The following is a 144,179-nucleotide window of genomic DNA, read 5'->3' on the forward strand; positions in this document are numbered from 1 at the left end:
ATGCCCAACAGTCTGATCACCTATGTTTCTTCATTCTTTACTTCCTGTAGATCTGACAGTCATGAACATTATTAATGTATTGTCTTTTCTGTACAATAGCAAGCTGCTTCTCAACAGGAATGCAGCGCAAACATGGCCGACAAACAGTCCAGCGCGTAACATCTGTGAGTGAGCTGACATCAAAGCAACCCCCCGTCAGAATCAACCTGGTAAACTGAAGCCTCTCCTCGTCTGCTCTGACCCTCCATCCTCTTCCCCCTCTCTCCTCTGTCCAAGCTGTCCCCTTACACCCCTGTCTGCAATAACCATGGCTCTAAAGCAAACAGAGACAATAGACTGTGAATGAATAAGTACGCCTTGAATTTGACCACGCCTCGATAGCGGTAATTTCCCTCTCGATGGGTCACTCCATTACAATTACCTTGTTATATTTATCCAGATAAACAGAAGGCCTGATGCATGCAGGGGGGGCTGCAGGGATCGTATGGATACATTGATGGATGGATGGACGGAGGGCGAAAGGATGCTGCAGGTATAGAAGGATGGAAATTGGGGGATGGAGGGACAGAGGGGGGGAAATCACAGTGCAATAAGAGCCCTCTCATTAGGGCCTGTCCTTATCACTTTGCAGCTCCTGTGAGACGCGGCAGATGAGAGGAGGGAACAGAAGGCCAGGAGGAGAGCAGGGCTCAGATTAAGATCCTTATTGCTATGATAATCACTGTTTGTCATCCAATGCGCACGTTTCACACCTGTGCTAAATGCAGATGGGTTAGTTAGTTAGCGCCAGGGTCGTGTGTGTGTGCGTGCATTTGTGGGCAAAAGAAAAAAAAAAAACGCTCATATATGTGTGCATGTGAGAGCGAGAGAACGAAGGTGACAGGAACAGTGATAACAATGTGTGTGTGTGTGTGTGTGTGTGTGTGTATTTCTGGCGCATGGAGGGCGCGCACGTGAGCCCAAGTGCAGACGCATTTAGAATGAACAAATAGATAAAGATAGAATTAAATAAATAAGTAACAATCACATGCATTGCTCTTGGTGCCTGGCAACCGGATCCCTCCGTTGCCTCGGAAACAGTTGCTACAGAAAAGTGAGGTGATTGGCAACCGTGACAACGAGGAGAGAATAACATTTGACCCCGCTTGCTGACGAGGGGAGGCGAGTTGTGGGGGGGTTGTAGGGGGGGTAAAATAGAGATAGAGAGAATAGTAAGGAGAAGATGGTGTCAGATGGAGCGTGTTTAGAAATTCATCGTCTGAAGCCGCATCACTCTCGCTCCTTTCCTTAACACACACAACCTCTTCCCCCTGGCTCTCTCTCTCACACGCACACACACACGTACACTCATTCGCACTGATACAGTTACACCATGCATTCAGACACACATGCACGCACGCACGCGCTTTAAGCTTTGACGTAGCAGTACTCATGCCAGCCCAAACTCACACTCTGCCACCCACCACCATGGAACACACACACACACGTACAAACAGTAGTCCTACGAGCTCAACACATTAAATCTACGCTTCCTGCTATCAGACGTGGAATCGGCTCTGGAATGCAGGTGTGTCCGCATGCAGAGTCATTTAGTATCACAACACTGAAGTCTAACCGCACACACTCCACAGCGCAGCCACGCAGTAATCAACAGCCATTGTTTTGCTCCTAAAGCTTCACTATGAGAAACAGAAGGCAGTGTGAAATCATAGCCGGCTCCTGTGCCAAGAGGAGAACCTCTCTCTTCCCCCTGCATCTCCTCCTCCTCGTCCTCTGTTTCTATCTGATTGCATTTTGCGTCTTTCCGTCCCTCTCTTCACTCGTCCCCTCTCTCTGCCTGGCTAAACTAATAAGGGTGTGATTAATGGTCTGCTAATTGCTGTAATCTCAGTTAATTAGAGTGGAGATTCTTCAGTGGTGGAGTGCTTAGAGGGAGATGCATGTTGCACTGATCTGGCGGTACAGAACTGGCAACACTCCACGCCGACAGAAAAAGGAGACGCACTCGCTGGCACGCTGCTAGTGTAGTGCAGTAGTACAAACTCCCTTTTACACATGGAGGCACACACACACACACACACACACACACACACACACAAAGATGATGGCTGTTCAAACAGACAGGCAGAACAGAGATTTACAGAATGTAGATGACTGTTCTAAAAAAATACTTTATTTTGTTCTGCCATTTGTTTGGTCATTAAAGAAATACCAGTGAATTAGTTTCCCTCATGTTTTTGTTTGTGCTGCCTTTAACAACCATTTGATCCAAATAGTTCTTATTTTTTTTATTTTTTGCTTTATAAAATGTCGGTGGAAATGAGTTCAAAGTACAAACATGTTTAGTTTCCTTCTTACAGGAGGCTGATGGCAAATATTTGAGTTTGAGAAGCTTTTTGTGTTTGTTTTTTTTATAGAACTTGAATTATTCCCGTTTTTTTCTCAGTTTCTTTGTCTCAATTCTCAAATGGGATTGAAGTCGTCAAACTCTGTGTGAAATGCTTCACAGCATTACTTGAATTTCTCTTTCTTTGTTACCAAATGTTTGAGCATATTTGTGTACAATTAACTCAGCACAGATGTCAACAATTTGAACAGTGATTGGTTATACTGTATGTCTTTGTGCGAGATTGTTTCTTCTCGATTGAATGCTCTCCAAAATACGTTACAATTCTTGTCATTGTGTAAGCCATCACATGCAGAAAAGTCTAATTGTGAAAATCTGCCTTGAGGCATTCATTTGCATTGCTATGCTTCTGCTAAATGTCTGCTAAATTCATCAATTCATGTCAGATGTGGCCTTCAGACAGGAGCAACAGGATGTCCAGGATGACTACCAGCAGTGTAAATGCATTGTGTAACTGGGCAAACTGTGGCCTGTATGTTTTCATTCTAAAGGGTTTTTTTTGGTATTGAGAGGCGACAGGGTCTCTTATCATATTTATTTTATTTTCTGTTCTTTATTGTTCTGTGTTGTGTGAGCATTTCAGGAAAAATAATGCAAGTTCTCTTACTGTATATTTACATAAAAACAGTGCAGTCTACACCTGCTCTTCATGTAAAATGCCATGAAATTAGTTATGTTGTAATTTGGCACTATAGAAATAAAAATGGTCTCGACTCTTTTGCTTTACAAAGTGGGATGTGAAACCTTGGACTCTTAAAGAAAAGCCATCTGAAAAGAATTGACTTTGATACAGCAGGAGTTAGGCTTTAGTCTGCTTCAGTAATGAACAGTGTCAGAGAAAACATGCAGGAAAAGTCTGTTCAGAAATAATGAGATAATGATGGAGTCAACATTCTGACATCAACATTTTTGGCACCTTTGTTTTAATGTCATAGAGACAGGTCATTTTGTGGCAGTGACTATTTATTGACACAAAAACTTAATTGATACAGATGAATGAAAGGTTTGGGGTGATTTGTGAAATGTTTCAAGAAATGCTCAAATTCTTTATTTTTAGATGTACTTGTGAATAAGCACTTTTATACTTCCGATTTTGTGCTTTATCGTGTGTGACTCATGTTGTTTGTCTGTAACCGTTGTTGCTGCCTTTGAATAAGAAACTTTGCCATAATTGTACATTTAGGTTTGTATCATTAAATTATATATAAGGGGGGAAAAATGGGACTGAGGTGAGGGGCCAAACCTTATATTCCCCTGTCCTCCCCGCCATTATTTATGTTTTCTTTAAAACATTGCACCACTTCCCTCCCAAATATCACAAACGTATGCTAATTCGAGTTTTACACACAGTGATGTTAAACAAAGCCTTAAATGTCTTAGTCACAGTTTGGTGGACTAGACTTCTTTAGATATTTGGATAAACACCTTTGTCACTTGTCATACTACCCTCCCCTAGTTCATTTTTATACAGTCCCTTAATAAACTAAACACATATAACATCATATATTTTTACACATTTGGTGTTTTCTTTGTCTTGGACATGTTCCTTTCTCTAGGTCATACATAAAGGGCCATCAACTCATTTTAATTTTCCGGGAAACGTTCAAAGAAACTCAAATGACGCTCCTTTCTTTCATTCTTAACAAAAAATATTCAGTATTTTAAGATCCAGTTCAGATTCCAAGGTTAGATATAATTGCCTTGTGCGATAGAAACACAACTAAAATGAAGCACAAGACATCTTTTTTTTAATAAGTTACGGTGCAGCCATAAAACAGTGATGCCCTGGGTTTGAAACTTTAAATATTTCACTTAGAGGGGAATAAATCCAGTGGTGCACTGGAACAAGGAGATCCAGAATGTACTGTATCTATCTCACATAGTGCACTGGGGGGAGGAATGTAACCTTACATTTAATATTCAAGGGAAATATTGGAGCAATTTGGTTTTGGAGGGTTTAAATAGAACAGTCTTTCTAAGGTGATTGGAGGATATATATATATATATATGCGATCATGTGTTTAAAAATAAGGAATGAGAACATTTTTGGGCATCTTTCAAGTTTGAGTCCAAATCTTTTTTTTCTTGGACACATATTAGAAAGACAAGCTTCAAAATCTGTCTTCTGAATCAGAATCTCTGACCCATATACACAGGAATACGGTGTGTGACTTTCTGGGTGTGTTTTTAACTGAGAGGTGTGAAGACTGGAGCTTCAGCCCTGAGGATATACATGTACCCAGTGTCACATGCACACACAGATTCTCACTTGCACACATTTGCATGCACGCTCTGATAAGCATTCTAATCTCACACACACACACACACACACACACACAGGGCAGATCTGGCTGCGTGGATGCACATGTAGCAAGTCTCGCATCCAACAGTGAGGTGGGCTCCAGGTAACCCGGAGTGACAGCTAAGTGTCTGCAGGACGACGTCCAGACATGTGAGGAGCGGGACAGCTGGACTGCCTCCCAGATGTGGCAGACTTCGTCAAACACACACCCATAAACCCACGGACACACACTCACCAGATGTGGCAGCAGGAGTCATAACACAGGAGACCCCAGCTGTTCACATGTCAAGAAAAAGGAGAACCAGCTTTTCTCGACTGAAACTGCTCGTCAAACTTCCTAGAACGCAGGACAAGTGGGGTTAAATCATTCTGACAGTAGGTGCCAGGGTGTGTAAATAATGACAGGTGCATATAAATGTGTGTCTGTCTGAACGTGTTTCGTTTTCTTCCTGGATAGCTTCTCTTCTGCATTCTGTTGCTTGTTTCAGTAGTTAGTTTAGTTGTGTGTGGGTGTAGAATGGAATAGATTGCGCATGGCACCGCACAAACTTATGGCACCCCTCCTCCCTTTTTTGACGCCTCCACACACCCCCACACACACACTGGGACCTGGCATAGGCTGCTCTGCTCCCCGTTCGAGTCTAACAGCTTTACATTAGTACCACCAATATTATGTAATATGGCATGAAGATAAATGTTAAAATTTAGATTCATGTCCAGTGGGATTTGGTTTTAATAATATTTGCTCACTTGTTCCTCTCCACTTTCTAATGAATGCATGCCGTTGTGTTGTACACTGATGTAACAGGCACTGAATGAAAAGGAAGCATCTCTGGGCCCCCTAAGGTACCGTACTGGAAGACAGCATCAACCATCACGCCACCTTGTGTTCGTTATCAGAATAACCACAACTTAACATGAATTGATGATGGAAAACAGCAAATTCTCAAAAACAACACTTTGTTGTCAACATTTCTTCATGTGTGAGTGCTGCAAAGTCACTGCTGTTCTTAGGGACTGTAAGAAAATTACAAGGAGGAGCAGGAAGTCTATTATTTTTTCTTCGCTTCTTTTTGGGTGGTGAGCAGGATTGGGATATTTTTTCTTTCACCCACTTCATATTTTATGTGAGTGTGAGATTTATTATCTATAAAAAATGCTTATGCTTATTTACAGTGTACAACTGTACTACTCTTATGGTTCTATTAGGGGATTTCGAGTCCAGGGTTGTTTTGAATTCGCACATTATCATTCATTCACTAACATACAAGTAGAGTAGCAGTGACAATCTCTTTTTTTAGGCTTAGAGAGTGGCTGCTAATACTTGCTAAATTGCACTTCTAATGTGTGCATTTGTGCAGTTAAAATCGGAGTACAATTTTTTATGCTTCTTTCTTTTTCATTTGTTATTTAGGGTTTTAAAAGTTTTAAGAACTAAATACTTTTATATTGTTCTAACAAGTTGCAGTGAGTGTTTTGTTATTTTCTGAACTGAATTGAATTTTTGAAGGATGGTCTTGATTTTTTAAAAGATTGACACAAAGTAACTCTTTTCCCCCAGAATAATTTTCAGACTTATTCTGTAAGCCTTTTTCAGCCATGATACAGCCACATTGTTTTCCAGCTGTGTATTAAAATATATTCCCTGTAAGCTGTATTATATCTTTATTTTCTCATTTCTAATAATAGAAGTGATTACTGTTCCTTAATGTGAATACTGTACATATAAAAATAATTATAGCTGTCCCCTCTCATGTTCAACTGTGATATCAATAGCTCCATGATTTGGTCAGTAACAGAGCACTTTATATAACTCATGCATCACAGTGAGGCAGCACTTTTACTTTCAGGACTCCCTGAACCGAAAGGGACCTGTTCAGCAAAAATGATTTACAAATATACATTTTTCTTCTTCTATTCTATTAATTTATAGTTATGGACACATTATAGTTGACAGTATAATATTGAGCGGTTTAGTGCTTTTAAGTAACCCAAGGATGCATCAATAATGCCAAAACATTTAGCTGCTGGTGCCAACTTTCTCCACAAAATGCTCTTTCCAGTTCATAAAAGGCGCCTGACAATGACATATTACTGTTTATTCAGAATTTACTATGTTCAATTCATAATCATATACTGTGCATGGTACTGAAAAGCACAAACACTTTTGCTTCTATCCACACACAACAATTAGACTTAAGACACATTTAAATTGCCTGTTTATTTGTTTGAATAATGGCTGTTTTGAATTCACTACCTGCAATGAAGTACTTATTAGTCTCCTCCTGAGATAATGAAATATTTTGGGCCTTGGTAAGTTCAAACATTACTCACGGGGCCCGGGGGAGGTTAATAATTACTGTAATTGACTAAAGACGGCAGCATGATGATTTATTCTGCCAGGGGTTTTCTTGGGATTACAACTATTGTTTAATAAAAACGCACTGTTCCAAACTCTCCTTATGAAACGGAGAGCAGAGGAAGAACACAGCATTATTATATTAATACAGACATGAGTAATATTTGCAGTATAACCTCACACTGATAAAGGGGCATATGTATTAATGCACATATGTATACATCGTGCATGCGCTTACAGGAATATATATGTGTGTGTGCATGTAATTCACAGGTAGTCCCATAACCCTTACATACACGGTCACATATCCAGAAAGCAAGCACCTTAATATTCTTAATATACGTGTGTGTGTGTGTGTATATATATATACATATGTATATATGTAGCTGCCTAAACACATTCAGCATTACAGTATGAAGGTTTCTGCTGAGCATTTCCTATTTCATTCTGATCGTCCTCGAACAGATGGTTCAGCACTCTCTCATTTTTCAGTACATTCAACCATGTCAAACAGACTTCTCACTAAACCTACATCACTTCTCTTTTTTTTTTCGCCGGCAATTTTAAGCATGCTATCCTGATGATTTGATTATCCTTTGTAGCCTTCTCCCACTGCCTGATTGTGTTTTATAGGTTATCTGAGAAAAGATCCAATCAAGACTCCAACAGCTCCTGACCCCGGGGCAGAGCCGCTGACATTTCCTGTGCGTCTGGAGCTCCGTCTCATGACTGCGCCTTTCCTCAGTGAAAACAGACAGCAGCGGCCGCTCTGCTGTGGCTCATTTGTCCATTACTGCTCAGACATTCTGAAGCAAAGGCTTTGATTATTTAACCCTGTACATCAAAAGCAGAACCAAAATCATGTGAGTATTTCTACATGGGTTTTACAATGCTGAGTCATCAACAATACCTCAGGGCCACAGCTAGAACTTTACAGATGTCATAAGTTTAGTACCCTTAACACCAACTCCCATCCCCAGAGAATAGGTTAATAGGCTACATAAACAAGATATTATTTGAATTTTAACAATGTCACTATTTAACGTTTATCTTGTCTTTTCATTGTTCTGCACACTAGCCAACCTGTAAAGATATTTACAACTACACACCACCTTAACTGTGTATTTACTGTCCTAAACCAGTGAAATTAAAATGTATTATTTTTGTCTAGAAATACTATACCCAACCTATAAAATAACCAAAGATTTTAAGTGAAGAATTATACTCCCAGTGATCACTGTCAGCTAAAATGACAACTCTCTGTAGCACATTTAATAGCTCTAGCTAGCTCATTAAGCTAATGTTAGCTCAACATTTGCTGGTTCAAAACGCTGTCACCAGCTGACTTCTTGGATTTTTAAGCTGACAAGTTTTTAAGTCAAGACCCTGAAACTGGTTCTTACATATTGATATGGTTAATGACTGACGCTAAAGCTACATAAGCTAAAGAAGACAAGCAAAAAATCAGTAACCCTCATTAGACGGGACTCCCTAAAAACAGCTAGGGAATGTCTCCCAGGGACAGTGTCTTACATCCTGCGCCACACCGAGCATTGTGTGCCTGATGCGTTCTCATCGGCTCGAACTCAGGTCGTCTTGTCAGTTTTCGCTAGCAAAAGAGTAACCTAAAGCTAGCAAAACAGTAACCTAAAAAGTTGTTTACTTCCCTAATCTTTGCCTTAACTCCAAACCTACAGGAGACCTCACGCCTAACTGTAAATGGTAAAAGGACTGTACTTATATAGCGCTTTTCTAGTCTTTGCGACCACTCAAAGCTGCTTTTACACTACATGTCACATTCACCCATTCACACACACGTTCATACACTGATGGTAGAGGCTGCTACGTAAAGTGCCCAACTGTCAATCAGATATCACATTCATACCCGTTGGCTATGCCACCGGGAGCAATTTGGGGTTCAGTGTCTTGCCCAAGGATAATTCGACATGTAGCCTGAGGGAGCTGGGGATCGAACCTCAGACCTTCCAATTGAAAGACGACCGACTCTACCACTGAGCCACACCCGCCACAACTTCAAACTTCAAAGAGATTTTTTTTTTTTTTTTTTTTTTTGTGATCACTGATTTACGAAGGTACACTTAGATTGTAGCTCATTGTACTGCTGACATGGCCACAACCGTGACTGGACTTCCATGCAGATTTTCAAATGACTTCTTCCTGACTGTTGACAAATGCTCAAATTCACCATCATAACGTTATACTGGAAAATATGAACAACTAAATAATGCTAAAATATATTGACATTTAAACTAAATTATGTCCAACAACAAAAAAAAAACAGTAAGAATGATGATTTCATTCTTTATAGCCCCATAGGGCAAACGTTATAAGTGCTCCACACATGAGGATTGTTTCAAAGGAAACCTATTAATGTAAAGTTAGCTTGTGAACAGTTAGCGCTGTGACAGCTGACGGTCACGGAGCTCGCGGTCACTGTTACTTCCTGCAAAGCCACGCCCATCTGGGTGAAATACCGTGTTTTTAGGGAGCCCCCTTCAGACATGCTAAGCCACAGAATTGTCCTTGCATAGCACTGTGGACTTAGATAGTCCTGGTGTTTGCGGTATGATAACAAAAAGGTGAAATCAGACACTTATCATTTTATAATAATAGAATATAATTTATCAACTTAGGTTACATACTGAGACAAGCAAGATACTCGCTTCTGGAGCAGGAATTTCTCAAATCCAATAAAGCAGGACACTCTAAATCCACGACCAGTTTCAACGTAGGGGTTAGTTGTAAACCTGGCATGCTAACGTTTGCAGTTCACAGCAGACAAACACAGACAAACACGCCTTATCCACTGCTCAGGATTTCTCCATGTATTTTATGTGTAGAAGGAAACCATCACCATTTTTTATGTATAAGAGTTTAGCTTATACTAGACGGTTGCACACAAGTTTAAACTTGACTTGACTTGAGGCCGACTGTACAGGTGCAGTTACATAACTGCAAACTCCGACAAATGCTGTTCTAGGGGAGATCTTTATTGGATACATGAGTTGTCTAAGGGCCTGGTAAACTGTCTTTTACCTGAGATTCTGACCTGGATGACTTCCGTTTTAGAAAAACAACTTCAGTATACTTTACAGTTGTTTTCCAGACTTGTGGATACACCAGGCCCCTGCAGGGTGTTTGTTCACTTCACTGCATCTTCTCCTCCTGCTCAGTCGAGTGTTTTACCAGCTTACCTCACCAAAATCAAAGATCCAAACACTATATATATTTATATACTGTATATACTTCTCCACTCAGCATATGGACATAAACCGCAGGGCTACAGCAAACCAACTACCTCTTTGTCCTGGGCTACAAGCCAACCACTTTTCTCCTTCCAGCCAAAGCCCACAAGGTTGAAAAAAAAAAATCCACTTCACACAGACTTTATGCTTCATCTGAACAGAACCAACAGGGATGGCACTGACCCAAAGACTCAGTCAGCCTGCAGAACTTCACTCCTGCCCTTTCTGTGGCCGGCCCTTCCTCTTGTCTTGCACCTCAATGAGGAAGGCCCTTTGGCCTGTAGTGAGATTAAGTAGCCTGCTGTATTAAATTACTCTCCTAATATAATAAACAGTGTCGTTGTTGTTCTCATTATCACCATCATTACAGGTTCATTAGAGTAAGTCATCTGGGACATGAAAATTTCATGCCTCCAAATGTAAATTAAGGATTTGTTTATTGAGTCTGACCAAATTAATTAAATTATTCGGCTTTTGAGACTTTTGAGATTTTTAAGACTTCAATAGAAATACTTTTTGGTTTTGTTTTGTCATTTTGTACCATGATGCCAGTTTTCTAAAGTATTTTTATTCCAATCCTATTTTAAACCCAGCCATGTGCCACTTTTACCAACGTCCAAAATTGTGAATATTTGCCTCAGTTTAACAACCCCACCAGAGTGTAATGGACAAATTATTGTTATGTTATTATGTCACATTGATGCAATATGAGGAAATTAAAGGAAGGTTCGAAATTTTTTGTAAAGTAAGTAGATCGACACCACAATCCAGTCTGTTCCTAATCTCTATTTACAGATTCTACATAGAAATGTAGAATGTAGCACAAATGAGCATTTTAAAAGTTGTTTTCTTTTTCTGTAAACAATGCAGCACGTGGAAAAGGAAGTCTTGACTGGAAGTCGTTTATCGCTAACCGCTGGCTACACGCCTGGCATTTTCACCGTTGAGGCTATATCGTCGTCAGACTATAGCTGATGGGATCCGAGATTGGTCTGTTCCAAATATATGAAGCTCCTGCAAGCAACTTGTTAGCCCACACTTCTGATTGCTGATAGTACATTTGCAAACAATCAAATTTTCAGTGGCCCTACGGTACAAATAAGTCAAACCGAGTCTCATTGGAAAGACATTATTTTTATTGTTGTGCTGAAATTATACTGCCTGCCCTAAATCCCCTCCCCTTTTTGCAGCCGTGTCCACTTGCTAAGCTGGTTTGACTTTACCAGAAGAAGAAATCCACTCTCATTTCGAGATCCAGCCAATCACAACTGTTTGGGAAAAAATGACCCAAACTCCTCACATAGTGTTAACCCCCTTAGCCTAATGTTAACTATAGCCCCATTAAGGGACGAAAATTAGTAAGCTCTCAGAACGGATCAGAGATCCCTTCAGAATTGTAGTTCCCATCATGGCTTCTTGTGTTAAAATATATTTCCGCTGATTGCCCTTTCACCTTAGTCTAGGGAACTTCCAACATCTGGACAAGAAGTAGTCCTGAACATAACGCCCCATAAAAATAAATTATTTTTACACTTTGGTTTTTATACATTTAAAAAAACAAAGATAAACTATTTTGACATAGACAGGCTGGCTGTTTCCAATCTTTATGCTAAGCTAAGCTAACCGTATCTTCAAAACCGTATCAAAAAGGTTATTTTTACCTTTAACAACCTAACATACTGTATTCCAGTCACTTCAAAATCTAATGCAAGAGTCAAAACCAAGAAATAGCCATCTCTGCCTGCTTGCATGCTTGCTCCTGCTATATTATGTGGCATTATTTTCCCAAACACCTTTCCTTCTCTCTGTGCAGCGCCTATGATTGACATCTGAACTGCTCTAATTGGCAGCGGATGTTTAGTAAATCTGCGAGGCTCTTCATTGTTAGAGATGGGATTAGATTCATCCTGTCTCGACACGTTCTTTGAATCGACACAAATATCATTTAAGCATCTCTGTGTGCCTTTTCACACCCTCACTCGCTCAGTCACTCGTTCACAATGCTCTTTATTTCCTCTCTGCTAGACTGGAAAGGAAATATTAAACAAATTTGAATTTTCACATTAAGAGCTAAATCTCTTTAAATTAGTATAGGATTGCATCACAATCTAATTTTGACCGTGCTTCTGGCGGTAATAGAACCATAAAGCCCAGCATGTCTCCTACAGCACGTTCATCTATGGTTGTCCAATGAATGAGTATTGCTAGCTTTATGTGTCTGTCAATATGCACTCAGTTTTTCAAAATGTCTCTTCCATGCTTGTTTATAACTCTCTGAAATAGAACGAATGAATGCGGTTTAACTGTTTCTGTGTTAGGATTAACTCAAACAGTGATTTGTTTTCAATGCAATTCAATGAAACCATTACCTTTGTTACTTATTTAATATCGTCATCGTTGTGTTGATATTAACCTTGGACAGGAGGCCTGTTGAGGTCTTAATGTCTCACACAGGCATACCCACCACTCACATAATGTCAACAATAAAAATAGAGATTTATATCCTTGCTACTTTCAGAGTGAGAAAACTACTCCTCTGTGTGTGCGTGAATGTGTGTGCGGTGGAACCAGACAGACAACCTTGAATCAACATATCACTGTGCAAAGTGACTAAGAGAACAAAGAGGTCAGACATGACTAAGAAAAACCCACAGGAGAATAAAAAAAACGTATTAGCAGGTTGTAATGACCCCCACATCAACTTTCTCAGTATTATGACAAGTGCAGCATTCAAGGACCTGCCTTTGATTTGTCTGTTGTCACTGTGTGAAGGTTACTCATGAATTGAAGTGTAAGGCTCCAGGTGTGTCCATTTCCGACCATACTGCATTCCACAGTCTGTTGGCGACTTCATTGTTTCCCTTCCATCTGTTTCGTATGCAGTGAGTGCAGGGGAGATCCAATTATATCTAAATATAAGTTACAATCCAAGACAGAACTAATAACCTCCTTCTCATGCAAAAAAACGTATTTCTTTGTTCTTATCCTGGGAGCTGAAGAATAAGAGTGTTTCACAGTTATTTAAAGGACCATAAGAGCTTGTCTAAGTTTGTCAACCATCAATACAAAACCCCAGAAAACTAAAAATATCCCAATGATAAAAAAAAACAACCCAAACATAATTATGATAAAGTTTGAATACATTTCAGAAGTTTTGAGATTTCAAAAAATGTATCTCATAAATTCGACCATTGATCTTATTATTTCAACCTTTAATCTCGGAATTATGACTGATTAGCCGTAATTAGTGTTTTTTTTCTTACAATTTCAACATTCTATCTCATTATTCTGACAGTTTCTTTCTCATTTTGTCGACTTTTTTATAATCTTATAGTTATTTTTCTTATCATTTTTTTGGCTCTTTATCTCATAATTGTGACTTTTATTATATAACAGTCATAATAATAATAATTTTGACTTCTCATTTCATATTTTTGGCCTCTTGATCTCTTTTTTTTTTCCCTATTGCATAACTTTGACTTTTATCTCAAACTGAATTTTTTGTCATAATTTCGACTCCTTATCTCAAAATAATTACTTGCCATCTCATCATTTTGACTTGATATAGTATGTGAGTATGTTTTTATCTTGTAATCGTGACTTTCTTGTTTAAGTTTCAACTTTTTTTCTTGTTTTAGATTTCTTAACCTCATGATTATAATTTTTCCCACAACTAAACCCTTTTTTTCATCATTTTAACTATTTGTCTCATTACTATGACGTTTTATCTCATAATTATAACATAGGCTATCATCAGGGCTACGTTTTCTGATTTTTTTTTTCTTTTACTGGCGGAAATGGGCTTTCATATAATAATAACAATTTGACTTTGACAACATGCAACTCAAGCAAGCTTGGGGAGTCTCTCAATAGATTTTCATATAATTAAAAAAAATGGAAAGCATCAAACCTGGAGCAGTTACTAAACTACATTCAAATTTTCAAATGAATGGATAAATGGGCTACAACACTGAAAACTGTTGGTCCAATGACTGTTTTATACAATCTATGGTATGGTCATATAAGAGTCCATTATCGATCTTACTGCAAGTGTTATCATCAGTTATATCGCTATGGGCCTTTGTTCCTTGTGGGTGTAGCCTCTGCCAGGGGGTGGGGGGGCGTGTGCACAAGGGGGTGGGTACGTGTCGACGTCATCGGTTGGTCCTTGCTGTCAACGCCAAAATAAAACGAGTAAAAAACTTTTCTACTTGACTCATAAGTAGAAACACATGGCCGCGAGGAAATAAGGCTGTGCGGAAAGCCGTTTTTCTCCGGGCTGTAATGGTTGTTGCGGCACGGCGTTGTTTGCGTAGAAGAGGAGCCTATTTTTTCTCTCTTTCTTTCCTGGGGTCGCACACACAACCAGAGCAGCGGGCTGTTTCACTTTAGCCGACTTGCTAGCTAACGTCAAGTTGTAAGAAAGTGGAGAAGACGGCTGCTAAACGGGAGCTTATCCGCCTACACAGACCTATGCGACGGACAGCAGGTAAAATAGCTCTTTGTACAGCTCCCACCACATCGGATATAAGTCGAAACAATACATGCTGTGATTTGCTTACATATTTTTTTTGCATGTTTCTACCGAACAAATCTTGGGACTGCAACAGCCTCTGTTGCCTGGTCGGTGGCAGCAGCAACAACAGCATACGTAGCAGTCCTTACACTTTTAGCAAACAACTTTGCCCTTAAAATCCACCGCGCTCGACTGCCTGTTACAACTCGTTTAACCAGCTTTGTTTGTATTATAAAACAGATTTTCTTCCAGTGATAATGTAGTCGATATTTCCGCTCTCTGACACGGTGTTCGCCATTCCCCAAAACTGTCCGCAGTGCTTTACTATGCTCATGCACCTACTGCAAAGCATAATATCAATGGTTTTATCAAAGAGAGAAAGGGAATTCCTGACAACATAATACACCTTTTACTTTGAACTGCACACGCCAGTTGCTAATGTACGTTGTGCACAATACCCAAATGGGAGTGTTTAGTTATTGTTATTCTCTATATTCTAAATACAAACATCTCTTATCGGCTTAAAACGGCAATAAGGTCCAGTTGTTTATCAGTATTCATGTCATGACCCAACCTGCCTGCAGAGATGTGGCTGGCCAAGGTTTGTGCCTTACAGAGCGAGTCAAACCCATTGGTCTTGTGTAGCAATGCGGTAGACAGGAGCCGTTTTAGATTTCCAAAGGAACAGGGGGAAATTGAACCGCTATTATTTATGTTTGGTCGATATGTCACGGGGTCATGCTTTGCTGACAGTGGCAGGATACTCCAGCGGAACAAGGTCAAACGTGGACGGGAGAGCACCACTTCTGTCCCGGACGGCTTGTCTGTCTGTCAACCGCAGTGAGGAGGCTGTGTGAGCCGCTTCTTCCCATGGGGCAGTGTGAACCGGCCTGCCAGGTGAAGAATGCCAATGAATTATTCAGGCACATGCTGCATATGATCAACGTGGCCTGGGAATGTGCAGAGCTGCTTCTGGTGACAATAAGAGGCTCTCAGCGTGGTAAAGAATTGCTAGCCTCAGCTTTCCTGTTGAACATGCCATTTTTTACTGAATGGGGAAGCATTGGGAAGCACTTCTTAAAGCTTGCGTTAAAAATGTGGCTGAGAGTTGTAATCCTATGTATTTCTTAAAATCCATTTTGGAGTTTATTCTGCAGATCTTTCAGGGGAGGAGTTGTTCAAGAGATTGCCTCTGGGGGCTCAGAGTAAAGCTCTAATCTTCATGGCAGTATTTAAATTGATGGGGTTTGCTTGTGGCACTTTGTCTTGAGGTACTTTGTTCCTTTAAAAGCTTTTCTCGTGCTTTTGTTTCCTTATATTTTACGGAACAGGGTGCATGCATGACACTGGGCATTTTTAGAGTATAAATAGAACTTAATGTAGGCTACATGCCTGAAGTGTCATGTGCTTCCCATCGGCTAAATTACTTAGGTTTATTTGCAAAGAAAAAGCCTTCACTGTATATTTGGCTAGTATTACAATTGTGAAATCTGTACCGTGTACAATCCTAATCGTCAGCTCTACAGTAATAAGTGGTTTTAAATGGCTTGCATAAATTTGTTGGTTTAATCAGAATTCCAGTGCATTATCAGGCCAGAGTCCAGACCAGCGTGGACAGAGTATGTTGTAATAGCTGGTGTTACTAAAGAGAAAACAAGAGGTCATTATCAGGATGCACTTAAGTATTCCCTGTCAACCTTTTTTTGCTTCTGTTTTTATTCAAATAGCTGTTGCATCTTTATGGATGATTTTGCTTTAACTGTAGTCGGAAAGGTGGAAGCTGAAAAACAAGATTTCAGTTGAACATATGTGCAGCAAAATTAATCTAGAAATGAGGAATGCTCAGTGCAGAGCTGCAACAATTGATCAATTAGTTGTCGACTATGAAATTATTTGGCTGCTATTTCCACAGACAGCCTCTGTCTCCTGAAGCTCTTTTCTCACTCAGCTTTTGTTTTCTTTTCATGGATTTGTGGTGTGTCCTAAACACGTCACTGTAATCCCATTGCAAAATATGCATAATCAGGAGACCTTTAATTCCTAATCTACATGCTGTGCTACACACTGTATTCACAACACCCACCAACTTTTTTCTGTTTTTGCAACTCTGATTATTTACCTTAACTCTGGTGCCTCTCTTGTGCCTTTCTTGTGTGAAGTGCCCTGCTTGTCTATAGCCCTCATGTCACTTGCATTAGACAGCCCATGTCTTCACCTTCTATTTTTTTCCCTGTCTGTCTCCTTCCCTTTCTTCTTCTCTCTGTGGACTGGATGAACCACACAGGGCTCTGCTTCACCCTCTTATCCACCACCACCACCACCTCTGTTTCTCTACTGCCGCTGCTGAGAATGACTGACAGTCATTGATTGAACCTTTCCATGTGTATCACCCTGTCTTTATCCCCCCCTGCCCCTGCTGTCTCCCCCGACCCCCCCTGTTGTGTTTAGGTGAGTGATGGAGACGAGAGAGTTGACCGTGGTAGCTGGCAGCTTCGTGGGTTTCCAGGTTCTCTTCTCAGTGGCCAGCCCGCTGCTCTCCTCTGCCATCACGCCCGGCTATGGACGGCTGCCTCCCACCAAGCTCACCGAGTGGAACTCCAGGTGTGTAACAGGAACCCTGTTCTCTCCCCTGCTGCAACCTGTGCATGCTCTGGAAGATGCATCTTGAAACCTAATGGAAACAAAAGCTGTACTTTCCTTCTTTCTTTCTCTTTTTTTGTTAAGTAATGTTACAGTTTGCAGGTTCAGGGCATAAAAACAGTTCCACTTATCTTGTACTATAGCTCTTGACAAAAGGTTGTCATGTTTGTTTGTATGACTGGTTTTATATTACTAAAGGTAGGGACCCTCATTTTACCTCTTAGATTGAGCCCTTGATACATGGGTCATACATTAAAACAAACAAACAAATAAAGCTCCAGCTTGCCATCATCTACCCTCAGATAAGTTGATATTGATTCTGTGATGATTGAGAGGTTAGCTAGCACGAAGGCTGACCTAGATTAAGGAAAATGTTGTAGAAGAAACCTTATGGTGAAAAAAAAAACAACACTTCAGCTATTTGGACTTATTTTGTATTCAGTAGAGACGACAAGCACAGGTAAGGCATGTTACAAACCAAGCAGCAGAAAGACAAAATAACTGTTAAGGTGAAGTTAATATACACACTCAATATAAGCTTAGATATCCCACGTTGTATTATTATTGCAATATCGAACAATGTTATGACACATCACAGGTTTTCCTCATATGGAGTAGGCCTAATACATAGCATCACAAGTAACCATATCAAGCTTGTCTGAACATTGATATAGAGTGATGTAGTCACAAGGAAAGTAAACAAATATTTTCTTTCAAGCTGTTATTATCATTTCTATGTAGCCTACAGTGAATAAACATGACTGCACAGTGGTCATGAAAAAACATTTTACTTTTATTAAGTCAGTCTTGTATATTGAAGAGGTTATTGATTGTTAGTCATTTAAGAGACTAAACATATAGAGGGAACTAAAAATATATTACTTATTCAGTGTTGAAGGAACAATAACGAAAGTATAAGAAGCACTGATTAGTTTACTTCCTCTTTGGCAGAGATGTTTGACAACATAACATTGTCCAACTATCACATGGCAACAGTGGTCAAGTTCTGAGCTGGCTAGTTTGATAATCTGTAATATATTATGCCTCACAATAAGATGCCATTGTCATACATTGTCATAAATTGAAAAATGTGTAGGAGCCCTGAAATCCATCTAATCTGTTTCTTTGGAGAGTTAAACAAGAGGATCAGAGACCAATCCACCGACCAGCACCCCTAAAGCTCACTAATAATCACATTATATTTTGTTTGTGTAATTGGTAAAAAAATCAAGGTTTAAAAGAAAAAGTTAACATTTCACAGGCTTATGTGCTTAAAAAACAGTTGTCATTTTTACACTTACAGGCAGATTTTCTTTTCCTCATGAAAAGCCAAACTAGATGTTTCCCCGTGATTCCAGTCTTTGTGAGAGCGAAGTTGACTGGCTTTAATCTCCAGCTTCATATTCACTGTACAGGCGTGAGAGCAGAATCAATCATCTTATCTAATTAAGTATCATATCTCCCCATCTCCTGTTTCTTGTAATGCTTAAAAACAGCCATGTAATTCTATTCTACTGAAACATTTCCAAAATCACCATGGGTAAAAGCTGCCGCACATGTCACACAGTTACTGTTATGTGGGAACAGATGCGTTACAAATTACTGAATAGATTTATATCAGTCAAATACCACTTCCTTTCTCAGATATTTTCATATGTTTAGCAGCGGCTGTGAGCCATGCAGATCATGACACATAGCTTTAAATAACGTTTCAGTCCTACATCATTTCCGTGTGAAAGTATGTCTCTGCTTGTACTGTAACGTTAAGTATAAAGATCTCTGGCAGTCTGTTTGCTCTGGCTCTTTGAGATCCTGCTACTGAAGCTCCAGGGTAACAAAAGTGTCTGAAATTATAACATAGAAATTGATATTGAATGGGAAAGACATGAGTAGAAGTAGACCCACCTGCATGTTATCTTGCTGTTTCTTTAGCTTTAACACATTTAGTGAGATTTACCTCCATACATTAGGTTGTATAAGATTGCAGTCGTGACGTCCTGAAAAACTGACCTCCTGTTAGGTCAACAGCCTGTGTCTTGTAAATATGTTGAGGTTGGACCTTGATGCCCTAGGCCAACTCATCATCATTACCCATAGCTACAGCTCTGAGGTGAATGGCTGGAGCACAGAGCAGTTTTAAATTTCAAGCAGAAACCCCAGGGGTTAAGGCCACAGGGCAGTCATTTGTGGTTGCGTAACATCTTTTACTGACTCTTCAGCTGTCTTTGCTTTTTTATCTCTGTGTCTTTCTATTCACAGGTCATTCATACAACTAAAGTGTACATCAACTTTTTTTTGTCCACATTTGAAAGCAAGGAGTGCACTCACTGACCAAGGAGTAGTTCAAAACACCAAAGGCCATAGACTGATGGTTCACTTAAGAGTGGCCTACGGTTACATAACAGCCAGCTCTCAGAGTGTCAGTGTGTTGTTTATGTAACTTGCCTTAAGTGCAAGGAGAGGAGGGAGAATGCTTTTCCAAAGAAGGAGCAGGGTTACATTTCTAGTATTGAACACAGCCTGTTCTTAATATTGGCAAATTCTTTGTCTAGTCACAGTGCTTATTTTCTCTATTGTCTGTTTCCTGCTTTTGTATTGTGCATTCTCGTTTCTACTGAAATGAAAAGAAATTAATACAAAAACAGTAACCAGATAGTGGCTTTGGAATTCACAACACAGATTTTAAAACTCCCTTTTCTGTACTTCATTTAGCCAAGTTACTCAAAAAGCAGCTGGTCCATTTTGTGGACACTTGACTCTGATTCAGCAGGAATAATAGACTCATCTGCTCATACAGTAGTTGATTTTTAGAGCCAGTCTTGGCCAGACTCAGGTCAGCAGCTGCAGCCTGTGGACCGGGACTGCTGCACCCGAGAGGCTGTGCGGTGACAGTGGATGTACTGTGATTCTGATAGAGTAGAGATAAGGGCCACTAGACCTCTGGAGTATCTCTTCACTGGCCCAGATAGCCACTCTGGAGGTCAAGGGTTTGTTTTATCAAGCCTGATAAAAAAGGCAATGTTACACTCACATGGACACATGGGACGCCCTAGATGTAATTACATACTGTATGCAAGCTTGAGCAGACATTTCCTGATTGTAACCTTTTGTAAGTCTGTCATCATGTTTACTATTTTGAACTTGTGTGTCTGTGTGTGTCTCATTCATTGTCTAGGTTGGTGTCAACTGTGCACGCCTTGATTGTGGGGTTGTTCTGTCTGTACATCCTGCGGTATGATGATGCGGTCAACGCCAACCCTGTCTGGTAAGAGACACACAAAAAAACAAAAGTCATTAGTAAAACATCCAACAAAGGCCTGGCAATATGAAAAAAAGCAGTATTCTAAGTTTTTTTTAACTATAATTAAACCAATAAAACACAAACATAAGAGCTTAGCTTGTTTTTCGGTAAGAATTCCTTCAGTGTTCGTCTATCACATTGTTTTAACCGGTAGCCGAATTATCTGCAGAGTTCTTCTCTCCAACCTAAGTACCCTGTAATTTACACCAGTAAAAACACTTATAGGGCCAGTTCGCCAATTTTCAACCTTAGTCCTATCATGCGATTGTGGGGAGCTAATACCATTATGGTAGGAAAAAAAATGCAATTTGGCACTGTGCCTTTGGAGGACGCTATCCGCTTCTCCAATGGGCCCCGGAAAACCTGATGACATGTTTTACATAGTCTGGCTATAGTAGTCATAGTCTAGTCTACATAGTCTAGTCATTTGTCCCGTGAGGTGCCTTAAAACGCTGCCTGCTCTCCTTTTTTCCCTCCCAGACATTCCACATGTATAACTGATTCATTTCTCGTTCAAAATCGTCAGGTTTGAAATGTAGACTGAAGTCCTGAAGTTTTGTTAGACGGTCCACCGGTATACTCTCGTTGTATTTCCGATTCTGTACCGCTCTGAGCCATTGCCTGCAGCGAAAATGGTAGTGTATCACTCCAGTGTCTCTCCCTGGGCCGTTCCTTTCAGAGGGAGGGGCGCAATGCATGCTGGGTGTTGTAGGAATGTAGAATGGGTGAAAACCACAAGCAGTTTGTAGAACTTTCTCCACAGCTATGGTGCCAATTTCAAATATCATTGCTTCTATGGATTACAGAGAACACCAGCTTTGACTGACAGTAGCTTTTTCCAGGGGCGAAATACTCCTTTTAAGAAAGGACGGTCACATAACTCAATCCAATTGTCTTTGAGTGAGCTGCTAGAGCGACCGCATAACAATGACGTTATGGCACAATTGTTTTCCAACAATATCATATTTGTAAGGGGTTCGATTTCACCATCGCTTTCATGTCCCTCAGTTCCACCTATTTTAACAGAAGACATCCACTGTCGTTATCGGCAGCTCAAACAATGCTTTGCAGTGGGAAGTGGGCCTGTACTCCAGCGCATCCTACAATGCGAGCCAAAAAACTCCAGACTAACACGCTGTTGTTGTTGTTGTTGTTGCTGTTTCTCCTGTGTGATAGGCTATTTGATTTATCAATATGGAGTAAAGAAGTCTTTATCATCCATTCCTATATTCCACAACAATGTAATGTTACTAAATACAACAGGAGAATTTAGGACATCTAAATAAATACCTCCCTATAAACACAAAAGCAATGATGCTGTTTCAAAAAAGAAAAAATAGAGACACATTATGCCTCATCATTTTGGCAGGCATTAGTGTGAATGCTTTGGGCGCCTTTAGGAGAAACCTGTCTTGTCACATCTGCCTTTTCAGTTCAGCAGCCATGTCTAGCTCGCAAGGGGAAGAGAGGAAACAGATGAAGGGGTGAAGATTGGAGGTGGGTGGCAGTGAAGGATCGTCAGGGTTGGTAGTTAATACCTTTGGAAGGATGACTATTGCACTCCCTACATCAGAATGAAAGAGAGGAAGGGGAGACGATGGATCTAATGTGTCAGCCGGGTCTCTAGAGAGTTGTAGATTCAGTGGATTTTGCCTTTGATTATTGTCTTTACTGTCTTCTCTCTGTCTTAGCCTCTCTCGTTCTCTCTCTCTCTCTCTCTCTCTGCTACTGCTGACTGTGTTGTTTGCATCAATGAATCCCGTGGAAGAGAAATGGTAATTTCCTCCCCATTTCTCTTTCCTTTCCAACGTCTCAATCAGTCTTTTTAAAATATTTTTCTTCAGCTTCTCTGTCTCTCACTTCTCCATCATATTCTTACGACACTCTTTCCTTCCTCCTACTCTTTCTCTCCTTTCTCCTCTGTTTCGCTTCCTCTCTGGCGCTCTTGCAGACAGACAAGGATCCCACAAACAAGGCTCCTTTTCATAGCAGACAACAGCAGCCTAGTCCTCTACACTCCCCTCCCGCTCTTCTTTTACTCCCCCCCCACCACCACCACCAGCTCTCCATGAGCCTCCTCCTGCCTCTAGCTGTGTGTTGTACCCGACATCCCAGGCTGTCGAATCAATGCAGCACACCTCCCTCGCTCTTATTGTCTGTGTGGCGGCCCCAGCAAGCAGCGCTGAAGTAGCGAAAAAGGGGAGAAAAGAGAAAGTGGGGGAGGGTGGGGGGAGGTCAAGAGGGAGAACAGAGGGGGACAAAAGATGGGGTTCCCTCCCTCCTTTCCCTACCACCAGTGTTCAGGTGCATAATATCTTAGCAGTCCTCTCAGAGCCTCTTTGTTCTTAAATATTCTTCTGTGGTGTGTAGGCGTGTCACAATTCTCTCCATATTTGATTCTGCCTTTAACTGCTTTTGCAGTGAATACATGTAATTGCACACTATTTTTCACTATTATTTAGGATGTAACCATACTTCAAATGTGATACCAGTCTTTATTATTAATTTATGACACAGAGCATATTACATAAGTGTATATAATATGGCAAAATTAGCCAAAAGGGTACTGCATTTTTAAAATCAATAAACAAGTTTCAAACAGTATCATGATGTGAAGCATGCCACATACAGTCAGCAGAACATCGACTTGGGAAGCAATAAAGCATCCATTCATCCATTCATTATCTATACTGCTTATCCTGTTCAGGGTTGCGAGGGGGCTGGAGTCTATCTCAGCTGTAATTGGGCGAGAGGCGGGGTACACCCTGATTGCCAATCACAGGGCTGCGATAAAGCATGTAACAGCATATTCTGTTTGGATACCCTAAATGTAGCCTTATAAAACGGAGCATTTATACATCTTTAACCGATACTGTTTGGGTTTTCAGAGTATTCTTTGTACATGTACCGTTAAATCAGGAATATTGCTGTTTTTGGGGGTATCCCAGAGGGAAAAAGGATTTCTATAGCTATTAAATAACAATAAAAAAGTTATTTCAACACTATTTCCATTTTCAATTGAAACGCATTCAAAACTCAGACATGTTGAATTTTGCAATCCTGCTAGCTAGCAGTGCGGTAGTTGAGCAACAGTAACGTTGAAGTAAGGGTCGCGGCTGTACTGGCAATCCCATCGCCATCGTCAAAAAATACCGTAACAAAATAACATGGCTCTGTCTACATTTTATAATGGTATATTGGTCGCACCGGTATATAGGACGCAGCGCACATTTTAGATGAAAAAAAAAAGTTAAATTAAAAGTGCGTCTTATACACCGAATTTTACAGTATACAGCTAATCAGAATATACGTCTCAGTTGGGGTGTTGCACCACACAGCCTCTTGTCTTTTAACTCTCACCTCTAATCACCTCTGCTCTTGTGAACAAATCAACGAGCTAACAGGTTGCAGGTTGCTGGGGTCATTTTTTAATCTATAATCAAAATTGTAACACGACTAGTTAGAAATCTTGAGGCTTAAAGCACACTAATGTTACCCTATGTCATTTTAAATTCCTCACCCTCTTCTCTTGTTTAATTTCTCATCTTATCCCCCTCACCCACCAGCAGCTAGCCAATCCGCAGCAGTTTCCTAATGCCTTCAAGCCCATCTGGTTGCACCGGACTGGTGCAAGCATAAATTCTCCAGTCAATCTGATTGTATTACAGTATGATTAAGACCTGTCACACAGCAGCATTGTTCCCTCTGCTGCTCTCAATACAGTGCTTGAGTGGCCTGTTAGAAGCCAGCATTGTTTTCAGCTGCTGCTTGGGCTCTTTCAGCCTTTCACTCTGGCTGGCAGCGGGGCCCAGGCTGTTATCATAATCCATTCAGTTAACAAGCACCGTGACCGACCGCCCCGCCTCTGCTGCTGCATTTCTTGATTGGCTTATCTGGACTTGAACTTAACATGTTGGGGGCCATCCAAGGACAGAGAGGGGCCAAATTTCAGGGTCCTGTTGATTTGTAACAACCTGGTTTAGATAAGATAGATAGATAGATAGATAGATAGATAGATAGATAGATAGATAGATAGATAGATAGATAGATATTCCCTTCTAAATCAAATCCTTGACATAAGGCCTCATTCAAAACCATATTATATTCTTAACGTAAGCCTCCTCCTTTCTGTAAAGCTTTTCTGTAAGAGCATTCCAAGCAGGATTTACCAAGCTCTCTTAGTGTAAATAATGAATGTACATTTGTCAATGATCCAAAGCACATGAGGCGTTTACAAATTGATATGTTCTGCTCAATTTCTACACGATGTTACCCAAGTGCCTGAACAATTTCACACCACCCAGCTTTAAGTTCTCCTGTCAGAAATCCGCATTGACGGATTATGCAATGTCAGGCGTCATATGAAAAAACTAGAAAAACATGGAAATATTACTACAGCTGTCAACAACATTTCATCATAGAGCAGAAATGAAGACAAAATGCTTTGACATGAAGTTTTTAAAAGGCGTCTTGTGACTGTACAACAACAATTACGTAAGATTACTTGCAGCACACTTCACACTGACCAAAAATAATGTTGTTCCAAATCTGTGTTGATATCACTGACAAGGCATGTCTGATTGCGTGATTAATGGCTGCTGAATTGTAGCAGGAAAGAGCAGAGGCACATCTTCACAGTACGTGCTAAATTGTGTTTTTTAAAAAAGCTTCTTTCGTATATTCTGCGTTATTTCATGACATACTCTGATAGTTTTGTACACCTGGGTTGTAGCAGCAGACAACTCAGGTTCCCCCCCCTATATTTATAAACTGTCAGAATACTGCTGCAGGCTTTTACTAGTCACCAACTCTCCAAATCAACTGTCAGTAGGTGTGCATCACATCAAAGTCCAATGATTAAAGGACATTTATTTCACTTTTCACAAAACTCACATCCTTATACAATCAAGCAGTGAAAATAAAGGACAAGCACATGTTGGATCACTGTCACATACTAAAACGTTACAATCTACTTATCTTTTGAAGTTTCCTTATTTGTGTTTTCTCTATTTAGTTTCTAATTGCATCAACCAATGACTGTATACATAAATGGGCGACGTGTCTCTGTCTACTCTCATTGTACATAATTCATGCCAACCGTGGCAGAAGCTGCCATCATGCGCTGGTGCCGTCATTTTGAGCCAGAATTGCACAGTAGAGATCGTTGGGTGGAGCTGCTGTAGCCACTTCGGCTAACCAAAACACACACTTAACTTACTGAAAAAAAACAGCAAAGATCCCACACGTCGACGTATTTAACAGCATAACAGTTTCTTGTGTTGGTCCGAAGCAGACGTTCACAGATATGGAAACTTCAGTGACTGTAGTGATTGTTTTAGCTACTTTTCACTACTCTGCTAATCCAGAACAGATCGGCTGCAGGAGCCATATTTGCCAACATAGCTGTCAATCATCCTTTTTGCAGCATCAAATAACTAATTAAAAATATTTTTTTCAGAAAAATGGACACTGGGAAATACTGTATATGCATTATAATAACTAACCATAATGACAGAAACCATGTTTGAGAAAAATGTATTTGGCGTGTATTTCTATTTTATAGTTTGACTCGTATCCTATCTGATAACATGGAGAAGGGGGGCTTTATGACCTATACTGCAGCCAGTCAGCAGGGAGCGCTCGAAATGTTTTGGCTTCTCTTTTAGAGAGCTGTCATGTTGTCCATCTTTTTATACAGTCTATGGTATCAACAGTTTAACACCATATCCTCCTTCCACATGTTTCAAAAGCCAAGACAGCAACAATTGTAAAATACAACAATGGAGAACAAAATTTGGACAATCAGCTTTCTCCAGCTCTGGATCTCTTTACCAGCTGAAATCAAGTTAATTCCAGGTGTAAAATCATTTACAACAAAGGGGAAGTGCTGGCTAAGAGCAAACCAAAGCTGTACTAATTTTATCTTAGTGAATTTTAAAAAATTAAGGTGTACTGGTGTGTGGAGTATGTGTGTAACGCTACAGTCTCTCCATATAGCACATCAGTTTCATACATTAGTCTATATAAAAACTTTATCTAAAACTAAATCTAATCGTTCCTTTTTAATCAATTAAATTCACTTTCTGTCCGGTTTGTGTCCAGCAGCCCAAACAATATTGAACGATACAAGACGAGATAAGACGGTATGATACAATTGTGTGGACACATCCGTCTTGGGCTGGAATGCTGTACACATTTAGCTTTGGCCACACTGGTAATAATAGAAAACAGTGTAGCATCTTCAGAAGTAGCACATTTAGTAAAGGAGGACTGAATACTAACTTGCATAAAGTGTATACTCTTCTTGTTGCAAACATATTTAAACTATTCGTAGAAGTTAAGGCATTTTTTCTTTTATAGGCTATTTGCTATTATAAATGTCCCCTTGCAGAGAAAAGCAGATTATCTGCATATGACTTGCTCGAGATCCCTCATCCACTCAATTTTTTTCCTACAAAAAGACAATTGTAAGTTTAAAAAGCTAGTGAATTCAACACATTCTCTTAAGTCACTGGAACGTTAACAAATCTTTCATTTAAGTGGTGAAGCCCATTGAGTCAGAGCCATTATAGCACTTACTGAGTAAAAAAGCTCCATATCTCTTTCTAGGCCAGTTGGTTAACCATACATTGAGTTATGAGCAGGGGTTCACTGTACGTTGATTAACTTGAAGCTGGATCACACTGATGTGATTATCAAGAAGCCTTTGGACTCTCTCTGACTGTCACACTATCAGTTAGGTTGGATGCCATCCAGGCTCATATTTGCTCTCTGCTTTTCTGTGTCTGTGTTTGAGTGCTCGCTTGTGATACCAACATTAGATTAGATATATTATAAGAGAGAAAGTACAAAGTTGCTTGTTAGATCCCCAAAGACATTAGTGATGTAAGAGAGGAGGCATTTATGTCACACATGCATACAAATACAGTTAGCTTTAGAGTTATACTGATTATCGTTTTTCTTTTCTGATATCTAGACTTGAGGATCTAGACCCATGATAACATTTGCTATTAACCCTGGTCTGGCTCCGTACACTGACGGAATCCTAACCTTAAAACAAGCTAAGAAACTAGACACTATGATGTCCTGATGTCCCATGTCCACTGAAGAGCATCGGAGAAACCCTGATTTTTAAAATGGAAGTAGTTGTTTTATTTCTTTTACCAGTTTTAATTATCTAACTTTGAATGAAAAAATACAGCTGTAAAATGTGTAAAGGAAAAAGAACTTAATGCTAATACTGGTGACATATTGCTAGCCTCTCCGCTAGCATTGCATTGTTTTGGTTTGCTATGGTCACAAGATAATTCACCTGAAATTAGTTCTTCTTTGTCGCTTTGAAATAGTGGTTGTGAGTAGCAGTCATAATGTATATTATTGCTGTTTAAGTTGTGTGGTCCCGTGGCAAGGGTCTTTTCATGGGTGCTGTTGAAGCATTGTAAAGAACACTGACCTCAGACCTGTTGCTTTCCTTTGATGCATTGCAGTTATGACCAACAGCCCCAACGTGCTGCCCAATGTTACTGTAGTTACTTTCCATATATTAAAAAAAAAAAATCTGTGATAGCCTGGTGGGGGGTAAATGTAGGCATGGGTAGTTGATAAATCATGATATCGGATCAGTGCAGTGATTGGTGAACATTCTAATACACATGATCACTTTATAGGTAGTATCGGAAGCATTTCCATTCTTAGAATCGATATCCAAACAACTGTAGTTTGCACATTTTCATCCAACCCATTCGTACTCAAACTGCTTGTAGCAAAGGTAGATGGAACAATTTGACAGTTGTTAGCCCAGGGTCATCTGGTTGGTAAGGTGAGCCGTCATACTGTCAATGTGTGTTTGTGTGTATGTATATAGTGTATAGTGTGTGTTGTGGGGTTCTGTTACACAAGCGGTCAGCCAGTCGTTGGCTATACGATACCAGTAATTGATACCAGGGCTGGATGTGTATTGAAGCAGAGACACCTTCAATGTCATTTTGAACAGATGTTATTTGCAAGGACTCCTAACGACTTCCTGAACACATCACAGGTCTACGAACTGAACAAATGATTACTGTTTATTAAGAAACAAAGAAGACCCTCATTCACAGAGATGCTATGATATGTTGCTCAAAGAGCTCTTAAAGTTTGGAACAACAAGCTCAAATTCTGATCAGACTGCTGCTTTACTAACCTTCTTATTTACATTATACAGTCAATCTTCAGTGACCTTTCAATAACTAGTTTGTGGTTAGTGGGAGAGTCTCGTTACAATAAATCATTTGCAAAATTGCCTAATTATCTCTTTACAAAAAATATACCAAGTTGCTTGTAGTGTTTTAGTTGTGTATATAAGTTACATTTAGTTACATTAGTTTACATGTTGTGTTCTTTGCTCTTCCACAGGGGTGACCCCAATCTCGTCAAACTAAATGTAGCCATAACCTGTGGTTACCTCCTTTATGGTGAGTTCTATATTTATCTTTGTCCTGTTGATCATTTCCTCTGGTACACTGTCCATGAGGGCCGTCAGTCAATGTAGACAGTGTAAACACGCAATAGCCTTTAATCTGAATCATAGTGAGAAACACCATTGCCAGGCTTTTCATTGGCAGCATGCTTAGCTGTCAAGGATATCCAGCAATCTGCTCTGTCACAAGTGAGTGACATTTAACAGATGTATTTTCTACTCTCTATACTTAACTCGGGCTCTTTAAGTAATTATAGGTTATGTCTACGATTTAATTTGTTACAATTTTCATTTTTAAATGTTTTCTACACTATCTTTCAAAAAGGTCTTGTAATTTTTTTTTTTTTACTTTTCCTGTTCTTGAAATCATTATTTGTGCAGCCACTGCTCTTTAAAGCAACTTAATTATTGTAATAAACACCAAGTAATGCTGGTGTTGTAAGAGTGTGAGCACTGTCATCAACAAGAGGTCTGACAGGCTGCACTTAGACATAAATAATTGTATTGTGCACGGATGCACCTGAACAGGGAACAGTTTGAGTCAGAACGTCTATTTTTGTTAATAGCCTGTCCTTGACCCAGACTGTTTTACAAATTGAAGGTTGAGACCACAGTTTAGTTTTCATATGACAAGTCAGCCTTTAAATGTCTCTCACATTGTCTTCTACAAATGTTTTCTATATTTTGTGTTTGGTTTTTTTTATTCACTCCTGGTGCATTTGCTGGTCTTTGCCTTCAAAAGCACTTGTGTGTATATAACCATCCACATCAAACAGACGTATCAGTTTGCCAGATCTCTGACCAACCTGTCGCCCTGTCCTTTAGACCTTGTGCTGCTTGCATGTAACTGGAGCACCATGGGGGACAGTTTTTTCGTCTGTCACCACTTGGCGGCGCTCTATGCATACGGATATGTGCTGGTGAGTCTACACTTTTTACACTTTATTAACTAATGGGCCAGGGACTACACATTTTTTTAACTGCTATTAGTTTTTATGAATATGCACTGACCCTTCTCTAATAATTAAACTTAAATCATAATTCATATTTCATACATCATGATGTATTTGAGTCAGTTTGGGATGTGCGATGTGTTTGGTCTTTGCAGACACGTGGCGTGCTTCCCTACTTCGCCAACTTTCGTCTCATTTCAGAATTGTCCACTCCATTTGTGAACCAAAGGTGAGTCATCCCTACTGACACTGCAAGTCAAAATCTCATTAAGGCAATACAAGTTTATGAGCAGGTGGCCAGATGTGACTGCAACACACTAATGTATTCCTATAGTTTTTCATATCCAGGGAACACACTATGAGTCATTTCAACTGTTGTACAATTCTGTTACATGACTTGTACAAACGTTTATTAAAGAATTGCATTGGTCTGATATTTTTATCTTTATTATTAAGCCAATCACATTCCTGCACAAGTACATTTAAGCACAATATGCATTCCTCTTCTTTGAAAATTAATCCTTATTTAATATGATGGTAATAGCATTGAATGTTATTTTTTTGGCACTGGTTTTAAGATGTCAGTGGGTTCTTTGGGACTAGATATTTTTACTAGTTTAAAAAATCAGTGAAATTTTCCTGTTCTGTTGGTGGATAAAATTGCTTATGTTGAGAAATATTTCCTCAGTTCTTTTCTCCCTCTGTTTTTCTTCTGTCTGAGAGTTGACTTCTTGCACGGTGCCCCCCCCCCCCTTTTGTTTTAATGCTGGCATATCTTCCCCAATTACATATCTCCCTCTCTTTCCAGGTGGTTCTTTGAGGCATTAAAGTACCCCCGCTCACATCGCCCGGTGGTGTTAAACGGCGTTCTCATGGCGGTAGTGTTCTTCCTGGTTCGCATTGCCGTCATGCCGTCTTACTGGGTCAGTGTATTCGCCACCTTTGGCACGTCAGACTTTGAGCGGTTGGGCTTGGGGGCCCAGGTGGCCTGGATCACCTCCTGCATCGCCCTGGATATCTTGAACACTGTCTGGATGTATAAGATCACCCGCGGGTGCTACAAGGTCCTGACTGGGAGAGGAGGAAAAAAGAGCAAAGAAGGAGCAGAGACGTCATCTGTCTCGGACAAAAAGCACGTCAACAACCACACAGACTAAAGAGGTGCAGAGCGAAGGACATGAGACACAGATGTAAACAAGGAGGGAGGCTGGACATCCAGGAACCACACAGCCCTCTTTCTATTGCTGCCTCAGCGTCCCCCCCACCTCCACCCTCAAATCCCAAATCGAATCCCACTTGATCTCTGTGTTGACCAGTGGACCGGGCTAAGAGTCCGACACAGGACAAGGACACTGCTCTTTGACTCACTTAAGCACCAGCCTTTGCCGCCACAGTGTCGTCACTGACAGATGAAGTATCCTGATGGGTGATAGCTTACGGTTTGCGGACGACAAGGTAGAGCTCACAAGCACACTTTCACCCTGTCTATCACCCGCCTCTCCTCCCTTCCACCATCCCTCTCTCATCCCCTCTCATGCTCAACTTCAGCCAAAGCCCAACCCTCTGAAGTGCCTGTGTAAGACAGGAGGCAATAATTGTGGAGGAACAGGATCACAAAGTCCAACTGAGCTCAGCCCCTTCAGAACACAACCATCTCCCGCTCGCTATAATCTTCGGAAAGACCCAAGGTTTCTTCTTCTCTTCTTAATTCTCCGTCCACACTTGAGGAGACGTGTACAGAGTGAAGAACTCTCACATCAGATCCAGATGGCGTTTGTGAATCTATAGGGCTCTTGTCTTAAACTCATCAGACCTCACAAAAAGAGACAGAAAAAAACACCTTAATGCCTCTTCTACAGTTTCACCTGCTGTGGCCTCCTTGTATCGAGTGGCGCCTGCCTAGATCACCAGCCATGCCCCTCCAACCTCCTTACAACCTGGACAATGTATTCAAATAACAAAGCGTATGCATGCAGGAGGAAGAGACACTGAAGCTTCTCACTAGACAATTTTGCCTTTTCAGTATTCATTGTGTTGGCATCACTGTGCTGTACTTTTCTCTCTTTTTGCTCTTATTTTACACAGCTTGAAGTTGTAAGGATCTATGAAAACATGTTTCTTACAGATTACATCCATTGCAACCACCTGCCTCGGGATAGGGCTCCACCATCCAGCCTGAACGTTTGGTTTTGTTCTACCTCTCCCCGTCTTATAAAGACTTCCTCACTCCATTCATCATGAGATAATCATCTTTCTCTTTCCTTTCTACTGTAAAGACTGATTTTAGCCTTCAAAATGTGTTGTAATATCACTGAATCAGAGGAACTTCTTCCCCGCTCTCCCTCGAACTGTCTTCAGAGCTTGTTCCAGCCATTGGAACAAGTGTCCAGTAACACCCCCGCAGGCTTTTACACTTCCCTTTAGCTCCTCTTTTCTCACTGAGAAACTAATTGAGGAGTGAGCAGGATAAAGTTCACACATTAACATCTGCATGAACGTTTTCTGCTCCCTTTCCTGAAGTTTCCACATGCAGAGCACAACGTGCAAACTATACACTGTATTTGGTGCCCTTCTAAAACACCCACATGGTGCTCTTCCTTTTGCAGAATGCCAGCAATAGGAGTGCTAGCAATATGGCATTTGAATCAGTAATGAATTGGGATATAACAATGTGTGGCATCAGTAGGTCACTGTCAAAAGCAATGTGGCAATGGGCATGTTTTAAGTTTTCTGTATGAACTATATTATCACCTAGAGCATGGTAAGATTGACATATTTCTGTGAATAATCAAGATAGATGAATAACATCTAAATATTTACTGCATTAATCCAATGCTTTTCTGGGGTTTGTCTTCCAAAGCGGTTAATGTTTTTCCTCTCAGAGCATACTGAGTGCATGTTCTTTTTTTCTTTCTGCTCTCCCTGCATGTCTGTACAGTATATACACATACAGTGGCTACACAGGTACCCTCTGCAGACTGTGTGGCTATCTCACTAATCATTACCACATTGTCTGTGTGCCAGACATGGTTTCACAAATTCATGAATTCTTCTTGTTGTTCAGTCTGCTGCTGTCAGCAGACACTAATGACTACATAGCTGATATCATGACAGACAGAGATACAAGAGGGTGTTTCAGATTTGGATTTTGTCAAACAACTAGGAAAGTACAAAGGACAAGCTTGCAGTTTTACGCCCGTTTCCTTTTTTGCTTCCATGAGAACTCCACCAATATAGCATTTTAACACCGTCAGATTCACAATTTAAAGGATTTAAATCAATGTAGCAGAACCAGAGATTTGTAGGCCAGGTTTCCACAACAGTTATACAAATATTTTGACATATAAAGCTAGAAGTACTAATTCTCTACTCTCTAGCTTTAGCTAATTTTCCACTTATAGCTGGGGTAGGCAACATAGAGTAAGCTAGTTTTGAAAGTGTTCGACTGGAAAAATGTAAAAAATGATTAAAAAAAAAACAATCCCAGGAGTGTTAGTGAGATCTACCTTCATCTGCAATTTGTGTGCAGCTAGCTCACTAGTTTTAGCTTTTATAGAAGAGTTAAATAATGAGTGATTGCGGCAGTGAAGTGCGCTCAGATAGATAGGTATGTAGACAAGAAGGCACCCGCCATCCAATCATCTTATTAGATGGGGTAGTCACAGGCCTTCAGCAGGTGCACAGATGCCTGATTACTTTCTTTATTTGTCAAAGCATTTCCTTTATGGATTTGTAAATGTGTTTTGATGACAACACACTTGTTTCCTTTTTTTGAATTCCATTTACACTTTTCTTTTCTTGTCAAAACCTGGTGCCTACATTACCCATAATGCAACCTGACCTCTGACAGTTCTGTTGAATTTGTGCTGTTACACTAGTAGCAGCTAATGTAGCCTTTCTAACTCTACACCCCCAAAGTCTTGCAATTCCACTGCAGTGTTGGACTCTATTCTAATCTTTTTACACATACAGTTAGCACTCAGCAAAGATGTTTAAATGGACATGTAAATATTGGTGGAGGTCTAATTTCAGTCTTTTGTATGTCTAGTTTGATAGCTGGTTATAATAGTCTGAGAATGTCTGGTGGAGTTTTCACTGTGGAACTCTAAAGCACACTCCCTGTGGAGCAATAACTCAGCGATCTCCTGTATTTCTGTCTGTCACCACAGAGGAGGGGCTACAGTATCTTGTGCCTTTACACAAATGGTGGATGTGATGCAGCCAGATTTTGGATTAGCATGATCTTTATAATGTAATATCCAGTGACTATTTCCTCTGTACTCTATATGTATACTCTCTGTATATATTTTTGTAATTTGCCTGCACAATGATTAATCCGGCCAAGTATTATAATCCAAAGCTGATCCCTCTCGGGGAGCCTGTTTTGTGTTGACTTCTGTGCTCTCCCTGAATGAATACAGGGGTCTGTCTATGAATGTTGTGGTGGGATATTTAGTGGCATTAGGATGAGTGTCGAAGGTGACGAGAATAGAAATCAAACTCTACCTTTTGACATAGGCTCAACAGGTAGTTGATGCTAGCATCTCATTTCTCCGCCCTCCCAAACGCAAAGCTGTGAATAGTTGTAGGAAAAACTCGTAGTCGTAGGGTTCAGTCACACCTCTATGATAATGATTAGACTGCACTGTGGGAGATTTCCTGAGACTGGCTGAGCGCTGATGCTGATGCACTTGTAGCAGTGTCCTGTGCTTTTGCTGGAGTTTAGACTGACACAACTCTCTGATGCCAGTCTCATGCACAAAGTATAAACTTATATAGTGACAGAATGTTGCCTGGTTGTTTATGGACTGGAAGGACTAAGAGATTTTGTATCTGTCAGGGTTTTCTACAAAATATATTGTGAGACCTGATGTTTGTGCAGTATCTCGCACACTGCGGCTGTATGAAAATTGACAGAATGAATTGATGATTGAGGAACTTGATAAGGCTGCTATTGTAAGGCCATGACCTGTGTTGTATCAGGTTTGATCAACCACATTGCCTTTGTCTTTGGGGAGGCCAATGTTCATTATAGAATATAATGAATATATTTTAATATATATATATCACAAAGGTATTTACAAATGTGTATATATCTGTAATCAAATATGGAAACCAGATGTGCACTGGACTAATTAACCCTTTGTTTGGTCATTTTTGATTTGGATTGCAGTATGTGTCTTCTTACTGAGGTACATTACAACACAGCTGCATCAGAATCTGGTACTCCAACCGTATATTCTGCCGGGCCTTTCAAGGTTACACGTGGTTCTTAGCCAACCATTATTTCAACCCCATTTTTGTTCTTCTGAAATACTTGATTTCAAGTTTAATCCTAGTTGTACAATGAAAAATGGATTGAACATTTGTTTAATGTTTAAGAATGACTGGAATAATTGCAGACAAACTGATAATCAAATAACTTGCCAGTTTTTTTTCTCTTTTCTTTGAATGACTTGCCAGTGTGGCTTATGTTCATCATTCTTTCGACTTTTATTTGTCTTTTAATGCAATGCAATTTCTTGTTCTGATCTGTCTTTGTTTCCTGGAGATTTTAATGTGAAACAGCTGACACTACACACAGGCTTTAGGGTCCGCGTCTGAGCATTACCTTGTGACTTGGATTGTTGTCGTCAACAATGACCACTACTAATGATCGTGTAACTGTAGTGCAGAAAGCTGAGAATTACTTGAAAGTGTTGCTCTTCAATAAAGTTGAAGATAAGATGAACTGATTGCTTGACTCTTTCATTTTCATTAAAGGGGTCATATCTTTTAAATGGATATTGTCATATTTTGCAAGAGTTTCACATTTTGGGGTGTTTATTGTTCACAGTAAAAAAGTGAAAACTGCATAATTCCATGTTTTTTCAGAATTACATTTCTAAAAAGGTCTCCTCTGAAATGGGCCGTTCAGAACAACATGACAGCTCCCTAAAAGTGAAGTCAAAGCATTTGGAGCGCCCCCTGCTGGCTGCAGTATAGGTCATAAAGCCCGCCTCCTCCATGTTAACAGATGTCAACATGACATGAGTCAAACTATACAATCAAAATACATGCCAAATACATTTTTCTCAAACATGGTTTCTGACATTATAGTTAGTTCTTATCAAGATAATTTTTGTCCATGTGTTAATTTTTCTGACAAGTTTAGTTTTACGGAGTTATTTGATGTTGTAAAAAGGATGATTGACAGCTCTGTTGACTAATACGGCTCCTGCAGCCGATCAGTTCCGGATATGCGATCAGCGAGACGAAACCTAAGTAAAACAATCACTACAGTCATTGAAGTTTCAATATCTGTGAACGTCTGCTTCAGACCAACACAAGAAGCTGTTCTGCTGTTAAATACACCGACGTGAGGGATCCTTGCTGTTTTTTCGGGAAGTTAAGTGTGTGTTTTGGTTAGCGGAAGTGGCTATGGCGGCTCCACCCCCGGATCTCTACTGCGCAGTCTCTTGCTCCAAATGACGTCACCATCGCAAGATGGCAGTGCCTATCACGCTGATATTTTGGCATTACTTTCGTACATTGAGAGCAGATGGAGACGCATCATCCATCTTTATATACAGTCTTTGGTTTCTATGTAGAACCTTGCTTTGGCTGAAATCAATTCATTCATGGGAATATCCTGCAGTATTATGTGTCAAACTTCTAAACATAAGCATACTGCACTGATCTGGTCATCCGTCAGCTGATAATTCTACCAAGGCCAGCCAAGACCAGCTACTGGCTGTTAACATTTTGAAGTTGTCTGTAAATTATGGAGATTTTGAGGAGGAATCGTTACTGACAGACCCAAGAAATGAGACGAAAAGGTTAAAACAGAATTTGTTGACTGAAATAGGCATGAAAGAGAGACACAAAGGACTGAAAGGGGGTTCTGAGCCACAGTAGGTCTGTCTGAAATCTCTGTGCGAGTGTGTGTTTGCACCAATCGGTCAAGGGGCTCGGTCAGAGACGGTGCCTGAAGAGCTTTACCAAACATGGTCACATAACAGAGACTCAATGAAGGTTTCCTCTTGCTACTGAAGCTCACATTCACAGTGTGGACTCGCTGCTCCAACTTCACTCAGGCACAGGAGGAAAATCATCACCTGCACGCCGTGCACACACACAGAAACACTGTCGTCACTTCATTCAACACAATCACTATCAGAGGACCAAGCAGGATACATGAGTCTTTCTGCTGTTTTCATTGTGTGGCTGATTCTGTAAGAGAGGCAGCCTCTCATGAATGTTTACCTTCTGTCAGCTGTGTTTGCCAGACATTTTAACCTAATGAATTCATGTCTGTAAATGTCAAGGCATTTTTTTTCATTTATTACAACTTCAAATATTTCTGTTGTGAGTTTATTCCTTGTAAGCACAAGCCTGTCACTTCACTGAGTTATAATTAAGTTAAAATAAGTACATCAGAGGGATAGGCATATTTCCCATCCTCGGGGAAACCAAAACACACAAAAAAATCATCATACCAGACTTTGAAGAGGCTATAAACGGAGCCAATTTTACAAGGTAGTCTACCAAAAACTGTGGTCAGAGTTAATAATTACTTTTAACCAACTTGTTTACAAGTGTCACCGAACTTCCAACACTTACCTCAGCCATAGATGTCACGATCCTGTCGCAGCCTGTGAGTCAGGGCCAAGATTGGCATGTGTGAAAGCAACCATAACCATAGACAGTTCTCATTCCATGCTGCATTTCCACTCCTCAGGTGGCAGGTTCCAGTTCGCTTTACTAAAAAAGGCGACATTTTTTGATTAAACTTTCTTGTGCTTGCTGCAGACGAAATAATTGAAACATTTGTAATCATTGAAATACTAAACAGTTGAAGTTTTAATGTTTTAATCTTGAAGATCTCAGTTTCGTTCTCTTTGGCGGCAGCTATGGCGATAAATGGTAATTGTGGGAGCACACTTCCCTGATATCCAGACAGTGTTGCATGTGTGACGTCCACGGTTGGCTCTGGTTGTAACTCTTGATTTTCCTCGCTGACGGTCGCTTTCCTTTTTAGACTGTTTGCCTTCATTTGAGCGTCAAATTTGCTTATTTTTCTTTGGATATTCGCTTGCTTTTCAAGGTTTATCTGTAGTCATCAATCTTTTCTTGCAGAGACCGGAATAGCAGCCACTTACCAACCAGACCAACCACTGCTGGAAAACGCATCACTAACACTAGCAAAGTCTTTCCTCAGTGGGCCATAGGCTCAATCACCATGTGTTACCTCATTTGGCGATAGATAGTGACTTAGCAGACATTTATTTACATGAAAATCTTCGAGATTATTACTTTAAGGTCAGTGGTTCAAACCCCAGCTCCTCTCTTTACATGCCAAAGTATCTTTGGGCAAGATTCTGAGCCCCACATTGCTCCTGGAGTAGGAATGTGTGTAAATTAATAGTTGTACAGTTGTCTTGTATGGCACAACTTAGTGTATGAAAGGGTGAATGTGACATGTAGTGTAAAGCGCCTTGACTGGTCAGAAGACTAGAATGGCACTATTTAAGTGCAGTCCATTTGCCATTTACTTTTAAGTGTAATCATAAGTGAATTTGAGGTATCAGTTAAAGTGAAAGTGCTGAAAAGGTAGCTTATAAATTGAGCTGCAAGTGTCCGCTGTGGAGGTCTTCAAAGAAAGCAGTGGCAGTAAAAATGTATGCTAAATAATGATGTCAGGAGAAGCAGTTGGAGAAAATGGAGATAGACCAGTTAAACAGATAATTGTGAAGTGGTAAAAGCATATTAAGAGTAAAAGATGAGTTGTCTCAACATGTCTTTTGCAGTTAGTATTATTTAAAGTGTAAGATTACGTCACACTAAAGTAGATAAAAGCAGCTGTAGTGTCAGTGAAAATGTACAGTATGCAATGAGACTTGAAATTTAATGCAAACTGTGTTGTGATGAAGTTTGAAGTTCTGACATCAAAGTAGAAAAATCAAGTAGTCAGAGGATAAAAGAAGTAATAATGAAAGTATGACAAAGAGAATATGAGCTTGTATTGCTGAAGACGAGCACACCATCTTTTGTTTGAACAGGTCTGACTTGAAGCTTGCGGTTAAGTTGACTTAATCCAGGTTTGTTTGAAGCTTCCTGTCCTACTGTAGCTACAGGTTGGAATTATGATGCCATGAACTCAGCCTTCAGAACTCCTCTCTGGGTTGCGTAGGATCTTGAGGACTTCTACCATAAATAGCCAGGCAGAGAGGAAAGAGGAGAGGGGAGAGGGGACGATGTGTTGAGGGAGAGACGGCTTAATGTTGAAATGGCCTTCTGAGTTTCTGAAACTTCACTAATCTCTCTCTCTCTCTCTCTCTCTCTGTCCTTCCTCCCTTTCTTTGCTCTCTCTGTTTTTTTGCTTCTTTCTTCTTTTACAGTTTTAGTCTTGAAACACTGCCTGCACATTGTCAAGTTTCATTACTCACGTCTTGTATTTAACCTTCCACCTCTGAAACACCACACATCCGTATTAAACCTGGAGCTCTCCTGCCGTCCAAGATTTCTGTCCTGCTGATATATTCTCTTCACTGTGAAACACATCCTTTGAATCATCAAACAGTTGAACTGCTTCTTTGTTTGGATTGCTGGATTTATAACAATCTTGCCATCTGAACCAAGCTCTTACTGAAATGTCTCATCAACAGCAAAAATACTTGGGGAAAAATGTATCAAATCCAAAGCTCATTCACACAGATTTTCTCCCTCAAGTATACACAACTGTGACACATTTACTGCTTTTTCCATAAAGCCCCTGGAAACCCAAATCCGGAATAGCTTTTTAACTGTAATGTAATTTGGGGTTTATGTAGATAATAGCAATGCCCGCAGGGTAACTCATGATACGATAAGCGATAGGATATACGATACGATTCACGATACGATACACGATACGATACACGATACGATACACGATACGATACTAGATTCGATACACGATACGATACGATACGATATGATATGCAATACAATATGAGATACGATTTGCGATACCATATGCGATACCATATGCCATACGATATGCCATACTATATGCCTGATATCTGATTATCTGAAGAATACAATAGGCCCCTAAACAGATAAAGTGCAGGATTAATGTATTTATTCACTGCAATTTCTTGTCTGTTTAACAGAATTTTACAAAAACTCAGATGCAACAATGTGTTTTCAGTCTGTAGATTAGATTTACAGAACTATAGAATAACTTTAAAAACTAATTAGGACTTTGAATTTAGATTTAAGTCATAGGCGCAATCTCGAGGAGTCATGAAGTAGTGAGGGTCAAAATGGGAGGGAAATCTGTTAAGAGCGCCTTATATTAAATTAAAATATCGATATTTGGCGCCAACATATCGCTATTTGTATTGTTCGAGTCAGGACAACAATATATTGTCGTATCGATGTTTTGTCCAACCCCTAATGGTGATCTTCTAAAAAGTATTAGAAATTAGTTTCAATCCAAATTCAAAATATTGTCATTTAAGTTTGTGTAAACCTTCCTGATAATTAGGTTGAATCTGAAGTGGTTACGGTTATTTTAAAATTTATGCAATTAATTCCACAAAGCAATCGCAGGAAACACAGGTCACACGGCAGCTATTCGACTCTTTATACCCAGGTTAGTATCCTCCTTTGGCCAAGTATTGACAGCCACGGCTGTTGGGTATCAAACGCTGTTTACTTTTTTTGACTGTTGTAGTTTAGTGCAGGCCTCTGATGATCTATTGAGAGGAAAGAGTTTAGCTCTGTAATAATATAGCAACACATTTTGTAATTCACTCTTAAAGACCAAATAACATGAATATTTTCTGCAGGCAGGGCTCCTGCTTGTTTCTCTGATTCTGACTCAGTTGACTCATGTTGTATCAGCTAGCATCCTAATGACACACAAGTAGCCTGTTAGTGTAAGTGTCAGATGAACTCAGAGCCAGTGTAAACAGTGCAGCCCACCGCACAGTAAATATCTGACTGTAGTCTGTTATTTTTAGAGTGAGGGATTCCTCTTTCACAAGACATTACATCTCTTTCCCTCTCCCGGTCACATTAGGCCCTTCCCTTCTCGCATCATGCCCAAATAAAGTGTCCAAATTCCATGTGTATGCTTCTTCTTCGCTTTGTGAAATGTTTATAGGACCCTGGCTTAGTGTGCGAGTGTGCGTGTGTAGTGTAGAGTAGTGAGTATATTGAGAATGTCTTTGTGCTTGTGCCAAGTTATGTTTGAAAAAAGAAATTGTACATTCTAAAGCTAAGCTGTTAATCTGCTGTCTTTTAATAATAGATTACAGTCTTGGATTATCTTGAAAACATTACATATGACAAAAATAAAACTTTTACTGCATTTTAATTGTTAATCAGGTAATGAGTTCTTTTATGAAATTTCTATATTATTTTTATTGTCTTAACTGTATAATTAGCTGGTTATTGGCCCACTGAGCTCATCAGGGCTACAGCCAGAAATAATAAGGTCATGAGTCTAAATTGCTCCCGTGCAACAGCATCCACGATGCCAGGATAAAATTCACGTGAAGAAATTAATAATGTATTTCTCTATATAAATCTCTTTATCTAATTTTATTAGACTATATTTTGTAATAATATTTTTAACTAAATGTCTATTCAAAATTATATTAAGTCCTATCCCACCATAGATTGTAAAAATGCTCTCTTTCACTTTTGTCAGTGCTTTAAACTGGAACTTAAACTGCTTGCAAAGCACACATTTCAACTATCTCTGGCTCCTTTGCTTCAAAGAAAATTCCTGTTGCTTCTATCTGGCTTTGCCAGAAAAGAAAACCTTCATTTACATTTTGTTTTTCATTTCTCATTGTTGTAGCAAAGTGTTTTAACATTCTCTGACTGTATACCAAATTATTATTATTAGTAGTATTTTGTCAACCTAAATGTGAGTCGTATCCTGCGTCTATGGCACATTTCCAGTCTTACTGGTGGCTAGTTATGAGTCTCACTGGCTTGAGTAATCATGGATATCAAATCAATAAAAGGAAAAGTCTCATATGAAAACTGAGATTTTAAATTGGCAAACAACTACATTTTATTTATATATCTTTTGCACGAAAGAGAACCCAAAGTAAGCCTGCAGCTCTTCATTGCGACTCTATCTAAAGTAGGCATTCCAGTGGACTTTTTCCCCCACTAGTTTTCAGTTTTGTGTTCTGCTGATAATAGTATTCCCCGATAAAAATAACAAATATATAAACAGTTTCCTTTATTGTAGTTCCAATTGCATAAATGCAACAAAATATGGTATTTTTGTAATGGAAATCTCAGGTTAAAGTAACAATCATAAAATCGCTCGCTGGAGAGTTGTCATGTGCACAGTGGTAAAACATACCAATGGATGCTCATTGAGATCTGTTAGATCTGTTAGACTAACAATGTAATGTTAACAAGACTTAATGGGTTAAGTTACCTTTATTGTAAAATTCAAACATGTTTTGCGGCTTCAGTTAGATTTGTTGGGGGGAGGGTTGGGTAAAAATGGCTCCTTTAACAGAAAAGGTTCCTGACCCCTGCACTAGAGCTAGCGTGGGCAAGGTATATCCGTGATTCACGGTAAACTTGATGTAGAGTGGGATGCTAATTATGGCAAGCAAAAAACTAGCTGTTAACAACACATTTATCAATCAATTTGTATTTAATAAGTGCCAAATCATAACCAAAGTTATCTCATGACAAATACTATACTTTTAAAAGAGTTGAGGAAAAAAAAAATATTTGCAGATAAAATAACAACCAACTCCTCAGAGTGCCCCATAGTACAACCCAATGAGTAACAAGTTTATTTTTAGGCGGTGCTTTTGACTTCAATCAGCTAGAATTTCCATTAGGATTAATAAAGTTCTATCTTATCGTATCACAAGGTAGCCATGCCATAAAGCATATCCTGCTTTGTCAGCTATATTACACTTAATGGGACCATAATTTACTAAATGAGCATCAAGCTGTACTGAAACTTGAGACTAGCAACCGAGACCATCAACTCCTAATGAAAATATTCATTTTAGTTATAAATATAAAAATATCCATACAATCAGACTGTTTTTAGCAGCCAGTTAAGTCGCCCCCTGTTGGCCATTTAAAAAATGCAGGTTTAAGGCACAATGTGTTGGCTTCAATTCGATCAATTTCAAGTTCATGATACCAACTGACACTTCAACTAGTGAGCACACTTATGAAGCTACTTTAAAAACCTTTATTAGTGTATAGTAGTGTGACGTGTGTGACACAGTGTCAAATAGCTGCATTCAGTGCATAATAGCTCAATATTATAAAGTCACGTCATTATACAACAAACAATGAATACATAGAATTATCTGTGCACAAACAAGCCAACAATATTTAGTCATGTGATTGTTTAAACAGCTGTAGAAGACGCTGCCCACTTCCATTATTCTGGATTTTAAATCACTGAAAGGGCTAAGAGTTGGAAGATAGAGCCTGTAGATCATTCCTTCACCAAGGACTTAAAAGGCACTGGCAAGTTTTGCCAACCTTTGTTCTGATGGACGGCACTTTCAACTAAAGCCAACTCTGCTACTCATGATTTTGACCACTTTGCAATAACAACAACAAGAACTTCTGGCTCGAGTAAATGGAAAGTTTGCAGAAAAAATAATTGGAGAGACTAAAATATACCAGTATTGTTGCCTATGCAGGCTGAGGGATGACAAGCTGACCTGCTCTATTAAGCACAATGATGGATCCAAAAGCAAGAATGAGAAACAAACCTCAGGACTGAGTGAATTTTAGGTGGTGTACATGTTGTACAGTCAGATAACATTGAGACAAACTGTAAATAGTAACTTCAACAATGTTACTTTATTTCAACTTACCCTTCAAGTCTATTTATCCCTGAACTTTATATAATAATAAACTACTTTCAATGCCTTTTCATTAACTGACACTTGAACTGCTGTCACTGTTTACATTCCAACACTTCAGCTATAAATAGTGCACATACTTCAACTCTTTGTGCTACCTGCTAACTGCAATTTCATTCGCTTTTTTTGTAAGCGATTCATCTTACAAGCTCTTATTCTTTGGCTCTTAGTTGAACTTTAAGGATTCACACACAAACTGACAATTCAAGTTTTAGAAATGATAGATAAGGTGCTTTTACTCTTTTTTACTCTTTTTACCCTAACCCTTCAACTTCAAATGCAGTCTCCATACACATGAAAACAATAAATATTAAAATATTTTAAGCCATTTACAGTGTTTGCGTTTACAGTTTTAGGCCGATATCTCTTATCCGTTCATAAATGTAACTGATGGTCACAAAAACAGGTTACACTTCTATTAACACAAATAAGCCTAATGAAGAAATACTTACTGATTTTTTTGATATTAAATATGGTTTAATCATCTCTCCACCAAGACACTCATTAAAGTGACCATAATCTGGTCCAGTGGCGTACTCAGGCTGTTGAGGGGCAGGGGCAAAAAATAAAATAAAAAGGGCACCAACTGTATGCCATGGGACACCAAAGCGCAGAAAGTTACAACAACAGGGGCATTTTCAACCATACAGGCATATCACGAGGGCACATTGTCTCACATGTAGGTGTGTGCGGAGGCCAACTTATTTTCCAACATGTATTATTTATTTACTGAAAGGGCATCTGAGAGGATATAATTTTTATCCACTACGGCGGCATCCATGAGGATCCTCTGCGATTGCACCTCTGGGTACACACAGGGTAACAATATAATATTTGAGATGTATGAAACTTAAACATCTTGCTTCCTTTAATATTAGCTTACATTTAATCAGATGTATCCATAATGCTACATGGTTTGTGTGTTTGTAGTCTGAATATTAATCAGATGCCGCACTCCTGAAACTGTAAGGAACTCTTCTTATGCGTCAGTCACCTAGCATTATAACTTCAAGAGTACAGTGAAACATCACAGCTGCAGCAAGATGCAAGTGGTCAGAAAGAGTAAGAGTCTTGCAGTTATTATTCTCAGCTGTGTGTGTATAAATCCTCCACTGACCATCTGAAGCTGTCTGCATTGTCCCGGGGTAACAGTGTTTGTCCACTAATCTTGCATGTTCGCTCTTTTATTGTGTATCACACAACCACACACTGTAATACAGCTGTGTGTGTCCCTCTTTCTCTTCATCCATCCCCGACCTTTCCAGAATGTTCCTCTCCGGCTCCATCAGCATGCCATATGCCATATGTCTGGTACACACACACACACACACACACACACACACACACACACACACACAAAAGAGGAGGCAGAGGGTGAATCATGCGTGCTGTCCGGGGAGCCGCCTCCTCTGTCCCCCTCTGACTTGCTGCACAAGCCCCCTGATTCTGCTGCATTCCTTTCCTTGTTATCCTCCTGCCTTTGGGGGAAAGTAAAGTAACACACTGATGTAAAAAGGGAAAACACCTCATTGTTCCCATAGGGACGTCAGGCGCTCTACAGTAGCTTCTACACACAGTCAAACACCTGTCAAATGTGATGTTACAGTCCCACAGTAGAGTACATACTGTACACTGTATACTTCTGGTCTGGATTTTCTGAGAGTAGGGAATGCATTTAGAAGCTGAAAGAATATTTCTTGTTTTTAAGAGATCATATAAAATGGGTTGGAAAAAATTATCACTACCGTCATTATGAATGTTGCTGAGAAATTTGGAGACAACATTATCCTATAAAACTAGTCTGTGAGAACGCTGATAAATTCTACATTACAAATACCAAGTGATAATCTGTACCACCTTTACAGTCAAGTATGGCACGTGTATTAAGCAGTTGCAGAGCTTTCAACCATATCCCACAATCTTCTCTTCAATCTTCCAACTTTGCCCATGTGTCTTTGAATTATAGATTTGCTAACTAACATTACCGTGCAGCTACTTCCTATCTTACATTGCCATTTGATGATACACTTTGCAAATTCTGGTGCAGTAAGAGGGTCATTTTGGCTAGGAATTAGTTGATAGCTAACATTTGCTGTTGTGTAAGAGAAGCTTATGTGTTATCAATTATGTTCTTGAAATATGGCCTTATGCCCCCCCGAGCACGATGTCAGAAGAAATTGGCCACCCTTTGAATATGGAAAATAAGATTAACATTTTTGGGGGGTTTAAGTGAAATATTTCGAAACTATTTTAACAGATTGCTTTAAAACTTTCTACAGATATTCAAGGTTCAATGTGGCCACTGGCTAATTTGGTTGCTAACATTAAGTTCAAAGCACTGTTGTATCTGAGCCTCACATAGCTGCTAGTACAGCTAGTTTAAAAGCCTTTGCATTTATTTGTTTATTATTGTTGTTGTTGATGTTGTTTTGTCATTTAATTTTATACCAATGATTTTCATATCCTTTAAGCACTAGCAATAGCATTTTTTTTATAACCTTATAATATTGTCCTTATTATATTTTTTTTTCTTTCAAATTAACTGCAATATGTGTCTTTTAATCTCAGAATAATGTTATAATGTGCAAATTGAACATGTTTGTTAATGGTCAGGTCTCTATTTTAAGGCCATGATTAAAACCCAAATTCAGCTGAACATGACAATGACATAACTCTAGAAAAAAAGAAACCGACTGGCCTGAATGTGGAAAAAGTGACACTGATTAAATCTAATACCCGAGCGATGACATCACTCCCCTCGATGAGGAGGCTGCCTCCTGATTGGACGGCTGCCCCGGCCAATCAGAGAGCACACACATGGGAAGAGTTTAAAAAAGATTCAGAAAAGTGTCGGAAGGTTGTCCAAAAGCTTCACCATCAGGTCCGAGCACGACTGCGACTGAAGGGAAAATACCCGCGGATTTGTTGGGGAGCTTTCTGTGTGCTTCCTCTGCCTCGGACAGAGAGCTGTAACCTCCTTCTCCAGCTTTAAAGCCCTCCTCAGCTTCACTGTAAATAGACCAAACAGCAGGATGTCAACGCATTTCAGGAGCGGCCCAGCCTTCGGACTATCTGCCGAGGTCAAGAGTAAGGTATGCTTACATTCGTTTATGTTGTTATGAAGCTTATTTACACGATGTTGCTGCAGCATTGTTTCCCTAGGTGAGGTCAAGGGTCAATATAGGCGAGTTAGCATATTGACATGTCCTTTAAACACTCCCACTGGGGCCCTATTTTAATATGGTCACTTCATTATAACAAACACAGAGATGGAGTTTCACGGTCACTCTGCTGTTGTTATGATACATCCATGTCCTTATATGGAGAAAGTATGGGGTCTTGCTGGAAAAATCTTGGCATAGACTAGTTGTGCACCTGAATAACATGTTAGCCCCCCTTCTTCATCAAACAGTTCAGGAAGGGCAAACAAACATGGCACTGACACTTACCTTATATCAGGTATTTGTTTATCTTGTTTAAGTTGAGGCATTAAACATAGACCTCGGTGTGTTAAGGCATCTCCTTCTAATGTGACTTCAGGTTGTGTGCTTGGGAGACAGCTGTGATGGTACACTGCTTCCTGATTCCACACAGTAATAGTGTTTTGAATTAAATCTTTGCAGCCATATTATTTGTGTTATAAAAGTCAGATCACTAATTCTGTAAAAGTTTGACTTTGACTGCATATTTGTTCTGTTTTTCAACGCAAAGAAATGTAACCTTCTGTTAGTTAATGATTATGAGCATTTAAAGGTAGGCCTTTTTAAAAAATATTTTAGGCAAAGATTAGCCTAAAGCTTTATATGCAGATTAAGGGCGGATAACAAACTACACAGATTCAAAATAAGTTCATTTGCAGCATCAAACAGAAACAGAATGTGATAAATTGCTGATTGTTTTCGACTTATATCAAATTGATAATGGTACAAAGTTAAAACTCTTAAACTGTATTGTTTTTTTGTGAACATGCACTCCTTCTGAATTTGATGCCTGCAAATTATGTTTTCATTTCACCTAGCATACACCCAACCTTTTGTAAATGGCATTTAATGTTGCCAGGAGTCGAGTTGGAGCTAATATAATAATCTAATAAATACATTTGGATTATGTCTAAAATAATAACAGGTAAATGAATGCAGTGTAGCACAATATTTGTCTCTCTGAAATGTAGAAAAGTAGAAATACCATAAATAGAACAAGTCATATGAAGTATAAACACATCATACAAGTACTTGTGTTAATGTACTGAGTTATACACGCCACACCTGCATGGTGTTGTACCCTGCAAAGCATGAGCGTGCACATTGCATTTCCACGCACTTAAGTTGTCACCATCCTCACAGGAACTGTTGTTACAGTGATTGTCAAAAGAACTTTGTGCATATTTTTTCCCTCTATGGTGACAGAAGTGTCTGTGTGCAGCGGGATGAGTCAGAGCTGCTGACAGTCTGTTTAGGATGGGAAAGGTCAGCCTGTGACTGTTCCCAGATCATCATCATGATCATCATCATCATCATCATTGTCCAGGAGAGTTGTCGCCTCTTCTCTGAATAGTGCCATCTCTCATCAGAGCTTTGATCTCACACTGAGGTGCACTACACTCTTTGACACCCGCATTCCTGTCATTACTGCTATTCAGCAGTCAGCAGGCTCAGGCCGAATTGGAGGTTTGAGATATTGCCGCTAGTCAGGCTGTTATTTTACTGCCATCTTAGTATCATTGTCTTGTCAATTATGTATACAAGGGCGAGTAGAAAATAGAGTATATTTCCTGCAGAGTAGAACTAATATTTTTCATTCGAGCCGTAGGGCTTCAAGAGGTCGTGCAGGGATGGTTGCGTTCCAGCTGCATGATCTCAGAGAGCTGCAGAGATGCTGCACAAAGACTGATAGGTACATGAGCATTGTCTGATGGTCTTTTAAGGAGTGACTGGGCTCTGACTGGGAACTTGAGAAAGTGTCCTTACTCTAAACAGTTTACTTAAGAGTCACAAATGAAAACACAGTGTGCTGAGAGAACACAGGTGGACTGGAGATGGGTGATGCAGACAAAGCCATGCCAGCAGCTCATACAGTGGATGCATGTCACACTGCATGATGACAAATAACTCATGTCAATGGAACTTTTCTTTGTTTGTGTGATCAGTTACAAACAATACAAAGCTAGACAGCTAGATGGACACTAATGGTTTGTTCTCTGTTGTTGAAGACCACATGGGCCTGAGTGGATTCTACATAGGTTGTGGACTGATACTTTAAGTAAGATTGGGAGGAGTTTTTAAACAAAGAAATGACACATAAAATTGAAAGTAGAAATAACATTAAACAAGCATACCATAGTTCAGTTCAATACTATCGGTGGTTTTTCTGACTTAGCGTGACTTGGTCTGGTATGACCAGTAGTTTATGGTGACTTGTGTTGGCTAATGTTGCCTTTTAGATATATATTTATGGTTGACATTACTTAGTCAGCTCTCTGGCTTTATGACTTTTCTCCATTTATGCTAACTGTTTTCCGTTATCCTGTGAATGCTACTTATTGCTACATTTAGCTAAGCAAAGGTTGCATAATGCCTTAAGGCAGGAAATTATTTAAAATATTTTGAATCTAGTGTAAAATTTTGCCCCAAAAGGCATTCACTTTTTTCAATATCGCACTTTGAAAAGTATAGATATCCATTCATCCATCCATCCATCCATCATTTCCCACGTATCTGGGGCCGGGTCGCAGTGGCAGCAGGCTAAGCAAGGTGACCCAGGCGTCCCTCTCCCCAACCACGTTTTCCAGCTCCTGCTGGGGGCGTTCCCAAGCCAGACGGGATATATAGCCTTATCCCTCCAGTGAGCTCTGGGTCTGCCCTGAGGTCTCCTCCCAGTTGGACGTACCCGGGACACCTCCAAAGGTAGGCGCCCAAGAGACATTCTAATCAGATGCCCGAACCGCCTCAACTGGCTCCTTTCGATAGATATTCTTAATAAACATTTAACGGTACAATAAGTAGGATTTTTCCTTGCATTTTGTCAACAATGCATTGAAACTGGTCCCCTCCTCCTGGGCTCTTCGTCACCAGAAGCTCACTCTCACTCTCTCGTACGAGAACACGCCCACCCCGCCGAGCTAGCACAGACAGCATTACGGATACCTTCGCACTAGCATGTCCTACCTGTTTTGAGGCACCTACCTGTCCAACAGAAAGAAGGCCAACTCTGCATGGCTCTTTTGCCATGTTCGCTGCTCTGAATGGGGCCCAGTTGCTAATTTGAACCACTTCATCACTCCCCAATACGCTGTGATTGGCTCAGGGAACCACAACAGCGCCCCTCCTGAAAACGTCCCGTGCAAAGCAAAACAACAGAGTAGATGCAGAGGGAAGGATTTCACAAGGGTCTGCACACACACTCACCAACACACATGTATAGAGGCCCATAAGTGGTGATTTATATTATGTTATATTTGTAAAAGTCTATATTTTATTTTTCTAGGAAAATCCGACCTATTATACCTTTTAACAAAGTCTTCAAAGAAGGAGCTGTACAATAACAATGCCTTACTGAGGTAAAGTCTGAAATTGACAGAATTTTGATTTGAATATGCAACTTTAACTTGGTTAAAGAATGAGTAAACAATATAACCATTCAAAGGTTACTTCTACAAATATACAACTACTGAAATCAAATTCAGTTTTGAGGTACTTCTATAGTGGTGTTTCTGTTCTACTTTAAACGTAATCACTGTTTTCATTGTGAAATATTGTTTACTGTTAAGGCTATAAGGCCGTGTCTGGTCCATTGTCGTGCTAAGAGTTCAACTAAAGAGACCTCTACAAACCTGTCACATGTTTTTAACTGAATATCTGTTGGAGACCCAAGTAGGTAAAATTATAAAATATTTCACAAAATTACAAATACAGAATAGATCAGAAAAGCCTAAATTATGATAGATTATAATAACTTGTATTACAGAAATGTTTTGTATTTTTATCCCTATCCTACTGATCATCACATGATTCCTTAGATTTACCTGAGACCCTTTGAAGAGGGCCTGATCCCTATGTTGGAAACCACTAGCTGAGTGGTGTATACCACTGTATCGTAGTAAAAAGTAGCTCCACCTCAATCAACTGCAACAATAACATGCTGACTACAGCTGCAGCTGTTTTCCTTAGAAACAGTTCTTTTTTCTTATGTAATATTAGAGATGAGGGACTTTTGCTTGTCATGACTTAGTTTTGCTGCTACAGCCTTACTTGGTCTGGTATGACCCGTAGCTTCTTGTGGCTAATGTTAGCTAATTTGGGATAAATATCACTGTGTAAGTCAGTTGACTTTTGTGCTAATTGTACTATCTACTATATGTAAGCATTTTTGAGGACAGGTTTTTATTTAGGTTGGATACTAGTTTAAGTATTACTAAAACTATATAATCCATCAATCTTCATAAAAGAATATCACTCCCTTAAAAGTTCAGGATACGACCAGCTTTTACTGTGCTCCTTAGCTCGACAATGAATCAACCTCTGAGCAAAACTACGTCGACTGGAAGCAGAACCTGTCGATCTTGGCCCGTCTTTATCAGACGTGTTTTGCCTGACTAGTCAACTCTCTGTAAAAGGGCAGGTTCTGGAAAACTAGAGGGAGAGAGGCAAAGAGAGTAAGGGAGAAATATGAGCTAGACCAATGAGAGGGGGAGCAGGTCAGACAGAGGCAGAGGGAGGAGTGTCTGAGAGCTGTTTCTCCCAAGTTTGGTGTGATGGACTGGGAGCTACTCTATCCCTGCTGCTTTGAAATACGTGTTTGTATTGGCTGCTGATCCCAGACTGTGAAGACTTATCTGCAGAACATTCAGGAAAAAGGCTGGGTGTGTGCGTGTGCGCAGGGGGGAGAGCAGCCTTAAACCCCATGCCGGAATTCAAAGTATTAGGGGCAACGTGTTCGTGCCAATAAGGAAATACATGGAGAGAATCAAGAGAGGCCAAGTGTGTTTCTGCATGCAGGAATGTCCATTTAAATGTTTCTTCCTGTTCTCTCCATAACCCTCATCTCAAATAGTTTTTTATTATACAGGAAGACTTTCTAAGACAGAACGGTTATGAGAAAAGAACCAGCAAATTCAGAGTTATTGTAGTTACTGATGACCTGATGATCAGGCATGACATTGTTCTTTATATTATATGTAACATTACATTCTTCATGTTCTACTACTTTAGTACCATCCTTCAAAGAATTTACTGTAACTGTAACTGGGTATTATCATACTTTATGGGTTGTGAAATTTACCACGAATTTGCAAATATTCTTCTCTGGAAAAGTGGAAGAGCTTCATAACTATTATACGGAATAAAAATCGTATTAGTTGGTATACTTCACATTATTTGATTATGGTTAACGTCTTCTGTTAACTGGAGACTCTTTTTGTCATTGCAGGTATGGTACATAAAAAATGTGTAAACAAATAAGGAAAATAAAATTTTCTATTCAGACAGGATAATAAAAAAGTACTTTGGTTTTCATTTGTACCAATTTGACTTTTTGAGATTTGAGATTTGTTTTCATGGTTCCAAAAAATGTCTCTTGAAGGTGCAAAGCCATGACTGTATATAAAGATGGGCGACGTGTCTCCATCTGCTCTCATTGTACGAAATTGAAGCCAAAATAGCCCCGTGATGGGCGCTGCCATCTTGCGATGGCGACGTCATTTGGAGCCAGAGTTACACAGTAGAGATCAGCGGGTGGAGCCGCCATAGCATTTCTGCTAATCAAAACACACACTTAACTTAACGAAAAAACAGCAAGGATCCTGCACGTTGGCGTATTTAACAGCAGAACAGCTTCTTGTGTTGGTCTGAAGCAGATGTTCACAGACATGTAAACTTCAATGACTGTAGTGATTGTTTTATTTACGTTTCCTTTCTCTGTTCCTCCTCTACTCTGCTAATCCGGATTCGTCAACCGAGCTGTCAATCATCCTTTTTACAGCAATTAAAAATAAACTTGTCAGAAAAATGAACACTTGGACATAAAACAGCATGATAAGAACTAACTGTAATGTCAGAAAAATCTTTGAGAAAAATGTATTTGACGTGTATTTTGATTTATTAGTTTGACTCATGTCCCATCCGTTAACATGGAGGAGGCGGGTGCTCCAAATGTTTGGGCTTCACTTTAACCCCTCGATTCCACAGGATCCGTCTCCACGTTCCCTGTGTGCCGCGACCTCCAGAGTCGATCGCGCCCATTCAAGTCAATGATAGTGATTCCACAGCACGCGCCGCGGTCCATCTCCAATGCGTCTCAGAAGCGTGTCTCCGCTCTGCTCCGCTTAAGATACACTCCAGGTCTATTTTCGAGGGAGGCTGCTTCAAACACGCATCATGCTCAACACGTTCCAAACAGGAAGTCACACAAATCACGGAATGATTTCCAAATGACTAGATAATCAACAAACAATCGAGGCGTTAGTGAGCTGTCATGTCGTCCATCTTTTTTTGCAGTATATGAGGCAAAGCTTTCTGATTATGAAGCAGGCTTGGTCATTGAAAGTTTAACGGGCTACAGCAAAAGTCTAATCTCATTTTTTACCTCTGATCTTTTCCCCCACATTAGCTTGCAGGGAAGTATGACCCCCAAAAGGAAGAGGAGCTGAGGCTGTGGATTGAGGATGTGACTGGGAAAAGGATCGGGGACCGCTTCATGGAGAGTCTGAAGGATGGAGTCCTGTTGTGCGAGTGAGTGGATCTAAACTGAGAGGAATTTAATAGGACAGAAACATTTCTGTGATGTTTGAAATATTGAAGTGTCTTGAATTTTGTGTCTGTTTCTTTGCAGACTCATTAATGTTCTCCAGCCAGGTTCTGTGAGGAAGATCAACAACTCCACTCAAAACTGGCACCAGGTAATATACCAGCTCTGTGGAAAGAAAGAAGCCTCATTTGTGTCAAAGTCACAGTCTTTGTGTAGCATTTTGGAATTGACACACACAGCAAATTTACAGTCTGTGAAGTAGCTGCCATATCTATGAAGCCCATCTCAGCATGCCTTCATTAGCCTTTTAAAGGACTGACAGAGCATGCAAGTCTTTTAAGGCATGATAGAGTCTCTTTCTTTATTAACACTTTTAAATGAATGCACACATCACAACAATAAAGCAAAAGTTTTAAAGCTATCGCAAACTCTCTTGCAGAAAGTATTTAGATGAAGAGATTAACACCACTCTCATGTTTGTGATAAGCTAGCTAACCAGTCGCTAACAGTAGCTTTAATAAAAGACTGGAAACAGGAAGTAGCTAGCCTGGCTTTGATTACAAAGACCCTGCGTCCTCATACGGGGACATTACATTTTGGCTTCACAGCACCATAATATTTAATTCTGCGAAACTTAGACCCGTTGGTCTCATTCATGGACACTTTGTCCACCACCCTGTGGTCAAAAAAGCAAATTACACTGATCAGTGTACATTCAAGATGGCCGTGATCCCGACCAAAATGTGTTACAGTCGGTCTCTACAGAAAACTCAGCCAGGTACAAAACCTCTTCAGATTTTATGATTGAAACTTGTTTATTAAATGCGTATTAACAGTTGTTGCTACAACACCATTACGACAAGGTACTCACATGAGGACTTGGGACTTTTCCAATGTAACACAAAAACAATTCTTAGGTTTTATACCTATTAGGTCCTATTAATCCCCAAAAGGTAGGAGAAATTCCCCCAGATTCTGGGGGAAACCATGATATAATGATGAACTGTTTAGGTGTTAAGATAACTGGTTGCTAGGACAAGCTTCATTTTACTGAGTTCCATCAATCTTCTGACTCGTGCCTCTTGTCAAGAGAGTGAATACATATTTTCCTCCAATGTTAAATCATTCCTTCAATTAATAGAAATGGCTGCATTCAATCTGAAACACAAGAAACTCCTCAGGCTGTGTTTAAAATGCCAAACGGATGCTCTTCTCAACTAGATTCGTTTTTCCCTGTGTCCGCTCTCTTCCTCAGCTGGAAAATATTGGGAATTTTGTCCGTGCCATCACAGAGTACGGCCTGAGGCCACATGACATCTTCGAGGCCAACGATCTGTTTGAGAATGTCAACCACACTCAGGTCCAGAGCACACTCATCGCTCTGGCTGGAATGGTGAGGGCACACACACACAAACACACACACATATTGGTGCTTTACCGAATTGTACTGAATAAGAGAATGAATCATTTTTAGCCAAGAGAGCACTGACAACGATATAGATAAAGTTACTATTATACTACTATACTATAGTTTATTATACTACTATACTATAGTTTACACATGTTGCAGCCATCAGCCTACCTTCTTTGAGTTCCATGGACTAGGACTACAATATGGCAGCAGCATCTAAGAAAAATATTGCAATAAAAAAAATCCAGTCTTATTTTCACAATTTTCCCTCCTGCCTGTGCCAACTCTCTACTTCAGGCCAAGTCCAAAGGTTTCCACTCCAAGTACGACTTAGGTGTGAAGTACGCTGAGCCGCAGCAGCGCCGCTTCGCTCCAGAGAAGCTCAGGGAGGGACGTAACATCATAGGCCTTCAGGTCAGAGCAGCACAAATGCATAACTATTTAACCTATGTAATCAAGACATGCTTGCATATGAGATGCCATCCCTGCTGGACTCATGCTGAATGAAACTTCTCACCTGCCCATCTCCAGGTATATGGTATGAAAAGGACAACAGATAAATGGAAATTTAGCCATCATATGTGTGGTATTAATGTATTATGTCCCAAACTATCCAAAGTGTTTCAATGATTTAACTCACTTTATTTTGTTGGCTTTTTTAGATGGGCACCAACACACTTGCCAGCCAAAAGGGCATGACCTCTTACGGCACACGGCGCCATCTGTATGATGCCAAGTTGGCCATGGACAACCCAGTGGACCAATCTACCATCAGCCTACAGATGGGCACCAACAAGGGAGCCAGCCAGGTGAGAAGACATTTTGCACTAAATATTTCATGTATTCATTCCCACACCAGATAAAATCTCAGATCTTAAAATGAAATGAAATATGAAATAGTATGAAATATAGAGCTAAAACAATTCGAATGCTATGACTGGTGTGATTGTGTACCATTTTCTTGTCAACAAATTCAATGAATGAAACACAACTATTGACTGGTTCTTCTCCATGCCCCGAACTCTTAGGTTCCTTCTAAAGACTTGTTTTGGCCTCTTTCCAGTGTTACGTTCCCCTGAATGGGCTAGGGGATGAGGGGAGTAACAATAAATTAAGACCCAGGAAAAAGAAGAGATGAACAAAGTATAGGCAAAGTAAAAGGAATTTATTAAAAAACTAAAGCAAAAAGGAAACCCAAAGCGAGCTTATAAACAAAAAGAGAAGCTGTTCTCAAAGACAAAAGACTATAAACTAAAAACTGCTAATAACAATAAACAAACACTAAGGCCTCAAAGAAACGCCCTCCTTCCACTGAAGGAGTAAACCCGAACACAAAGACGTCTGTCACACACACAGCCGAATGTCCAACTGGCACTGGCTGTCTCCTCTCTGCTGCTCTTTATACTCTCTCCTGATTGCCGAATGTGAAACAGGTGAGCATAATTACCTGCATTGAAGGGAGAGCCGCACCTGAGGAGCATACAGGAGAGAGACGCACACAGAAAACACAACACAAAACCACGGCACGTAACACCAGTTGGGCTCTGTAGTTAAAATGACAGGAGTAAACGGGGAATTTGTTGTGCTATCCAACCAGGTGTGGTGCCAATCGGTACATGAAAAGATTTTAGAGTACCTTAATTTATATAAAAAATTATGAGCTTATTATATGACTATGAAAAGTTATCACTTAAAATAGTTAGCAAAACATAAAAGATAAATAGTTGACATTGATCAAAAACTAGTATTAAATGGTAATAGCTGAAAGTAATGCGTATATATTATTGAAATGGAAAAAAATGCAAAAAGTATTGAATAAATGTTTAAACAGAATGTTAATTTAGTTGTAACATATAAAGTAACATATTTTGCTTAAAGTAACAGATTAATCATTCTAAAACATCTGCCACCCTAAAAAACAACAACTACAGTTTCCATCTTGCAATGACCCGGCACCCGTGACAAAGAGAGGAGACACACAGTTGTTTTAAAACTGTTATTAACAAGACTACGTCAAAACCTAGTATGTGGCTGGCCGCATTAGGTCAATGTGCGCTTTTGTGGTCACTCACTCACTCACTTAGTCAATTACTCAGTCAGTCACATACAGACCCATGTGTAGGGCTGACCCCGGCGGTCAGCCAAAAAAACACCAAATTAAGAATATACAAGGGTAGGGGGTATGTTATGCAATGTTATCAGGGTGTCTGCTGATGGGTGATTGAATGATGTGTGTAAAGTGTTGTATGGAGGCCCTGCGTACCAGGGACTTGCAACTCAGAAAAGAGGAAACACAAGCAGGCCCTGCGAAAGCACCATGTCGTCCATGGCAATTTTTGAGCTCATTGGTGGGTTTGGATACAAATGGGGGAAAAGATACTTGTATACATCTGTGTAGTTAATATAATACTTGGTTTGGGTGTTTTCATGGGATTTTTTAATATCAGCATTTTTCTTTGATTTAAATTCAGCAATCATTTTTATGTTAAAAGTTATTTTCTGTTTAACAAGCTGATAACATTACCTTTTAGGATGTACATTTGTAAACCCCTCATCTTGCTCGCTGTCCTCTAGGCTGGCATGACAGCCCCGGGAACTAGGAGGCACATCTTTGACAAGAAGCTGAACCTGGAGGACTGTGACACCACCACCATCTCTCTGCAGATGGGCACCAACAAAGTGGCCTCGCAGCAGGGCATGAGCACCTACGGCCTGCCCCGCCAGGTCTTTGACAACAAGTACTGCGCCAACCCCACTGAGGCCTACTACGACAATGGGAGCGAGGTGGAGTTTGATGGCTACAACCAGTACTCTGACTAAGAACACACAGACAACCAACCACAACTGTCTTTTTGACGAGCAAACCTTACAGACTTTTATTTAACACTTATTGACGTCATGGGCGTCTCCATTCCCCAGCTTTTTCTAAACATATTGAACTCTTAGGAATTTATTGTTTGTCAAAACTAAAAAGGAAAAAGAATAGTTTGATCTTACCTCAAAGATTTTATGCAGAGGCCAACCTCTGTATTGCATTGCTCTGATGGGTTTTATTACTGATTTAAAAAAAGCCAAACAGTCCAATTTGTTGAACTTTGCTATGTATAGTTTTTTTTTTTTACTACAGCTTTTTATACCTGCAATGTAAGAACTGATTTGTAATAGTTTATACCCCAAGCCTCACCTCCCTACCCCTCAAATCCAGTTTGAACACTGAAGAATAAGAATTGTTCCTTAAATGGAGACAAGAGTGGGTTGGTGTTGTTGAACTTTGGCCTAGTTGGAACAGATTCCATGTCCACATTGGAGCTCCACAGGCTCTAGGATTTCACAGAAGTTCCTGGTCCACAGACTGACCGTGGCAGACAATACAGGAGGACTTTTAGCATTGTGCAGACATCGCTTTGTTGTGTGAGCACCTGCGCTGACAAATGTGTCACAAGCCTGCCAAATAACTCATCACGACACTTTACTGGGCTAGTTTACATGGCTTTGTGTGCTGCATGACTCTTTGGTTTATGAGTAAGTTTTGAGGAAAAGTAGAGGTTCCAGTCAGAAAATGCTTCTATAATGAGCAAATGTTGATGTTGTGTTATCAAGTTTGAAATTAGGGTTAACTGGGTTTGTCCCGTTTTGTCCCCCATCTTTGCCTTCCCCATCAGTGAACTTTGCCTTTTATGCTGTTGCTGCACTCGACGTGGCTTCCCCTCGTGTATAGTAAACAGTGTTGGAATGCAACTAAGTACACTGACTCTGATATTGTGCTTACAAATCTGAGGTACTTTACTTGAGTATTCCCCTGTAATGCCACTTTATTTTTCTTCTGAACTGCAATTCAGATGTCGATGTTTCACTTTTTATTCCACTTAACGAAATAAGACTTTACATGCAAAACAAATTAGTTTTTAAGATGTGATGTAAGTATAGGCAATTACAATGTTATAGTGCAACAACCAGTCAGTAGATTTAAAATTAAACCCTTACACTAATAAATGCTTAGTGAATTATGCCAAATATATAAGATGAAATTCTTGTCTTCTAGTTTAACCCACCGAATGTGTTGAATGTAATGTTATTGTACTTTCAGAGGCTTTGTTAGATGATACAGGATTCCCCTTTCACACATTAGCAGGCAGAAAGGGACATTTGCAAAGTTATAAACTGTTCCTGTGTTGAACATTCAAATTTACTTTGAATCTGTGTGAAGCTTCCTGTTTGATCATGTGCTGCATGGGCCAATAAATTGGTGCTCTTGTTCTGTTCATTTTCATTCAACAACAAAGGCTTCACAGCCATCGTTTAGGACTTGTAACTATGTGCCATCTAGTGAGAGAAAGGTGTATGTACGTTAACTGTATTTCCAATCAATCAAACATTTAACTTTTTATTCTATTAAATGTAAATGTTTTTAACAGTGTTTATTTATCGTCTTCCCTGTGATATCTAAAACGGCCACAAAGTCGAGTAATTGTGTAGTAACGATTCACCTGGATGTGTTGGCCCCCCCCTTTCACAAAACATGACATTTGTGCAATAAAACACTTGAAAAAATATGATGCAGATTTAATTTTTCCATTACAATCATTTCTTAAAAAACAGTGGATGTGAAATACAAAGGAGTAGTGTAATAAAAATGACATAATTGTGATTTAAAGTAAGACAATCTAACAGTACAAATATAAACTGGTACAAAACAACTTAAAACTTGTAAGATTTGGCCGTTCAAAAAAATTGTAATCCAACAAAATGTTTCAGTGCATTAGAGAGAGACAGGGTTGAAAACTTAAACAGGACTTCAACAGAAGTGACACATGTAGGTGTCATACTACAAAATACAACTCAACATAATAACCTTAAGATAAGGAAATAATTATACTGTATCCTCAATCATACAATACTGATGGAGGACATGGAATGTCTAAAATATGTGGAAATATCGGTCAGAAAACATTTAAAACTTAATTAACAGACACATTTCTCAAAAACAAAAACACAATTATTATCTAATCATTGAAAAATTAAAAGTAATGCTGACAAAACAACATGGCAACACTCTGGCCCAGCCAGAGAGCGTGTCATGCTCCGCATGTCACATTGTAGACAAGTAAAACTATTCATGTCACACACTAACAGTAAGAATATAATGCTTCTATTGATTGTGAAAGTTTAACTACATTGTGCTAGCTGAACAGTACCTAAGTTTACAGACCAACAAAAGGGATTAAATGTAAGTCAGTGAGAGGAGAGACACACAGTGAGTCACAGGAAAACATGACTATTGATTGGCTGCTTCACAGGCATCGATCCAATCGCTGTAAACATCCACTGGCTCGGACAGATCTGTTTAAAGGTTGAGGTTTGCAACTGAAGAAAAACAAGACACACATACACAAAACCAACCTCTATGCTATCCTCCACATCCTCTTAAATGTTTTGCTAATTGAAAGTTTTGGGAATTTGTTCATCTGCTTTTGCATCCTTTAATTTCATTACAGTAGGCACTGTGATAAACTATCCTGATATGTGTGTGCTTTTTTTCCCCATTCAGATCAGTGCAGTAGTCCATGAAAAAAATCTGAGTGAAAAATATTAATTTTTTTAAATATTTGTATTTTGATTAATGTATATATATATTTTAATTATCAATCAATCAATCAATCAATCAAATTTTATTTGTAGAGCGCCAAATCATGACCAGAGTTATCTCGAGACACTTTACAGAAAGAGCAGGTCTAGACCGACTCTTTGTTAATTATTATTAATATTAAGAATATCAAAACCAAAAACAAATCACTGGTTCCTGGCCTTTTTATACGACTTTTTACAGAATTTAATCATATAAGACTTTGATAAATGGTATATGGACTGTACTTGTATAGCGCTTTTCTAGTCTTTGCGAAAACTCAAAGCTGCTTTTACACTACATATTGCATTCACCCATTCACACACACATTCCTACACTGATGGCAGAGGCTGCTACGTAAAGTGCCCAACTGTCAATCAGTTATCACATTCTTACCCTTTGGCTACGCCACCGGGAGCAATTTGGGGTTCAGTGTCTTGCCCAAGGACACTTCGACATGTAGCCTGAGGGAGCTGGGGATCGAACCTCCTGAACCTGAAAGACGACCGACTCTACCACTGAGCCACAGCCGCCCCTTTGAGATACTTGTCAACCTAACACACAAGAACGGACCCAAAATGAACCCTCATTTGACCATATATGATGAAATGTTTTGTTGGTTAAAAGGATACAGGTTATAGGAGTCTGGAACTCCTCCAAGCACACGCTGCATGATATAATCCCTGTGTTGCGGGTTCGTTCCCTGGAAAACAGTTAGTATTGTTGTTACAATGTTCATGATGGACTCTTTGTATTTCTGAAGCATTAAGAGGTACTTACATTTTGACATCACAGGATTTTTCATGGTTACAGAACGGGCAAGTGAACTGGACGTCCAGGTTACCCGTCATTTTTTTCTTGGGAGGTGGCTTTCTCTTCGACTTTCTGCGCCCCATTTGTAATGTTGTATCTGAGATAAAAGAAAATAATGATTTTTTTCCCTTTCATCATAGCATATTACCACATATTTTTGTAGTCAATTTAATTTTAAACTTTTTGACACAAGGATACCAAAGCACCATACACGTGTTGAAAAATGGGTTGTATTTGAGCCACGGTAATTAGTCACTTTATACCTCTTTGCAACCATATATCCTTACATACCTTAACAACAGAAACTATTTTAGGCAAACACCTAACCAACATCTATTACGTAAACTAGATTAAGTCCACTTGGAAGACAAAAAGTTCCATGTGTATTCATCAGTAATAGCTTGCTATTCCAGCTCACCTGGCTCATAGATAGGTGGAATAATTAGATCAAAACTAAGATGCTCCTGTGATAACATCTTATATATTTCTCGTGGATAGTAATCAACGTTGCGTCCAACATAATAATAAGATTTTTTTTTTAATCACAGCCATATTTACATAGGCAAGTCAAATGTAATGCTAAACCGATTCCGACACTTGCACTGAGGCGCCAAAAAGCTAACACTACATGCTAGCAAGCTAAATTGCTAACAGCTGCAAGCCTTTGGCCAGAGGACCGTATTAGATAAAATGCTTCATACAAAAACAACTTTTGCAGTAAACGTCAAAATAGAATTGAGTGTTTCATCCTTAATACGTTGCATTCTTGTGTTTATTTTAGCATTTGTGTTATGAGGTGCCGATTATCTGTCTTACCAAAGGGATGTTTTGCAGCGGAGGATGCTGTGTATTCAACTAGATCCGGATGCAGCGTCTGTCTAGGGCCGCTTCTGATTGGTTGGTTGGGATTTGTTTTCGGTTTGTGATTGGCTCATTAGTAGAGACTGACAGAATTGTGTCCAATAGCGAATCTCCTATTCATGGTGAAAACACTCCATCAGTGATGGTGCAACAAAACATCCTTCAAAATATCCTTTACCTTAACCAAAATAGAAAAGAGATATTACACATTGCGAGTTACTAACTTAAAGATGAAAAACAATGTGTTTAATAAAGGATGAACAATAAAGATCTGAGACAAGAACGAAAAACATATATGCCTATTAAGGATTTTAAAAATGATAAAGAGATGTTAGCTGTAGGTGAAGTTTTGAGAGGATCTCATTTGATCTCGATGTCCAGACTAAATTAAATATCCACTGCAAATAAATGTATGGAAATGTGTGTAGACTTATTAATAGCCTAAAACCTCTGGAATATTTCCCCCTTAGTCAGAGGATGAAGCCATAAGTAACAGGGTAAGTGAGGTCATTGTAAATTGTTCATAACTTCAGGGTTTGGATTATACAGATACAGATAACAATATTTGATGAGGATTTTCATGACAAGAGAAACTTTTTGAGAGGCAAATACATGTAAGAGGGCTCTTTGCTTTCATGGTATTGTTATACATTCTTACTTACTTAGAAAAGGGAGACATTTCCAACAGTAGTGGGCATTATTCAAAATAAAAAAAAATCATTGTTCTGATGTTTTTTTCCTTTTAAAAAGCAATGTAAATCATTGTAAACTGAGGTGAGTTACCATAAAAGTGTCATAAAAAGTAAAAAGTAATTATGTTCAAATATATTATTTTTGTACATAATTGAGGACAGAAAAGGTGTATTTTGGTAGACTATACCTAAACCATGTCCTGTGGTACAGCTAGCTTGTGATATAGCAAACAATAGCACACGTTTGCTGCTGTGGCATGACATCTTAAACAGAGAGAATGAAGTAGAAGCAAAAACTGTTACAGGATGTCCCACTCTCAAGTGGTGTTCTTACATAGTGCAGTATAAGATACATGTCAAAAACATAAGTATCAAGTATGATGTATAGTTAAACCTTTAAATGGCTAGCTCTGTAAAGAGACCAAGATACATACAAAATTGAATTTAAAATATTCATAATAATTTCTGTCACTTTTGTGACATTATTATTTTTTCTGTTTGTTTCCACCGCAACTGTCTTATGAACTTTAGATTTGTCCCACAACTTTTAAAAAATTATTTAGAACAAGGTAAGGGAACTGACATAAAAATCTAAAGCTTGTTAACAAATGCCATCTACGCTTCATACAACACCTGGTCAGTCTGTGTCATAATAAAAATCCTAAGTGTGTTGAAATAGGAAAGGGTTGTTTTATTTGAATTGAAATCACCTTTTATTTACTAAGAATGGCATAATATTATTTCTTCTCTAGCTGCACTTCAAACTGTGATACAAGCTAATTTTCACCATAGAGGGACTCCCTACTCTATCCTCTAGTACTGGCCTTCGCCCGGACTTGGTCGTCATTAAAACTGCAATCATCTGTTATTGTTGGTCATATTGTAAATAATTGAATAACATATTTGGGTAGAAAACTAAACAGAGGGTTAAACTATTATAATTCTATTCAAAGGACTTGGTCGTCATTAAAACTGTAATCATCTGTTATTCTTGGTCATTTTGTGAATAATTGAATAACATATTTGGGTAGAAAACTAAACTAAACAGAGAGATAAAATATTTTAATTCTATGCAAAGAACATTCCACCTCGCCTGGAGGGGCGGGGCTTTAACCATAACTATATGCGTAGGAAGTGGCCCGGTTGAACCTTAGACCACACTAACATTAGGCTATTCATTTGTACGTGGAATTTCTAACCAGGAACCAGGAAAGGGACATCAATGTAAGTGCATGCCTGTGTAACATAGTAGTTGTGTTAAATGTAAAATGAAGCAAGTGACGCTGTCGACATAAAACTTGTGTAACTCTCCTCTAGCTCAGAGGCTAAAGCTGGTTAGCATATCAGTTACAAGCTAAAACGCTGTTTAATTTACCTAAAGACATAGTACAGGTCACCTGCTTGTTTTTCATGCATTTCTCTTTATTGCCACACATTGATAAATAGTTGCTTATGGATGAATTTGAATTGTGACGGACATGAACAAATGTGTTTTCTCTGCTCTGCCTGTTATCTCATTCTGGGGACATATCAGGTCTGCTGCACATGTGAAGTAACAGGCTCAAAAGGTGCTCAACATCTTTATCTCTGTGGCCATGTTTTTTAATCCAAATGATGTGTTTAAGGTCCTGGAGACTTACAGCTCAAAAAACACACTTAACATTAATTTTATCAGTTTGATACTTTACGACTTTTTGCATAGTGGCATGATTTTGAAATGATGACGTTTCAGAAGTTTTAACATGATTTCAGCTTGAAGCCTTACAGCCCTGAGATGTATCATAATGCATCTAATTCTCATGCCCCTATCAACATGTAAAACACAAACACATCTTTTTGATTAGTCATAAAAAAATATGGTGAATATTGGTCTATTTAGTCAATTATTTTTCCGTTTTTTGACAACTTCATCCGAAATGCAAGCCCCAATGGCCCCTACAATTTAAAGATAGAAAACAACAAGAGGCCATAAAGATAGCAATTGGAATAAAACATGTGCAGCATTGCAGAACATCAATATGAATATGCAAATAAGCAATAGGATATGAATAAAATCTGTATGTAAAAAATTTTAGGACGTAGTTACAATTAAGTAAAATGGCTATCATACATAGAACACATAAGTCATACGGCAGAGTTGGAAAACACAACTATAGAAGTTCATAGTATATACCATCATAGTATATCATACCATACGCACCCAAGCCATGCATGCTAAGTACATATGTATGTATGTATGTATATATATATATGTATATATGTATGTATTTTGCAGAGTGACACAATGGCGACAGAGGGGGAGCCCACAGACTTGGTCAAAGTGCTACACCTTCTGATACTCTCTTTCTCCTGGGGCATGCAGGTCTGGGTTTCTTTCATAGCAGGTAAGAGGCGCACAAACAGTCATGGCTGCAACACAAAAATACCCATTTCAGCTGTATATTCTGATTTCTGACCCCTTTTCAAACTCTTGCTTTGCAGGTTTTGCATTGGTGTGGCAGGTAACTCTGCACACCTTTGGCCTGGTGCAGAGTAAGCTGTTCCCTATATATTTTTATTGTCTGATGGGGAGCAGTGGTGTCAGCCTGGCTCTGTATGCTGTTTACCACCCCAGAGAGCTGCTGGACTGGCATGAAAGCTTACAGGTCAAACATCACACCTTCAATGACAATTTTAGATAGTAAATGTAATCACAAAATTGTCAAGTAAATGGTCACCATGTTATCTTTCAGTAAGGTATTTCCTCTTGTCTTTCAGATGGGTCTGTACTTTGTAGCTCTGGTCATGGCCGGTCTGAACGCCAGGTGGTTTGGCCCAGCGGCCACTGAGGTGATGTTCCAAATAAGGGAAGTGGAGAAGGAGCATGGCCTGGGGAATCAGATTGGCATTGGCAGCCAGAGAGAGGCATATGCTAAGCTCAAAGAGCAGGACCCCAAGTACAGAGCTTACAAGAGAACATTTGGCCGCTACCACGGGCTGTCTAACCTCTGCAATCTGATTGGGTTTATCTGCACCACAATTAATTTGATCTACACAGCTTTGAATTTATCCACAATTTAGAGAAGAATATGTTTCATTTCTGAAAAAATATCTCACTGTTTATTTCAGTGTTTTGTTTTATATGATGCAGCAAATCGTAAAGGTTAGTGTTTATGGACGTTAATATGTCCATTAAATAGAATGTGAGTGACATTATGAGATTTTGCATCTCATTTTTAGCAGTGAAGCTGCTGCTGTTTTAAGTGTCCTAATGAAGGAGGATGCTTTTGTTGCCTTTGAGCTTTTCAAAAAAACTCAACATTAATGTCACTTTTGCACTTTTTCCTGTCAGTCAGTTTCTAATTAATGCTGTCTCAAAAAATAGGATGCTGTTTTGGTAATTTTTGTTATTATATGGCTCGTGTTTAAAATGACCCCTTTTTATAAAAAAACAAAGACAAAATTCAAACACCAAACCATGGCTGTTGTTCGGCAGTGTACTTGCATTCCCAGCAGGGGGCGATGTTTGGACATGAGTGTATTCAGGGAAAGTTGTTGCTCCATTGCTAAGCACAGCATAGATATTGTAATGTATATTCAATTTGTGAATACTGTTGAATTAACTCTGTGATTGGGTGATTAAACTGTGTGTTGTTTGTGTGGTGCGACACTTAAATCTGTCTTTGTGTCCTTGTGTTTCTTTTTTTGCTCTAAAAATATAACTTCTTTTATTGATTTGGAAACAAACTATCTGTATTCCTTATAGATCCACACTTATGATTGAACACAGACCAAACAGCTGGTGCCTGCATTTGGAATAGGCAGGTTTTAATTTAGTTACCTGTGACGCACATCAGGTTTGGAGAGGACCGGCCTTGAATGCAGAGAACAGTGCTGTGCTGGCCAGCTCCAGGCTGAGAGAGGCTCTGTCCTTGTTACAGCTCCAATATTAGCGCTAATGGATTATAATGGAGTCATTTCAATATATAAAGCAAGGACTGAAAGTAAAAGGATGAGGTTTTCTAAATGTAATTTATGATGGCTTTTTAAAGATATGTATACTCTGTTTCTGTGATCAAGAATTAGGTAACCATTAATTGATGCTTGTCTTAATTTTCTTGCTTTTTTAGTTCATAGATATAAAGTAAGGAAGAAACCATCAGAATTAACTGTTTGCTTTGTTAATGTCAGTTTGGAAAAATGCATAAGGAAGTTAGTCGTGATTAAAGAGGTGAGATATAATCAGGGAATGCACTGGGTCTGTAGCTGTCCTGTCAAGTTGCTCATTATCAGGAAATAAACCCCATTTAACCAAAGAACAAGTTTATCCACTCATCTCTTCATGGCACGACTTGGGAGAGATTTCAAGTGAAATATACGTTCTACCAGCTACTTATAAAACAACAGTGTATTGCAATGTGTGTATCACAGCCAGACATGAAGAACATTCTCAGTGTTTAAACATTCCTGAATTCTGATTGTGCAAAGAAAACATGAGGAAGTAAGGAAACAAAAGGAAGTGTTGAGAACATGCAGCAGACAAGTTCCACCATCCTCTCTCATTCCTGACCAACACAAGGAAATGAATTAGAGTCACTACTGCAGTCACGAACTGAGCATAGACTGCTGCAAGTTCAGGGACCATAATTAGAAAGTCCAATAACACTGCAGAGCAGCCCTGCAGTAGTATGCCGTGTTAAATTAATTATGAGCCTGGGATTCTGAATCAGCTTTCTTTAGTCTTCTTTAATGTGGAGATTTAGCCCTAATTTGCAGCTGTCTGATCTCAGATATAGTCATAGATATACATCCTAACCCTTACATGTGCAGTTTAAACAATAATAAATTAGAAAAATTTGAAATTAGCTTTTAAAAAAAAAAACTAGACAGCCCAGTTTGACTAAAACATTAACCACAGACAGGCACTCAACCTTCTTGCTGCCTCTACCAAAAGAATAAGATAAAACTATTTTGAAACTCATAAAGATACAAACTCAGTGAGATCTGCACCCATGAAGACATTGTATTCGAACACTATATACTGTAGGAGAGATGAATACTATAACTCATAACTGAAAACAACACTAAACATTTGGTAGGAGTAGTATAAAGGAGGGAAATACACTGAGCTAGAAAGAGAGAGAGGGATGTTCCAATACCCCCCCCCATAGCTGATATTTAGCTATCTTTAGTATAACACTTGCAGTGCACTCCTCTTGTTTGCTGTTCTCACATAACCTGAACCTGCTTCTCCACTGCTCAAAAACAGTAGATGATAGTGGCAGTCATGATTTATTTTATTGCTGTGTTGGCTACTGTTTTGTAGAAGAACAAACAAGTTGAATTATGGGAAGGGCAATGATTTACAGTATGTGACCGATTGGCATACTTGCTCATAGCCTAGCTGAGGTCGCATTTGAGCTGTATCAGAGGCATTTGCGGTATAGTGTCGCTTTTGTAAAACTTATAGATGCAATGCAATAATTCTGGTACCAATCCTACCCAGGACATATTTTATGAGTTGAGTGCTCTCTTTGTCACAAATTTTCAAACCTGCATTGTATGTGACTCCATGGATTTTTTGCACTGATAAAACCTGGCTTAGCAGCCTTATTAGACTAAATAGATTTAAGTGAAAGCGATAACCCCTAAGGGTCTGGGGCCACAAGAGCCACAGTCACCCAAGTTCACAGTGTGAACATAGTGGTTATGCATTTTATTGCTTTTCTCTTTTCACATGTCTGTTAGATGACTGGCTGGGTTTTTAAGGGATATCTTTAACATTTGGGAAATACTTATATTGGCTTTCTTATGAAGAGTTAGGTGAGAAGAATGTTATCACTCTCAGTTCAGTAAATATGAGGCTACTGCCAGCAGTGTATGCTTAACTTAGCTAACCAGCTGCTACACCTGTGAGGATGGTATGAAGATTGATGCATAGGAGTGTGTTTCGCACAAATTAAACTGTTCCTTTAAATATGTGAGGGAGGAATGGGGGTCAGAAGGTCATGTTATCCTTCCCTGAGTAGCCTATATGAAAGTGCATACTTGGAAAATATCTAGTTACCCGGAAGACACTGGAACATCAGTATTTAGCCTTTAAAATCTTACATAGATATATATGAATATTGCACAGTAAACAAGTCCTTAATATCCTGGGAATATTGTAGGCGTAGTAAGTGAAGTTCCAGCGCGCTCATGTGCGCGCGCGCACTGGGGACAGCCCTCTCCTCGAGCAGTGTAGACTGGCACTGCCTCATCAACGCTTTCAGCAGTTGCCTTGTAGTCCCCTTCAGCTCTGTCATAGAGCTACTGCTAAATTGCCAGCTTTCAACACGCAAGCTCAAGCCGGGACCTGCTCAAGCCGCAACCGAAGAGAAACGGCAAAAAGTAGCCAGTCAAGGAAGGAAAGCGGGTCGGCTGCTGGTGCTGTTGCTGGAGCAGGAAAATATATTTGACTTGTTAGCGCTACTTTTGTGGGTTACTTTACCTGGCACCTCACCGCTGGTCGGAAGACAGCTGCGTATCACTGACCCAGAGTCGAAGCTAACCGAGGTGGACGTTTGCAATCTTCCGCAAAAAGGTAAGTGAGTTTAAGTTAGGATTGAGTCCCGCGGATCTTCCTGCCTCATACGTCCTTCCTTCCAGAGCCCTTTACTCAAAGTCAGTTTACAGGTTTTCTTTTTATTTAAGCTGACAGGAATTCCTGCGAGAGGATAGCCTACCATGTATTTTGGTTTTATATTTTTTTGTTCGTCGCACTTTTGTTTAATAAGTAGGCCTACTCATTTTCGTATACATAAATAAAAAAATAATTACCACCTATCCTTTTTCGTCCTTGTTTGCGTTTCATTACTTCTCCTATTGAAAGAACTGATGCGACAGCTGTCAACTAATCAATAGTGGTCATTTCCTGGGGGTCAGGAAGGCTACTCGCTCCACGCTCATCAAACAGTGTCAGCTGAGGGACCTGGTTACACCATCATCAGGCTACTCACCATAATGGCCTTTATTTGTTTGCTATCATTCTTGTCCACGCTGCAGCTTAGGAAATGGCCATCCTCAGTATGCGACTGATCTCAGAGATGACTGTGCTGATATCAGGCCAGGTGCTGATGAGGGGCCTTGCCAAAGGCATCACAGCTGCTCAACATGCTGTTTTGTTGTCCAGTGACGCTCTGAAAGATTTCCTGACATCAGTTATATTGAAGATGAGAAGGAAAATGCTAACATTTGTGTGTGTTTCTTTTAGAGCGTGACAGTAACACAATTTTTTAAGACCCTTAATGATACTCTGATGCATTGTTTTCATTATATGTCCTTTTTATATATTAAAAAGTATTTATATATATATAAATCTTGTAATTTAAAGTCATAAAACATACTTTTAAAGGGAAAAGAAACTCCATTCAAGAAATGTTTTAACAGACTGTATGAGTCAACTAATTTACCTGCAGACATCCTGAGCTGAACAGTAAACATAAAGGACATGTGACTGGGTTACCTCAGGCTTATGCTGAGCAAATGGAAAAGTTGGAGTAAGAAAATAACAACATGCTATGGGATCTACAAGTTCAAAAATGTACCCTGGGGACCCCCGCACAGCACAGGCATCATGTGATTTCAAAGCCGGTGTCTCGGGAGATTAGAAATAACTGAGGCTTGAACGCAACCCTTTTATGCTACACAGAGAGAGCACTTTCTGTTCTGAGAGGGTTGTTATTAGAGCGTGTACCTACACCTCAGGTTGTGACACTGTTCCTGCTGTTGGTGAACTGCATTGTTTCATTACAACATCCAGCAGCTTGCAAGGATCCACAGGCTGTGAAGAAATTCTGCCTCATGCCTTGGTGGACAGGAAGTTAAATACACGTCACTGCTGTTACAGAAAAAACAACATAGATCTAAAGAAGGTGTTAAGGGTGGGAAGCTCAAATGTTGTTATGTTGTGGTACCTAACTGCTTCTGGTATTTTTATCAGACTAAAAAATTGTGGAACATAGTGAAATTGCTGCTTGCTCACCCACTTCTCCGGCAGTGAGCAAGCAACAAGTGAGCTGAGATAATAGAAAATAAATCAATAAACGTATGGGGAAACAATGTACACGCATAAGTCAAGCATGTTGAGCTCCAGCAAAACGTCCTGCAAGTTACAGCACAAGAAGCCATAAGTCTGATTTTTCTTTTTTTTTTTTTTTTCTTTTTTTTTTATTAAGGCCCCATTAGCACAAACACAGACAAGTGTCAAGTGGATTGGAATTACCTGAGGTGACACCTAGCAGACAACTAAGAGCTCCCATCTGTCAGTCAGACAGTGGACACACCCCTAATTACACACAACCTTATCCTTAAGCATGAGTACATAAACAAGTGAGTGATGTCTACAGTTGTCATCAGTGGAGGAATCAGCTCTACCAACCAAAACTGTTTTTTGTACGAGGCTGTAAGCATGTTAAATTATGCTGTAAAATTGGTCATCTTAACATGGACCTTAAAGGTATAATAAGTAGGATTTTTCCTTGCATTTTGTCAACAACACATTCAAACTGGGCCCTTCCGGGGTGCTGGTTTGGCTCAGTTGGTGGGGCGCCCCATTTGCAGAGGCTGCAGTCCTCGACGCGCTGGTCGCAGGTTTAACTCCCGGCCTGCCTATCCATTTGGTGCATGTCAGCCCCCACTCTCTACTTCCCACATTTCCTGTCTCACTTCATCTGTCCTATCTAATAAAGGCAAAAGCCAAGACATAATCTTTAAAAAAAACGGAAAAACTGGGCCCTTTCTCCTGGGCTCTTCATCACCAGAAGCTCACTCTCACTCTCTCGTGCGAGACCACACCCACCCTGCCGAGCTAGCACCCACAGCATTACGGTGAGCTTTGCGCTAGGTTTGAGGCACCTACCTGTCCAACAGAAAGAGGGCCAACTCTGCATCGCTCTTTGAGCCACTCCCACTCACCTATACGCTTTGATTGGCTCAGGAACCACAACAGCGCCCCTCCTGAAAACGTCCCGTGGAAAGCAAAACAACAGAATAGATACAGAGGGAAGGGTCTCACAAGGGTCTGCACACACTCACCACCACAGATGTATAGAGGCTCATAAGTGATGATTTATATTATGTTATATTTGTAAAAGTCTATATTTTATTTTTCTAGGAAAATCCGACTTATTATACCTTTTAAACATTTAAGATTACTAAGCTGAGCGTGACATCAGAGTGGCCTGTGAATATGGTCTACACCCGTCATACCAATTCAAAGGTTTCCAACAGTGTACAGCTTTATAAAAGTCTTGTATGTCTCATCAGACTGCAGCAAAATATTTTCTTGCTGCATGTATTAAATAATTCATGACCATTAGCATTAGCGCTTTTTCCTTCCTCATCCTCTCACACCCTGACTCTGTCATTCTTGTGAGATTCGACATGTTTGCCCAGTAAACACTTTTGCCAGGCTTCTCTAATTCCCCCTGTCCTTTTTTCCAGAGCCCTTGTTGGTAGTGTGATAGATATCTTTATTTTGCTGTGGAGACCTCTGGCCGGTTAAAAGCTGAGAGAATCGACTGCTTTGGCCACTAATGGGTCTTGTCGGCAGCTGATTCCTAGTCTGGTTTCCACGGAGACGAGTCTCAACAGAGATAGGCGGGGCTGAGCCGCATGGATTGATCAGGATTTAGTGTGAGTGTGTGTGTTTGCAGGGATAGCAATGGCTAGCTCTCTGCTCTCTTTTTCACACCCAAAGTTGTGCAGCTGCTGTCCCTCCTCCCACCACTTAAATGACTGATGCTCAAAGGCTAAATGGTAGGTTGTCTCATACCTGCCCTCAGGAGAGATTACTATGAGGTGAATCGTTACTATGAAGCAGATGGAATAGCTTCCCCTAATTTTTAAAGCACAAGTATTTATTCTGATTTCAAACCTTTTAGTGGAGTCCTAACATCAGTAACTAACATCTGGAAAAGACAAAGCACTATTGTATTTCTAGCCGCGGCATGCCCTGTAGAGTTTTGTTGTAAACAAATTTTGTTTATTTAATAGTTTCACTCTCCAAAATTTATAGTTTGTACATTTGAAGTCTCAAACAAGTGTTATATGCATTTTCTTACTCATAAAACATTTGAAAAGCTGATCTTGATTTGATGGAAACTTGTTTACATGCATATTCTCTTGCTAGCTCTCTTCCTCTTTGCCAATGTTTGAACATTGCTATGCTTTTTTGTACATTGCTTGCCACCAACTGTTGATCAAAGAAGTTGCAGCAGGAATGTGTAGCACATAGTGCTAACGTATAAATGCAATTTTCATCGTAATTGCAATATGACCATTAAGGGTGGGACAAAACGATATATCAAGCCAATATATCGTCGTCCTGACTCATAAAGAAGTTTACAGCAGGATATAAGAAGAAGAAGCAGCAGTAGAAGAAGCACAAAAAGAAAAGGAGAAGATAATGAAACAGGAAAAGATGAAGAAAGCAGGATAATGTCGGACATCGGTGAAGTTAAGAGATGCACCAGCCACTTTCAAATTCAAGGTCAAAATTTAATTTACAGACTGAAAACAAGTACATTGTTTCAAGGTCAAGGTCAAGGTATCTTTATTTGTCTCCCGTGGGAGAAACTTGTCTCGGACAGAGGGGTCTGCTGCAGACAGGACATTCCACCCACAACAACATTCCACTACACACATACAATAGTCAGAAATAACAATGAACAATACATAAGAAATAAAATACTCAATTCATAAAGTGCAATTCATCTCTGTGCAAATTCAGCGTCACATAGCCCCTTCATCTCAGTTTGTGCCACATTCTGTGAAACTGACACCAAATCGCAGTGAATAAATACATGAATCCTGCATTTTACCATTTTCGGGGCATATTGTGTTCTTCAGTTAATCAGATATGAAGATGTATCATTTCCCACCCCTAATGACCATACACAAGTTTCACATCGCAAAGACTACCTAAAAAGGCAACCAATAGGTAAAATCATTATATGTACATGTGGCATGCCTCTGCTCTCAGCATTGAGATAAGATTGAGCACTTGATACTCGGGCAATGTTGATGCACCATTTGGCCAATAAGGTTTAGCAGGGGGAGGGAGAAAGAAAAATGTGGTTGAAGACCTTGTGGTGACAGAATAGCACTACCAAGATGCCCCAATGTCATTTTGTATTAAACAATGTCACAGATTTCCCTCAAACAATGCAGGAACATTCACACCTACTTGGAATCTAGCGACCATGCTCTTTGATCTGCTTCACATGCTAAATAAAGCCAATCTTTACAGTGCAAACAGTGTCTGGTGAAGGCCATTTGTTTCATGTCTTCCTCCAACATTTTCTGCCCTCATTTCCTGTCATTTCTTTTCAGTTGATTGAATTTCTTTCGTACAAACTGTATTCTGCTTTATTGAAAAGTTTGGTCCCAATGCTACAATTGGGATACATTTTTGAATTTGTTTCTCCTCCTCCCTCTCTAGATGGCATCAAATGACTCCCGGCTCCAGCAGCAGCCCTCCCAGAAGGATGCGGCCGACCAGAACTTTGATTACATGTTCAAGCTGCTGATCATTGGCAACAGCAGCGTCGGCAAAACCTCCTTCCTATTCCGATATGCAGACGACTCCTTTACCCCTGCCTTTGTCAGTACGGTGGGCATCGACTTCAAAGTCAAGACTGTGTTCCGCAATGACAAGAGGATCAAGCTGCAGATCTGGGTGAGTGGATCAAAGATGCGATACACTGTTCTTTTCATTGTATAACCACACTGGCATTTGTAGTGGGTAAACAGTAGGCATACCGCAAGCAACAGGTGTTAGCTGCCAAACTGTACAGATAATAATACTTTTTAGTCCATTCTCTCTCCATCTAATCTACACTTGAGCTCCATGTGCATTTAAAGTTTTTTGTTAAAAAAAGTGATTGCTCAAGTCTTGTGATATTTTATCTCTTGATGATAAATAAACACAGAGATTGAGAAAAGGAATGTTTGCCCATGTTGAATCCTCCTACTACCTATGTACTTGGATTCAAACCTTTGCCAGAAGACCTTTTAAAGATGAGGTATGTCTAGAATTGTGGGTTTTGCAGTTGTGCAAGTTAAGCCTGAATTGTGCAAGTGCACGAGGCATAACTTCCTCATGGTTTCATACATAAACTTACTCCCTACCCTTATCTACTTAACATGTATCTTTTTAACATAAGTTGAGAAGTTTTCAGGTTTACAGACTTTTAGTTGATAAATTCTGAGGAAAGTCTCAGGCTTTTTAGCGGCTAAATGTTGTACTATGTTCCACAGGTTGCTAATTTTGTTGATTTTTTGTTGCCGGGCAGCTACAGCAGTTACAGTGTGTTTATCGAGTGTCGTTGCTGTCAATGACACAATATTAAACAGTTGTAGGATGCTCAAGAGTTCCATAAATCCAACGATAAATTGGCTTTGTCGCCACATTACACAGTCATTTGATCCATTGTAAATTTGTATACAGTTTTTAATTTCAGTTACTTTTCATGTTTTAAAACGCTTCATGTGGCAAAGTATTCTATAGTCTTCTTTGCATGTTTAAGGTGTTGTTTATCACTTAGAATCAGCTACTATATGTAATGAGGTTAAATACTCCGTTTCAGTCATACTGCAGTCATTGCGACAAACAATTTTAAAGGAAGCTTTTAAAATAAGCTGAATGCCAAGTGGCAGTTCAGAAACAACTGCTTTAAGTAGGACAGATGATGTTATTAGGGTTATCTTAGCTTTGGTGTGGGGGTCCCATTTCGGTAGATCACTCTACATGGACAGCAACAAGCGGTTATAACCTTTCCCTTATTAACCATTAGATGTGAGCAAAAATGTGAAAGATATAGCTGGCGGTTGCTTGTGATAATAAATGGTTGCTCAACGCACGTAACTTCGTCCCACAGGCTGCTTTAAGGGGGTACCTATGTTACCCTGGTACCTTTGTTACACAAAGTTAGTTTCATAACACAGAGAGAAACTGAGGGCATAATCCCGAAACAGAAGGTCACTGTTTGATTTATTGCCTGTGACTTAACCAGAAATGGACTGTACTTATATAACTCTTTTCTAGTCTTTGCGACCACTCAAAGCTGCTTTTACACTACATGTCACATTCACCCATTCACACACACGTTCATACACTGATGGTAGAGGCTGCTACTTAAAGTGCCCAACTGTCAATCAGATATCACATTCATACCCGTTGGCTATGCCACCGGGAGCAATTTGGGGTTCAGTGTCTTGCTCAAGGACACTTCGACAGCCTGAGGGAGCTGGGGATCGAACCTCCGACCTTCCGATTGAAAGACGACCGACTCTACCACTGAGCCACAGCCGAAGAAAAATGTAGTGCAGGTGTAGCCAGTAAAAACACATAGCCTACACACACGTCTGCTGGGAACGCAGATGGGTCCCACTGCTTTTAATAATTAAGACTGTGTAGTCTGATTTTTTTTTCATCAAGCTGCATCTAGAAACATTATTCAGTTTAGATGAAGAGTGACAGTCATAGAGGAGTTTAAAGGTTATTATAAATGTCCTTTTTTTTCTTGCTGATCTGAAATTTCATCAGATACGTGACTCAAGAACCGCGATGCCAATCATGAGTTAATTGATTGATTACACCCCTACCAACAATGAAAAATGTATACATTGTCTTTCATGTTTCTGCCTTATATGACCTGAAGTCCGTCTGTGTAGCTGTGAACCATCGTTTCTCAGACTTTCGCATGCTTTTTATCCTGTTAGATTCTCATTATTTTGGTAACACAATCATTATTGCCACATTCATAAAACAGAGCAGGGAGAGGGCAAATATTATTGAGATAAATTATGGGACATAGGTTTTTTTTGTTTAAACAAAACTAGGGGAAAAAAGTGAAGAAATCTCATCCTCTCCTGTATTGATTTTGTTAATTATCCTTTTTAATACACCAACTAGGATACCCCTTTAAATACATAGTTTGACCTATTTAGAAACATTCTAATTATCCTCCTTGTTTAGAGTTAGATGAGAAGGCAGTATCACCTTCATGTCTGTACAGTGAAACTGCTGCCAGCAGCTGAAAAGCTTAGCTGAAGGACTAAACGGGTAGAAACAGCTGGCTTAAAGTCTTACAGCTGGATCAACACTTCTAACAGTCTCAATAAAACATTTAACATTTATATTCACGACAAGGCTTTTGCATGTTACATAACATGTATCCTTAATTTCTCTCCACCCCCACATTCCTCACTGTACACTACAAATCCTATTGATACAAATTATTAAGGCTGTTCAAACAGATGATTCATTTGAGCCAACAGTGTGTGAGCCACTGCTTGATACACAAAGATCGAGCCAGATGAATCAGCAGCAGAGGAGTCTACACCAAAACACACACTCACCGTCCAGCCTGACTGAACATGTGTTTCTGTGACGTGACACGCACTGATAGTGGTGTGTAATATTATAGAAAACCAAAAAAACAGGGTTTTGAGATGTGTGTGCCAAGCATTGTAGCAAGTGAATGACCTGGTATTTCCTAATCTCAGGAAGTAGAGGAAGTTCCCTATCAGCATCTGACGGAGACATACCAAGGATTTACTGCAGTGCTAGTGTGGCAGTGTATTTAAAGGGTGTGGGACTTACACGCATGTCTTACTCTGGGCTCTCCTTTATGTGGTGTTAATAATCAACTGTGGGAAACGCTGGCTGTTAAATTCATGTTAGCTCCCACTGAACATCATTTGTAAGAGGTTTCACCAGGTCTTTACATAAAGAGTATTACTGATGATCCCCTGCTGCCAGCTGCTGGCCACCCTTCGTGTGTCATGGAAACAGGCTAGCCTGATAACACCCCACATGGCCCCTGCACAGTGTATATCCAGAGCTTAAGCATATAATGTGTTCACACTGTGTACACTTATTGTTTACATCCCTCCTGCTGATGTCATGGAAATATGTTTCTCATCCTTTGACAAACACACACCTTTAGCACACTTAGCAGAAAAACATCCTCACATACAGCATGAGGGTGATGCCGGTGTCAGGTATCCTACTGTGAGTGTGCCACTGCTTTGTGTCGTCAGGTGACGCATGTTCAGCTCTCAGGGTCCCAGTGACATCTCTAACCATGCAGAAGCCTGATTGAAACCCCTCCCTCTCTCCCTTCATACATATACACATGAGGGAGCAGCTTTTGTTTACTGGCTGGGGTTGATTATAGCAACCCTGGAGACTGTCTGTTTGGTTAGACATCCCATTACGCTGCCAAATATTTGTTCATCTATGCGTGGATGAGATAAAGATGGACCTGGAATACTTCACCCTTTATTGAAACATAACCCCCTGACAAAAAGCAGACAAAAAGGAATACACCGGCAGGGCCAGCAATGTTTTTTTCCTTCGCTGTCTCAAGCAGGGATTTAAGCAGCCACGGCTCTCTGTCTTGTCCATTTTGTAAAGTGAGAAGGATCATTTTGGGCCGACCACACAGAGCAGTCCCAGCTGTAATGGGACATTCATAACCCCCAATGGCCTCCAGTTACCTGGACAACCCACTCCTCCTCCTCCCCCTCTTCTCCCCCCTTACTGTGAGGAAAACATCAGACAAACACAAAAAAATACACACAGGCTCTAGATGCAAAAGAAAGACTCGGGCAGGTTACCAAGTAACCCTGAGAGTGGAGGGTAGTCGCTTCACCAACTACCTGTTTGATCCTTCTGCTCTGAGCTGTCGCCTGTGACATCACATGCAGCCTTCATTTAATTAGTAGATGCTTCTGATAAACTCACTGTGGCTGGGAGGCAATAACGCACAGCAGCCACTCCTCCTCTGACCCTCTGTGACGCTTGCATGTCTCTTATCTGTGTGCTTGTTCTTGCTGGCTGGTTATTGATGCAGACAAGAGGTCGTGGTTCGATGAGGAATGATTGAGGCAGGAGCTCATATCTGAATGCCATCTTCTCATAGATTGTGTGAACTGCAGCATTTGGCATTTGGATGTGTTATGAATGAATGAATGAATGAAGCCAAGGGGTTTGGAAGGAGAGCAAGCATACAGGTTTCACAGAGTGTAATCATGGCCTGGCTTTAGAATTCTTAGGTAGAAGGTTCAATAAATAAGTCGATTTTTCATAGGCATAGATTTGAGTTTAAATATGTTTAAATTGCTGTTCTCTGACCTGATGTCTTTGCTTACTATAGAACACCTGTACCTGTGTTTCACTGTAATATATGCTGCAAGTTATTGTTAATTAAGTATCAATTTACTTAAGTCAGAATTCCCATCATAAAGGAAACAGATCTGTATCCATACTGGATTAACTAAAAAAAGGAATTTTCACTTGCAAAGTTATTTATGGCAAACACACAACACAATTGTGGTGAAATTTGTTCTAAAATAACCATCCATCTGCCTTCTGGTGTTGTAGTAGACAGACTTTTACAGCAAGAGGACTTGCAGCAACAGGTCATAGTTTGGACAATACTGCCCTCTTGTGGTTCATAATCATGCACCGAAAGATCACTGGCAAAAGCAGTTTTTTATTTGTTTTATTGAAATATATTTGTGTGTGTAACAACAGGATACAGCAGGGCAAGAACGCTACCGTACCATCACCACAGCCTACTACAGAGGAGCTATGGGCTTCCTGCTCATATATGACATCACTAACCAGGAGTCTTTCAACGCAGTTCAGGACTGGTGAGTTCAACATCAAGACTCGGGTCTATTGTTAATAACACCAGTGTTTGAGATCACGTAACTAAATGACAAATTAGACAACAAAAATCACATTTTTATTTTAAATTTTATTCAACCAAAGACTTGTTTATTTCATATATTCTTGTCCATAAAGTCCATCATTTAGTTATTGCACCGGGGGCTCTGTTTGAAAAAGCCTGATCAAAAACTTTGGCCTGGGCAGTTGGGCTCCATCAGCAGATTTTAATAGACAAGAGGGCACATACCAGGTAAATAAAACATAAATGTATGGCAGCAGCGCCATTTAATGTAGTGAGCAATAAAGTTTTAAAATCAATTTTGAAAATTTAACGGGAGCTAATGCAAGCACAGAGACAAGCAGATCATGTTTCAGATATATAATATTTCATTGCGCAGTAACAATCAAACCAATATAGATGGCATGCACACACCAATTTTGAGTGATGCTGTTTTTTTTCCTATTAGTGGAACTAGTTTATTGGTGTTTATGAAGGAAAGTACCTGATATGTGGAGTTCTTATTTGATTTATAGCTGCTTTTAATCAACTTTTTGTCTGCTCTACAGGGCAACGCAGATCAAGACATACTCATGGGACAATGCTCAGGTCATCCTGATCGGTAACAAGTGTGACCTGGAGGACGACAGGCTCATACCCACAGAGGATGGCCAGAGGCTAGCAGAGGAGCTAGGTAACGACTCTTTACTTTACTAATGCAGTTTGCCTTATTAGCAAATTTACCTTATAGTTCTTACCTTTTTAATATCTAAGTACGGTATCTATGTTTATTTTTATAATACATCTACTGATAAATGCCTTGCATTCTCCATCAGGTTTCCAGTTCTTTGAAGCCAGCGCTAAGGACAACATCAACGTAAAGCAGGTGTTTGAGCGTCTAGTGGACGTCATCTGTGAGAAGATGAACGAGAGCATGGAGGGAGACGTTAACCTCATGTCCAACCATGGGAACCAGATCCTCAAAGACTCGCCTTCAGAGAGCCAGGGAGGCTGTGCCTGCTAAGCTACCTGCTTTTTTACCAAGTCCCTCAACACACGCACACACACACACACACACACACTGATACGCAATACGTAAAGACCAACTCCTTTCTGTGCCTCAACAATGGAGAGTGCCTCTTCATTCCGTCTTTACTCCGGCCACGCCCAGCTCTGTTTTGTCCCCCACAGCGTAGCATGACCAAAGGACAGCGAGCTGAGATAACCTTCATCAGTGCTGTCAGACCCCTCTCCTTCCTGGGCCTCCTGTTCTGTTTGTCACTCAAAGAGGCCCACTCTGTTTCTGTGGTCTCGACCCATCAGCTCTGTGATGAGCTGATAGTACACTAAAGCCTGCCCCGTGCTCTGTCCACCTCTCACATCAACCGCCCTGACCGCAGCTGATCCATTACCATCTTAATTGGACTGTACATGAAACATTTCTTCCATGGCTTTAAAGCAAAATAGTGTCCGTAGATGGCTTTGTATGACAGTTGGTCCTTTATTTGATATTCATACAGGACATGTTCGTAGGTTTCCTTTAGTCTCCTTTAAATGTTCTACATGTTCATTATAATAGTTGTCAACCTTGCAAAAGCAGCATGTAGCACACTCATTCTTAGCCGTAAGACCTAGTTTTGGTTGTCACTCCTATTTTAACGGTTAACAGACATTTTTGGTAGGTGGATAGCAGAATAACTCTCAAAGCAGAATCAAAATGTTCAGAGAGTGGTCCACTTGACCGATCATTTGATCATGACACTTGAAGCTCATGTCTGATAGAGGAGAGAAGCGAAAATGAAGAAGAAGAGAGGGGCAATCAGTTTATACTACCTTGAAATGATGAATGTCTCAAACAAGGGCACATTGAGCTTTGCGAGGCTTATAGTGACCTTGACAAATAACCTCATTCACTACTTTTTTAGATGATCTACCACTGTGTAACACACCAGATTTATTGGTACCACTTGCAGAAAATGACAATATAACAATGTAAGAGCCACCTCATCTATTTTAATAATAGTAATAAGGATAATACGCTTTCAGTGAGACGATTGAGCCTGTTTTTGGCATAATATTGGAATGTCAAGTGAGTATGCAACGTGCCTAAGTCTTGTCTTTTGCCTCTTAACTGTCTCTTGGACCTTGTAGCCCTGTTCCATTCATTCTGCTTAAATCAGCAACTGAAGAGTTTGAATCTGACTGCATGAACTAATGTCAAAGTCACTGGTTCATGCTATGTTAGTCCGTCCCATTGTGTCTACCCTACATTGGTAAGCAATTTTTTCCCCAAAACTATTTAATGATGAATCAATAATTTTGAGTGTAATAATATTAACAGTTATTTGTATTAAAGCTGCTTGGTGGTACAGTGGTTAGTGCTGTCGCCTCACAGCTAGGCGGTTCCTTGCTCGAATCTCGGTTTGGTTGAAGGGGTTCTTTCTGTGTGGAGTTTGCATGCTCTCCCTGTGCATGCGTGGGTTCCCTCTGGGCACTCTGGCTTCCTCCAACAGTCCAAAGACATGCTCGTTAGCTTCATTGGTGACTCTTAATTGCACAGAAGTGTGAATGTGAAATGTCTGTCTCGATGTATCAGCCCTGTGATTGACTGGCGATCAGTCCAGGGTGTACCCCGCCCTTCGCCCAATGACAGCTGGGATAGGCTCCAGCCCCCCGCGACCCTAAACAGGATAAGCGGTATAGATAATGGATGGATGGATGGAAATGTAATGTCACAAAGTTTCTTAAAACGGAGAAATATCTCAGAAAAATATAATTAAGTCTTAATTTTTTAGGTTTTATCAGGTGCTGATAATGCCTTATATACCGCCTTATATAATGCCTATATACCTGACATTCTGAGGTATACGCTCATCGTCCATCACTCAATATGAAATGAAAGCCTCAGTCAAAATGAAGAAGACCAAAACAATGTCCTGACGTGAATGTTAATGTTGGTCTTGAGCGCTTTTTTTCGTGTTCTAAAGACAGCGGGATGAAGGTTTCACTCTGTCTTCTTCACTGTGAGTGCTGCTGTGCGAGGAAGTTGCTCAACACCGATAACACTGGTATTTGTCACATGACCTGCCCCTTGCCATGTCCTCAGTCACCCCTTTGTGCCACTCTTTTTATTGAACGCCCTCTCTCTGACACACGTCAGGTCATCTACAACACACTCACACAGACGCACACTGCTCCCTCAACTGCAGCATGGCAAAACAGCTGGCATGGCAAACCTACGATTCTTAACAATATTAATAGTATTTACAAAGCTGCATTTTTTTTCTGACATAATGACTATTTTGTGTAGATTCAGGTCAGTGTGTGTGTGTGTGTGTATGTACTCAGTAAGGGAAGAACACTGATCCCCCAGAAAGATAAGTGTGGGCCTCAACTGTGCTGTTGTCACTATCAGAGAAGACAATGAGCTGGTGCAGAATGTTAGTTTAAGAGTTTGTGTCACTTTAAATACCATTACTGTAGTATCTCACTCTGTCATTAATAAAAGTAGGTTTTATCTTCACTCCACATCATATTCTGCCAGTGACGATGCTTTTTATTGTTTCTTTTTTCTGCTATTTTTGATATTTCAGTATTGGAACAGTCATCCTCCACCTTTTATTTCCCCCCTTTTTATTTCTGTTACGTTTCATCCAAAGTGTCATTTTACCATCCCCGCCCATGTGCTGCTCACTGACAGTCAGTTAGTATCAACCATAACCTCTGCTCCTTGATAGCAGCCTCACGTTGCCCTGCCAAAGCCGCCGTTGCTCCGCACAGCTCGGGGGCGGGGGTTTCGCCACAACTGGTGGTCAGCGCACTCCCTGCTATTGTAGAAACGAGTGGTCAGATATCCCTCTGTCAGTTTGTAATGCTGAGTGATACAGTTTTGTAGATGTCAGATACCCTACATTATCATCTCATCTGCATCCCCTTTGACTCACAACATTACACTTGTATTACAACATTCAGTATATGTACAATGCACTGGGTAGGTTTGCATTGCATTTAAAAGAACTGCAGAGATATCACAGAGGATGTAATATCTGTGATTATGTCACTAAAGGAGCTTACACTGGCAGCTGCTGCTTGAATACATATTGAATGTGCTGAACTCTCCACTGATATTGAATTTTTAACCACTGTGTCTGGTGTCTGCCATATTGGAAACTACTGACTCTGATGCTTTTGTACAAATAAGTAGCATCCAGAGCTGTAAGACTGGGGTGTGTCTATTCTTCCTTATGTTTATGATCTATGTGTTGTCATGTGTTTGATTCTGAATGGTCGCTTTCTAAAAAAGTGGGGAGATCAGATCCTTCCCCCCCTTTTTAGACTGTGTTATATAAATGCATTGTGGGAAAAAATCATCTTATTAACCTGAATACTGTATGTTGCAATGTGTTTATGAAAATAAAGAATATATTCATTACAAGAGGTAGAGTCTTTTTGTCAATCAGTGTCCTCAGATGCTTTTTCAAAGCTGTGTGCAATGCTTCAGCATGGCTGGGTAGTGTTTGAGGTGACAGCAGCATCTGAAGCATAATTTATGACCATCCTTCCTCCTAACCCCAGAACATCAGGTCAGAGCTTTTACACGTTTTATCTGCAGAAACAGAGAAACCACACTCCGCCATTGTCCTCAGCAACAATGCATTGCAATCCTCCCCATCCTGCCACCGAGGTCAGTGAACGCAACTACTCTCCCTGTGCAGGGCCTCTTTATGTGTTCAGTTTCTTTCTGTTATTTATGTTTTTCATGAACTTGTCGATCAATTTTTTCCAAATGACTCACAGCATACAATTGTTTATGGTTTCTGTTTTAATCAGTACTTAAAAAAAAAATAAAATGTATTTGATTCATTAGGGACCTCAGTTATAAGCATTCACTTCCGCCTACATGTAGTTTTTATAAATGAAACAACGTATTGAGTTCCTGTTTTCCTACACTATTAGAGCTAGGGGAGTCTGTCAGACATTTTAAAGCTCCTGTGAGGAGTTTTGTGCTGGTCATGAAACAGACTGAAATTAATTCTTATGCCTCTTTATGACCTACAAAAGCAAACCAGACCATCAGCGACAACATTGATTATTTCAATATACTTATTTTTAAGGCCTGAAACTGCTGGCGGGGGGTAGCGATTAACTGCACACTGCCTTTGTTTACATTACACAGGGCAAAAATTTAAAGTGAGTGATACATATGACTGCTAAAAAAAAAGAAGGATGGGATTTTTTGTTAAAAACAACCACTAAAGCATGTCCAGGACATAAACAGGAAAGACATAAGAGGTACGGCTTTGGCCACACGGCGCCAAAATCAACACAAACTGAAAGTTCCTCACAGGAGCTTTAAAGGAGACAGACCAGCAGACACAGATTTACACAAGATATTCAAACAATAATAATAATATTTGGGGGGTTTTCTTCAGATGTCATTATTTAACTAATCCTCTTTTTTTAATTGTAGATGAGTTAACATTTTCCTTGGGTCCAGTCGGTAGTTAGTTAGTATGTCAGGTATGATGCTAGGTTCGGGTTAAATCTCACTGAATTGACACAGAAATATCTGGAGCTTAATTTAACTCAACAAAATCAAATATTTCATCATCAACAACTGAATGTCATTCAGTCATGTCAGTTTTTTACATCAGCACCCTCTTCAAAGTGGTCATGCTGTCTTCTCATGAAAGGAGTTTCATGTGAGCATGAAGTCTTTATTACATTTGAAACCGACGGGGATGGGCCGCTACGCCCCCTGGGCTACCTATCATGGGTAAAGAAGCAGGAGTGTCTGCAGCCCTGATAATGCTGGTCAAACGAAGAAAACACGCGCGTGCACTTAAAAGATAAGAAACCGTTTAGGTTTGCTGCTTAGGTGTGTGAGCAGTCTGCGGTTTCCGTTCCTTTGGCACATGCACGGATTAAATTGGCTCAGGGCCAACAGGAGGCTGAGCTCCATCTTCTGAAAACGCATCTTGTGAGGTGTTAGCCTCATCAACTCCTGACTGTGAGCTATAGGTGACCAACGAGACAGGTGTTCACCAATTAAAAAATAATTAAATGATTACTTTCCTTTTTGTAATCCCTCTTTTACCACTTTCACTTTCAATTATATCTATCTATCTATCTATCTATCTATCTATCTATCCAATCTACGTTTGTGCGCTTTTACGCACGACAAATTCTCAAACAACTCGTAAACATCAATGAGTGCGTCTTTCCCGCCCACTGACAAGAGAGTAAAAGGTTTCGTAAGACTGCTCTTGCCCCACCTCTCCTTCACTTAGTTTAGGAGAAAGTAAACAGCCCGGCTCTACACACCTTATCGCTCACAAGCAGGCGCGTAACCACGTTGCGCTATCCATGGTATCTAACAAAAAAACAAGCCCCAGGCGAGAGCTGCATCAGAAGCGTTTGTGGCGTGTTTGTTCTCCAGTTATGCAGGCGGACAACAGAAAGCAAGAGTCTTTCTGTTCACAGAGAAGACAAAAAGGATGATATGCAATCACCTGAGCTGGTTGTGGGCACTTTGCGTGATATTCTGCGCCATGCAAACAGCTACAGTCGTCCAGGGCGCACGATATTTCGAAAAAAAAGGTAGGATAACATTTTTTAGGCTTACCTGTAGGGACACGAAAAATTAATGGAAATATTTGGTTACATTAAAATAACCCCAGAACTTCTGTATGTTTCTCTGTAAGTTATATCTTCAAAGAAAACAATAGAACGAATCTATTCTCTATCTAAGTAGACAAAAGTGAGCAAGAAAGCTTTTGGCTTCTCTCACATTCATCTCTTATTCCCCTAATTTCAACTTTTAGTGTCTATGATGCTGAAAGAGGTGTCAGAAAATCCAAAGTGCTTTGCTGAGGGCAGGAAAGACTTCACATGCTTCTGGGAGGAAGATGAGGAGAGGACCGGATCTGTGGATCAGTACTCTTTCACATACACTTATCAGTAAGTCATTTAAGGACATGAAGAAACCCAGTGGAGTTCAACATGATTTATACTTCAGTTCAGAGCCAGTATTCATATACTTTGTATTGTGAATTTTTCTCTTTTTGACTATTGTAGTCAATAAGCTACAAATGAAACTATAACATTGGTTAATTATTCATGAATTATGAGTTTTAAAAAATGAACAAAACAGTTTAAAACTATTTAAGGAGTTGAGGTTAAAAAAAGTTCAAATAAATAGATTATATACATTAAATAAGTATCATGTAGCATTATTAGAAGTTTTTATGGGCTCATTCAAGAAAAAAATGTTTCTGTTTCCCTCTGCCCGGAACAGAAATGAAAAAAGCAGCCGGTGCCCACTGAGAGTCCTCCGTGCAGCAGGCGGGAAGAGGCTGTTCATGTGCCATCTGAACCGAATCCAGATGTTTGTCCAAATGGACATACAAGTTCACAGAGAGGGAACTCTGATCCACAATCGCAGCCTTCTCGTTGAGCTTGTCTGTAAGTTATTTTACTGCATACTGTTTAGCTGACAGCAAATTCCACCGAAGAGCACAGTTAGAGGAGTGCTTTTGAAAAGTGTGTCTGACAATAAGTTTTACCATTCCATTTGATAGCCTCTACAACTCCCAATATGTTTCTTTAAACTGCTATAATTGAGTATATTGTTATACAGTGCTTTAACGTCTTTCAGTTTGGGTTTTAGAGCCCAAAACATTATTGTAAATGTTTTTATGCAAACCCGACTACAAATAGATGCTGTGTATTTGCTGGATGGAGGTGTCTACACCTTGTTTTCTACTGCTTTTCCAAATATGGATGTGTAATTAGATCTGTGTTGTTCTGGGTGTGACAAACTTTTGGTGAGGAAAAATATTTGCTCAACTTTCTTTAAATTCCTCCCTAACAAGCTGCCTCTTGTCTCTCTACATGGCAGTTCTTCTGGACCCTCCGGCTAATGTGACATTAAGCCGCCCAGGTCAGCAAGGCCAGCTCAATGTCAGCTGGGTGCCTCCCCCTCTCAAGTACATGGACGACAGCATGATGTACGAGATCAGCTACGCTACCGCGGACAGCCACGTGTGGCAGGTATGAGAGGTTGAATTAGGCCGCAGAATGTGTGTTGATTGACAGGTGAGAATACTGACCTGTTTTGATAAATTGAGTTCTGTTTTGCAGGTAGAGGGAGCAAGAGCAAGCTCAAAAATGATCCTGAGAGGCCTGCAGCCAGATACAAATTACAAGGTACGCATCCGTGTAAAGCTGGATGGAATAAGCTACAATGGCTATTGGAGTGCCTGGAGTGACCCGGTATACATGGACACACTGCCTGCAGGTGGGTACTTATTCAGACACTGGATACAAAAATGTGACACATACCTGAATAACCATTTAAAGGAAACCAGGCAGACCAAAACTTTTCCATTACACAGGTTTTATTTTGTTTGCTCAATTTTACCAATATTTTGTAATGACTGTTTTGTGCTGTGCCTCCTCCAGAATTCGACATACTCATTGTGTCCCTAACCCTCATCATCTCTTTCATCCTCATTGTGCTGTCCCTCACTATGCTCCTGTACCATCGCAGGTTAGTGAACCAGGAACATATCATTGATATACATTTTTGGTTGCCTGTCAGAATAATGACTGATTTCAATAATGATTAATGGACAAAGACAAACATAGAAAAATTAAAAAATAAAATACAAACAAAGACAAACATAGATGTGTATTTTCAACATCTGTGCTCTCTTCAGGTTTCTTGTAAAGAAGATTTGGCCGAATATTCCAACTCCTGACGGCAAGTTCCAAGGCCTTTTTACTGTTTATGGTGGCGACTTTGAGGTAAGAACAAGACAACTGTACAATCTTGCTCGAGGCTTTGCAAGTCTAACATGACCATGCTGCATGCTAACATGATTTCTACGAGGTATCATGATCACTATGTTCTTCACAATGACTCTATATATAGATGGAAGACACCACTCCATCTGCTCTCATTGTACGAAATTGATGCTAAAATAGCGCAGTAGAGATCGGCGGGTGGAACCACCGTAGCCACTTCCACTAATCATAACACTTAAACAAACTTAAATTACCAAAAAAAAGCAAGGATCCCGCACGTCGGCGTATTTAACAGCAGAACAGCTTCTTTGAGTTGGTCTGAAGCAGACGTTCACAGATATGGGAATTTCAATGACTGTAGTGATTGTTTTAGTTATGTTTCCTTTCACATTCCTCCTCTACTCTGCTAATCAGGAACAGATCGGCTGCAAGAGCTGTATTTGTCAACCGAGCTGTCAATCATCCTTTTTACAGCATCAAATAACTAATTAAAAATAAACTTGTCAGAAAAATGGGCGTAAAAAACACTTGGACTTAAATCAGCATGATAATAACTAACTATAATGACAGAAACCATGTTTGAGAAAAATGTATTTGGCGTGTATTTTGATTTTATATTTTGACTCATGTCCCATCTGTTAACATGGAGGAGGCTGGCTATGAGACCTATACTGCAGCCAGTCAACAGGGGGTGCTCAAAATGTTTTGGCTTCACATTTAGGGAGCTGTCATGTCGTCCATTTTTTTAATAGTCTATGGTTTTTCACTGTCTAAGTTTTGCGTGTTAGTATGCTAACATTTGCTAATTAGTCATGCGGTAATGGATATTAACTTGATGGTAGCATTGTATAAAAAGTTAAAGGCTGCTAAAGATATTACAAATCACTCTTAGGGAGCATGGATGTCTGACATTTCACTTAATATCATAAATGTCAACCTCAAGGGGTTGCTGGAAAAGTGAAAACAGTACAGTCGTCCTGTCAAACAAATGTCTCAAAACCATTTATTTACCAGTTTCCATTATCCTTTGTTGTGTACAGGAGTGGTTAGGACAGTCAAACGGAGGCCTAAGGTTGGTTCCAGCTTTCTTAAGCTCAGAAGAATGCCCTTCTCCCCTGGAAGTTCTGTCAGAGCTAAGTCTTTGCCCCTCACTGCCTTTCCCGCCTCTGCCACCCAAGGCCTCTAGAGCTTTGACCACAGGCAGAGAGAACAACAGAGATGTAAACAACATGCTGGAGAAGAGAGATCGGAGGGATGGAGAGGGATGGAGAGCAACACCACATGACCACTGGCTGATGAACTGCTTACGGGCGCTCCACCAGGACACCATTCCCGGCTCTCAGTCCTCTCTGCTGGAGTCTCAAGACGCCTATGTCACCCTCAGTGCCAACAACCACAGCAACAATGAACACCTGGATGACATTCTCGAGGAGGTCTTACCCCTTGAGGTACTTTTTGCCTCCAGAAAGACAGTGTCGTGTGAATCACATTCTGACCTGGGGTCTGTTCAGCAGAGCTCAGGGTCGGGTCGACTATCATCTCAGTCCAGCTTTGAGTACCCAAACCACGCCTGGATGCCCAAAGGCCCAGGGTACACCTACATGGCAGTAGCCGACTCTGGAGTGTCTATGGATTACAGCCCCATGAGCAGGTCCGATGATACTGGAAAAATGGTTATCTATGCCAATGAGTACAAGAACGAGATCCCTGCTCATAGGAGACCATTCCTGTCGAGGCAGCACTCTGTCCATGATGATGACGGCTGAGAAGGAGTTAAGCTGGACAGTTTGAACATGGACAATGCCTTGTAACAGGCTCTGTGAGGGACAGTTGGGCTTAACTCCGAAAGCTAGAGAGCAGACTCACATCAACTGTTAAGAAAGGTGTTCCTAGAATTCGGGAGCACACTTTAAGGATAGGGCTGGGGATATTCTATATTTTTTCTATTTTCCAAAAAATCTCAAGAAAAGACAAAAAAAAAACCGAGTATTTTTGCTGGTGTGGCCAAAGCCTATTATAGCTTATTACTCTTTGGAATACTGCAGAACTCCTGTTGTCTACAGCCATGCTAGCAGCTGTGTGAGCTCATACTTGTGCTGCATACATTTCATATCAGAATTATCGTAATTGTGAATTTCTGACTGTTAAATTTGACCCAGAACTACACATTGCTTGAAAGCTCTTATATATCCAACTTGGTAGTCTACCTACCTACATTCAAGTTCATGAAAACAAAGTATTAATGTCTCACAACAAGACCCAAGTTTAATGGATTTCGTGTTATTATAAATGATGATTTCAGTGCCCATGGCCATGTAATCATACAACCGTCTGGATGAACTCTTTAACTACTCTTTAACTACCATCCCAATTGATGTTTCGGTGGTACAGGTTAGTTTTTAGATAAACGCTAATATCAGTGTCTTATAGTGGCAATGATGACATGCTAATGTTGAGCAAGAGTAAGTATTATCATGTTCACCATCTGAGGTTTTAAACATCACAGTTTACAGTGTTTGCATGCTAACAATTGCTAATGGGAATGTCTTATGTTTAGCAGGGAATTTGGTAATTAACCAAATATGAAACAAATTAAAATTATTCGTATTATTTTTTTAATATTTTTTTTAAGATGAAGACCTGATGATCTTTGTAGATAAAATCCTTGGGGTCATGAATATATGGTACATAGTTTCAAGATATTTCAGTTGATTGTCATTTATTAAAATAAACATGGGTAGCTTTTTTTTCTACAATTGTAGTACTATAAATGTTCAGTGCCCCAAATGTCCATTTGTCAAATATTTAAAGTTAAAAGATGCTCATGTTTGGTGTACGTTTACCAGGCAATGTCCAGCTGTTATAGGGAATTAGAGTTAGGGTTTAAAGGTTTATAACCACACTACTATAAGTAGTTGTGAAAAAATGATTGTACTATGAAAGTAGTATGAAAAACAGAGAGGACACAAAGGTTTAAAGCCAACTGGCTGTTTCTTACAAATTTGTTGCATGTTTTACACAATTAATGAATTATTTAAGGTTAAGAAACATTACTACCATTGTTTCTGCACACATTTTGTCCTTTTTACTATTATGCAACATATTTAAGAGAACATCTTGAACCTTTAAGACTCAAATGGTGAATACTTCATTTTTTCTTGCTTTAAAAGTTATACTTTATTCAATGTTCTTGATTTCTTAAAATAATTCAAAAATAAAAAAATAAGTTTTTGGTTTTTTTGGTAAAATAGTTTAACAGTGATATCAGCCACTTAAGTCCAATGTCTTAAAACAAAATGATTTAGGGGATAAGAAAAAGAAACAACATTAATATGCTATAATTTTTTTTTTTTTTGTGATCCAGGCAGAGGAGATGGGGTACACAAGTAGACTTTGCTTAGCCTGGGTAGCAACTGTTCAATTACAACCACCCCATTCCTCAATGTCTGTGTAAATTTTTTCATGCTTGATATTTGAATAATGTGTTCTACAAAGCTTTATGAAATTGAACATTTCAATTAATTAAACATTGTACATGTAAAACCACTGATATCTGAATGTGTGACCAGCAGATTACAACATACAGCATTGTATCAGACAGTGATAAGACAACAAGGATGTGTGAAAGATTGGTTTTATTACATGTTTGTTTTTCAGAGGAGTCATGACAGTCAAAGCAAGAACTGCTCTGTAAAATGAAGCGAAAAGCAAGTCTGAAATCATGAAAGAATGATCTGCTTAGCTTAGAAGATAACGTGCAGCTGGTACTATTATACTGTAGTACAAGTTATCATCATTTGAAAAATGCAACAGCTTTAATTTAAAGCTGAGCAATGCTAAAATAAGCACTTTCTCTTAATGAAACAAGTTTCTCTGTGAACAAATTGACCTCCAATAACTTCTCCACTGCTCGAGAGAGTAAGGGATTTTCAAAGCAATTTAAACTCCATTAAACCGTCAGGAAATATTAACAGCTGCCACTCTTGGTCTACATTTAGTGTGTCTTTATGGTCTTTGGTACACGAGTCTTGTGTGATGCCTGTCCCAGAGAGGTAAATGTGCCACACCTCCTGTAGTCCAGCTGCTGCGGCTTCATAACTCCTGTCTTGGACCAGAGTAAAGTGAACGTGAAAATAGCGATCAAGGACATCAAGGATGGGATCTGTGGCAGAGGCCTCACCTCCTGCTTGCCTAGTGTCCGCTTCTGACTCGAAGGAGGCGATGAAGCGGCAGGGGGCCAAGCTGGAGGAGCGTTGTTTCAGTTGCTGTGTGAGGAAGGCAGCACTGTCACACAGCAACGCTGACAGGTGTGCAGCAAAGGACTGCTCTCCTGGGTGAAATCCATAAGTGCTGCCATCTCCAGGACCGGACAGGTAGCGCTCCAGCCTGTCAATTATGATCAGTGAGGGAGGTGCGGGAGACATGTTGATCGACTCATGGAGGCTGGCCACCTGCTGAAGCAGATCCTCCACTCTGCAGGGATAGCAAAACTGGATTTTCTTGAAAAGAAAAAAAAGAACAAACTAAATCGACTGACAGAAGATTAATGAGTGATAGTAAAAATGTCAAAAGAAAAGTGGCAATCACACTTTTTTAGACCCAGATGAACATATTCCATTTACTATCATAAACAACAAGACAACATTGCATTATGATATTTGAGAAGCTGGAGCCAGCAAATGTTTAGTATATTTGTTTACAAAATGAGTGACACAAATGATTGATTATCGAAATTGTTTCTAATTAATTTTCAGTATCCTTATCTTCACATTTTACTCTATAGTCACAAAGTCTTAACAAACTAAAACTAAACTTACTGACCATTAATCATCTTTTTTTTTTTGGATAGCCATGCTCTTGCTGTTGAGTCCTACATTTCCAAGTCGTTAATACACATGTGCTAATCAAAGTTTGATATATATATTTTAGAATTCACATAGTCAGTTGTAAATCTTAATAAACAGTTAATACATAACTTAATTAGGGTTCGTGTCCAAAAATGGTTTAAGGGTCTATAACATAAGTTACTTAAAAAATAGTTTCAACTTAAAGAACTTTATAATGTGGAACTAATTAAGAGGATGTCAACATCAAGCAAAGAGTTTGTGAGGTAAGTGACCTGTACCTTCAGACTCTCTGGGCTCAGGCTGGGAACACATTTCTGCAGAGATACCGGAAGGCTTTGAATTTGTGTTTGTGTGAAGAAAATCACTTTCATCCCCGTCTCGGCAGCTGTTACGGCCGCAAGAAGCAGCACAGAGCGGCTGATGTTGTGGTCTCCCAGCACCAGCGTGCCGCAGGTTGTCGGTGATGGAGGAGTGACTTTGAGGTCATTCTTTAAATCTGTTTGTGACATAAAAGTCCTAAACACAAGTGTTAAAATGTCCGCCATGACTGACACTACGATACGATACACTTTTCTTTAAAAACAGTGATCATGCAGTGAAGTTACCCGCGTCTGTTTTCATGTAGCACGTTGGTGTTCATGCTTCGTTAGTCCCTCTTAAACACTCTACGTGTAAATAATCGTTCCTCTGTGGTTCTTGGCGTACACCGTAGATATTGCTCTCAATACCTTAATAAATGTGCACCCATGTAGTGTACGCTTGTGTTCGGCACTGGTTAGACAAAGTTTAAAAAACACTGTTGTTGAAAGAAAAGCAGAATAAGCGTCGCTACCAGTGTTTCCTGTTAGGTCTGACGACTTCCGGGATGCCGGGGTAACCACAACATCAGCTTTACAAGTCAAGATGGCGCATAGCCTGGAAGAGTTGGAAGTTCCCCTGGATTCTGAACAAGCCGGGGACCACGAGAAAGGTTTTAGGCGTTGCAGAGGACGGCCCAGGCTAACGGACTCCGACCGAGCCAAGAGACGGCTTGAATCCCGCAAGAAGTACGACGTGAGGAGGGTGTACCTGGGAGAGTCTCACAAGCTGTGGAGTGAGCTCCGCAGGCGGACCAGTCTGAGTGATGCTGGACTGGCAGAGTATCTGATCCTGCTCAACTCCACCTATGGAGACAAATACCAGCAGGAAAACTCCGGGTAAGCCAAGTCAAAGCAATGCCATATTTATTTTGTGCAATTTGCCTTAACAGAGCGTGCACGTCCTTATGAGAATGGTCTAGGATATTCCCTGTAAATGTGTCAGCCACCATTACTGGCATTTTTCATTGAGCAGGTGTTTTTTTTCTGCTGTGCCTGATCAGTCATTGTCAGAATGTCGTGTTTTTGCACAACAGGAAGAAGATTGCTCCTGAGGTCTCAGAAAAACAGAAAAGAGGTAAGGGTGCCATTGACAGATGAGGGAGGGGGAATGTTTCCCAAATCAGTCTTATAGGTGTGGGGCAGTTGGTTCTGTTGGAGTCAATTTTAATTTCACAAAAACAACTGCCAAGCATGCTTCAGTAATACTGACTGCATTAGACAGCCCAAAAGTAGCAGGTTATGAAAAATAATTACATAAAAATTGATTGATAATAAAAACAGTTTTTTCAAAAAAAGACTTTGCCATTAATATCCCCTTCTTTGACTTTGAAAGCGAAATTGTCAAATGTTTATTCCATTATTTAATTACTGAAGTTGCCATACATTTTCAACAGTTTGTCTTTTCTTGTTGCCTTTGTGAAACAAGAATTTTGTCCAAGTTTGTTTTGTTTTTGCATTTTCTTCAGTGTATATCCAACCAAAGTCAAATTAACATGGGATACAGAGGGATTCTAATCTAAAAAAGTCTATCTTCTCAAAATCTGCTCTTCACTCCTCTGTAATCATGCTTCCGGCTGACTCCTGTTGTCTTCCAGGCAGAAAGGAGCATGTGTCCAGCCTACAGAGCCTGGTGTGTTGGTACCAGGAGCACTCTCACTCCTGCCCTCATGAGCCCCAGCTCAGAGCCCTGGAGCCCCAGCTCAACTTCTCCACCGCTGCCATCTGGCAATGTGACTCCAACCACTCATTTGTGCAATACCTTTGCTCTCCACTGAGGGAGGCAAGTGACTCTGAACATGAAGAGGTGAATGGGGAGAGTGATGGAGAGAGAGCAGAAAAAAGAGACGTGCCCATGGCTACTGGCTTAGTGAGCAGGAGGAGAAGAAAGGAGCCTCACAATCATTATAAAGGTGCAAAATGATTACTAAAATCATGAGGGGTAGTTAAATGTAGCATCCTGAGTACATTGGTGATAAACATGTTCTTTTTATTGATCTGCTTTTTTGTAGATGCCAAAGAAAATGTGGATGATTCCGAGTTACAACTTGGAACCATGAGTCAAATGGAGCAGGCTGCAACTCCTCCCAGTATAGAGGCTTCTTCTAAGGATGTTTCAATAACAGGACAGTCTGTCTGGGAAATGGATATGGTCATCGAGCCAGAGCAAGGCTCCCCCGCCACAGAATTTCACTCTGTCCCCTCAGAGGAGGAGACTGAGGAGGCTGAGGATCTGAGGCAAGGCAGATATGAAGAAGAAGAAGAAGAGATAAGGACTATACCACACCATTATGAGTGTGTTGCTGTGACGGCATCCTTGGCTGATAAACTGGAAAAGGTGGGTGTGGACTCGGTGATGTCAAAGAGCTTTAGTGGGTCAGTCCGACTGGCTCAGACAGAGCTATCAGTCCCTCCACCTGCGCAGGTACACGAGCAGAATGAGCTGTTCGACACTCAGACTCTGCAGACGGTGGTGACCAGCTGTGAGATTCCTGACCAGAGGACTGCTTTGGAAGGCTCGCAGGTAGGTGAAGGAGTACCTTAGAGATGTTAGTTCATCAGAGTATTTTTTTTCTCAATAGTTACTATCTTTTTCCATCCCTAGTTAATTATCATCACTGGCCCCAGCTATGAGGCCCTGACTTCAGAGGGCATCCAGCTCAACATGGGCGGTGGCAATGTGGAGGAAGTCACCTGCACTGTCATTGGGGGTCTCACCTACAACCAGGTTTGCACATCCGACTCAAAACTCAGGACAGCAGAGGATGAAGACTTTATGACAGGTGCGCTACATTCAGAACAGACACTCCCCCCACCCCCCACGAACAAGAAGGATTATGCTTTAAATTTGTATGCATCAAACTTTACAGTTTGGTCAAAGTTGCATTGTTTTATAAACCCACTGTTCACTTTGCTCGGCACTCCTGATGCTGACAGGATTCTGCGGGCTGATTCTAAAAACTGCTACTATTAAAACTACTGGCTGTAACATATTTACTTCAGGGCTTATGCTTCTGCAGAAGAATCATGGACATGTGTTATAAATAGCCAGGTGGTTGTTTATGTGCCATGCAAACATCCTAATATTTGGTTAAAACTGTGATAACACTCATAAAGCAAAATACTTTGCATATTTGTATAAGACATATAATGATAAAAGCTTTGATGGATTACACAGTAAATTATAGTGAAAGTTGAGATCCTTAGACCCACAGGCAATCCAGTTACTTTTGATAGACAAAGTTGAGGAATAGAGGGCTGTAAGCTGGGTCAGGGACAGCTATTGGCAGGCAGATGTGCAACTTATTGATCCAATAAAACGGAAAAAAAGCCAATGGAAGAAATAGTACGCAAAAGTAGCGTTGTAATTGGGTGAGCAATAGAGCTGTGATGGTACTAACTTTACTAACCGTGGTGAAACACTAACGCCCCCCTTGCGATTTAGTGGTTTGGTTTGTTGTTTAATGCATACAGTATAAATGACGCTTGAGAGACGGAGAAAACACATTGGTTATCATTGTTTTTTCTAAATTGTATAACTATCTATAAAGCCAACACAAGCAGCAAAGTCCTTCCTGTCACTCACTGTGGTGTAAATGTCTTCATCTTTCATCCTGATCAACTGATGGTCGGAGACTGTGGTTCCACGCGCACATATTAAGTGCTGATAGTTTACATTCTTCCTCCAACCACTACGCATACAGGCCTTTCAACCGTCTTTCTCGGACATTGGTTCAGTTCTACTTTTTCTTTCACTCTCTTGGGATCAACTGGTCCTACAGTCTACTCCGCCTTCACAGCGACCTCTAAATGTGATGTGTGGCGTTTGGTTATCAAACCTGGGATTTAAAGTATTCAAGCTTTAGGTCTTTGATGTTTGAAAAAAAGAAAAGAAAAAGGAGCGCACAACCTCACTTTCCTGGTTCTAGACCTTTGAATCTTCCACTCCATCAAGTTGTAACACAGTGTCCAGGGCATGCCAATATTAAGGGAATACATGCAAATTCATCCACCTATTTACGTGAGCATTTTTTGATAAACCTGAGAGGAAAGGCCACAAAGGAGATAAAAGTAAAATATTGAAATGTTTAATGCTTCCAGGAATATGTATTGATGTATCCTTTTTAGCAGCTGCACAATGAACAATATGTTTTCCTCCCAATATAGTTAAAAGATAACTCCCATCAGTATTCCTGAGTAGAGGCCACAAGTGAAGTAAAATGACGAAATGATGAATGATGAGTTGAAATAATTAAAACTGTACTGTTTGTAAAACATTTTAACAAGAAACAAAAACTAAAATTAACAACCACCCAGATGAATGGTCAATTGATGAAAGCAAAACAACAAGTCAACAACAACAAGTCATGGTGTATATAGAGATTGTGACTTAAACATCACTCGAGGTTCCACTGAAGAGATAGAAATAAAGGCCTACAAATTTAAGGAGCATTATTCCCTCCAGCACCCTCGCTGACTTTAGTAGTGTGATAAAAGTCATTGAGTATTCAGTCCTCACCTCCTAAGAGTGCACATCTTTGATTGAGCCAGTCACTTTTCACTATTTCTCTGCAGGTTTGAGTGACAAACAGCTGCTGCATCCTGCTGTTGATGTTTTGGAGCTGGGTAGTGACAGAGAGCTGCAGCGGAGTCTGAGCAGGTGGGTGGCCCGTGTACTCCACATGGTGAATCTTAGAGATGTACCTGACTCACAATTTTGGCAATCAAATCATATTTTGCTGTTTAATATGAAGCTTAAACTCAAACTCCTCTACACCCCTACATGAGTGTGATGTTTACCTGTAAGACACACATTAATCAGGGTTTTCATGAGCACTAGCTGTCAACTGGAAATTTCGAGGTGACTCCTTTCTTAGTGTTTCAAGTCACGTGACCATCATTTAGTTTATATAATTAAGCCAAATTAATGATTTAATTCACCTAATGGGCTGAAGTGAGCCCTAGCTCGGCTTGCAGGTGAACACTGAGGGTAATTTTGAGACTAACTTTGCAAATTTGTTTTTTATCTGTGTCATTGTATTCGGAGCATGACAGAAGCAACAGCATGGCAGGCTGTAAAATTGACAGAGATTTTCACTGTCAAAATACGAGTCCACACTTGGTCTTCTCTACTTGATTCTAAGCCCTAGCGAATTTCAGTGTGGGAGACAGATTGAATGATTTGAAGTCTAGGTGCTCAGCAGAAATGCTAATCCAACCGCCTTTCACTAACTATCCTCTTGATTCAGTGAACTAAGGGGGAAATTCATTAAGACTGAATTGCGGCCGCTGATAGCACCATAAATTGCGCATCATTTGCACCAACTATCTTCTCCGTCTCAAGGTCCGATTCACAAAGCGAATTGAACTGATATTCAAATGCAAACACCCCCATAAAGTTTGCTCTGCTGCACGGTGCCGCGCTCTCAGGCATTAGTTGAACTGATTGGTCTCCTGATCGTAAAAATAATGACAATATGTTATTAACGGATTATTTTTACAGACAAATACATTTTTTGATCACACTAAAGGTGGAATTGTCGTCATGATCTCTGGAAACTCTGAGCGTGACAGCTCTTATAATACTGTGCCGCAGTTACCACCAGCTCTCAGCAGGCGGTAATATTATCACTCTAACTGTGCAGTGCTGTTAGCGCTAGCGTTTGTTAATTAGGTGTTTTTTGCCATGAGGCTCATTTGCATAGAAAGGAGCCAAATGTGCACCAAAGGTCTGCATAATGATTCATATAAATATGCGCAAACGGCACCAGAGCACAAAGACACTGTTTGCTCTGCAGCGCACTTTGGGTTGCATTTAACCCTCTGCGTGTGCCTGGAGAATGAGGCGGAGTCTTTTTGTGTCAAATTTGCGCAGGTTTAGCGGGCGCAAAAGCCGCCCAATCCTTTAGTGAATTCCTCCCTAAGTCTGCAGTGTTTGTTTTTGCAGCGTCCGGTCCAAGAGAAACAGGCGAGGCCCTGTTATTGAGGCAGATGGGATGCTCAAGATGTTCCACTGTCCATATGAGGGCTGCAGTCAAGTCTATGTAGCTATTAGCAGCTTTCAGGTAAAGCAACCGCTTTGTAATGTCATACTTTATCTTTCAGTTTCATTTGGTTTAAGATAAAAAACACACCCTGTGATTCTCTCCTGTCTCTCTGCAGAATCATGTCAACCTCGTTCACAGGAAAGGGAGGACCAAAATTTGCCCCCATCCTGGCTGTGGAAAGAAGTTCTACCTGTCAAATCACCTGCAGCGCCACATGATCATCCATTCAGGTGTTCTGCTCACAATGATGGCCCTGTAATGTCAGAATCTCATCTTTATAAACGTTAAAATGTAACAAAGTGTATTTACAGGGGTGAGAGATTTCATCTGTGAGACGTGTGGGAAATCTTTTAAACGCAAGAATCACCTGGAGGTTCACAGGCGGACACACACTGGAGAAACACCGCTCCAGTGAGTTAGTGAAACTAAAAACAGATCTTGTTGTTGCAGTTTTTCCCCCAAGCATGTTAGACTGAAGGTTCTGTTCTGTGACACTGAAGGATTAAGAAGAATATGAGGAGCCATTGTTGGGTTATATGACCTGGATAAAAATACATTAATACAACATGGCTCATAATAACCTCCACAATTTTCTCTTTCTCCTCTTCCTTGTTCCTTCTGTCTTGCCTTCTCACCCACGTCATCCATCAGATGTGAAATCTGTGGCTACCAGTGTCGCCAGCGTGCGTCCCTGAACTGGCACATGAAGAAACACACTCCAGAGGCCCACTACAACTTCACCTGTGAGTTCTGCGAGAAGAGGTTTGAGAAGCTGGACAGTGTTAAATTCCACAAGCTAAAGAGCCACCCGGACAAGCAGGCGACCTGAGGCGTTCAGGCTCTGGAGATAGGAACTAAATAAGAACAGGCTGGCCCTCAGAAACCAAAGGATGACTCCAGTGAACACAGACTTGACTTTGCTGTGTGTGTCTTACCTCTTGGTCTAGGATGTCTAGGACGATATGAACATTACCTGCGAACACAATAGCAGTGGATCAAGGCAAAAGTGCCGCTGCCTGGCAGCTGTGCAGGACACCAGCTCTTTCAGAGAACAGGGCCTGAACATGGGTTTACCTACAATAGTAACCTGATGTTACTCCGATAGTAGCAGCATTTCATACTGCATAATTTTTTAATTTCTTTTTAAAAGCATTTTTTGTTGGAGCTGGTCCACGTTGCTTCTACGTCAGTGGAGATGAATATTAGCACTCTGTACTGCTCGTTATTGGACCCTGGAAGGTTTATATTCCAACAAGCCCAGCTTGTTGTTGGAGGTAGTGTTACGTTCACCATGACATTGGTCAGTTCTCATTCTAAAATCCTTTTCTCTTTTAACACTAAAAGTAAGACATACTGTTAAAAAATAAGAATAACACATAATACAACTAAAGTTAAACTAACTATCTTAAAAATATAATCTCGAAGATTTTCATGTAAATAAACGTCTGTTAAGTCACTATCTATCACCGAATGAGGTAACACAATGGTGATTGAGCCTATGGTCCACTGATGAAAGCCTTTGCATTTGCAGTATAAAATATTTATAGACTGGGTGTCTGTGGCGACTGTTGCGGAAAAAAATCACAAACAACGGCCAATTAGTGACGAGTTTTCCATCACACAGCAGTGGTTGGTTTGTCAGAGAGGGTAGGCGAAGTTAAGCTGCTGCTTTTCCGGTCCCTGCAAGTGTTGCGAGTAAACAGTAATCTACTATGGCTGAACAAACAAAGAAAAGGTCAATGACTACAGATACAACTTCCAAAATAAGTGAAAATCCAAAGAAAAAGAGACAAATTTGGCGCTCAGATTAAGGCAAACAGTCTAAAATGGAAAGCAACCGTCAGTGAGGAAAATCAAGAGTTACAAAAGTAACAAAGGGAGCCAACCGTAGACATCTGGTTATAGAGGATCGATGCGTCGGCAATTGCCTTTTATCTGTCAAATAGAACGAAACTGAGAACTTCGAGATAATACATTTTAAATTGACAATCTCAAATATTTCCGTTTCGTTCTCTTGGACGCCCCCTGTCACAGTTGTAACTCTTGATTTTCCTCGCTAATGGTCGCTTTCCTTTTTAGACTGCCTTCATCTGAGTGTCGAATTTGTTTCTTTTTCTTTGGATTTTCACTTATTTTTGAAGTTGTATCTGTAGTCATCGATCTTTTCTTTGTTTGTTCAGACAGAGTAGATTACTGTTTACTCGCAACATTAACTGGACGCTGCTTGTTGTTTTTTTCCGCGAAAAGGTCGCCACAGACACCCAGTCCATAAAAATACTCTAAACTGCAAATGCAAAGGCTTTCATCAGTGGTTCATTAGGTTCAATCACCATTGTGTTACCTCATTCGGCAATAGATAGTGACTTAAAAGACATTCATTTAAATAAAGTTACATTTGACCAAGTCAATTCTTCCTCAAAATACGTTTTAAGTAGCTCTATACTTGCATACAAGAGCAGGGCTGTTTGTGTGACTATTTTACTAGTTTAAAAAGAAGTCCGTTTAGAAACATTAAGGGTTATTAAAAGTTTGACTTGTAAATAGAATCTCGCAGCCTTGCAAATTGTTCTGCGTTAAATGTTACGCGCACATCAATCGTATTACGGTAAATGGGTTAAAATTCGAAAAACACTGTTATGGTTAATTTGATGAAGGTAATTTAAATGTGTTTGTTAGTGTGGGTGTGTGGGTGTGTGGGTGTGTGGGTGAAGATGAGGTATCAATACTGGAAATTAAAGCTGTTAAATTGACATTGTGCTTTTCATCAAAATGTAACCCCTTCCATTTCATTCCCTTAAAAATTGTGCATCTGTTGTGTGGGCCAGGAGAGTTGCCTTGAAGTTAATGTAACTTCAAGGCAACTCTCCTCTCCTTCCCATTACCTGTTTACACCTTCTCAGAGTCCTGACTCACAGGCCTGGATAAAAAGTCCTGTGAGTTTAATGTGACGATTTCTCAGGAAAGTTCACCTCAGCCCTCCTGTGTCTCTCGTTCCTTTGTACTGTTGGCTGTTTTAGTGTCTAAACAAATGCACTTTTTTTCCTCCTGTTACTTCTGTTTACTGATTAATCACTAAAATATGTGAAAATGACTCATATTTGTATTGCCTGTATTTTCTGAAGGACGTTTGTTTTATACAAATGATTAATATTATTCAGTGTGCACTTGACTCTTACATAACTCACTTAAGTATGTGTGTTTGTGACAAAGTGTGGGTGTGCATAAATAGTAAGAAAAGGCATGAAAATCGTAAGTGTCATGACAGCCAGTCATGAAATGACTTCACAAACACTGCACCCTTTCAAAGTGTTGGACATTTAAATGGATTCTGAATGTTTGTGACCTGAATTCAAACCACATTATGTTCCTTAAGTTAAACCTTTACACAAAGAAATGATAAGATAAATCATGATTAGCTGGTAAATGTTAACTTTTTTTATATGGGCCCTTTCCTGCCTTTTCATATTAGCTATTTAAAATTACGTTTCTATTAACACGATATGACTGATCATTAGAATTATTTTGCTGTAATTCATCAATCCTACTTCCTTGTTCTGCGGTCGAGTCAGAATTTCCACCAAAGTAAGGATTGTGAGATTCAGATAACCGTAACATAAGAAAGAAATATGAGGTCAAAGTCTGAGCTGCATTCAACTCACTCACGACACTGTTTTCCATCAGAGACTGAACATGACAGCTGTCTACTATTCATTTAATTTAATTACAAGTAAAGTCAGACTTTACATCACATAAAAATTGCATACAGCAACATGTGTCAAATAAGAGAGTGCAACCAGTAATAACAGGAAATAAAAAAGGGAATAAAATACCACCCCCCTTGAACAGAAATCGTATACAACCAACACACAAAGCACACAGAGAGACATATTTATAAACCACCACCTGATAACCTGGAAGTCCTCACAGGACTGCTGTTACACAAACTGAAAGCTGAAACCAAACAGAGAAGATTTTTGTATTTTATCCAGACTTGTGCTGGAAGAGATTTGATTAATGAAGAAGTATTTGCATGCACACGAGGACACTCTGCAGCGGTTTGAATGAGCTGCCGCCTTCCTATTCACGTAGTCAAAGAAAGCATTCTACCCTATTGTGGTTTGCGCCAGTATGCACTCCTCTAATACGTCATCAAGGTAAACAAATTCTTTTTACCTTGCTATGCTTTGGAAAAACACTCTGCAAGCACAACTTGTTTGCTCATGGTTGCTCATGAATCAGCTTGGCGCAAGCATCTCTACTCGCGTCAGAAAGTGGCATTACAAGAATATTCCGAGCTCTTTAAATGTAGAAGTTTAAGCATGTAAAGTGCTCTGAATTTTCACAACTATTTACCTACATATTGTTATGGTGTATGGTTACAAAAAAAGGGAATCTATTTTCGCATCCATGTCATTCATTTGAAATGAATACCTGTCCACTTTGGTATGTATGTCCAATTATAAGTCTTACTTAAGGTCTCCTGAGGGACATACAGAATCTGTCTCTTGTTAATAAATAGTGCAATAGTTCACCAGCTAGTTGCCAGCTTAGTCAATCTGCTGTTGGATGCAAAGCAGTCAGCACACTGAGAATAGAGTGCTGTGCTAGAATAAAGTCAAACAGTCAATATTAAGGACATAAAACAAAAACAAAAAACACCGCTGTTGGGTGGTAACATTCTCTGCTGCTATGTCAAATTTTACACTTAATTTGATGCCTTTTTATTTGTAAAAACATTCCTTTATGCATCTCTACTGTGCCCTAATGGGAGAGTTTATGCCGTATTGTTTGACAAACTGGTCTCAGGCAGGTAAAACAGCCATACAACCACTTTAATCAAATAAAAACGTTCTCACCTAGGGACTTCACGAGACTGTATAACATCAATTACGGCCTGTTAAATTCAAAGATAAAAACTGATATACAAAGATGGAACGTTATTCCCTTTTTAAGTTTAACCTCCCGGATAGAGTCAATCAGGATGAATATTCTTCCACGGATGCTGTACCTTTTTCAGTGTTTGCCAGTTAAAATACCATCTAAGCAGTTCTTAGAATGGGACAGATTAATAGCGAGGTATCTGTGGCAAGGGAAAAGGGCCAGAATTTAATTTTAAAACGCTGCATTAAGAAAAGAAAAGGATGGAATGGGCCTTCCCTGCTTACAGGAATACTACCGTGCAGCCCAACTGAGACCTTTAATCTGCCTGTGTTCACCAACATACACTGCAGCATGGAAGGAAATAGAAGAAACGATGATAAAGGGAATCCCAATAACAGCTCTACTAAGTGACAACAAACTACAAGGAGAACAGGAGATCCCAGAAGACTCTATAACAGGCAGCTTCCTGAAGTCCTGGCAGGAAATAGTCAAAATTTGCAGATTAAAAGACACATCTAAAATTATAAAGTGGTGTGCCTATGATTCAGACTTTACACCAAATAAAATCGACGGAAGATTTAAGACATGGATCATGAAAAATGGATGAAAGGGTTTAACTACCTATTATTCATTTGTCCACAAAGGGGTTATTTCAGAGTTTTGAAGCCCTACAGAAGGATCACGGTCTGGGAAGAGATGATTTCTTTAGGTTAGGTTAGGATTTTTTTTAAAAATATGTCAACTACAATGGTTCTCAACCGGGTCAAACACATGGCGGGAGTTCTGCTGGAAAAATATAACAAGAATTTTTATCACACTCATTCAAAAACGACATCAAGGCAGCGGGCTTGTTGGAGACTCTGTGGGTCTAATGGAGCCAACCACTTCCATATTTTTTGGGACTGCCAAGCAATAAGATCTTACTGGGAAGAGATCCACAAACATATCAAAAATGTATTTAATGTGAACATTCCATTAAAATGTGAAACTATGTTTTTGGGCAATATATTGTTTGACACATGGACCATAAAAGACAAAAAACTGCTGGCTACACTGTTGGCAGCTAGTAAGAAATGTGTCACGAGGAAATGGTTAAAAGTGGAACCTGTATCTGTAGTCATCAATCTTTTCTTAGTTCAGCTGTAGTAGATTACTGTTTACTCGCAACACTTGCAGAGACTGGAAAAGCAGCCATTTAGCTCCGCTTACCCTCTCTGGCAGCCCAACCACTGCTGTGTGATGGAAAATGCATCACTAACTGGGCGTCGCTTGCGATTTTTTCGGCGGATGTCGCCACAGACACCTAGTCTGTGATTCTGCAAATACAAAGGCTTTCATCAGTGGGGCATAGGCTCAGTCACCATTGTGTTACCTCATTTGGCGATCAGACATTTATTTAAATAAAAATCTATTATATTGATTATATCTTTAACTTGTATTCTTTTAATGTCTAGTTTTGTGTGTAATCTAGTGTGTGTTTGGAGGGTGGGGAATGTATTTTGTACTCTTTTAATGTCTAGTCTTCTTATATTGTCTATGTGTTCTCTTAGTGTTTACTTACCTGCCCAGGGATTACGGGCGGAACATAGCAATTTGCTAAAAGGTAGTGCAATATGTCTCTCCTTGTTTAATAAAAGGTTAATGTTCTTGCTTAAATAAAGAATCATAACGTAAAATCAGATACAAATGTCACAAGCATGGCGTCATTTTGTAATATTTACAAACTGTGTTCATATTAACACCTGGAATCAAAGGTGGGTGTGACTGCATACAGGTGATCTCTCACTTTCTCTCCTCCCCTCACCTCCCTCCCTCCCTCCCTCGGGGGGTGACCAGCCGAACTCCATGGTGATTTGTGTTATTACTGAGCTGCTCTGGTCACGCCCACCTGCTCCCCCTCCCTTTTCCAGCACTTATAACCAGCTGGTTGCCCGAAAATAAAAGTAGAAAGCTGAAAAAGTCCCTCACAGCCTCTTCATATTGAACAGAGCGACAGTTCCACAGGAAGTTGGAGACAGAGGGGATATTGTGTGTGATTTTTCAGTTCAGGAGTGCAGAAGAATAATACACCCCTGTACTGCTGTTATCTCGCAGGCAGTCTGCTCCCCAGCAACAGCCTCCATCACCAGAGTGAAGGTAGGGACTCGGAGCCGGGTTCAGCTTCAGAGCACGTCCCTGAATATTTCCTGTGAAGGTAAGACAAAGACTTAACTTAGATGGACTGATTTAAACTCCTGTGGTAGCCTCTCCATATGAGTTTTAGGTCTGTTGGTTATTTTTTAATGGCTGTACCAACATAGGGAGAGATCCATCCAACAATGATCCTTTGTCTCCTGAGACCTGCCTGTAATTATTCTGCTCAATGGCGTCCTTTGGGGTTTTTCTGTGTTTTTGATGGAGGTTTGTCAGGCGGAAAAAAAGGCAGAGGTTTTGTTCATCTAAGAACAACAATTAAGTTAATACATCACCAGGCTGACTCCTCGGTTACAGAGTGCAATCACTGACCATGAGGAAGTGAGAAATGCTCGGAGGAGTGAAATGATCGAGGGACTTTTGGGAGTCAAGGCAACGGCTCGTTCTGTTTCTGAAGGCATCCGGGGCTCTGAATGTATGATTAACTTGATGTTGAACAGCTTTACTTCAAGAGTGAAGGCAGTCTAAATGAACTGACATGCCACTTCCTGTTTGCCTAAAATGGTTTAGTGACTGAAAATAACTGCAAGAGCTATAACAGAACAGTTGTAATAAATACAAGCGAGAAGGGGCCAAGAGGGATATCCCAATTCTAAGAAAGCTCAGTCATTGTTGTTTCGGATAACAATTTCTCTGTTTTGTCACAGCACACAAAGGGCACTGTTCCCCATCTGAGGACTCACACACACACATTTGGATGTGACAATCTTGAAGTGACTCCAGAACAGTGGGGTTGTAAAAGGGGGTGGGAGGAGAAGATTTGGAGATAGGATGCAGGGATGTGTGTGTGCGTGTGTGTGTGTGATAAATGTTGTGTTTTTATGCAAGCGCACTTGTAAAACACACACAACAAAAGTGTTGTGTATGTGTCAACAAAAAAAAGAGATCGTTATTGGCTGTTGTGTTGTACTGTGTCTCCATTGGTTTTAGCATTAGCAATGGTCTAACTCATCCCAGAATACAGGGTGTGTCGGCTTGCCACAGACTTCTCTATGCAAATACACACACTAGATTCTTTGTTTTTTCAATACACTGCATTTGTGTCCTTTACCTATGTAATGTGTAAGTTGAGGCCTGTCAAGCATTATAGCAAAGTGTTATAAATTCAAAAACAAAAAAGGTTTAAACATTTTTTTTAAAAATGCATTGAGAGGAAACATTTCCACCTCATTATTGTAGATATCTAACTCCTGAGTTTGGTTCCTTTCCTCATTTGCATACCTCTGGCTCAGTGAAACCAGAAAATACTGAGGCATACTTCCTCTATCGTCACCTCTCTTCTCTCATTAATTCTCAACTAAACAAAGCCCTCACCCAAGTTCCATGTAAGGTGATAAGTGTACAGCAAAGTCGATTTTGAGTGCAAATAAAAGGCTCAGAAGTGTTTGAGAAAGTTATAATGCTAACAAAAGGTAAAAAGGTGCGGAGTGTGCTCTCTCCCTCCCATGTCACAAGATACGAAACAATCCTTCTGTTAATATGTCACCTCAGTGGCAGAACATAATGACATAGTGAAACTTAGGACATCAAACAAAGTAGGCACAAGTGACTGTGATGTGAATTAATGTTAAATAAGTATAATAGATAAATAAACTTGTTAAGAAATACAAGACACAGCATGAAACTCATTGGAGGAAACATGGCATGTAAGCTAACAAAATGCAGAACAGTAATGGCTGACCAATGTTCAACAATCTCTCTCTCTCTTTGTCTCCTAAAGGTGCAACGATCGGCAGCAAAAATGGGATGCTTTGGATTCCTCAAAACCATGATGGTTGTTTTTAATGGCATTATCTTTGTAAGTTTAGAAGCACTTCAAATATGTTTCTTTCCAGAGAACAATGCAACTTGCACATTTGACTTCAGGTGTGCATCAGCAGTAAATTGCATAATAAAAGATAAGATAAAATAAGATAGAACTTAATTAATCCAGAAGGAAATTATAGTGCCAAAAATACAGTAGAGATTAGAGAAATACAAAAAACTATAGGTGAAAATATTAAATGTAAAGTGTATGGGTTAATGCAAAAAAGATGGTGCCTAAAAGAAAAATATAACAATAGTTATTTACAGAAGTAGGCAGGAAGTAATGGTGGCAGTGAAAATAACAGTGTAACAGTGAAAGCAGTGAAACATAATATAGCCAGCTAAGAAAAGTATTATTGCACATGGTAACAAACATAATATAGGCAGATATAGAAAAATATTATTGGAGATGGTGAACATAATATAACCTGATATTGAAAGTATTATTGCACATGGTGATAAAACCCCATCATGCTCCATTTTTCCTCCTGATGAGCCTACCAAGTCTGTTATCGTCCTGTGTCTTCAGCCGCAGCACACTACAGTGTAGAAGATGACACTGGCTACGACCGAGTGATAGAACATCTGCAGCATGGTTCTGCAGACGTTGAAAGATCTGAGTCAAATACAAGAAAAGACACAAGACGAGGAGTGACCCTAGCAGGCTGTAAATGATGAGTACTAACTACTATCAAAACAACTAAGCAATGGGCATGACATCGATTTGACATGTCATGTGGGGCGGCTCTCAGTGGTAGAGTTGGTTGTCTCTCAATCATAAGGTTGGTGATTTAATCCCTGACTGCTACAGTCACATGTCGAAGTGTCTTTGGGCAAGATACAGAACCCCAAATTGTTCCCAGAAGCATGGCCTTTGGTGTATGAATGGGCATACATACTGATCGGAGATTGGCACTTGGGTGTTCTTACTTTTGCCATAAGTGTGTGAATGTGACAGTGTAAAAGTGCTTTGACTGGTCAGAAGACTTGAAAAGTTTACCTTTTAAAATGTAAACGCTTTTTTCTGTTTAATGCAGAGCCAGTAGTAGTAGTTAGGAAAATTATGGATAAATGGATTCCTATACTGTTGTCAGATATTGGTCCAATAGAGAGTCAAATAGCTGGAATGGGTACAGTGAGGCCCATCCTCGGCTAATCCATTCAGTTCAATTATATGTTTATGTGTAAACCATGTGGCAAGGGTGGTTGGAACAGTAACAGGTCGGTTGCACCCCAGGAAGTACTTTACAAAACTTGAATTACTGTTGTTTTAAATAAAGCACACAGATAAGCAACTGATGAGGCAGCAACACGTTTTCAAAAGAAATCAAATATTTTATTGAATTAATCAAAGATAAAATAAATAAGGTGGGACTGGAGGCTATTGGGAAGGAAAGAAGGTTAAACAAGTTTAAAAACTACACCAAACTAATGAGAATTAAAATGACTCTTTATTACTACAAAATCTAAAAAGGCCTAATACAAAAGCTAAAATACAGAGTGACTAAAAATACCTAAGATGCCAGCTCCAATATTAAACCAAACAAATGTGAGCTGAGGCCACTAGTGGAGAGGCAGCGCAGGGGTGCTACCAAGTACTCACCTTTTGTGAAACACTGCAAACCTCACAGCAACTATGGTGCAGGGACCTCACCACAGTTGCCTGGCCTCCCAGCAAAGTGACTCTCGGCTCCTGTAAGAAACATGAAATAAAAACGTAAATAAACCAACTGATAAGCAAAATGATAAAAACTAATACTCAAATAAATCAAGACAATATATACAAACAGTTACTCAAACCAAGTAATCAACAAAGGCAAAAAGAGCAAAACTATATGGGCAAAAACAGCAGCAGTATCAGAATTGAGCAGCTTAGAATGAAACACAAACAAATCAGACTCATACTGCTGCTGTGATTCAAATAAATCCTGAGCCACCCCTCCTGAGGCTTTTCTAGGGGTTACTCCAGGGGAACCATAGGCCAGAGTATGGCAAGTCACACCAAAGCTCAAACCACAAAACAGCAACAATCTCATTAAAAACCTGTTTAAAAAGAAACTACAATTAAAATGGGATTGTAACATACCTGCAAAAACCACAACAGAATGCCAGGCAGGAGCAAGAGTGAGTTCCCAAGACCGCAGGTGCTATATATTAACTGGTCCTGATTAGGGTGTTGGTGGAGGAGGTGTCAGATAAGGGGCTGCATTCAAAACTGCCCCGGACATTAAACACTGTTCCTGCCACATACAATTGTATCCTACAATTCCCATAATGCATGTTGTGTGTTATTAGACCCTCTCTGCTTAGTCCATATATTTTTTGAAGGCATTTTATCTGTGCATGTACAATAAATTGTCCTTTAATCCTGAATACTTTCTCCATGCTCCTCCTCCTGTCTTTTCTTCTCCCCGTCACTCTTCTTCAGTTGGCAGGTGCTGCCGTCCTGGGTGTCGGCATCTGGGTGAAAGTGGACAGCGGCTCCATCCTCAGCTTTCTGGGGAAAATCGAAGGTGCCCCAGAAGAGCTCAGTCAGGTGCTCAATGTGGGTTACCTGCTGATTGCAGTAGGTGCGCTCCTGCTCGTCATCGGCTTTCTGGGCTGCTGTGGAGCCGTCAAAGAGAGCAAGTGTATGCTGCTGCTGGTAGGTGTTTGTCTGCTACTTCATAGACGATTCAAGAAATTGTTGACAAATTGGGAAAACTTTATCTTTTTGACAAAAGTTAAATGAAAAGATCTAAACCAATGATTGTATAGATAGATGACGCGTCTCCATCTGCTCTCATTGAATTAATTTGAGGCCAAAGTAGCCCAAGTAACGGGCGCTGCCTTTTGCCCTGGTGACGTCATTTTCAAGCCAGAGCTGCATGGTCGAGATTGGTGGGTGAAGCTGCCGTTGCCACTTCTGCTAACCAAAACACACACACTTTACTGACCAAAAAAACCCTGCAAAGATCCCGCACATCGTTGTATTCAACAGCAGAACAGCTTCTTTGTGTGATCTGAAGCAGACGTTCGAAGACTTGGAAACTTCAATGACTGTAGTGATTGTCTTAGTTACGTTTCCTCTCACCGTTCCGCCTCTGGTCTGCTAATCCAGAACAGATCAGCTGCAGGAGCCGTATTTGTCAACAGAGCTGTCAGTCATACACAGCATTCACAGCATCAAATAACTAATTACAATGACAGATGATTATAATGACAGAAACAATGTTTGAGAAAAACATATTTTGATTTTATAGTTTGACTCATGTCCCACCTGATAATACGGAGGCGGCAGGCTTTATGACCTGCAGCCAGTCAGCAGGGGGCGCTCAAAATGTTTTGGCTTCAAATTTAGGGAACTGTCACGTCGTCCATCTTTTCATACAGTCCATGATCTGAACAGTTATCATTTTTATACACAGAATACAAAGCACTGCTAGCAGATACTTAGCTTAGCATAAAGGTTGTATGCAGTGAAAGCAGCAGTAGTAGAAGTAGTTTTTAAGCTAAGCTAAACTAACTGCTGGTGAGACATAACTAAGGTATTTTTCTTTCTTTAACTCTTGGCAAGAAAAGAGAAAAAAGCATAATAAAAAATAAACACATTTAATACCTAAGCACCAATTGTTGGCTTATGAAAATTTGTTGCCACAGGCATAGTTTTTATATTTTCCAAAGTTGGTGGTAATTCTACATTCCTAGAAAAAAAAAAAAAAAACTCAATTTGTAATCTATCCACTATTGTTATTTGAAAATAAGCAGTGGTGCTTTTTTTAGTCAGACGACATTAAAATAATAATATATTAAGTGGGTGCAGTAAGATGATATAAGAGGAGTGTTTTTATGTAATAATTTGAGGAAGGTTAGAGTCACCACATGGCCCCATTTATCAATAGGGAGTTCTAGATAGAGCATTAAAAGACAGCCCCATTCATTTCCATTTAAAGTTTCTCACTGGTGCATGAAGCCCAAAAAGTTTGGCCCTAATCTTCGACATGACATAACTTGTTGCAGCGGTAGAACACGTATGCAAAGGGTTCTCTGTAACCCTACCTCCCGATCCCCGTTGCTAATTATTCCGAGAAAAATTATTCAGATGATGACAATTAGTACAACTAACAACTTTTAGGATATACGATCTTAAATAGTATTTATTCTGGGAAGATGATCCACTTTCACTTTCCATCCATTTTCATTGCATCTGGTAGCATATTGCTTTTTCCACCCCAGGCTAGCTCCGTGTCTCTTTCGGTCTTCCAAAAAAAAGCTATTATAACACATTTCCCCCTATTTAAATGTTCTTTCTCTTAGTTTTTCATCATAGTATTGGTGGTCTTCATCGCAGAAGTTGCAGGAGCAGTGGTGATCTTGGTATTCAGACCCCTGGTAAGTTACCTAAGGAACTCTTTCACACAGTATATTGATAGCTGGATTATATTAGCAGGTGGTGCCTTTTGGTTCTTTGATACTAAAGTTACTGTATGCTCACATTTTAGGCAGACGAGTTGTTTGTCAAGTTTGGCACGGCAGCAGTCAAGAACATCAAGAAGGACTATGGGAGCAATCCTGACGTCACTGGACTGTGGAATACTACGATGAGCACTGTATGCACTGCTGCTGAACATGTGAAAAATGTGATCACACCATTTCACTTATGCTAAGTGTAACCTTTACCATATTTCTTACCTCCTTAGTTAAAGTGTTGTGGATTCTACAACTCCTCAGACTTCGTGGGCTCTCCATATTACAAAATGCACAGCAATCATTACCCACCGCAGTGCTGTCCAGGCACTGGTAACCTGTGTAATGAAACACTGGCCGACAGCAGCACGGTATGGGCTTGGGAAGTGTTCAAAAAAAACAAAACATCAATGTGCATCATTCAAGCCACTTTGAATTAATACTGTTTTTATAATGTTCCCACCTCTACTTTCCCTCAGACGATCACTGGCTGCTTCCCGAAGATCGTGCAGCTGATTGATGAAAACACAGTGGTTATTGTGGGGGTGGCCCTGGGAATTGCAGTTCTGGAGGTATGACTTTGTCCCTCATCCTCTTAGATTAGACTGGAGAGCATCAGAAAGAGGATAATATGATTGTATTGAGACTTGTTCAGCATTTTGCCATGCTTGACTGTGATAATAAAACTATAACCAGAAGCAGCGCCATAAGGATAAGGGGAGCTCATAGAAATATATTTTCATCAGATGTTTGACATTTAATGAAAAAAAACAATTATCAGTAATAAAACTGCATAAAAACAAGATTTAATTATCCAGAATATAGTGACAAGACTCAAAAAGGACCCAAGAGCGACTCAAAATTCAGAAAATCAAAAAGGGTTTATTTAAACAAGGAAGTCCACAAAAATTCAAAAGAAACACAAAGTACAACACAAAATCACTGCTAAGCAGGAAAACTAAGATTAGGTTTGAAAAACCAAAAAATCACAGCAATGCTGGAAAAAAGGCTCGACCAAAGTACAAACAAAAAATCACAGCTATGCTAGAAACAAAAGACAAGAGCACAGACCACACTAAGAAGAATGAAGCTTACTTTGACGAGAGGGATCAGGACGAGACAAGAGACAAGACGATCTGACACAGAACACAGGTAGACAGACTAAAAATACATGAGGAAATGGGAAACAGGTGGACACAATCAGGGGTGGAGCAGACAATCACACTGATGAGGAAACACCAGGGCAGGAAGTTAAGTTTCTGAAACGAGAGGGGACAGTTTCTACAAAATAAAAGCGGACATGACAAACATGGAAGACAGGAATAAAAACATAAAACTTAACATAACCGACGAGACATGACATTAAATGCGTCCATAACAATTTTTTTGCACAAATCGATTGCATACAAATATCAAAACAAAAAACATCTGTCAATTTACAAAGTACTAAATCTGTGAGCTAAAATGACTGCAGCCCCGGTAAGTATAGTAAAGCAGATTCATCGAATGTGACTATTAAAACATTAACACACAACTCGGACTAACTAGCAGCTGCGTGCCAGCTGTAGTCAACATTTGTCTGAGGCACACAGGACATGACTGAACCATCCATCCTGAACCATCAATTTTCTGTACCGCTTATGAAGTTCAGGGTTGCAGGGGGCTGGAGCTGTCATTGGGCGAGAGGCGGGGTACACCCTGGACAGGTCGCCAATCAATTACAGGGCTGACACATAGAAACAGACAACCTTTCATGCTCACACCCACGCCGACGGACAATTTCAGAATCACCAATTAATCTAACAAGAATGTCTTTGGACTGTGGGAGGTAGCCGGAGTACCTGGAGGGAACCAGCATGCACAGGGAGAACATGCAAACACACAGAAAGGCCTGCTTTGACTAGGAACCTTCTAGCTGTGAGACAACATCGCTAACCGCTGCACCAGCATGCAGCCCATTCAGCTTTTTTAAATCTACAAAGCTCTCTGCAAAAACAAAAGTAAAATGGTCCATTACTTATTATAATTATTTCACTTACACACAACTTATTTTATTTTACACATCGATCGACACTTGTAGAAACTGCCAGACTAGAAACTTTAATGGTACGTTAACGGTATCCTGCACTGCAGTCAGACTATGAGTGGTATGAACCAACCTTTGTTTTTGTTCATTCTATTTTACTACACATTTACTTCAGTCTAAAATTGCACATTTAACTAATACGTATATCTTCCCCAGATATGCGCCATGGCTGTTTCCCTGATCCTTTTCTGCCGAATAAAATCCAGAAGGGCCTAATTGCATCACTTGAATCACTGGAGCCTTTCTGCTTCACATGTCGCCTCTAGAGGAGTGAAGGGCTATGCCTTTATCTTGCAAAACCTGCCTCATCATTGACAACAGTTCATGTCAGATTTTTGTGCAATCAGAGTGACTGAGTAACATAACAAATCTATTTTTAATACATTTAAATCTATCTAATAGACACCATATATGAATGTACATGATTTATTTCTAAGAACACTTTATAAACAGGCTGCACAAACTGTCTACACCAGAGATTACTTCAATGTAAAGCAAAGCTACGATCTGTAACATAAGACCAGTTATGAGGAATTACATGATAACTGAGAAGCCACTATTGTGAATGTTAATGCCATGATGAAGTTGTTAAATTGCAACATAAATGGCACATTTTTTTGAATGTATGATGTATGCTAATCGGTTTTGAAATATAAAACAAAATATTTATAAACCCTGCTGACTTTTTCAGTTGCTTGTATGCATGTGGGGCATTTTGCAGAAATGGGGCGACGCCTGTGAGCTAGTTCAGCAGACAACTCGAGCTGCTCTGATTTAATAATTGATATACGTCACTTCCACATCACCTGACAAACAGTTCCTCCCAATTGGCGGTCTATTTAAGCTGCAAGATTTCCTGTCATTGCCATCGCTGCCCTGCACTAGTACTGCGCTCTTACTTTCAGCACTACCACCACCCCAGCATCCACCTGCAGGCTCCGAGTCTCATCACTCCTCAATTTCTGCATGTAAAATAAATCAGCGGGGAGTGATGAGGTCGGCGCCTAGACGCCAAACACAAGCTATGTTCTGCTGCTGCAATAAACATTTCAAACTATACAACGTGAGTTGTCTGACTGAAGTTGTGAAAAGGAAGGAGCACACCCAAACTGCAGTCAGTCAAAGCCCCCTTTTCTACCTCCTCCATTATAATGCCTTACGGATGTCTATCAGAACACACCTCCCTATAAGAACATGAGGGGTGAACTGGTATTTTTAGCAGATGGGTTTAAATTATAAGTGGGCTCAATATTAATGCCCCTAGGTAACATTTGCCTATTAACTGCAGAAACATGAGCTCCCAACTACATCAGGTATTCAGGATTAAGTTTAAGATAAGAATAACTTAAAGCACTCATACTGTTTATCTGAAAAAGGTTAATTGTCTTGGCTTATTTGACTTATTGTGTAACTTGGAGCAAATTGCATATATTTAGTGAAGTGGGCCTCTACATCTGCAGCATGTATTAAAAAAGCAGCAGCGGGGACTCAAGATGGCGGCGTAGAGAGTGGCTGACGTTTCTGAGCTCTGCACCACTGTACTGATATTTACAACATAACTCCACCCAATTCAATATTCACAACTACTTTCTTTTCGGGTATTTTAATATGAGTATTGATGAGTATTTTCTGAGACGCCAGGACAAAATGCCACCAAAAGAAAGTAGAAAATCGGCCAAGACGAACAGACCAGAAGCTACTGCTAGCTTGCCTGACCTTTCCCCAGTGGAAGTAGAGCAACAACCGCTAATAGCTAACACCGAGGATGTCCTTGACCCGGCTTTTCGTCAAACTATTCAGGAAATGACGGCAAACATAACCAGGGTGATTGATGAAAAGCTGGGGCCACTATCCCAAACTCTACAGGCCCACACTCGGCAGCTGAAAAAAATTGAGGAAAGAACCACTAAGGCAGAGAACGGGATCTCTGCAGCTGAACACACCTCAGAGGAGGCAGAGCAGCGGATTCAGGTGCTTGAAAACCAATTACAAAGCATGGCTGAGCATGTCGACGATCTCGAGAACAGTGGCAGGAGAAAAAATGTACTGGTTATCGGCTTACCAGAAGACGCAGAGGGTAGTAACCCAACAACAAGTTTTTCGAGAGCTGGATACCCAGCCTGCTCGAGCTGGAGACGAAAGCCGGCCGGGTGAATATTGAAAGAGCTCACCGCACATTAGCTCCGAAGCCGGGGCCGAACCAGCGACCGCGACCCGTCCTAATCAGGTTTCACAACTTCGCTGACAAACAGAGGGTGTTGGACGCCGCAAGACGCAGCGGGACAGTGAGGTACCAGGAGTCGAGCATCATGTTTTTCCAGGATCTGTCAGCTGCGGTTCTGCGCAAACGAAAAGGGTTTGATGATGTGAAGAAGCGGCTGCGGGACATTGAAGCTAAATACATGATGCTCTACCCGGCTATGCTGAAAATAATCCACGGTGGGGAAGCCAGGAGCTTTGACTCCCCCGCTAAAGCCATGGCTTTTGTTGACACTCTCAGGTGAACTACACGTGAGTCACCAGCCAATCTGTTTATGTTTATGGGCAGGTTATCTATCTGGATGAAGACGTTGTTTTGAACTTGTTTATGGGCGGATAATATATCTATTTGAATAATGATGCTGACTCATAAAGTCAAACTGAACCATTTCAAATGTCAACCTTTGCCCTACTATCCTTTGTTTATGGGTGGCTGATAACATGATGTGTAAACCAATAATACAGAGAGTATTTTAATTTGTTTTTTTGTGGGGGCATTGTTTAAGGGTGGATATCATTATCAATCTGGTGGTGTTATTTGAGCTTGGAGCTGTAAGAGAAGTTAGTCAAGTTAGTGTCCAGTTATGAAGAAGGTTATGGTAATCCCCTGGGGCCTCATGTACAAAGACTTGCGTGGATTTCCTACTGAAACACGGCGTACGCTCAAATCCATAAAACGTCGTACGCACAAAAATATCCAGATGTATGAATCTGTGTGCACGCATGAATCCAAGCACATTTTCTTTGTACATCCCAATCAACGTGGAATTGAGCACACATGTTGGAGTACCCGACCCCTTCCTGTTCACGCCCCCATTTAAATACGCAAATCATATTAAAATGAGCCCTGCACCTGAGATTCCCCTCTCGAATCAGAAAATTAAAAAAGAATGAGTAAGACGGGGGAAAAAAGAATTTCACGGAAAGCGAATTGGAGGCGATACTCACTGAAGTTGAGGCGCGCAAAAATGCACGCTCTTTGGCACGCTGTCCTCCGGCTTAAGCAACAAACGCAAGAGGAGTGTTTGGGAGAGTGTGTGTGAGGCTGTCAATGCTGTGGGGTCAGAGAAGCGACCACAAGCAGAAGTGAAAAAGAAGTGGTCCGACATCAAGGTGGATGTGAAGCGGAGGATGGCTGCCCACCGCCAAAGTGTGGCCAAAACAGGCGGGGGGACAGGAGAAGAGGGGCCCACCCCGTTTGAACAGAGAGTCGCCGCAATTGTGGGTGACACTGCTCTCTCAGGGGTGGTGGGAGCACATGTGGGTGACTCTGATTACCCCCAAGGTAAATACCTATGTATTTGTGTAACTCACAACAAATGTGTTTATACAGTAGCCTGCTCACAGCCCTATAAGATAGAGGTTCATGCGTAAAATGCGGAAAAGGTGAGGCTGATTAAGACTTTGCACACTTTACGCACAGGGTTATTAACATGAGTACTTTGCACACAGAGACAATCAGGGGCTTGGTAGAAAGATCTTAAGCTGTAGTTTAACCAGCAAAAAACAACAAGTCACTAACTTTAACCACTGACTAGTAATGATGCTGTGAAGATGGGATAGAATTTGGGGGCACATGCTCAATGCGCATCACGGGGATTAATATTAGGACAATTACACGAATAAATTTACTCACCAAGAAGCCAGCCATCGCGCACAGTGCCAGCTTGTAGTCTGTTCCCAACCATGCTGTTACTCAGAATGCATGAATCGTGCGTTGAACCAGGCCACCTCGCCACAATGTTGGTTAATTGCATTCGCGCATCACATATGATCTTTACATTGATCGAATGAAAATGTTTCCTGTTGACTATACAAATTCATCATGTGATGACGCTTCTATAGCAACGTGTGTGCTCCGATTACATTAGGAAAACCGGCTCTCGCTGCAAATTGCGCTTTAATGTTGACCTGTTCAGCTGCATTGTATGGGAATTTGATATACCTGGCTGACATGCGGATAATTCCGTCCCACGCGGCTGGCATGGCTCGGCTCAGGGTCGACTGGCACAGTCCCGATCGGTCGGCCAGCTCCCTCTGGAATGTCCCGGTTGCTAGGAACCCCAGTGTGGTCAGCGCCTGTATGGGCACAGGCAGCGCACGGCTTCTCGCTGTGTTGTGCTCCAAGGCCGGCCGCAGCTCTGCGCACAGTTCCAGGAGGATTGCCCTCTGGAACCTAAAGCGGCTGATGAGCCAGTTGTCATCATGTGCCAGTAAATCCTCTCTGTCTCTGAACACACGCTCTCTTCGTATTGCACCATTTACAATGTCTTCTAATACTGCTAAAGCAGCCATTGTTTTTAACGGTATTTTTTGAACCACTTTGCGCATGCTTTTATATCCACTCATGTAATTGCAGACACGTGGGTGTGTTAATTGTTCAACAGTGTTAATTGTTCATGTGTCTCTGATGTGCACATCACTCAGTCTGAGGACTAATTGTTTTCACATTTCCCAGCATCACCTCTAAGTGTCGCCAAAGGATCAACAGCTGTAGAAACGTGCGTACGCCAGCCATGAAGTTGTCGTGAGGCACCGCACATTTCCCCGATCATTTCACTCTTGATACATCTGAACTTTGCCGTGAAAAAGAGCGTACGCCACGTTCTATCTGTTGTCTCCTGTTCAATTGGAAACATTATAATATCAGACCATGCGGCAGTATATATGAACATTACATTTAGAAAACTTTCCAAAAAACCCACAAGCTGGAGAATGGACACCTGTATTCTAAAAGATCATATCATATTTCACTACAGAATTTAGGCATTTCCTCTCCACTAACTCCCCCTCTGCTAACAATTCATCTCTGCTTTGGGAGACCTCCAAGGCCTATGCCAGGGGGTTAATCATATCCTATACTGCTACAAAAAGACGTTAAAATATGGAACAACAAGCTTTATTAGAAAAAAGGTTAAGTATATCAGAGAGGGAATATGTCAAGGCAAAACAAAGGTTATTTGAACATGGTGACAAACCAGGAAGATATTTATCCAATTTAACAACAAAACGAAAGGCCTCTCAAATCATTGAGTCAATTTAAGACGGGTCAGGGACTTGCTCTTCTGATTCTAAACTAATTAATGACACTTTTAGAAATTTTTATACGAAATTATATCAGTCGGAACAAGCTAGCAATTCCAAAACATTAATGGAAGCTTTCTTCTCCGAACTTGATCTCCCAACTATATCACAAGATCAGAAATTGAAATTAAATGCCCCGATCTCAGCGGCTGAACTGCGTGAGGCCATTAAACTCCTTCGAACAGGCAAAGCACCAGGCAGTGATGGTCTCGGTAGCAAGTTCTATAAAGAATTTCAAAGTCTTTTATTAGAGCCTATGATGAATATGTTCAACCACTCCTTTGAATGTGGCACCGTCCCACCATCATTAAGAGAAGCCAATATTTCTCTGATTCTTAAAAAAGGGAAATGCCCTGAGGATTGCGCCTCGTATAGGCCGATCTCACTGCTGAATGTAGATTTAAAAATTCTTTCCAAAGTCTTAGCAAGATGCTTAGAAGGCCTTCTACCAAGTATAGTGAAGGAGGATCAAACTGGCTTTATTAAGGGCCGTAATTCCTATAACAACATTAGAAGATTGCTAAATATTATTCAACTATCTGAACAGCAGTCAGTGGATGGGCTTGTGATTTCCCTAGATGCGGAAAAAGCTTTTGACCGCGTTGAATGGTCTTATTTATTTTTTACACTTGAACGGTTCAGCTTAGGTGATAGCTTTGTTAAATGGGTGAAGGTCCTGTATACCCAGCCAATGGCTGCAGTCATGACCAATGGACTTAGGTCCACGAATTTTATGAACCAGAGGGGTAGCAGACAGGGCTGTCCTTTATCACCATCTTTGTTTGCAGTGGCAATTGAACCTCTAGCGGAAGCTATCAGACGAGACCCTTTAATAGCTGGATTGGATGTGGGCGAAAAATCACAAAAAATTACATTATATGCAGATGATGTGTTGTTGTTCATGTTAAACCCCTTCATATCAGTCCCTCGTCTTGTTCAGATTATTGCCCGGTTTGCTGCCTTTTCTGGATACAAAGTTAATTTCTCCAAATCAGAGGCGATGCCTCTGGGTAATTTGCAACAACCGCCAGATAACCCTAATCCTTTCCCATTCAAGTGGTCCCCTGCAGGTTTTATATATTTGGGTATATATATTACACCTAAATTTAATCAGATGTTTCAAACCAACTTTAACCCACTTTTAGATAAAATCAAACAAGATATGGAGAGATGGAACAATCTTCCCATATCATGGCTGGGCCGAATCCGCTTCTGAAAATGAATATCCTTCCATGTTTGCTCTATCCAGTACAAATGATTTCCATCTTATTCAATCATAAAATAGTGAAAAAACTGAATGGTTGGTTTAGTTCTTTTATCTGGTGTAAGCGAAGACCACGAATCAAGATGTCGGTGTTGCAGTTACCAAGTGCTATGGGTGGGCTGGATCTCCCAGATATTAAAAGATATCAATTGAGTGCCCATTTAAGATATATAGCTGATTGGATTAAAAACGATGCTTCCTCAATCTGGCTTGATATCGAGAAGTCCCTATCCAAGTGTCCCCTAAAAAATCTACTTTTTATTGATAAACTGAAATGTATTAAAAAGCTTTGCAGCAATCCTGTTACAATTAATACTATTAGAGCATGGAGGATCACAAAGCATATGGAAAGCAGATCAGGACTAACATCGGTTTTCACCCCAATTACTGATAACCCTGACTTTCTCTCAGGGACCTTGGACACAGCTTTCAAATGCTGGACAGCTAAGGGAATTTCTTCCTTGGGTAACCTTTTTGATTCCCCTACCCTCATGACTTTCAATCAAGTTATGGAAAAATATAGCATATCAAGAAATTATCTTTTACGTTATTTTCAGGTCAGAGATTTTATTATAAAAGACATATCGCTGCTTGCTGATGTTAATGTCACACAGATAGAAAAACAAGTGCTTCTTTCTCAGGGGGATGCTTCCATTAGAACCTTTTATGCCGGTCTGAGGGATCGCTCAAATCTTGGCGCTCGGGCGCTGTGAGTGATCTGGGAGAGGGAGCTGGGTGTTGTTATAACTGAGGAGATGTGGGATGACATCTGGGATAATGCAAGGAAGATAACAGTTTGTAATCGGACAAGAGCGATGCAACTTAAGATACTGCATAGAGCACATGTTGCCCCCAACCATCTCTCTAAATACAGAAAGGATGTCTCCCCACTTTGTCTTAAATGTAGGAGATACAGAAGTATTGGAGTGATGTCTTAATTGAAATACAAAAGCTTCTGAAGAAGGAGCTTGAACTTGACCCGGTTTCCCTCCTTCTGGGTCTTCCCAGTGGCCGTGTAACTGATATATATCAGAAAAAACTGTATAATGTTATGACATTTTGTGCCGGGAAAAATTTTCTTCAGCACTGGATCTCGGATAAAGCCCTCTCAGTTGTGGGATGGCACAGGACAATAATGGAATATATACCTCTGGACTTTCTGACCTGTCTCCTGCACTACAAAACAAATGCCTTTGAAAGAATATGGAAACCATTTCTTGATTACATTAATGTAAATCCTTCTGCTATAATGACCAGAGCATTTGTATAAAAAAAACTATATTATTTTTCTTTATTTGGCTCCCGTTGTGTTTCACCCTGTACTGTATAATGTACTTGTCACATTTACCTGGAACTGATCTTTCTGTTTGTATTTTTGTTTTTTTATGTTGTTATTCCCAGCTTGTTTTTGCAGCCACGGTTAAAAAAGCTGTTCCCAAAAACCTGCAGTGTGTCCTCATGAGTTTGCTGCGACTCACTTTGGACTCTGGCTTCATTTGCTGCTTTACAGACTGGAAAGAAACTTCCTTGTGCATGGGGACGCATGTGATCTTTGGAGTGTGCGGGTTAATATTTCAATCAGGAGAGACTTAATTTTGAGTGAACAATTATTTATTTACAAGTTTGGAAAAGAGAAATGTGCAAAGTATGGTGAACAGACCCCATCCTGATGTCTTCACTCAAAGGGGTAGTGAGGTCGAGAGCAAGATAGGATACCCCCGATGGAGTAGACACTGATGGCGGTGGTGAAGAAAGGATGCAGGATGAGCTGAGGAACTGGACTTGGACACTGATGAGATGGACTGGAGGTGACTGGGGTGGAGGAGGGTCGCAATGATCGAGCTGAAACTACAAACAGTCTACAGAAAGGAGGAGAACAGCTTTAAAAACTGACAGCAGCAGACAGACGTCGAGGCTAAATTTGGTTAGTTTAGTACTTAGAATAGTATACGCCCATAATATATTCAGCTGATCATCAGACAGGAAGGACAGAGAGGGGGCAGGAGAGAGAACATGTCTTAGAAGAAGGATGCCTTAATGAATTAATGAATGAGTATGAAACAGTCTTCCTGCTTGAACTTACGCTGAGCTGCATTAGTATAGAACGCTAGTTAAAATACCACTAAAGTATATTCCACTGGACAACAAGCTTAACAGTTTTATTTTATCCATGGTGGACAGCACCATTTTAAAGCAAGGTGCCTTTTATAAAGGAAACACAGATGGTTAAATGTTTACAGCAGTACCTTCATGTGGAATTGAAATCCTACAATTACTTTGACAGAAGGGTCGGAGTCGAACCCAACGTCGGTGCATTGAGGACTGTGTCTCAAGAGGTGGGCCCTTTAACTGCTGAGTTTAACCGGCACCCCAGAATGAAGTATTTTTTAACCGTTTGCCAGCCATGATGGAGAAACACCAACTAACACACCAGGAGCCCCCGCCAAACTATTTATTTATTTTTTCAGTTGCCTCATTATAAACTGCCATACTTTGCCTATTATGATACATACAAATTCAATATATTTAACAAATTTACACTTTGGAAAAATGTATAAATTTTAATTTAGTTATTTACCTATTTTTGTATCCACCAATTATATGATTCTTTTCTTTAAGAGACCATCAGCAAGTACATCTCAGGAATTTGGGTTTTGTGTTGACTGACCAAATTTATGTGTGACCCTATACCTACCCATCACAGCCTTTGCAGTTTCATTAAAGGAAGAAAATGCCAGAACGCAGCTGGAAAATTCTTCAAAAAGTAGTCAGTAGCTCAGAACAGCTGCATTAATAATGACCCACGGCTGCATATCTCAAAGTGCTGGTGAAGGCTAAGACCAAACTAAACATAGATCCCCTGTCATATTCAAAACCAAAACAACGACTGCTTGATCAACCTGATAAGGACCCCATGTGGCAATGTCTCTTGACCCATAGATAATCAATAACACATTTTAAAGACTTTGATAAAGCTCTTTACAGACCAGAGAAGAATGACTCCAACATTACCTCATGACAAAAAAATATCTCATTACCTACTATTTTTGATGAGGTTTGCTCCAACTGAAACTCTGCATTTACACCAAAGGAGGTCTGGGCTGTGACACATGCAATGAAAACTGATCCACTGGTGCTTGTGCTACACTATACTGAAGCAAACAGTAACATCCACCACATCCACGTTTTGTTTTTTTGTTTTTTGATTTAATACCATGTCGAAAAGTTTTTAAGGTGCCCACCAGGTCAGTTTCTGGATAGGGCCAAGTTGTTATGGAAGATTGAAGATTTATTTTATTGCCACTCAGATTACACAAAGGACAAGTGCACAGCAGAATGACAATATATTGCATCTGACTTGTGAATTTAACAGAAAGATGCTTAAGTACTTGCCAATTTGAAAAATAATTTAAGCATACAAACATACTGTAAACAATCACTTACACATGCACATACTGAATAGCATTGCAGAATAGAGGTTAACTAACTTCTGAAGGTAATAATATAAGTAATAACAACAGCATCTTTGAGAAATTTCAACCAGGTTTTGGCAAGCAACACAGCACAGAAACAGCCCTGTTAAGAATAACAAATGATCTACTAATGGCCCTGACTCTGGACAGTGCTCTTGTACTGGTGCTGCTTGACCTTAACGCAGCTTTCGACATTATTGATCATGCTACGCTAACCGACAAACTGAAGGATTGGGTGGTGCATATCTGGAACAGCCCTAGACTGGTTTTCCTCTTACCTGTCAAACACACAATTTATTGTCTCAATTAATTAAGTCACCTCTTCAATGCCAAAGAAAACCCGTGGCATACCACAAGGCTCCATGCTTGGATCAATTCTGTTCTTTTTGTACATGCTCCTGTTAGGTCATATTATCCGTCATCATAACATTTCTGTTCACAGCTATGTCAATGACACCCAATTATATCTCTCCATAAAACCTTTTGAATGTAATAAACTGCCTACACTTCAAAGCTGTTTAACCAATGTTAGAGACTGGATGTCATCCTCCAGGTTCTTATCATTGGCCCTGAGAATATCCACAGTCAGGTTCAACCACTGCTGTCCCCCCACATCCCAAATATTACGTGCACTGTGAAGAACTTAGGGGTTATATTCGACAGTGAGCTAAGCTTCAATCAAAACACCAAGAAATTGTTACAATCATGTTTTTATCAACTCAGGAATGTTGCAAAAATCAGGGCAATACTTTCTTTAACAACACAGAAAAAATTATTCTTGCTTTAATTTCTTCCCCCTTGGACTATTGCAATGCCCTGTTTACGTTCCTCAGTGCCTGAGCTGTAGCCCAACTTCAGGTTGTGCAGAACTCTGCAGCCACACTTCTCACGAAGACAAAACGAACCTCTCACATCACCCCAGCTAGCACCCTTTAGCTGCACTGCACTGGTTACAAATTCCTTTTAGAATTCATTTTAAAAATTTTACTCATCACATACAGGGCTTTACATGGCCTGGCATAAGTTACATTAGGCCTGCTAACAATACCTGAGTTGAGATTGCGGTCAAAAAGTGATCAAGCTTTTTCTTTTTTTTCATTCTCACCTCCACACGCTATCTCCACTCTTTCTTCTGTTTCCCTCTCCTCAGTCACGTGACATGTTTCATTGGTATACTGACAGTTCATTGGACAGCTACTCTCCGGGGAAGGGGGTGGGCTAAACAAAATGACTCGGAGAGTCTTGCATGCACACATCTCAGAGACTGCATGATACAACTACTGATGATTTAAGAGAGCACACAACAACAACTCTGTTTTATTGTGGAACCAAAAAATTGCAGTTCTCATGTGCAAACCGACCCGTCGTGTGCGTATTGAACGGTCGGTTTTTTACCCCTAATTTCCACTGATTGTAGAGCAGCTATTATCAAAAGCTGCTTGGACTTGTGGTTTTAAAAATATCTGCAATGTCTAGTCTCAAGGATGCTAACAATTCTAGCTTTGAGGGCTCAGCGACGTTAGCTTGTGGTGCTGTCTCCGTCAAGGTTGAGCAATGAGAACCTGAGAACTAGGCCTCTGTTGTTGAGCAGCAGCACAAGCTTTGGTGTTCTTACAAGCAATAATAACTATTAGAGTGGATCAAGTACAAGGCACACTAAAATACCTTGCCAAAGAAGTTTGGGAAAAAATTAGAAAACGTTTTTGACTGGAATATGATAAGATAGACTCTATGTCAAAGAACTGATTCTAAGTTCTGGCACAGTCACAGGGACAAGGCTAAAAGCAGGAGAGTCGAAAGTCTTTATGCAACCCATACATGGTGCAACACATATGGGTTGCTTCATGCTACTACTGTATTTCAGTAAAGCAAACAAGAACTTTTACCTTTATAATAAAGTTATGTCAGGTCTCGTTTAGGTTAGCTAGCTTGTAGCATGAGCAGTCCAGCGTGTTGCTTGGTACAGATTCATCAAATACAAGCTCCCATACAACATGTCTTCAGACCATGGCAACGTGTACATCATGAAACATCTTTCACCTCTACTCATAACTGACACTGAAAATATTACTTTGACATTATTATACAATATAAATATTACCAATTAAAATGCTGATGCTTATCAAACATCATTTTATCTTAGAAGGTTATATTGCAAATGTGAATGAAGATGTTAAAAAACTATTGGAAAGGTGGAAAAGGTTTATTGAGGTGGAATGCTGGTAGAAATGTAATTAATTAAAAAAAAAAAAAATCTGCTATGGATTGAGGTTTTTTTTAATCTTATTATTTATATAATCCTCACTTCCTTTCGTATTTAAACATTGTTACTTAATTTGGGTTGTTTGACCTGATTATATTTGGTGTATAAATATGTTATGTGTTTGTACTTTACTTTAATGTGACTTGGTGTGTTATGTTTTTTATTGTGTTAGGTGAGAGTGGAGAGAATTTTAAGTCGATATATGTTTCATGTTCAGAACTTAGCATTTTCTGTGGTTTAAACTGCTTGGGTCAACTTGAGATGTTTAATTCAAATTTGAGAGAGTTTTTCCATGAATCTAGTCTGTTTCCCTCTTAAAGTGTGCCAGATTGATGCATCTCCTCGGATCATCTAAAAGGGTTTGGAATCCCCCCCATCGTAGTTTGACAAAAAAGGGGCCCCCGAACAGCATCTTGCATAGAAAGCTAGAAGAGGCCCTGAGTACACCACAGCAAAGAACAGTGCGCTGGCCACTACAGATTGGTAGAAGGTCCTCAGGAGCCTGCTGTAACACCGGATCTGAGTCTGCTCAGTAACAATGTGCTGCTCTGTCCCTTCCTGAAGAGGGCATCAGTGTTGTAAGACCTGTCCAGTTAATTGTTGATTTGGACCCCAAGGTACTTGTTTGAGTCCACCCTCTCCACTTCCTTCCCCTGGATGATGACTTGAGCTTCAGTTGGTTGCTGTTGCACCATGTGATGAAGCGATGAAGCTCTCTATCACTCCTCTTCACTCCTTCTCCATGTCATCAGTGATGCATCCAATAATGGAAGAGTCATTGGACAACTTTAGGAGGTGACAAGAACCAGGGTTGAACCAAAATTCTGAGGTGTAGAGAGTGGAGAGGAATGGTGCCAGTACAGTTCCTTGAGGTACACCGGTGTTGCTTGTCACCTTTTCAGCACAGCCATCCACTCTAACTTACTGTGGTTGGTTTTATGATGCTGTAGAAGTTGCCACAGTCTGAAGACATGTTGTAGTGTAGATGCTTTGAGGTCCTTGGAATGCTTTTAAAAGACAGCTTTTGTAAAAGAATAAAAAGAATTGAAATGAAAATGTGGAATCAAGAAAGATACATATAAGTGAGAAACTGTGGAAATATGAGTTTGAGGCAAATAAAGGAAGAGGTACATGACATGTTAAAATGTAATAAAATAATAAATGCATAAGTGACAAGAGTACAAGAAAGCTGAAGAAGCATTAATTGATGCTGATGTATTAAGTGGAATAAGTCATTCTAAAAATAATACTGCAAATTGTTTTGTTTTTTGTACATTAAAATATAGTTATATTTCTATATAGTTTGATTGGAAAAATCACATAATTTGTTATTTCAAGGATGAAAGTAAAAATAACCAAAGCCTCAATAATTTTCAATGATCAATATTTTTTTAACAAATGTACTATAAATGATGTTGAGGAATTGTGTAGATTAATGTATATCTGGTAGTTGAAATTAATGATAATGTTTTCAATCTTTTATAAGTAGTTTAATTTATTTTGTATGGTGAGTGTGAAAGTAATGTTTTTTAGTTTCTGTTTAATTATATTGCTACGAAATCTGTTATAATGTAGTGTATATGGTTTGATTGTCACATGTTATCAAAGACTGCTTTTGTAAAAGGTGGAAAAGTGATTTTGAAGGCAACAAATGATAACAGGGACACGTGATATGTAGACATGGAACAATGGGTAATTGTATATGAGTAGTTCATAAGTAATATTTGTTAAGTAGAAAGGAGGTGTAGAAAATGTATTATCTGATGATATTTTTCTGTTTATATTTTGTTTGAAAAAAATATGTAATTGTTTTTTTTAATTGTAAGTGTGACATAAAGGGGAAAAGCCGATGTTAAAAGGTCATTTTTGGGGGAAGTGTGTGGCAAATAATCACAATGAAGTAGATGTAAAAAAGATATCGTCGTGTGTGGTTGGTCAAATCATTTTTCTGTCATTGACTGTAATGACTTTGAAGTTAGTCAGGATGAAGTTTGGTAAGATTGTGATTTGTCTCTTGTGTTTGTGTTTAAATAAAAATCTGTTTGAGCTGAAGGCTTTGTGTCAGACACCAATCAGGTCACTTGCAAAGTCCACTGTAATGTAGTGTAAATGCACAGAATGGAGTTAAGATGGGCAGTTAGTTTGCAATTACATCATAAAGGATGCAAATACATCAGCTCAGGACATTTACACGAGCACTTTCCTGGACTGTGTGAATTGATGATATCAATAGGATAATCTATCACCCACCATTGCAGATTTGTTTTGGAGGGAAGAACTCATTTTTCCTCAGAATAATGAGAAGCATATTTATATTGATGTGTGTTTGTCTTGTGTCTATGACCAGGGGTCCGTTTCACAAAGAAGGTTCAACAAACTCTGAGCCTAACCCTGGACTCTGAGTTGATCTACTCTGAGATAGGAAACTCTGAGTTTTCGGTTCCAGAACAGCTGATCAGAGTTAGTTCAATCAACTCTGAGTAGGTTCACCCGGAGTTAAGTGCGTGCACGCTGACTGTAAAAAGCCAGCATTAATGGAGCCCCGACACCACGATTCACCATGGCAACGGTACACAAAAAGAGGTCCTCCTACGTCACACCAGCGGAGCTCGAAATCCTCATGCGGACGTTCAACGAATACGAGCATGTTTTTAGAAAAATAAAGTAACACGGCTGCAGCTGCAAAAGAGAGAGAAGCGGCGTGGGAAGAAACTGCTGCTCGAGTAAATTTGCAAGTTTGAACTGGTCTATTTATTTAATACTTAATCACGACCGGAAGCTAAAATTTATATTAATTTAGGAGCAATCCAGCGGGAGAAAAACGTAAATGGAAGCACTTCAATCATATTTTAAATATTAAACAGATTAAATATCATTCAGTGGCTGTTTTAATGTGCATCAGCTTTATCCCTAACATGATGCTGACTTCACATACATTATAATTCATGTTGATTAAACTGAATGTGTTAGTTTAAAAAAAAAAAAATCCAATAACTAACGGCGTCTTATTTGAGCGCTCTCGGCAGTGGTGGTGGAAAATCTAAAAATGATGACTTTGACACAGATTTGTCTTTTGATTTTTTTTATCATAAATATAAAAGACTTTTGCAAAGCGGTCAGAGCAGCACAGAGACGCAACTTTTCTTCTTTTAATTCGGTAACCGCTCAAACACACGCGTGAGACGGGCTGAATGAATGAGGAAGTCGAATGAGGGTTTTATATTCTAGAGGGAGGAGACAGAGCGAAACTCTGAGTTTCCTGAAGAAAACCTGCTCACGACCAGGTTAGGTTCATAGAGTCTGTTACTACAGTAACTGACCGAGAGCTTAAGTTACCTCTCTCTGTGAAACAGGCTAGAGTTACCCCTCTTTCTCTGGTTTGAGTTACCTCCCTTTGTGAAACGGAAAACTCAGAGTTTCCCTCATTTCAGGGTTAACAGACTCAGAGTTTTCAATAAACCTGCTTTGTGAAACGGACCCCAGATCAGCTAGTGTTTAGATAAATTTGAAACTTCCTCTTCCTAATCAGATCAGAAGTTCTGGTTCAGAGTCACTAGAATCTGGATTCTCATTTAACCCAAATTAGCCTCATCAGCTTCAGACTCTTTTGACACCTCTTCTGTGGAAACAGCAAAATCCTTGTGTGTGGTAAGCACACTGTGTGAAGAAAACCCCTCAAGTGGAGACAAGTCAAATTCCTTTCCTACATGTTGATGGAATCCTTACATATGTGTCAGAACCCTCATTTGCATCGACGGTTGAGCTGGTTCGGTGCAGGGCAAGTCTGTGGACAAGAGACAATACTGACATTAATGGTCATGATGTGTTTCAGTGAATGATAAAGTAGATGTGAGCAGTTTAAGACGATTATATGTTGACACTATGTTTGAATATAAGCTAGAAATTGATATAGTACCTTCTGCATCCAAAGAGTTTGTGTCCTGAGGGGAGATGTCATTGTCCGTGTCTGTTTCCACTGAAAAGATTAACGCCGATATTTATATCGAAATTGTATAGTAGTCAACTGTAATGAAGCAATAATTGGTACAAGAAGAGTATTTTTTGCCCACTACATGTGTGGCCATTTTTAGTAATGGATTTCCCTTTGGGGATCAATAGAGTTATTGTTATTGTTATTTTAGTATTGCCAGAAACTATTGTTTATCGGGAAGTGAGAAATGTGTTGTGATAGACAAAGCTGCTGGGAAAGGTAAGAGAATATAGATAACAGGAAGAAATGTTACAGAAACCATTCAAAAATTCATAAAATACTTAGTGCCTTCTGTAGAGCTTTTGTAGTTTTTGTTTAGTTTTTTGGACAGCTTCATTCTGTTCTGCTATTTTGTCGTTCAGTTCTCTTCGAACATTATTTTTTTTCTCAATGAGTCGATCTTTAATCTCTATTATTTTTTCGGTTTCTTCTTTGATTTTTTGTGCCGATCCTTCTTTCCCGATGTGTGGGTCTTGGCATGCAGACTGGAACACAGAATAGAGACTTCTTAATGTCAGAGAAAGAACATGTCTGTATTCATCTGGAAAAAAAAGTCAGGGGACCAAAAAGACTTGTATAAGTTAAGGTAAAGAAGGGCTTCCACACATTTCCATGTGGATTCAACTTCTGGGTCATCAAAAGTGGGCAGGTTAGAGAGGGATTGGAATTCCATTATCTGTGAAAGACAGTCAAAAGAAGTTATTATTATTAACATTCAGCCAACAAACATAGTTGCACAAGCAAGCTATACAACAAGTAATTATGTGATAAGGCATTAAGCCAGTGATTTCTGGATGAAGGAAATAAAAGTTATAAACTTACTGCTTTAATATTTTGTCCAGTGAATTCCAGTTGCAGCTGCTGTCAGAGGGAGCTTCCACACAGAGATTTGTCGTGTAGTTGACCTGGTGAATGGGTATGGACTAGAGATGTTTCGGTCCTGAACGATTCGTTCAAAAAGAACAAATCTTTTCAATGAACGGAATGATCCATTCACTTCCATGCATCAAATTCGTTCCTTTCGTTCACTTGGCTCTGCTCGCGACTCCCCAGTGCCTCCCTTCTTCTTTTAGAAAACCAGACACATTGATGTTAGCTTGAGCCCATTGCCTTTTAAAGGAGCGCTGTATATAACATAAAAACTAAATTATGTTTGTTTATTTAGACATTATAATGTTGGAAGGTTTTGTAATGGACATTATAGTTTTGTAAGTTAATTAATAATTTAAATGTTACTTTTACCAAATTGAGCAACACTGACATAGTCTAAAATTAGTTTGTTAAGTAAGTGATGGACTATTTGCCAGAACCCTTCTGTATCATGTTTCACACAAATGAACAAAAGCACACTGTTTAAGCTATTTTATTTTAGAAAGAAATGTACAAACCTCCAGAACAGAATATCAGGTAGGTGTAGTGCTAAAAAAAGCTTTTAGTAAGTAAACATTACCAATTACCAAAGAATACAGTACAAATTAAATATACTGTATAACACAAGATAGAGCACACAAGATAGGAAGCAGAGTGCAAATAAGAAATGAGTTCAAAGACAGAAACTCAAAAGCCTGGTCTGCAGGCCTACTGCAGGTTGGCATTTAGAAACACTAACTGACGGACCTTGGAGGGGCTAATTCTGCTACGCCTGTCCGAGATGATCTGTCCCGTTTTGCTGAAAACCCTCTCTGAAGGGACAGATGTGGCCGCAATACAAAGTCTCGTCAGCATAATCTGAGTCATCCCGGGGTAGATGACACTGCAGCTTTTCCACAAGACCAGTGGATTGGAGACCCTTGACAGCAAGGGTTCCTCTGAGAAAGAGCGGACCTCCAGGATTGCATCAGCTGCAGCATTTGATCTGATCACCAGACTTGATACTTGGTCATCAAATTCACTCCACACCAAACTCTCCTGTGTGGGTCCTACCTGTGCTGCCTCTGCCTCTTGATGTTCGGCCACTTGACTGGAGACAGTCACCCTCCCAGCAGCATGCGTGATTCGCTGAAAGGCCTCAATTGCTGCATGGTCATTTGAGAAGGCTTTTCTTTTGAAGCGAGGGTCCAGAGCTGATGCATCAGAGAGCAGGTAGTTGAATTCTATCCTGTTGAACATGCTTGCCATCCCTCTGGTAAGGGCGTCCAGCAGGTCCCGAACAGGTTTTCTGAGGCTATCGGCTGCCCTCATGTAGCTTGATGTGATTTTCTGGAGACTACTTGACAGCAGGATCACCTTTGAGGCCATCAAATAGTTTAGAGAAAGAAATAATGAGACAAAGATTACTATAATTGTCATTGTTATGATAATAAAAGATATAACTAGAAGAAGTAAATGTTTTTTTATTTTTTATTTTTTTTAAATAACACTACTAATAATGCCATTGAACTGCCATAGTACTGTAGTTATAAAAGTATAATTACATACCTCTCACTTCTAACTTCTGCTGTGACCTCCTCAAATGGTTTCAGAACCTCACAGGCCTCTCTCATCTCTTCCCACTCATCTGGGGTTAGGGTAGCCAGTCTGGGATTTACCAGTGCCAAGGTGGTAATGACAGCATCTTTATTGCCCAAAAATCTCCTCAGCATATGAAATGTTGAGATCCCGCGAGTCGGAGAGTCTTGCTTTAGGCGTAGCTCTGGCAAACCCATCTGCTGCTGAGTGGCCTTTAGCTTTTCAGCCGCCACTGTGTTCTGGTGCAGGTATTCCACGATTACTTTGATCTTGTCCAGTGTTGGTTGGATTACACTGAGCGCCCCCCCTCACAGCCAGATTCAGTGTGTGAGCAAAACATGGCAAGTGCTTCCATGTTGTTTTGCGAATGGCCAGGACCATATTAGCAGCATTGTCAGTAATGCAAGCCACTACTTTGTCATTGAAGCTCCATTCTCTTGCAATCCTCAAAAGATTGTCGGCTAGATTGTCTGCAGTGTGCCTTTCACTGACCTCAAAACAATCCAGAAGACATGAAGCCATCTCGAAGTCTTCAATAAAATGGCAAGTCACAGACATGAAACTACTTGTGGCTCTGGATGTCCAGCAATCTGTAGTGAGACATACAGCTGATGCCTCCCTAACCCTTTTCATTATTTTTTGACGGGTCTGGTTGAACATTTCAGGAATCTCAGTTTTAGTTAGCGTTTATCTGCTGGGCAAGGTATACGATGGATTTAGGGCCTTTGTGAATGCCCTGAATCCCTTATCCCCCACGATGGAAAAAGGCTGGAAGTCCAGGGAAATCATTCTGGCAAGCTGGTCATCCACTGTCTTTTGCCTCAGTGGGTCAATGGGTCTTGATACAAAATGGGCAAGACTGGTCTTTGCTGCTCTTCTCCTGGATCGAATTGTCACAACACAAATGCTGGCAGTGGTTGCTGTGATAGTCACAGCTGGTGCAGTGTTGTGTAGCGGATGATCCGATGATGAAGACTTAAATCATTAACTCCTTAACAAAAACAGAATCTTTTTCTTCCTGTTCACATGACCTCTGGGTCAATAACAACAAGTGAAGCTAATTTATGGCTCTTGTAAGAGGACGACTTTCCTTGATTTCTGGCTAACATCAAAAGACTCACTCGAGCAACAAGATGGAGAACTTTATGATTAAAATGTACATTTACTAATATGTTATGTGTTATAACCACCTGAAGTTACTGGACTGATGCTTAATGTTGATTGTTGATTGTAAATGTACAGAGAGGATGAGTGGCTATCTGCCCACTCTCCCTCTCATCCCCCTTTGCCTACAGAATTTCAGTTGTTCAAGAAACAGACAATTCCTAAAACTATAGACCGAAACCTTAATTAATACGTATTCTATTACCTCAATTATTTTACATTATCGTGTTAGACTTATATTTCTGTAACATGTTTCCTAAAGTCTCTGATAGGAATGCATGTGCACATTAGTGCATAAACCTAGGGAGGATGTTTGAGCAGACATCCTGACACCTCCTCATGGCACTCGATGGATCGCACTCAAAGTCATAAAGATGACAAAAGTGATGCTTCCCAGTGATATCCCAGGTCCCCAGACACCTCGGGAAATGACCTTTCAGAAGATAAAGGGGTTAAACAGCAACAACCCTTCTACCTCTTATACCATGGACCCCCTAACAAGGGATTAACATATAAAATATTTCTTATGGACTGAACAACGCTCAAACAAAACAAAGTGAATCAACAAGAACTGGTTGATAAGGACACTAATTGACAATGGTTGCCTTTCCTGTGTTTTGTATATTGTGTGAATTTATCTGCCTGCAAGATCTCTCTGAGCACCTCTGCACGCCACAGGACACAGACACATTCCTGTGGTAGAGGGAGCATTGATAAGACTATTAAAGTTATTTCACTCACTTGGTGTACAAAAGGGTATACAGATGCATATATATGAAATGTATGTGTACAGGTATGCATATTTGTCATAACAACTAAGGTCGTCATCTATGTGGTTGTTGAAATCGTTTAATACTTTTATTTCAATTGATGAAGTTTTATTCGGTGAGTGATATTAAGTATTTGGTCTTATTTCAAAGGAGAGAGAGCAAAACTTTCAAATATAGTAGAAATAAAAAGGTGAAGTGAATTAATATTAAGTTTGTTAAAGAAGTTTAACTGAAAGAATCAACAGATGGTTTATGACGGGGAGTGGTCAGCAGCTCCCGCCAATGCAAAACACCCCTATCACAAAGGATAATACCCAAGGAGAAGTGATAAGACCAGTTTGCTGCCCTGCGGAATGCTGGGCCAGAAGACGTCGCCTGCTGTGACTCCTGAATCCTGAATCCTAAGTTGCACTGAACTTGCCTGAGAGCCAAATCTTGCAACTATTGAGTAAAGCTTTTGAATGAAGATGACATTAGAGACAAAGACTTTGAACGGAAGAGACTTCGAATATGGCAAAGCTGCCATTATGACCCCCGCAGCCAAAGGACATGAAGAGATGCTCCAGCTGTGGCATAGCCAACGGGTATGAATATGATAACTGATTGACAGTTGGGCACTTTACGTAGCAGCCTCTGCCATCAGTGTATGAATGTGTGTGTGAATGGGTGAATGTGATATGTAGTGTAAAAGCAGCTTTGAGTGGTCGCAAAGACTAGAAAAGCGCTATATAAGTACAGTTCATTTACCATTTACCATTTCCAGCTGCTGCTGAGAGAGATGGAGAGAGACAGACTCAAAGCCTGCAGTCTGAACTGCAGAACTTCTGCTGCTGCCACTCTGCCCATCGACAGGTGAACAATACTATTTCAAGTGTTAAGAGTTGATGTCAGACAACTGATGCTAAATTACCAATTGAGAAATTAATCAAGAGATTTAATAAGCATTAGACCTAAACTAGGATCCTTAATCAAAATTATAGTTAAACCTAATATTAAATTGCTTCACAGTCTTCCATGATGCTCCCCCTCAAACTCTCCACTGCCGAATGGTGTTTTATACATTCAATCAGTTGATGAACCTCCAAAGATACGGTCACTGATTTGACTTGACTTAATGTCAATCCTATTTAGAGATTGTTCATTGCAACCTATTCATTGTGCTCACTCATTTATTCCTCATTCATTCATGTATTTTCCATTTCGTAGTTTAATCATGTAGTCAGTAGTTTAATAAATATCTCATTTATAAAGACCTTGATTCTGTGATTTGTGTGTGTATGAAATGGTAGTCACTGTACACCATGGCCAAGAACCTCGTAGCAACCCTGAGATCACAAGCCTAAATTGATTAATAACTAATTATAAGTTTTCCCTGTTTTGTCAAAATTGGGTGGCGTCCAACATTGAATTTAAGGTAAACCTAAATTCTGTTATTTAGTAATGAACTAATCGTTTCAAGGAGCCGAAGATGAGTGCCCTCACTCTCCTTCAGCTTTTACACCGATGTCTGTAATAACGATGCAAAACTTTGAGTTATGGATTATTGTTACATAATTTGATATTAATTAGTTATTAATTATTAGTCCTTTGAGCCGCTACAGTTGGTAGGCCTCATACTGGTTGTACTAGCCTCCTCAGCTGGGAGAACTTCTGTCCTTGTCTGTGGGGACCCGTAAGAGGTCATGAGCCTGGAGGGATAGCTCAGGGCTTGTGCCCTTTCCTATCCATAGTAGGTGGTCATGGCTTATCTGGTTTTAAGAGGGGCGGAAGGAACCAAGGGGCTCTTCAGGTTGGAGGACGGATGTGGACCAAGGCACAGACAAACAGACAGACATACAGAAAGGACAAAATAAAAAAAAAAACGACTGCTTGTGTCAATTACATTAATATGTGTGTGTGCATGTGGGTGATATTAAGTGATATTAGGTGATTTTAGGCACTAGTGGTGGTGGAATAGTGTTTGTAGGTTTGATTACTCGATTATGGGGGGTTGAGTGACTTTGGCCAGCTGTAGGATGGATGACAGGGGGGTGTTGGCTGTTGCTTGTGCTTCCTCAATGATCTTCTGGAGGGCGGGGTTGTTTGTTGCTGTCTTCAAGTATTTCAGTGTTATTGCTTGATGTCTTTGTCTTATGGTTTGGATGCCTGTTATGGTGTGTATGTAGTGGTTGCTGATGTAGAATGGGAGCCTGTGTGCCAGTTTCAGTGCTTTGTTCTGGATGGTTTGAAGTCGTTGTAGCTGGTTGTCTGAGATGGTGATCCAGGCGGGGGCAGAGTATTCAAAGAGTGGTCGGATGTATGCCAGGTAGACTTTGATGACTGTAGAGGATGATGCGCCGTGCTTTCCGCAGAGGGCTTTGAGGTGGTTGAGTCTGTTATTTGCCTTTTGTTCCAGGTTGTTTATGTGTTTTGTCCAGGTCATGTTGCTTTGAAATGTTACTCCGAGGTATGTTGCTTCTTTGCTGATGTTGATTTTCTGGTTGTATAGTGTTAAGTTGATGTTGTTGTTGGGCTGCAGGTGTTGGTTTTTGGTGAATAGGAGCCATTGTGTTTTGGCAGGGTTGAGTTTGATTCGCCACATATTTGACCAGTTTTCTATTTCATTTATGCATATGCGGAGTTTTTTGGCTGCTAATTGTGGAGTTTTGGAGCTTGACCAGTAACAGAGATCGTTAGCTATGTTGGCTGGGGGGTAGTAGATGTCAGAGACGTACAAAAGAAAGAGAAGTGGACCTAAAACTGCAGCTTAGGGAACTCCTGCTTGGGGGGTGAAAGGTGTTGAGATGGTGGAGGCAACTTTTACTTTGATTTGTCGGTTATTGAGGAAGCTTGAGATGATGGATTGGGTGGGTTTGGGAGTTTGAGGTTGGTGTCCAGTAGTCTGTATTTGAGTCCGTTATGCCATACTTTGTCAAATGCTTTTTCTATGTCGAAGAATATTGCCAGGGTTATTTCTTTTTTGTTGAAGTTTCTGTGGATGTCTTCTGATAATCGGAGGATGTTGTCTGTGCCGGTTCTTCCTTTCCTGAAGCCAGCTTGGTGAATTCCTAGGAGGCCCATTGATTCTATGTGGGTGGTGAGGCGTGTGGTGAGTATTCTTTCAAACAGTTTTCCTATATGGGTGATAAGGCTTATATCCAAGGATTGCGGACAGGCGTTGTGTGGTGTGAGCGTGCTGTGCGGCTTTTAAGATCATCTGCTGTCAGCGCGTGTGACAACCGTCAGCGCGAATCTCCGTCGGCAAAACTGGTGGTGTCGATGAATCGAATGATGATCAAATGACAGTTCACTGATCAGTCCTTTCCCTTCGATTCGAAATTTGATGTGATGGTGACTGGAAGATCTGGGTCTGTGGGGACCCGATGGAAATTGATGGTATTTAAGGTGGTTTGGTGGGTGTGGCCAGTCAAATGATTTGGAAGAAGTGGCCTATCGTGTATACCAAGGGTTCAAAGCTGCATGTAATTTGCTGATTGAATTTACACATTTAAATTATTGAACAAGTCTTTTTAAATAAACAATGTTTAGATACAGGAACTGTAACAAAAAAATGGCACATTGTAGTCACAATTTTTTAGGAATTTACCATAAGTCAAGAATAATTCTGTACAGGAAGTGTAAACGAGAATGTTTGTGCTTTAGTGGAAATTTTACTGAGTAATGTTGAAGTTTTCAATGTTTCAAGTAGTAATATTTATATTGTATGATGAATGTCAAAGTAATATTTTCAGTCTCTGTAGTTATGAGTAGAGCTGAAACATGTTTTATGATATACACGTTGCCATGGTCTGAAGACATGTTGTAGTGTAGATGCGCTGAGGTCAATGGAGAGCTATAAAAAAGACAGCCTGTGTTAAAAATAAAAAAAAAGAAGTAAAACGATCAAGTGGAATCAATGAAAGTATATATACAGTAAGTCAGTAGAGAAAATGTACAACTGGATTTTGAGGGAAATAAAGGAAAAATGTACCAATAATGTGTTGCACTGTAATAATGTGGAGACATTTTCTATAAACACAAGAAATAAGTTCAAAACGGACATTTGTTGGGTAGAGAGCCATAGAAGAACTAATTGATGGTGATGTATAAAGAGAAATAAGTAATTATGAAGTATTGTAATTATAATAATTTGTTTCGTACATTAAAGTGTAGTTTTATTTCTGTATGTACTAGTTTTATAGGAAAAATCATATAAGTGTTATATGATATACATTATATGTTAATAGTTATCTGAGGGATAAAAGTAAAACGTCCCCTCGGAAGATCTGTTGTTTGAGCACAAACACAGAAGCAGTATAAAACACAATATTACTAAACTTGATCCTGGATGCCTTTAATAACAATATTACAGTATCTGATGTAACACAGCAAATACATTGAATCAAAACCACACACCAAACTCCTATCACATCCTCTATAACTTTATTTTCTTTATTAGCCATTCACTTCACCAAAATAAAACCTTTTAACTTCTGCCTTTCCCCAGAGGGGACGTTTTACTTTATTACAATACTTCATAAGTGCTTATTTCTCTTCATACATCACCATCAATTAGTTCTTCTATGGCTCTCTACCCAACAAATGTCCCTTTTGAACTTATTATGTCTTGTGTTTATAGAAAATGTCTCCATATTATTACAGTGCAACACAATTCAGGGCCGTTTGAACAGTTCTATTCCTATTTCTATTTCTGATAAAGACACCACTTTTCCATAAAGGGAAAGAAAGGCAATGCGTATGCTTTAGCTGCATCTGACCCAACCTACGGTGGACGGCAGGGGCCTTATGCAAATGAGGGTTCTGACACATCTGTGAGGATTCCATCAACATGTAGGAAAGGAATTTGACTTGTCTCCACTTGAGGGGTTTTCTTCACACAGTATGCTTACCACACACAAGGATTTTGCTGTTTCCACAGAAGAGGTGTCAAAAGAGTCTTAAGCTGATGACACCAATTTGGGTTAAATGAGAATCCAGATTCTAGTGACTCTGAACCAGAACTTCTGATCTGATTAGGAAGAGGAAGTTCCAAATTTAGCTAAACACTTAGCTGATCTGGTCATAGACACAAGACAAACACACATAAATATAAATACGCTTCTCATTATTCTCAGGAAAAATGAGTTCCCTCCAAAACAAATCTGCGATTGTGGGTGATAGATTATCCTATTGGTATCATCAATTCACAACCGGTCCAGGAAAGTGCTCATGTAAATGTCCTGAGCTGATGTATTTGCACCATTTATGATGTAATTGCAAACTAACTGCCCATCTTAACTCCATTCTGTGCATTTACATTACATTACAGTGGACTTTGCAAGTGACCTGATTGGTGTCTGACACAAAGCCTTCAGCACAAACAGATTTTTATTTAAACACAAACACAAGAGACTAATCACAATCTTACCAAACTCCAACCTGACTAAATTCAAAAGTCATTACAGTCAATGACAGAAAAATGATTTAATTGTGATTATTTGCCACACACTTCCCCAAAATAATACCTTTTAACATTGGCCTTTCCCCTTTATGTCACACTTACAATTAAAAAAAATAATTACATATTTATTTCAAACATATAAACAGAACAATAACCACACAATAACAATGTGGATTATTAGAATAACTTACAATTTAGACATCATCAGATAATACATTTTCTACACCTCCTTTCTACTTAACAAATATTACTTATGAACTACTCATATACAATTACCCATTGTTCCATGTCTACATATCACGTGTCCCTGTTATCATTTATTGCCTTCAAAATCACTTTTCCACCTTTTACAAAAGCAGTCTTTGATAGCATGTGACATCAAACCATATACACTACATCATAACAGATTTCGTGGCTATATAATTAAACAGAAACTAAAAAACATTACTTTCACACTCACCATACAAAATAAATTAAACTATTACTACGATTGAAAACCTTATCATTACTGTGTAAATTTCAACTACCGGATATACATTAATCTACACAATTCCTCAACATCATTTATAGTACATTTGTTAAAAAATTATTGACTAAAACTTTAAATTTCTCAAATATAAACTCTGTCTTTAAAACATTGCAACGTAAAACAAACTTTTAAAAGTAATTATAAATACATTGATCCAAGCACTGACATGCACCTCTGAAACCTTGCTGTACATGATAGGCCACCATAGGCGTTGGTCATTTTTACTTTCATCCTTGAAATAACCAATTATGTAATTTTTCCAATCAAACTATACATAAATATAACTACATTTTAATGTACAAAAAACAAAAAAATGTGCAGTATTATTTAGTACATTTCTTGTACTCGACAAATGTCAGTTATGCATTTATTATTTAATTACATTTTAACATATCATGTACCTCTTCCTTTATTTGCCTCAAACTCATATTTCCACAATTTCTCACTTATATGTACTTTTTTTGATTCCACGTTTTCATTTCAATTCTCTTTTTATTCTTTCTCAAAAGCTGTCTTTTAAAAGCATTCCAAGGACCTCAAAGCATCTACACTACAACATATCTTCAGACTGTGGCAACTTCTACAGTATCATAAAACCAACAACAGTAAGTTAGAGTGGATTACTGTGCTGAGGTGGTGACAAGCAACACCGTTGAACCTCAAGGAACTGTACTGGCGCCATTCCTCTCCACTCTCTGCACCTCAGACTTCCGGTTCAACCCTGATTCCTGCCACCTCCTAAAGTTGTCCGATGACTCCTCCATTATTGGATGCATCACCGATGACAAGGAGAAGGAGTTAAGAGGACTGATAGAGAGCTTCATTGCTTGATTGCATGGTGCAACAGCAACCAACTGAAGCTTAACATCAGCAATACCAAATAGCTGGTGGTGGACTACCGAGGAACGGGAGGCCACCAGGCCCCAGTCATCATCCAGGGGGAGAAAGTGGAGAGGATGGGCTCAAACAAGTACCTTGGGGTCCACAACAATAAACTGGACAGGTCTTACAACTAGAGATGGCAGCTCTCGTTCACTTCAGTGACCCGGATCTTCGGCTCTCGTTCAGCTGAAAGATTCATTCATTACATTCATTCACCAGGTCGTTCAGTGACATTTCAGGTTTACCCGTAACTCGTTCATGAACGATGACGGCTCCCATTGCATTACTGGTATTCTTGTTCAATCATCACAATATAACAGTTACTTGGCCCAGCTATATTAAAAAGAAAATATTTAAGAATAAACATTCATGTGTTATCTCATCTTGCTGTTGTGTCACTGTTTATTTTTGAGCTGTTGTAATACCGTTTCTAGTATTGTACTTTACTTTATTTCTTTATTTCAGACACTTAAGTCCATATCTGTACATAAAATAAAAGACGAAGACAACAGCTTCATTGTGCTTTACAAAAAGTCGGTTTGCTAAAAATAGTTATATATTATATAGTTATATATTAACGTTGAACTTCCATTACAAAACATGACAACCTTCTATTAATAAACGTAATTTTGTTTGTGTTCATCATTGCTGTAAACATATGTGAACTGCTGATGTGTGCAAGATATACCCCTGCCGCCTTAGTTTGTCGTGGTCGAGGATCAGAATGTCTGACCTGTTGGGACTCATTTTGTTCGTTCACGACCGAGAGATGACCCGGTCATTCGCCCCTCCTCGGCGCTCAAACTGTATTTGCTGTGAAGGTTCTCAGTAATCCAGGTCATTGTAATTTTAATATGCTTCTAATATGAGAAAATCATCCCTTAACAGAGGCAATGGCCTAGACACCACCGATCTCCCAATTACAATGCAGTGTTAAATCATCTGCCTAAACAGGTGAGATCGCACTCACACTCAGGATCATGTGAGCCTAATGAACCATCAACACCAAGGGGAGTGGTGAAGTCAGTTAAAACAGGCCAGATAAGGTTGGACGCTAACAGCTCTTTAAAATTTTACAACCAATAACAATGACTGATCTTGATTTGTTGCCACAATAAGGTCGCGATCTGGCTTTGTTTTCCGCACACAATTACTATAAAAAATAAAGTACGTCTCTCCACATGCTGGAATGACACGA

At 39.9% G+C, this 144,179-nt stretch overlaps 9 protein-coding genes across 9 annotated transcripts; 7 read left to right on the top strand and 2 right to left on the bottom strand.

The window, feature by feature from the left end:
- Positions 1 to 14,562: 14,562 nt before the first annotated feature.
- Positions 14,563 to 35,933, top strand: tlcd4b (TLC domain containing 4b). The gene is made up of 7 exons (XM_069674878.1): positions 14,563 to 14,823; positions 17,299 to 17,451; positions 20,666 to 20,755; positions 29,186 to 29,244; positions 30,075 to 30,169; positions 30,358 to 30,431; positions 31,011 to 35,933. The coding sequence occupies exons 2-7, from the start codon at positions 17,306 to 17,308 to the stop codon at positions 31,357 to 31,359; spliced, it is 813 nt and encodes a 270-aa protein (XP_069530979.1). The 5' UTR covers positions 14,563 to 14,823; positions 17,299 to 17,305; the 3' UTR covers positions 31,360 to 35,933.
- An 11,038-nt stretch (positions 35,934 to 46,971) lies between these two features.
- cnn1b (calponin 1, basic, smooth muscle, b) lies at positions 46,972 to 59,510 on the top strand. The gene is made up of 7 exons (XM_069674417.1): positions 46,972 to 47,195; positions 53,707 to 53,828; positions 53,929 to 53,995; positions 55,100 to 55,237; positions 55,553 to 55,669; positions 55,918 to 56,064; positions 57,830 to 59,510. The coding sequence occupies exons 1-7, from the start codon at positions 47,136 to 47,138 to the stop codon at positions 58,073 to 58,075; spliced, it is 897 nt and encodes a 298-aa protein (XP_069530518.1). The 5' UTR covers positions 46,972 to 47,135; the 3' UTR covers positions 58,076 to 59,510.
- A 308-nt stretch (positions 59,511 to 59,818) lies between these two features.
- On the bottom strand, positions 59,819 to 62,554 carry elof1 (elongation factor 1). Its single transcript, XM_069674418.1, has 4 exons — positions 62,508 to 62,554; positions 61,659 to 61,788; positions 61,511 to 61,581; positions 59,819 to 60,595 (listed from the first exon to the last, which is right to left on the bottom strand). Exons 2-4 carry the CDS (start codon positions 61,772 to 61,774, stop codon positions 60,531 to 60,533), a joined length of 252 nt encoding a protein of 83 aa, XP_069530519.1. The 5' UTR covers positions 61,775 to 61,788; positions 62,508 to 62,554; the 3' UTR covers positions 59,819 to 60,530.
- A 1,826-nt stretch (positions 62,555 to 64,380) lies between these two features.
- tmem205 (transmembrane protein 205) lies at positions 64,381 to 66,893 on the top strand. Its single transcript, XM_069674655.1, has 4 exons — positions 64,381 to 64,468; positions 65,520 to 65,628; positions 65,726 to 65,889; positions 66,002 to 66,893. The coding sequence occupies exons 2-4, from the start codon at positions 65,529 to 65,531 to the stop codon at positions 66,302 to 66,304; spliced, it is 567 nt and encodes a 188-aa protein (XP_069530756.1). The 5' UTR covers positions 64,381 to 64,468; positions 65,520 to 65,528; the 3' UTR covers positions 66,305 to 66,893.
- A 2,632-nt stretch (positions 66,894 to 69,525) lies between these two features.
- Positions 69,526 to 84,360, top strand: rab3db (RAB3D, member RAS oncogene family, b). Its single transcript, XM_069674356.1, has 5 exons — positions 69,526 to 69,806; positions 74,706 to 74,942; positions 79,809 to 79,927; positions 80,514 to 80,638; positions 80,781 to 84,360. The coding sequence occupies exons 2-5, from the start codon at positions 74,706 to 74,708 to the stop codon at positions 80,966 to 80,968; spliced, it is 669 nt and encodes a 222-aa protein (XP_069530457.1). The 5' UTR covers positions 69,526 to 69,806; the 3' UTR covers positions 80,969 to 84,360.
- Positions 84,361 to 86,339: 1,979 nt separating this feature from the next.
- On the top strand, positions 86,340 to 92,234 carry epor (erythropoietin receptor). The gene is made up of 8 exons (XM_069674397.1): positions 86,340 to 86,544; positions 86,769 to 86,904; positions 87,242 to 87,408; positions 87,845 to 87,996; positions 88,087 to 88,243; positions 88,408 to 88,495; positions 88,665 to 88,752; positions 89,793 to 92,234. Exons 1-8 carry the CDS (start codon positions 86,442 to 86,444, stop codon positions 90,516 to 90,518), a joined length of 1,617 nt encoding a protein of 538 aa, XP_069530498.1. The 5' UTR covers positions 86,340 to 86,441; the 3' UTR covers positions 90,519 to 92,234.
- Positions 92,235 to 92,513: 279 nt separating this feature from the next.
- On the bottom strand, positions 92,514 to 94,236 carry swsap1 (SWIM-type zinc finger 7 associated protein 1). The gene is made up of 2 exons (XM_069674851.1): positions 93,878 to 94,236; positions 92,514 to 93,251 (listed from the first exon to the last, which is right to left on the bottom strand). Exons 1-2 carry the CDS (start codon positions 94,142 to 94,144, stop codon positions 92,682 to 92,684), a joined length of 837 nt encoding a protein of 278 aa, XP_069530952.1. The 5' UTR covers positions 94,145 to 94,236; the 3' UTR covers positions 92,514 to 92,681.
- Positions 94,237 to 94,502: 266 nt separating this feature from the next.
- Positions 94,503 to 101,479, top strand: znf653 (zinc finger protein 653). Its single transcript, XM_069674686.1, has 10 exons — positions 94,503 to 94,795; positions 94,993 to 95,033; positions 95,554 to 95,868; positions 95,968 to 96,479; positions 96,561 to 96,738; positions 98,531 to 98,615; positions 99,903 to 100,020; positions 100,118 to 100,232; positions 100,314 to 100,413; positions 100,654 to 101,479. Exons 1-10 carry the CDS (start codon positions 94,503 to 94,505, stop codon positions 100,829 to 100,831), a joined length of 1,935 nt encoding a protein of 644 aa, XP_069530787.1. The 3' UTR covers positions 100,832 to 101,479.
- Positions 101,480 to 106,846: 5,367 nt separating this feature from the next.
- On the top strand, positions 106,847 to 116,424 carry tspan34b (tetraspanin 34b). Its single transcript, XM_069674518.1, has 8 exons — positions 106,847 to 107,077; positions 108,797 to 108,874; positions 111,311 to 111,526; positions 113,179 to 113,253; positions 113,364 to 113,471; positions 113,562 to 113,699; positions 113,808 to 113,900; positions 115,571 to 116,424. The coding sequence occupies exons 2-8, from the start codon at positions 108,818 to 108,820 to the stop codon at positions 115,628 to 115,630; spliced, it is 747 nt and encodes a 248-aa protein (XP_069530619.1). The 5' UTR covers positions 106,847 to 107,077; positions 108,797 to 108,817; the 3' UTR covers positions 115,631 to 116,424.
- Positions 116,425 to 144,179: the final 27,755 nt, after the last annotated feature.

The sequence above is a fragment of the Semicossyphus pulcher genome, unplaced genomic scaffold (assembly GCF_022749685.1).
Source record: "Semicossyphus pulcher isolate SPU_LCO1_2020_fin unplaced genomic scaffold, fSemPul1.0.p SCAF_23, whole genome shotgun sequence".
Lineage (NCBI taxonomy): Eukaryota > Metazoa > Chordata > Actinopteri > Labriformes > Labridae > Semicossyphus > Semicossyphus pulcher.

Bases quoted from the DNA above. Each gene is read 5' to 3' on its own strand.
- swsap1 (XM_069674851.1), bottom strand. From the start codon at position 94,144: ATGGCGGACATTTTAACACTTGTGTTTAGGACTTTTATGTCACAAACA. The intron at 93,252-93,877 runs GTACAGGTCACT...TTTCTTTTCAAG, and splicing joins TGAGCCCAGAGAGTCTGAAG to AAAATCCAGTTTTGCTATCC.
- tspan34b (XM_069674518.1), top strand. From the start codon at position 108,818: ATGGGATGCTTTGGATTCCTCAAAACCATGATGGTTGTTTTTAATGGC. The intron at 108,875-111,310 runs GTAAGTTTAGAA...ACTCTTCTTCAG, and splicing joins TTTTTAATGGCATTATCTTT to TTGGCAGGTGCTGCCGTCCT. The intron at 113,901-115,570 runs GTATGACTTTGT...TATCTTCCCCAG, and splicing joins TGGGAATTGCAGTTCTGGAG to ATATGCGCCATGGCTGTTTC.
- rab3db (XM_069674356.1), top strand. From the start codon at position 74,706: ATGGCATCAAATGACTCCCGGCTCCAGCAGCAGCCCTCCCAGAAGGAT. The intron at 74,943-79,808 runs GTGAGTGGATCA...GTGTAACAACAG, and splicing joins GGATCAAGCTGCAGATCTGG to GATACAGCAGGGCAAGAACG. The intron at 79,928-80,513 runs GTGAGTTCAACA...TCTGCTCTACAG, and splicing joins TTCAACGCAGTTCAGGACTG to GGCAACGCAGATCAAGACAT.
- elof1 (XM_069674418.1), bottom strand. From the start codon at position 61,774: ATGGGGCGCAGAAAGTCGAAGAGAAAGCCACCTCCCAAGAAAAAAATG. The intron at 61,582-61,658 runs GTAAGTACCTCT...ACTGTTTTCCAG, and splicing joins AAATCCTGTGATGTCAAAAT to GGAACGAACCCGCAACACAG. The intron at 60,596-61,510 runs GTATCCTTTTAA...ACCTTTAAACAG, and splicing joins GTTCCAGACTCCTATAACCT to ATCTGTCCGAGCCAGTGGAT.
- znf653 (XM_069674686.1), top strand. From the start codon at position 94,503: ATGGCGCATAGCCTGGAAGAGTTGGAAGTTCCCCTGGATTCTGAACAA. The intron at 96,739-98,530 runs GTGCGCTACATT...ATTTCTCTGCAG, and splicing joins GGATGAAGACTTTATGACAG to GTTTGAGTGACAAACAGCTG. The intron at 100,021-100,117 runs GTAAAGCAACCG...GTCTCTCTGCAG, and splicing joins TAGCTATTAGCAGCTTTCAG to AATCATGTCAACCTCGTTCA.
- epor (XM_069674397.1), top strand. From the start codon at position 86,442: ATGATATGCAATCACCTGAGCTGGTTGTGGGCACTTTGCGTGATATTC. The intron at 86,905-87,241 runs GTAAGTCATTTA...TGCCCGGAACAG, and splicing joins TCTTTCACATACACTTATCA to AAATGAAAAAAGCAGCCGGT. The intron at 88,244-88,407 runs GTGGGTACTTAT...TGCCTCCTCCAG, and splicing joins CATGGACACACTGCCTGCAG to AATTCGACATACTCATTGTG.
- tlcd4b (XM_069674878.1), top strand. From the start codon at position 17,306: ATGGAGACGAGAGAGTTGACCGTGGTAGCTGGCAGCTTCGTGGGTTTC. The intron at 17,452-20,665 runs GTGTGTAACAGG...TTCATTGTCTAG, and splicing joins CTCACCGAGTGGAACTCCAG to GTTGGTGTCAACTGTGCACG. The intron at 30,170-30,357 runs GTGAGTCTACAC...TGGTCTTTGCAG, and splicing joins ATGCATACGGATATGTGCTG to ACACGTGGCGTGCTTCCCTA.
- tmem205 (XM_069674655.1), top strand. From the start codon at position 65,529: ATGGCGACAGAGGGGGAGCCCACAGACTTGGTCAAAGTGCTACACCTT. The intron at 65,629-65,725 runs GTAAGAGGCGCA...CTTGCTTTGCAG, and splicing joins CTGGGTTTCTTTCATAGCAG to GTTTTGCATTGGTGTGGCAG. The intron at 65,890-66,001 runs GTCAAACATCAC...CTTGTCTTTCAG, and splicing joins ACTGGCATGAAAGCTTACAG to ATGGGTCTGTACTTTGTAGC.
- cnn1b (XM_069674417.1), top strand. From the start codon at position 47,136: ATGTCAACGCATTTCAGGAGCGGCCCAGCCTTCGGACTATCTGCCGAG. The intron at 53,829-53,928 runs GTGAGTGGATCT...GTTTCTTTGCAG, and splicing joins GATGGAGTCCTGTTGTGCGA to ACTCATTAATGTTCTCCAGC. The intron at 53,996-55,099 runs GTAATATACCAG...TCTCTTCCTCAG, and splicing joins CCACTCAAAACTGGCACCAG to CTGGAAAATATTGGGAATTT.